Genomic DNA, 116,929 nt, shown 5'->3' with positions numbered 1-116,929 from the left:
TCTTTCCCAGTTACCCAGTGCGGTAACTTTGCTCCAGCTGTAATGGTGACGGCAGGCGGGCTCCTTTAGGTGTTTGCAGGTCCCAAGTGCTAGGAGACGAGAATATAAACAGGATTTTCTTTTGTACAGCCAGCCACCTGGGGGAGTTAAGCTTCTGTTCTTTGCCTGTTGATATTTTTTTCCTATCTGATTAACTTTCCTTTGTTTCTTTAGCGCCCTTTTGGTACAAGGTTGTTCTAGCTGAAAGATGGGGGGTGTTCAAACAACTACATTACTATATGTGTTTCCAGGTGATTGTTATTTCTGTGTGTACCTGTCTGTTGTGTCAGCTGGGCAGAAAGCTCCTGTTGTGCTTCTGCTCTGGTACGCAGGCAACAACATTGTCCTGTTTTTAAGAAGTTTGTGTCTGTCCCTCACTGAGACTGTAATTCAAGCAAGCAGTGGGCCATCTCGTGAGTAAGCTAAATCATGCCTGCTTTACTTGGGCAGGGTTCCAGATGAGTGTGAACACAAGTTTTGTGTAGATGAACAACTTTTGGCTCAAGCGCTGAGGCAGATAATTCTTTTTCTTCACTGCTGCTCTAATTGAGCCACTCATCATCCCCGGATCCGGTTTCATTCTGTTACTACTTTTCTGACAATGTACAACTTTTCCATGTGCGTATTTTATTACAGCTTGCTTCTGCATTCCACGTTGTTTTGCCTTCTGACTGTCAGTATTTCATTTCCTTCTTAAATTACTCATTTAATTCATTTGCTTTGTTTTCCACTCCTGACTCTATGCCAACTTCCATGTATTTTCCTGTGTTGGAGCTCTTTCCTGATCCAGGCCATTGTGCTGATCTCATCCAGATTACTTCTAAAGATCGGCTTCCTGACATAAGAATGCTTCATTTGCCATTTTTGATGTTTCTGTACATTTTTGATGTTCAGTTGTACACTACACTGTGCATTGCAACATAATCGTGGGAGCAGTGTGTCTCAGAAAATGAAAAATGTGTTTGCTACCTAACACAAAAAAGAGCAGGTCTGAAGAAGGGAGTGTTTCTCTTTGTAGAGGGACGTTATGCGAGAGTTATCACCACCTCCCCAGTTCTCCTGCAGGTTGCCAGTATTTTTAAAGACAATTTAAAAAGCTGCAAATCTGGGGCAAGGTTCCAATTCCATCTCTGCCGGTATTTTTGCTGGAATGGCCACATGATGGCAATGATGTTGCACACCAGAGATGTAGCCCATTTTATGCTTGCTTGTTGGTAGGGGCAATGGCTTGAACTTTGTTTCAGTGTGTTTAAAGGGAAGCCACTAGAGACCTAAAATTTTACATCTCTCTCTAAAACTTTCCTTGTTTGGTTGGTTGGTTGGTGTTTTGGCCTGACCAACACTGAGCAAATATTGTCTTCTCAATTAATAGCGTCGCATTTTTACAGGTTAGGAGTCAAATCCCGAACTCCCCAGTTTGGTGGATTCAGTGGAACAGCGTTGCCTCAACACAAGCTTATTTCTGCGTGCGCTGCACCGGCCTTTGGCTCCTTTGCCACTGCTGTCCTTGTGAGCCTGCCGGGGCTTGCAGTGACAAGGGCTGCTCGCTCTGCCTCTGCGGGCTCCAGCCTTCCCACCAATCCGAACCCTCTGCCAGCTCTTACGAGCAGAGAGGGCCAGGGAGCAAAATCCCAATGAATTTGGGAATATAAATGGCAGAGAATTCTCATGTGTGGTGTGTGTGGAGTCCCGTAACCGACCACTTTGGGGTGCAAAGAGGAAGGATATTTACAAAAAGTGTAAGTTGAGCACGATGGAAGAAAGGTGACCACAGAATAGACCCATTTCTGGTGTATAAGAAAGCAGAAAGTTGTTTTTTTCTTCCTTTTTTTTGCATGATTTTTTCTAAAGTAGTAAAAAAGGTGCAAATGTTTTACACAATATCCTTAAACTGATATATGTATGCATGTACAAATGGATTAAGCAGCTAATAGGACCACTCATCACTCAGCTCTTGCAGAAAAAGTTCTGTTCCTGTGCATAACTTTATTTAGTAGTACTGAGCAGCTCAGTAGCATTTCTCATCTTCAAAGTAGTTTATAAATCTGACCAAGTGGTTAAAATATAGACTGGTCTAAATGTCTCTTTTCCTGGTATATCTGCTGCTTAGTGTCACTTAGACCCTGTACAGGGGAAATTGTTAAAGTGGCTTCTGCCTTGCAGGGTGCCTAATTTGTCACAGGGATCCTGATGCATCTGCAGAGGTAGTAAATGCTGCAAACTTTAGCTGAACTTTATAGTTTACCTTAGAAATTTGGAATTCAGATGGTTTCAGGCTGGGAGATAAAAAATGAAGGTACTCAAAATGACTTCTCCCTTCTGGTAACTTTTATCTGGATTTCAGTGTTTGCAATTCTGATTTGGTGGGGAGAGGGGGCAGAATTTTACCTTATCAGGTGGCTAGTCTGGTTCTGTAGTTCATTATAAGAATGCTTGTCTCCAGTACCCCCTTTTTGGCACTAACCAGTTGTAAAGTGCTTTGAGATCTTCAAAATACAGGGTGGACTGCAGTGTTGTATGGTGATGTATAGCTCATTCTGTTAATTCTCTTTATCCTTTAAACACAACACACCAATCAAAATAGTCAATGCCCTGGTATAAAAGCAAGGTAGCCAAACTGTTCTTTTCCTTTGTATGGTTGTCCCACATTTTTGAGCGGAAAGGTTGCCTGTATCTTCTCTGATATTAATCTTTTTCAACACCCAGCCCTTCCTGAGCCCATAGGCTGTTCCATATCCTCAGAAAAAATGCTTGATATTAAATATGCTGTATGGACCTAAGGGTAGGTCTTTGAACACTTGAAGTTGTTAGGAAACATACCATCTTCATTTATCAATTTCATTGCATGAAAACATCATCCTGATATAGATCATGTCTAATGGATATGATTAGGAACTCAAAACACGTGTTAAGGAATGAAACAGATCCATGTCCCCTCCAATTATGTTTAAAATTGTAATTATATCCCTGTTCTTCCCAACTATATTTGCAGGGGACAGGGATATAATTATAATTTAAAAAAATTGTTTCACTTATGACTGAAGCGCAGCCATCTTTGAGGCAGAGGGCAGTAGCTGTTAAATAGTTTTCCACAACAAGGTATAGATGTTTGCAGGAGGAACTGGAGAGGAATGCTTTATCCAGTTAAAACCACAGGGGAAACTTATGTGGTTGGTTTGTAATTACTCAGGTTGGAAGTTAGCCAGGATACAAGCCATATGTTCTGCTCGTAGGGGAAAAAAGCGTAATGATCAGGTCTGTGCATTTTTTTATCTGAATATTAGCTGAAACCTGGTATCTCTTCAGGCTAAAAAGTTCTGATCCATCCCAGCATGGCCGATCTGGAGCTGATACTGGTTCTACTGATTAAAAACGTGGAATACTGAGATTGGTTGAAGATGTCTTTTGGAAGCAAAGTTGCATGCATTGATTAGGCGAAAGCTATTTTTTCTGATGTGTGATTATATGGAAGGATGATGATTTATTTATTCCCCAAACTAAAACATGATCTACTTCCATAGTCTAGTACAAGTGTAGCTCTGTTTATGTGACGGCATCTGGTGCTTCCCTCCAGAGCACTGCACTCAGTGCAAGAATGGTTCCTTCTTTTGCTGCTGAAATATGAGTGGTGAAATTCTGTTGCATTTCTCGGTACGGCTTGGTTCAAAATAATCTCTGTTGGAAAGCATTTTACACATGACTTCATTCAGTAAGAAGTTTATCTGAGTTCAAAGTACAGAGGAGTCACATGGTCCTTAAACAGCCAGAGACTTGATGTTCTTGTGCAGTCCTAAGATTTTAAAAATAAGAAGTGAAGGAAGAAGCAGAATGCTCTCCAAAACTGCTAATAAACACACTCACAGGGACAATTTAAACCTGAGCCTGTTGTGGCATAACCTGCCTCCACACTCAACAATCTCAAGTTCATTTAACATGTGAGTTTGGGATATCTAGTGCCACAGGAACGCTGGCTCACAGCTCCAGAGCAGAGCCCTGGTATTTTGCATTCTGCCATCGGGCCGTAAAGATTAGCGAGGATTTAGATGCTGAGTTTGGAGCGTTTCCTGCTCGAGCTTGTGTGAAAGTCAGACCTTCACAAAACTGTTCCACCAAACTTTCCTCACCTGTCTGGTCCAGCCTCAGAGTGGTTTAAATTATCACCTCGCTTCCAGAGATTTTTCCAGGGCTCCATTACTTTTTTTTGTTTGTTTCCCTTTCTCTCTCTTTACACCTAAAAATAAGTCTTTTTCCCTTGTCTGTGTATTCAGAGGGGAATTTAAAAACACAAAGTTCGGTTAGTTTTAAATCTTCCATCCACTGATAAATTTATGATGCCTCTGATAACGAACAGCGTAATGAACAGCAGCTTGCCTTCCACTTCCTTTACATTGGCTCATAGATCAGCTAATGGCGATCATGAAAATCAAATGCAGAGCATTCTGCTGTACCCAAACTATCTGTAATCTTAGAGAACTCGATATGAAACACTGTTTGATGGGCAGCAGGCCTCCTGAAGTCTGTAAAGTGCTAGAGAGTTCTGTGCCTTACGCCTCTCTTATTTATCCCCACCTACTTGCCTGAAAATTACTTCAGGGTTTTACTCATCTCTGTTAGTGGAGCAGGGAAGGGGGCTGGCTGCCACGAGTTTCAAACCATGCGGGTCCTGACCAGGTGGTGGGCAGCTAGCTGAGCAGGTAGCAAACCAGTTACGCTGACAACTTTTCCTTAGTGGGGACACTTTCTTTTCTCTCTATTTGTCTGCTGATTTTCCAGAAGTTAGTAGGAACCCCCCAGCATGTTGGTGACCTCTGTTTGTTTCACAGCTGGGTTTGATGGGCTCAAATGAGTCAATGAGTTCAGAAATCACACAGGACGGAGGAGGAAGGGGGCAGAAAGACAGCAGGATTGCATATGCTTTGTTTCTTTACGATTTTAGGCTAATAACCCTACAGAAGCAGCAAAAAAAAGAGAGCAAGGCATATTTTATATCAGTGGAGTCAAAAGGTCTCAGCATAAATTGCTTGAAGTGCTTAAGAAAGCTGAAAATATAAAAATAATGATTGCTGATTCTTGTTGAAGGTGATGTTTATTTGTTGGGTAATGAATGTTATACAGATTAACTTGCTACAGAATTGTTCTTTATACCAGAAATTCACCTACGATATTTATGAACTTTAGATGGGGTGAACTTCATGCTGTGGAAGTTAAGCTGAATGTGTTTGTAAGCTAATGAGAGCCAAATGGCATCTCCACGGAGATGTAATGGCCTGGGACTGTAAAATGCAGAGGGACATTAAGTGACACTGGCTATTATTGCATCTCAGCTATGTCATTTCTATTTTTGCTATATTAGAAGAGTTAAGAATTAGGCCCCCTCACCTTGGCATCAAGGAGGGGAAAATTTTTGGCATGTTGTGGATGAATCCTGGAAACTGCAACAAAGGGTGGGTGATCTTTTAGCTCATATGCTATTAGTCATAGCAGCTACAACAGGCAGTAGAATAAATGGCCAAGGAAAAGAGCTACAACTAGGAACTGCATGATCTCGAATCAGGAAGACCGGACAGTCTTAACTGACACCTCTAGCATTCCTTGTACTTCAGTGTTTGTTCTCTCCAGAATCCACTGCACTGACAGTGTTGATTTATTACTGTTATTTATTAGGTAGGTGCTGGTGACATGGATGCAGCCATTTAATAGAATTTTGCTGTTGAATTAGACCAAGATTAGCAAAAATAGATATGCAATATGCTAGACTGGCCCGTGAGCCACTTATTTACCCTCTGGGCCATTTAGTTTAAATAGTCTATGTAAGTCACTATTCAGTGTGATTATAAAACTGTTGAGGCAAATGGCCATAACTGATATTCAGGTGTTTTCTTGTAAAAAAATAATGGTGTTCCTTTTGATGGTTTTCACTCATAGACAGGCAGACATCTAAAAGAGCACTTGAAAGATTTTTTGGGCTTGGAGAATCTAAGGCCACTTGAGAAGGCGTCATGAAAAATGGGAAGCTGAAAACACAAAGTGAACAAATTATAATCATATTTATTTCAGGCTTGGATTTTATTTCCTTGTGAGAATTCTAGGCAATGCCTTGATTCTACAAAGTTTAAATTAGCAAATGTGAGGGCTCTTGTTAGTGTCACTGGGACTGTTTACATGGATAAAGTTAAGCAGATGTATAAATCTTTGCAGGATATGGGACTAAAACAGTAACAGCTGGCAAAGATTATTTAAATATTGTATGAGGGAGGGTACTGGCTGCTGAGGATGATGGTTAACATTGAATGAAACTGGTCAAATTGGTACCTGCTGTTACTCTTACAGATATGAATTCAGATCAATATGCAGAAGGATGAAAAAAATGTAAATAGAGGTTAGGAAAAAAGTATGTCAAATGGCAGCTACAAATGCCATGTTTCTTTGTGCACACTCCACATAAATTAGGATCCAAGATTTGCACTGGTATCATTGCCAGCCTTCAGCACTTCATGAGGATGATGTGAATGTTAAGCCCCTTTTACTGAAAGAAAGGGCTCATCTGCCTTCCAACACCAAATCTTGCAAACTTTGAAAAAAGTGAAAAGCACTGCGGCTCTTCAGCACTAATCTGGTTTCGTTAGCTAGATTCCTATCTCGAGGGCAAAGTATGAGCATTGCTGTCCAAGACTGAGGCCATCTGTACTTTGTATATGTTCATATGGCTCTCTTTCAGGTAGGACAAAGTTTTTACACTGTATCTGTCATATGAGAACATTAAGGTGTCCAAGATAATTCTGAATTAGTTGTGCATTGTTTGGATGGCTTATACCCACATGTTTCTTCTTCCACATCACTGATTGTGTTTTGCCATCACTTTTTCCCTTTTGTCTTGGTTTCATCTGCGGCGGTGCAAACAATCTGGTGATCTACAGCACCAGCATGATTCACTACCTTGCTGCCCCTCTAAAAGAAAACATAGTTTTGACTGGCTTTGGTAGAGGTCTAGCTTGTGAAAGTAACTGTTGGTATCACTTTTCTGTTGGAAAGAGGAAACAGTTTATTTCATTACAGTGAGGATAATGAACCTGCTTCTTGTTTTTGCAAACGTAGGTGAGAGGAAGGATGCCACCCATATCAGTGAGGTTTGCATGTGTATGTAGAAGGTGCCTCATCCTGCAGTGTGAAGCTTGGTATTACACTCTTGTCATATGCCACCTGCTGCTCTGGGTTTTCCCTCATCTCTCTCTTTTATCACTTCGATTTCCTGTCCATGACATGCTCCTCTCCAAGGCTTTTGAAGTCCTTTAGCTTTCAAAAGAAACAAGCTGTTTTCTAAACAACACTGATCCACAGTATCCTGCTGTCATCATCTTCTTTTTCCTTTCATTTGTCCTCTTTTCAGAGAGATGATTTTTTCAGTGTCTTCCTAGAATCACAGCAGTGCTCAAAAGTCCTTTTCCAGATCTGCAGGGTGGCTGTCCTGGGACCTTTTTTGTCCCCTTTTTCAGGACTCAGTCAAGTGTTTTTGCTCATGACCTCTTCCAGCCCAATGGAAGCAAGGGGAGGTTCATATCTATATTTGCTCTCTGACTTTTACTCCGTTGGCTGTATTTGTAGGCAAGTAATACTGATAGATTTCTTGAGGTTTTGCTCATCCTTTCCTGGATAAGGTATGGTTTACACGCTGACATGGGTGAATGATCAGAACCAGACATTCGTAGGCTCAGGTTTCAGGGAACCATGCGGGTACAGTAAATGAGAGAGGTTTGCTTTATTCTCCTCTATAATAATCTCCATAAAGGCTGTTGTGTCTTCAGTTTGTGAAGCTCAGAACATGTATATGTCTGTCTTTTGTGCTAGAAAAATACTGTCCTCATGTATGTATTCTCCTAGGGAATATAAAATGAAATTGCAGCTGTTGAATCTAATATAACGTCTTTCATGGATTTGCGCACATCTCTAACTGGACACTGCTGAATAATATGTGCTATTGGCATTAAAGGCAGAGTGGAAACTTAATATGTTAATTATCAGTATCCTAATTTCTGGCCATACAGCAAATATTCTGAAAAGAGTGTGAATTTCATTGGACAGAGATTGGTAGTAGTGTTAGTTTTTTTGGTTTTGGGGGATTTTTTTGTTTGTTTATTTGTTTTCCTGGTTATGTAAGGCTGAATTGGCAAAACTTTGGTTAGTGGTTTGCCAATTTTTTTATGTAGTCTGTATGTTACAGATACGGGAAAAATCTGGCCCTGTTTCGATTGTATTCACAGGTTTAAAAAGTGTAACTAACACTATAAAAATAAAAAAAAAATATTTAATTGTTAACTGATCAAACCTCCATCTGTCAGATTGTTTCTAATCAATACTGAAGAGAAGGCAAGAATGTTATTTAAAAAAAAAAGATTGTAATTGTCTGGATTGGGCAGAGGTAAAACCAGAGAAAATGAAAGACAAATGCTTGCTGGCTTCAGAATATTGTCCACCTTGAATAAAGCAGGAAACTGTTGAGTCGAGAATAAGCTGGAAGCGCCATAAAGCAGGGAAAGCCAGCAGTCTTCCTTCGTACTTCATGGTCTTTGCACAACCTTGAGATGCACACAGTCACGTCCATTTGGGTAAATGAGTGAATCGCATTCATCCTCCTCCTGACACTTGTCTCTTCCGTTCGGCAGTTTTCCTACACTCTTCCTACTCACCTCTTCCTGAAATGTGGGTTCTCTCCTCCTGATGGCTCTTAGACTGGGTATTGCTCCCGTTTGACTTTCAAGTTGAGCAGTGTCCTCATTAGTCATACTGAAGGCATGAGACAGATACTGCAATCTCCTGCATTGAAATGCAGGTTTGTCCCATAGCAGAAAGCAATCTGTAAAGCAAATAACAAATAAGGAATACTCAAATGTCATAGGCAGGGTGACCAGTTTAAATTTCAGGACGGCAAAAAGTATAAGGAAAAATTATAGATGAATTAACCTGGGATTTTTCTTGCCTTTTGATTGTTGAAAAAAAATTTCCCATTTTGTTGAGTGTGGTCATACTACAGATACTAGGTTGAGAAATTCTTCTGTATGACTTTATAAAGTGTTATCAGTATGCTTTGTTTGTCAAATGATTGGGCAGATTTCCTCTTGACGTATGAAAAAGCCAGCAAACTTGGCAAGAGCTTGTGTTTATAGACAGAAAATAAATGTAAAAGACCAAAACTTAAGTTTAGAGATGGAAAGAGAAAGGACCTTTATATATATGTTTTTATTTTTCTTAAGGTAGAATGATACTTCTAAGTTTGGTTCTATTTAACTGTCAGTGTTTACAGGAGTGAAAAATGAAGCAGGTCTACAAAGCTGGCTGCAATTCACACGAAACACATGAAGCAAGTAGAAGGAAGAAACTTAACAAAGAAATGATTGAAAACAGCTACTGAATGGCTGCTAGTGCCATGCCACTTCATCTTCTTTCCATTTAATGTGAAGATGATTCTTGTGACTGAGAGTGCCATATTTCATTCTTAGAAAAATATCAGTTCAGAAAATAATTTGAGATTTAGGGTCAAATGATTAATGTGTATACACATTTGCTTCAGTGAAGATCAGCAGAGCTAGGCTGGTTTCCGGAAGCCCAGGGCCAGAGAAAGTTTTACCGGCTACTTGTCTAAGTGTTATAAGACAGGCAGAAATGTTCGTTTTAATTTTTGTAAGAACTATGAGTTGTGTACATGTAGAATATTGCACCAATATTCAGTCCAATTCTGATCTCATTTCCATTTGTCTAATTTAGGGCTCTTCTTTTGAAATAAATGAAGTCGCACTGGCATAAAACCTGTTTGAGTTCTGACTCCACTCTGTTAACTGTATAATGCAGTTAACAGAAGGCAAATCAAAATTAGCTGGTGCAATAAAGGATGATTACACCTCTCAACTCCTCTTTCCAAACTCTTTTCCTGGTGATCAGACCAGATCTCACTGACCAAACAGTTTGGCAAATGCTGGCTATATGTCAACAAGAAGAAAGAGGAGGCCAGAATTTGCTGTTTTTTCAGAACCCCCAGAGATGCCTGGGGATGTTTTAACTGTGGGCTTTGAGCCTGGGCGTCCCAAAGAGCCTCTACATCCCTTGTGACTTTTGGGGTTATTTACAAGAATGGTCATCGGAGAACCAATAAATAGGACTATGTAGTGCACGTTTCCAAATGGTTTGATGGGGCTCAGAGTGTTGTTTCAGGCCAGTTCCATCCCTAATCTAGTCATTAAAACAGTAGAAAAGTGGAGAAAGAGTCACTAGTATTTCTCTATTTAGATGACCTATGTTCTTTCACTATGCAGAGATGAGTGTTAGCTAAATAACAGGATTTAAGATCTGCTGGTCTCTAATAGAATAAGACTTTTTATAATGTAGGAAAATCTGCTTTCAATTTCTATTGTTAGGCATTATTTTAGTCAATGAAAACAAAGTGTGCTTGGGAAGCTGCCTAGAAGACATGTGATTTCAGGGTATTGCTATTTTCCTTTTTATGAGAAAAGAGCCAGCTTTTTTATTTTATGTCATGGTTGGATAAAGTGATGTATTCAGCATGGATGACGGGAACTCACTCAGATTCCTTTGATATGTGTAGGGCAGCTCTACGTGCTTGCCGTTTGAATAAGGGAAGCTATTTCTGTGTACAGCACTGAAGCCTCTTATTTGGTCTGGATAAAAGTCATGTAAACTACCTAGAGTCTGTTCGTCATCTCAAGGCCCAGTAAAAATTGCAATATGAAGGAATATATTGTTTCTATATGTGTTCATTGCGCAATTTAAGCTGGCTTTTATCAAAATCATTTAGGAGAGAACGAGGCGTTTCCTGGTATAATTGATGGTATTAAGACAATGGGAAGTTTGAGTTTTGTGTTATTTCTTGTTAGTGGCTCTGTTGATAAGCTTGTGAGGAGGGGGAAAAGTAGAACAGGAAAGCAGATGAAAACAAACAGAAAACCCGAGAATATCACTGGCTATGGAGTACCTTGGATTTATGGGATAGCGGACTTCCTCCCTCTTCCTCCTCTACTCCCTTCTCCCTTTTGCAACTGTTAAACTGTGAGAATTGCATGACCTCATTTTGTTGCCTACGTGATTTCTTGACTAAATCGGTTGAGGTTTCCTGTGTTCTCAGCTTGGTGTCATGTTTAGTGGTGGTGGGTGAGCCTCAAAAGATTCAGATTGCAGATGTAGATCAGACAAGCAGTGAAGTTATCTATTTGAATTAAACTTCACGGGTCTGCAGTCTGGTCCTTCCGGCTTCTGGTTATGTTGAAAATACCTCAGAGCCCCTGTTTTGATATTTCTGTCCAGATATTTTGGACACTCTAGAAGGTTTAATTCTTGCTAGTCTTTTAGATGGATAAACTTAAGGGCGAGGAATGTCTTGTTATTTTTTCTTTATTCTTAATGTGACTAAAGATTATTTTCAAAGTATTGATGCCCTGTTCTGCTATGTGACCCTTGTTTCAGGACTTTTAAAACACTTACGAACACCAATGAAATAGGCTGCACATTTCTCTGAGCTAGCTAAATCTATGAAGTCACTGTACCAGTAGTATTTAGTATAACGGAATCAGAACCCTTTATGTTCGGTGTATAGAGCAAGAAACCGAGGTACAGGTGAGTTACTGAGCCAGGAAAAGAATCCAGGTTTTTCCAGCTTTGTGTCAGCAGCAAGACTAACTTTCCCCAGAACAGCAGTTTCTGCCAGTGCCCCGATGCCTGTGTGTGCCAGCTGTTCCCATTACAAGCCAGATGTGCTGTAGCATAAGCCAGATGTAAACATTATTGGCAGCCTTCTCACATCCCCCTAGAGTTGTCCCTCATAGAAATAGATCGAAGTACTCTGTCTAGATCAGCATCACATCTGCTAAAAAAAAAAAGTTTCAGACACTTTGGACAATCCCAGACTTGCCTGTAACTCACTGAATTACACAGCACCGTCAGTGCGCAGGTCCTGCCCAGAAGATGAGGGTCCAGCAGCCCATTTGGTGCTTGTTCTAACCAGTGTACTGCAGATGTGATTCTTATTCATATCAATGTAGAATTTGTGTGTGAAGCTTACTGGTCCTGCTTCTTGCAGCTTTGCCTTTGAATGGAGGCAGACCGTGTAGGTGAAAGCAAGTTATATTTTTTCCTCTCTCTATATATTTCTTGTGAGTTTGCTTTTAATGAACATGTTTCTTTACACAGTTTATTATACTTGGATGTTTTGGGGTTTTCGTTTTGTGTTGCTGCTTGTGTACAAAATAACAGACTAATTCTTTCCAGGTATTGCTCTGCTGACCCTTGAGAGCTTGTTTGCAGTGTCCTGCAACATGATAGAGGAAGTGCTCTGCCCTATCCAATAGCTGTGTATGTGGCTGGTTCCTGAATGTGTGGTGAAAAGACAGTGGTGTAAACAGGTTACCCCTCTCCCAGCGCAAACAGGAGGGCTGGATCTCATTACAGTGCTGGGTGAACTGGGAGAGAGGGGCTGCTGGTTTCCTAGTCCATTCATCACAGTCCCAAAGGACATGGTCTTTTGGGAACGTACCTCAAGGGCTCTGTTTCCTTGCATGCAATTATTTTCTGGAAACGCTAGCCAAGGGGAGGAGCTGTGTGGTTTTTCCTTTCTAAAGGACACCAAAGTGCTCTCCTGATTATACCCCACTCTGCTTTCAAGATTCATGCTTGGCAGAAGCTCTGCAGAAAAGGAGGCTCTGATCTTTGCTGCCTGCCTTGCTGTGTCTGGCTGATACATTAGCAAAGTGGATAAAACCTATCAGGGTGAAGGACTCTGGCCTCAGGAGTCAAGAATTCAGGTCCCAAGTTAGCATTTGGGCTTAGACCTCCCTCTGAGACTGCACTGCATAATGTACATGGAATGTTAGGCTGAAAAATAAAATTTTAAATCAACATGTCTTCAACTGTTAGGTCCTAATTGCTGTTCAGGTAGCACTATAAAGATCTTATAGGGAGAGGAGTGCTAACCGAACCTACTGGCTAGAGCAAAGAAGTGCAAGTCAACATTCCTAGGATTTATTCCTGGCTCTTGCACTGAGACAGTCCCTCCTGGTATTTTAACTGCCAGTGGTTCAGTTCCTGCTCTGTAATATTCATCCTCCTAATATTTCACCTTTGCTTCTTAGAGAATTGTGCGATGTTCAATTCCATACAAATCTGTGAAATGTAAGGAGATCTGATAGAAGATGTAACAAAAGTGCTAACGTTACAAAAAACAAGTTGTAATGTCCCAAACACTGGGAGTTAACAGTGGGTCCTTTGTGCTCATATGGTTTGCCTACAAATTCAGATCATAATTGAAGGTAATTCATTGTTCTGTACAACCCTTTGATGCACTTCAGTATGAAGGCTGTAGTATAAAACCATATCCTTCTGAAAGAGAAATTGAAACAGATTTGATTGAGAAAAATGTACATCTGGTATAGTCATGCCTTTTGCAAAAAGCTCAGGCTTTTAAATCCCAGAGTGGGAGAAAAAACTTACTGTGATATAGGAAATGCTTAAAGAACTGCAGTTTTCTTTAGGTTTTCAAATGCTTTAGCAGGGCTGTGTCTGGATTTCTCATCAGATCTTAAGAACACCTTGGGTAATTCTTAATAGCACTTGAAAAGACAATGCAGAATGGCTTGTGTGTGTTTGTTGGGTGTTGGTGCTTTGATCCTTGATTTTGATATATTTTTATGTATGTTTATATATCTATAGGTTAAGGGTTAAATTTTGACAGCTGTGGCTGCTACCTAATTGACCTCTTCTATCTCTATTTTACGTACAAGTGCTTGATAACTGAATTTATAAAATGGCGTGTCTCCATTTTGATACTAGTCTGGAATGCAACAGATGACATTTTGCTGCCTCTGACTTTCTCAGCTTGCACGGTGTGTTGTATCACTTGCTGCGCACAGGACATGGGGAGATTTTTGCTCTGTAGTGCTGTAACTCATTATTTCACTTTCCACAATCATGGTTTCTATTATTGCCCTAAATACAGGTTAGATGCATTAAAAAAAAAAAAAAAGTAGTTGTGTTTACCTCTTGTATTCTCCAATCCAAGTTTTTTGAGAAGAGCGGTTTTTTTACCCATATTGTTTATAACCCTCCTGGGCAGGTGATAATTTTCATTTCTCCATTCTACTCTTCTAGAGTGGGGTTTTTTTTTCCCCTTCTCCCTCTGAATTTAACAGGAGAAGGGGCACTCCACATTACTATAGTGTTTTGCCGCTAAGAAATAATACAATTAAAATTACCTTGTTAAACAATGAAAGTAAAGTAAAAACACAAGATAAAACTTGTTTTCAAAATATGAACAGAAAATAAATAGAACTCTGCACAGGAAGAATGTAGCTGTGTTCTGTTTTGGGCCAGGTGTCATACTGAGTCATGGAAAAGCTGGATTTCCACCCAACATATGGCTTGTGTTGTGGTAGCAAAGCATAGTTCCTTTACATGGAAGAAAACCTGCTGGTTTAGTTGCTTTTAATATTTTAAAAATAATTTAGTATCTCTTCAGTCTGATGGCTTCAAAGTGCTCTACAGATGTGGAACTAAACTCCTTGGGGCAGGAAGAGTCCTGATGTATTTATTTATAAAGTGTCTGAAACAGGATTAGATCTTGGCTTTGCAGTATGGATTCCATCATAATATGTGTAAGAAGCAAGTATATTTTCTTGATGAGCGTGAACGGGAAACTCTTGAAGAGATTTCTTCCTTTGTGGGGACATGGCTGCAGCTTCTTGTAGGCAGAAGGATCTCTGGGATGACATAATCAGTTTGTCTGGTTTGGAAGAGGGAAGGGATGATGGAAGAATGACCATAACCTGCTGTGAAGTAACTGAAGTTTCATACTGTCCTGTTTGCGGAAAGAAAGATGTGTCTAAAAAATCAAAAAGTCTTAGGTTTCTTTCAAAACTTGATTTTGGTTCAAGCAAACTCATTCTCACATTTCACATAAATGAGAATTTCCCTGGATCCTGCAGGGGTTTGTTTATTTATTTATTTATTTTAATTTGCCATTCACATTTATATTAATTCCATTAACACAAATTTATTTCAGCAATTTACAGTTTCCAGAGTCATGAGCACTAGTGAGCCTCTGGCTGGGGACAAAGACGGCAGGGATCTAGGGAGAATTCTGCTGGAAAGTTTGGGGGAAAGGTGTTTCAAACCCAAGGTATTTCTAATGAACAACATGGACTGAATAGATGACCCATTTTCTGATTACAAAAACAACATCCAAAAAGTTTTGGACCAGTTCTATGTGTTATCCATGTCTTAAACATAAATAAACACAGGAAACTCTTCCTAAAATCATGCAAGTTTCCAAAAATTATGTGAGGCACTGCTGAAGCCCTGACTCCCAGTCCTCAGTAATCGATTATATTACCTCCCTGTTGGGTCCTCTTTTGACTCAAGGAGCTTGCCATTATTTTGGGTTCTTCCAGACTTTTCTCATTAGGAAGAAAAAAGTATTAGAGCCAGACATTTTTTTAAAACTCAGTTCACACATTTATAAAAAATGTATTCAAAACAACAACTTAGTATACAAGAGGATTCAAACTGCCAGGAGGTTTTTTTTTTTCCAGTTTCCAACTTCTTTTCAGGTAGCACCTTTCCTGCACTCCTCTCTATCTTTGGACAGCTTACAGGGTATCCATCTGCCACCAAGTATTCTTTCTTCATACAAGTCCATCAAGGGATATGTAATGCTCTGACTTCGAGCTAAAACTCAAGTTAAAAGTAAAGATTTCAATTTATAAGGGCAAGTAAACTTATCTGGGAAGCCAGATGCAGCTAGTGCCCTTAGCTGCCTTGTATGCTCTTCTGTTGAAACTATTGCACATATGTTTTCAAATTCTCTCTAATCTCAAAGCAATTTTATTTATTGGCTTAAGCAGGTGAGGTTTGTGTGAGTATGCCATCTTTTAGCCTGCATTTCAATTGAATCTTGAATCGCTTTGTGGATATCAGCTTAACTTAGCAAAGCAGTGGTAATGCAAGTGTCATAAAAATCATCACTTGCATAGAGAAGAGAACTTCCTTCATGACCCCACTGTGAGAAAGGCTTCCAGTTGGGGCTCCAAAAGTTTTCTCCACCGCTTTCCTCTAGCAGGCCAGTGTGCTTGGACATGCTGGTTGGGCAGTCAGCGGCGGTGCGGACCAGCTACAACGTTGTTTTTTGCCTGTGCTACGTGGGAAGGAGGGTAGGATTAGGGTGTTTGTAAGGGAGTTGGCTTCTGTGGAGGAAGGGATGAAAGGACTTAGGTCACAGATTGATTGGAAGCTAGGCTTCATTCATTCTTTTGCTCACAAAACTGATTTGTTTCAGGTCTGCATTATGGGGTTTCCAGATAATCCAAGTCTCTGATTTTCTCTGTATCTGTTCCAAAACTCCACATATGAGGTTTTCTGAGATCTGTTGAATACGCCCTACTATGTCTCTTCAGGCACTCCCAACCACGGAGCCCAGAACTAATGAAGCCTGTCTTTCTTCTAGTTTGTGTTTTGTGATTGATTTTGGATTCTAAGATGTGAGTTCAGAACAAAGTATTTCCCAAGATTGGGTCATTTTTTATCAATGAGATGCTAGAAGGGCCTTTCTTCCTTTCCAGCTGTAGAAGATTTCCATCGACTGTACAGCAGCTTAAATTTCTGTTCAACCTGGCTTGAAACCACTGGTTTAAGGGGGAGGGTGGCAAGCAATGTGATTGCAGGAACACAAGGGAAATCAAGCAGAAAAAGAAAGAGTATACTGATCTAATTCCTTCAGTGCTGTTTTACAGAGTTAGCCATCTGAGCCCTCAGAGTAAGGCTGATCCTTCCCAACATCTTACCAGGTTCTGGCTGCTGTGGTTAGGAGTTTTATGACTTGTTACTAACTTATAAACCTCTGGACTTAGAGTTTCTTCTTCAACAAGTACATAATGCCTTTCTAACTTCAGGTCTAATGAAGAATTGGTTTGCCGTTGTCATACTCTCTCAATTCCTTGTTTGATGAATTTCAGTTATTTGGGTAGATCATATGTGGCAAAAAAAAAACATTGTTCAGTGCACCTCAGGGAAGGCCCAAACAGGTCAGTAGTTGCTTATCTTGGGGGGTCTTCTTGAGCTGCTGTTTTGTAGGTGCTCTCTCGGTTTTAATGACACCTTTCTTTGCAGTGGAAACATGATAAACTGGGAAGACTCCTCTATGGTCTTTGCTAAATATTGTTTAGAATACCATTTACCCTACTCTGCGCTGTATTGGTGCTGGCCTGAATACCTAGATCAAAGGAGGCTGTAAAATAATTCCTCAAATAATTGAGCAGGAAAAGGTAAAACAGTGACCTAGATAAGAAACATTTTCCCAAGCACAGTAAGTATAATAAAGTCCTGAAGAGGGACTCCATAGTCCCCTTGGTGTCTGTCTCCCATGGAGACTAATTAAGTTTTGCTGTGGATTCTCTTTTTTAGCATACCTGTTTAATATCTGCATCTGATTTAGGTGTTGTACTCCATTCTTGTACAAGCAAAGGAGAACAACAAAGATTATGGAGGACAGGTTAGCACAGGTAGAAGATTTGTTGCCATATGACTGTTATGGGAGATGGCTAATGCTGTATTTTGATCTTGAAACTAGTCATAACTTGAATGTGATGCACGTCATGACTTTTTTTCTTAAGTCTTTTGATTAAACATGTAGGAACAAGCAAGTTATATGCCCTGTATGTTACAGGCGAGGCACTTCGTTTTAATGTAGTTTTATGTTAATCAACATTTGTATAATAGGTTGAATATTACTTCGCAATATTTTTTTCCATTCTTCTCTTCTAAATACTGTTGGAGGAACTGCTTTCCTCATCCCTCAGCTGCAGACTGAACCAGAGGAATTTGTTGTTTGTCCACCAAGTAGGCTGAGAGCTGGTACCAAGGGAACAGTGAAAGAAATACATGCTAATTTAAGAAAAGGAGGTGGGGAGAGAAGGAAGGGGGCCCATCCTGTCATTCAGATGCAAGCGGTGTGAGTGTTGTGGTGACACAGCCCCAGGAAAAGGACAGACCTTCAAACTGTAAAGTCTATCGCCTTAGAAATGCACCACTGCTCTCTCCTCTCTTCCTTCCCCCCTCGCTAAACCATTAGTAGCCAGACTATTGTAAAGGGTTAGTTGGTTAGTTAGTTAGTATTATCTAGATGTGATTAGTGATGAGAGGCAATTAAAAAGGTCACCTTTCCTTAAAAGGAAGAAAGGAGCAAAGCTGAAAAAAAAAAAGGGAAAACGCAAGGCCGGAGTGTTATCCAGTATCAGTGTAGTAAAAAACAAATATATATCCTTGTCTGAACCCAATTATCAGCCTTGCCTGACTCCCCTGGAGATTTAACTGTTGGGTCTCTTCCAGCACTCAGCTATGATCTCAGATGCTTTGCATTTTGAGATTTAAATGTAAGGAAGTTAGCAAGTAATATATGGATTTTCAAATTAAAGCCCAAGGAGCAGTCTGATTTAGAATAGTGGGGCTTCATGGCTGTAATCCTTGGATTAAATGTTGGCTTTCTCCATACATGTAACTAGACATTGTGTTTCTCAGGCAAAAAAATAATGTCCATCAAAATAATCTTGAAGCCTGGGGAGATGTGGTGATAGCTGCATAGTCAGTATTACTTTTCTACAGAGTGGAAAGGGATTTAAAGTAAATCTCTTGGTGTTCAGATTAAACTGGATGATAGCCTTATGTGTCTGAAAGAAAGCTATTAGAATTACAGCCACATAATTATCAATCCCGTCTGGCAAGCTCCTCCCTCCCCAATATGAGGATGACATAACTACAAGACTTAAAAAGTAATGATGTTTGCATTATCTTCATTTTTTAGGTATTAAAGGAGTTTTTGGGGGAGGCATATTGAGGTGCTCGAATATCGAAAATTATTTGTATGTAAACAAAAGGCAAGACTTTTCAGGGAGTAAACAGAAGATTCTTCACGAAAAATGCAAAATGAGATAAAATCATGACATATGGCAAGATTGCTGCCTGGATCACTTGTATTAGGACACGTGTCTGGCCTAGAAAATGTATAGTTGAGCCTCAGCGCATTCGTTGGGTGATGATACAGAGCGTATATCTGTTTCTTTGCATTACTGCTGCTATTTGGTAGTGCTGGAGGCTGTGTCCAGGTTCGGACTGTTGTAGCAAGTGCTCCTCAAGCCCGTTGCCCAGGTCATTCCTGCGTAGTCTTTACAACAGATCCCCTTCATTAAAGTTGTTGCTCTGGTTGCCACTTGATATGAAGCTTTTCCATGGCTTTGGTGGTAGTTGGAGCAGGGTGTTAATGAGTTCTGCTAATGAGTTCAGAGAGACTGAATGTATTCATTTAAAAAAATGAGCTGAAAATAACATCTTACAAAAGTCGGCATGCATTTCTTTGTCAATGATTCTTTGCTGGTTTCAGCCTCTCTTCCTTTTTGTAAGGATTTGTTCCTAGGCTGCCAGGCCTGAATGGAGAATAGGAAGTCACTCCAGCTGTTTTCCGCGTGTTGGCACTCTGTGCTGAACAGGAATTGCTGAGCAAAGAACATCATCTCCCCAGAGAGGTTTGCTGGGGTAGCACAAAGGCAGTCTGGATTTTTTTTTTTAATTAAAAGTTCCTGCCAAATACTATCATCAAGGGCTGGGGGAGGGAGGGAGGAAAAGAAATAGATGAAGTCTGGAGTCCACTTGGAAGAGCAAGAAACCTGCCTGGGAAAGCAAAAGAGCAGTGTTTTTCTCTGCCCAACTCTTGCTTTTTTAACATATAACCACTTACCCAGAAAAGAGGACTGGGATATTTTTTTTTCCCCTTCCCTCTTCTGTGCATCTTGGTTCTGACTGTTGCTTCTCCAACAAAGTTGGAGGGATTGTGCAACTTTGCACTTGGTTTTGGACTAGCTATTGGAACAAAAAATAAGCAGGATTCCTTCTCTTAAGTGGGCGTCAAATTATCAACTGACAGATCACGCCATGTTATGGTGATAAATGCACGTCTGGTCGTGATTTGCTTTAAGCTCCAATTCTAATTTTTTTCATTATTTTTTTTTAAGATACCACAGCTATGGCTGCTTTGTTTTCTTTTTGCTTTGCAAAAGAAAGGTTAAGAAAACAAGCCATAAAGAATAACTGACACATATCTGGGAGAAGAGGAAGATATACAGTCATTTAACTTCTCGCTTGCAGGTTTAATCCAGGATAAATTTGTAATGACTGAAACATACTGCCACCTGATGCTGTCTGGTGCTGGATGGGAAATGCATCGCGTGGTTTATTCCCATCCTCAGTGCACTGGTGACCACTTTATAAACTCCTTTATTGTATTTGATGCTTTCTGGTATTCCTGCTGGCAGTATTACTACAGAATTGCCTTGCAGTTTTGAATAGTCCTCCCTAGCAAGGCAGCTTCAGGTAAGAAGTTATTTGTGGGTGAAAGACTGTATGGTTTAGCTCATACTTTGAGGATGCTGCAAAATCCCTGTAATGTGGAAGGCAGCTGTGGCTATACCAAGACCAACAAATTGCCTATGACATTTCAGTTGTGGACAACTATGGAGTAACTTCTTATAGGAAAAGTTCCTCCATGGATCCTATCAGTGTTCAGCTTATAACCCAAAGTGAAGGAATTTAATATTCCTTTGGCTTTTTTTGTGTGTGTTTTAGTGCTTTTTAATATAACTTATTGTGTGCTCTAGGTTTTGATTTCCAATCCAGTTCATCTCCCTGAACACAGTAACATATTGTACAATTAATTTGCTGTTTATGATATTCCCTTGAAAAGAGTATCTTCCATCCTGTTTATTGGTGTGTTTCCAACTGATCTCTGGAGAACAAAACAGTTGGCTTCTGCTCGAACTTTTGTGTTACAGTGTTCAACCTTGTCCAAGTTTGAAGTTCTTACTTGGTTTTTACTGAGGAGGAAGTATGTTTGACTTCAGCTAGATCTTTGTCTATGTAAAAACTTAAAATACGTCTTTAGTAATGTCAACCCAATACAACGGATAGGATTTGAGTTTGCTAAGTAATGCTCTGTTGCCAGTAAGCTGGATGCTTGTTCAGAACAGCACAAAACTGATTTACAGTCTGGCTTGCTTGTGGTTGGTTTGCTTAATTTTTCTCTTATACAGCTGGGGTTTTATGTTCATGTATTAATTATTAAGAAGGTATATATAAGCTAACAGACATTTCTTCTCTGAGCTTGTACAGATCTCAGAAGTGGATTGGATGCGAGGCTTCGTATACCTAAAACATTCTCGTGTACTGTGTTCAGCTGTCACTGTGGTGGGCACTTCGAAAATGCCTAAGCCAAATATCTTGTTAATACACCCATCACAAAACACACTGAATTATTTTTGTTTGTTTGTTTGTAATTTTGCTTGGAGGCAGACAATGGGATTTCTCCAAGTGGAACACAGAATCATTTGTTCTTGTTACATCTTCTTACTGTCATGTTGCTGTTCCATTCCTGCTTTTATATAGACAATTTTTTTCTAACAGTGTTCTAGACCTGGATTCTCTCTAAAATTTTCCACTCTTCTGGTATCTGAATACAAGAGGATTTCCCCGTCACAGAATTTTGTTTATGTTTTTATTTTGCTTTTTGGACTTTGTCTAATTTTTCAGTTAAGATCATCTGGGAGAGAATTGGGGGAACTGTCAAAACACGGGTCGTTTCCTGTCATTGTCTAGGGTCTCAAGCATTGTGGACTTCCATCTCCTTCCTGTCTTTTGTTTCTGGTTTGATAATGTTGTCTTTAAATAAGTTCAAATAAAAATAGATGTAATAGAGCTGGAAATAGAAACTAGTATCCTTAAACGAATGTCTTTGCTGTCTAAGCACAATGTGCCAATAATAATAAAACAACGTAATCCCAGAGGGCAGCAAAGTGTTTACAGCTTGTGGTTCTAATCCTGTCACCTTTGCCTTGCAAGCAAATTCACTGAAGTCACTAGCAGCACTTCTTCAGGGAAGTGATATATGGACTACAGCCGCAGCCAAGTACCAAAGCACAAGTAGTAAGAGGGATTTCTCTTTAGCTGAGGATGCTGGGGCATACTGCTCCCAAAAGTTCACAGAATTATTAATAAGTATTTATCTAAATTTGTTCAAGTGGGTTGTACTCTATTAATCCACATCAGAGTGGCATCAGCTGGCATGACTATCAGATATTGGACTCTATGGATCCATTGTACAATCTATTTCTGTATTGTAATAGTGCCTAAAGGTCGCAACTAGGGTTTATATCATCGTATCCTGGAATATTTGCCAGTGGGTGAAGTCTGTCTGACTGTCTGAATGTAATGAAAATGAAAAGGCAGAACACAGGTAGAGCGAACAATGGGAAGGATGTAGGGCAAAGTATGAAGGTAAATACCAGTGAAAGCAAGTATTTATAGATCACCAGTGATACACATCAATTGCAGGCTGTAAATCGCTTAAACTTCTGTTAGTAAAGGAAATACTGCTTGTGTCCAACTGGATTTTTATGTCACTGTTGTGAACTGCAGATGCATTTTTGGCATCAGAATAAAGGTCCAGCTCAAAGCTGGGTTTATCAGTTTGAAATGGTTACCAACTGTATATTGGTAGCATATAAAAGAAAATGTCTACCGGTGAACTTTACCATTGAGAGCTTCTGGCAGGCATTGATCTGTGAGAAGCAGCATCATCAGAGGTGAGAAGCTTCTCAGATGAAAATAAGGAGTCAGAAGAGACATCAAGTTTTGAGGGATCTTAAAAGTGAATATTAAATAACTGAATGAGAAAGAAATCTTAATGCTGCATTTTCATGGATCTGGAGGGTAAGCTTTGGAAAGATTAGAATTTGCAATAGGTGGAAGACAAGAGTCGTAAGAGCATAAAGGGAAAAAGGTTGGAGCTGACTTCTGTTGGTAAAAGCAAGTCCTTTGACACAGTCCCCCACAACATCCTTCTCTCTAAATTGGAGAGATATGGATTTGATGGGTGGACTGTTGGGTGGATGAGGAACAGGTTGGATGGTCGCATCCAGCAGGTAGTGGTCAATGGCTCAATATCTAGATGGAGATCGGTGATGATTGGTGTCCCTCAGGGGTCCATATTGGGACCAGTACTCTTTAATATCTTCATCAATGACATAGACAGTGGGATCGAAGGCCCCTCAGCAAGTTTGCAGAGAACACCAAGCTGAGTGGTGCAGTTGACACACCTGAGGGACAGGATGCCATCCAGAGGGACCTGGACAAGCTTGAGGAATTGGCACATGTCAGCCTCAGGAGGTTCAACAAGGCCAAGTGCAGGGTCCTGCCCCTGGGTCAGGGCAAACTCTGGTATCAGCACAGGCTGGGGATGAAGGGATGGAGAGCAGCCCTGCCCAGAAGGACTTGGGGGTCCTGGTGGGTGAAAAGCCGGACATGGGCCGGCAATGTGTGCTGGCAGCCCAGAAGGCCAGCCGTGTCCTGGGCTGCACCCAAAGCCGCGTGGCCAGTAGGGTGAGGGAGGGGATTCTGCCCCGCTCTGGGGAGACCCCCCTGCAGTGCTGTGTCCAGCTCTGGAGCCCTCGGCACAGGAAAGACACGGACCTGCTGGAGCGGGGCCAGAGGAGGCGCCAGCAACGCTCCGAGGGCTGGAACAGCTCTGCTGGGAGGACAGGCTGGGAGAGCTGGGGGGGTTCAGCCTGGAGCAGAGAAGGCTCCGGGGAGACCTTATTGCAGCTGCCAGGGCTGAGAGGGTGCTTAGGAGAAAGATGGGGACAGACTTTTTAGCAGGGCCTGTAGCAATAGGACAAGGGGAAACGGTTTTAAACTAAAAGAGAGTAGATTTAGACTAGGTCTAAGGAAGAAATTTTTGACCATGAGGTGGTGAAACCCTGGCCCAGGTTGCCCAGAGATGTGGTAGATGCCCCATCCCTGGGAACATCCCAGGTCAGGCTCAGGGGCTCTGAGCAACCTGCCCTAGTTGAAGATGTTCCTGGGGGGACATTATTGGAGAGGGGTTGGACTAGATGGCCTTAAAAGGTCCCTTTCAACCTAAAGATTCTATGATTCTATGATTTTTGCCTCCCCTCGCAAAATAGGTTACTTCCAGAAACTTGTTTAATACCCATTTTCTTAATTTAGATGTGTCCTGATCAAGGAAGTCTTAGCGCTGCACTTCCATACGCAGTGTAGTCAAGAGGGAGAAGTAGATGTGCTGTTTAGGTTACTGGTTTAGGCCACTGCAATAACGGTACATACTCAAATGTCAGAAAAAGCAGAAATTGAAGCGAGCTGAGAAGGGGGCTTGGGACTGTGTGTGTGTAACCATGCCATTGGTTGAGAGTGGTTGGCACTGCATCTAATGAACATGACTGAGCATCTTCCTTATCTCTGTAATGATCTTATCCAATTGTTGTGTTTCACAAGAGGGAGGGAAACGTGACGGACATTAAAAATAAATGTATTTCACAACTGCCTTTCCTTGGTTTTCAAACAGGTACTGAATTTCTTCAGGGGCTCATTTCTTCAGAGACTTCGTAGAAGAAGCAACTCACCTAAGCAACGTGAGAATTGTCCACACAACCTGCAGAAGGCAAGTCACTGGTGTACAGACTGTTGTATCTGACTACAGGGTATTTTAGAGATGGAGGACGTAAAAGCAAACAAACAGAAAAACAACTCAAAAAGCTCAAACCCCAGCCTCCCCAGACCTGGATTTCATTGCACTGCACCCAAAAGATATCCTTTCTAATTTAGAGATTTCTGTGTTCAAGGCTGTGGTAGTTAGTAAAGCCCTGAAATTTTAGTTGTTTGAGTGGTATGTATGATGAAAAAACGTTACGCGGTTGCAGAGGGACCAGTGTATATATTTCTAAAGTTATTTGTTACATATTCGTTCACAATTCTCTTGTTCCTTGCTCCTCCCTGCAAATCTAAACAGCACTCAAAAGAAAGCTGTAGAGTAGGAGTCTGATTTAATGGTGCCTACTTGGCTCTGTAGCAGAGCTATAAGAGCGTAATAAAATCCTGGTAGGATTTGGTGAAATCAGATAGAACGAATGTAACATTAAAGAAAACAAGAGACCCATAGATAAACTGAATTCTTGCTTCACTTCAATTATTGCCCTTTTAACCCAATGAAGAGAAGAAAAAGATGACAACTCTGGCTTACTGTTGCTTAAGCACTGCGAAAAAGGTAGGGTCAGTAGCCCAAGCCAACTGGAAAATGAGATTCTTTCTCATGTCTTAGCTCCGAGCTGAACTGAAGCCTGTGTTCTTTTTTCTGTTACGCTAGTCTGAATCCTTTGTTGGCTTGGATTAACAGCATTGCGATCTGAGACCACAGCATCGCACAGAGTGCCCATCTTACAAGAAAGCTTGCAAGAATTTGTTTTAGATCTGGCTGGGAAATCTGTCTATGGTGTTCAACAGTCTTCAGCATCCAGAAGAGTGCTCTCATAGGTCTGGCATTCAGTAGGCTTCTAAAAACGGGGTCTAGGAATTTCTGAGTATTTTGAAACGTGTCCCACAATAAAGGGGGACATAGTTTTTAATTTTAATATAGGCCATTTAGAACAAAAAAGCAAATAAGATAAATGATGATAATAATATAAGGATTTATGATTTATTTATCCCTGTTATTTTAATGACCTCTAAGATGTTAAGAGTGTAAGATGTTAAGATTTGACATTCAGAAATGTCAAACTTTGTTTTGGCATTCACAATTCACAAGATTGCTTCATGCAGATTTTCCTTGTGTTTTAAGCCTAAGCTATGGAGTTACTTTTGGACATTTTAATTGTGACCTCTAACATATATAATGCCATTGAAAACATGTGATTACTAGGATTTGTTGTAGGAACAGCATTTAAATTGAAACTCTTCATTTACTCTTTCTGGAAATTATGTATGTATGAAGTGAATGAGTCAAATTTAAGACATGCCATCTGATTATAACTCAATGGGTGGGAGGGACAAAGTCCTTGGGCTTTGAACTAGTTAGATATAAATACAGAGCTAGCTGGCAAAGGTCTGTTCAGAGGAACGGGAGGCCCCAGATAGAGTGGGAAGTACTCCCAGTATCCTAAATAATAGACACTCCAATATAATTATTAAGCCCAGAGTCCTCTGGGGAGTGCTTGGGTTAAAGGATACCAGAGGGATACAGATTTCTAGGGGAGGAAATATTTCTTTTTTAAGAGGAAAAATGAAAAAGGCTCTGGAGTGAAAATGAAGGAGATGAAAATCCTCATAGTCAACAGAGATTTATACTGTTTAAGCATACTGTAACAGGGCAGTAAAAGGCATATGTGCAGTATATCTGTAACCAAAGCAAAACGAAACAGAGCAGAAGGGAAAAAGAAAGTTACTTCTGTAAATGGGAGGTTTTGAGAGCTCATTTTTAACCAAGTAGTTAAATTTCTTGCTCTGGAAACTGAAGCTTTCTAGAAAAGAATATGAACTATGGCAAGTCATTTGGGAATGAGGGGGAGGGTTGAGTACCAACTAGCCAATAATATACATAACAAATTTTTAAATGCATTGACAGTAAGAAGCTTCTTATGGAGAATCAGCCTGTTTATGGAGGCGAGAGAGCACTTAGGAAAAATTAGAATTTTGCTAAATCAACCCAATACATGTTTGTGCTCTGACCAATTTAATTATTAAACCTTACTTAGGTGCAAAAAAAAGATCTGAAACACAGAGAAGGCAATTTTTTGAGTGACACTTGAATATGGGAGCCATTTGATTCACAAATCAATAAAAGGGGTTTTTTTTCCTTAATTCAGCTGGTGCAAACAAAGGGATCCATTTATATCACAATGTCCATAAGATTTTTTTCCTCATGTTTGTTGGACTTATTTTATGATGCTGTCTAGGAGCTGTGGCAGAAAACTCAGTGGTTACAATACTACCAAATGGAAGTGTGTGTGTAAAAGATGGGAAAATCAGTCCTTTCTTTGAAAAAAAAAAAAGACATTGGTGAGCTCCATCTCCCTGTCATCTCCTTTATATGCATGCTTGCCTATTCCTCTATGAAGCAATAATAAAATAAAGGAACATGGTCCCATTGTTTACAAACAGAGATATCTCAACAGCACAAGCAGCTTTCACTTCGTTCATACCCCGCTAGCTCCCAAAATAGCCTTGTTTCAAGCACTGTGCAGTACCTGAATGCTTATACCTGTTTTGTACCATCTTTACAAAGAAATTACTGAGTGGCATTACCATGTGACATTGTATTTACTTTTTTTTTTTTTTTTGAGATACAATTGAATTATCGTGAAAGAATAGTAAACTCATGAAACTCATAGGCAGTTCAGGTATAATTCCATGCCTAAACTATCAGCTGAGTAAGACCTGGGCTGTGCTTATGCAGGATCTGCTGTGGGGTCCAGATCTCCGTCTGGCTGAAGTCACCAGGTTGCCCTGGAGCTCTGCTGTATGCCAAGGCCAGCTCCGTTTGACCATGGCCAGGAAGGACTGATGGGGAGCCATTGTCCTTTCCAACCTCCAATGTTTCTGGAGCTCTCCCTGTCCACCGTTTTTCATGCACCTTGTGACATGAAGGTTTTGGTATGAAGCTTACAGGGTTAGGCATTTTGGTCTGCTCTTTTATGGCACTGTTATTTTTGTTGCTATTCTTACAGGTATATAATTCTTGCTGGATATATTAGCCTTCTCTTTTCAGTCTTCCATAACTTTTTTGTTGGAGAAAGGAGTAATAATTTTTACTAGTTCTGCATAGGCACTGGGGTTGATTCTGCTCTTGTGACAATGTAAATTGGGAGAAATGGAATTGACGTCAGGAGAATTACCCACAGTCAAATTTGTAATAGAGCAATGCCTTTTTATACGATTAAAGTATTTATTCTTTGCAGAAAGTTTAAAAATTGTTCAAATGAGGCCCTTGGACTCTGCTCAAAGGTGAATTTTTTGGAAAGATTGAGTGAAAACATTTCATCCATATGTGAGTATGAGGAGAGTGGAAAACTATTTTTCCCCTCCATAAAGACTTTTTGCTGCCACCTTTTCAACAGTTCTGCAGCCTGAGTGGCTGAGGCCTGTGTGCTAAAATTTGGCATTTAAATAGCCATAACTGTGAAGTGTCTTAGTTTTGGCTTTGATTTGCCTGAGTTACGAGCCTTAGAAAACCATGTACTCAGCATGCACTTCAGGGTTTTGTTTCTTCCTTCAAAGCTTGTGAAGGGTGCACTCAAGAGAATTTGCTGTGAACATCTGAGTACAGCACGAAAATGGAGATACTGCTTTGAAGCAGCAGGGACACGTGGGGCTGGAAGAGGAATAGAAAACCTCGTAAAGCGCTTATGGCCTAAGAAAAGTTTCTGGGCATTTTGCGATACATGCGATGAGACTCAAGTTCCTAGGACCTGCTGTCTCTGCACCTACAGGTAGTTTCCAAAGAACCAAGACAGGTTTCTGTGGACTGAGTAGGGGGCAGGTATAAGACCAGACTGAGATACATTGGCACTGCTTACAATCCTCTTGAGTCAAAAGGTTCCGGGGACAGGGACTAAAATACACCGTTGTTTCTCCGTATGATGTTGCAGGTGATGCCGTTTACCAGTGATGTGACTGTGGTTTTGCAAGCAGTGTTGCTTTGAAGTCTTAGCAAATGGAAGTCTAAGAACTTGCTGTTCTTGAAGGAGATATGCCACCTAGATCTGAGATTATACAAAAGCATGCCATACCCTACTGGACAGAGTAGTTTGTGAAACAGTGCATGTCTATCTAATTGCAATCACATGTGAAATGAGAGGTCAAGGGAAGGCTGGATGTGCTTCCTTAACTACATAATTTTTTGACTTAGCATTGTTAATTACGCAGTCTTATGAATCATTAATTTAGTTTTATGTATGGGAGCTCTGCTGCATTTCCTCTGGCATTTTACAATGAAGCTGGTTAGTATTTCCAATTACTTGAAGGCCTCTATTTAGTTCTAGTGTCAACCAAGACAGATTATGATGAACTTGTGTATCTGGTTCTTTACCGAGCTGCTGTTGCATTGTCACTTACACCTTTCAACACTGTTAAGGGCAAGTGGGGAACACTGCTTTTCCCTTTTAGCACAGGAGTAAAGATTACAAAGGTTGCAGACAGTGGAAGATCAGACATACGGTGTGTAACATAACGTTTCTTTTGCTTTGATTAGTTAGTCATTTGAAATTCAAATTCAATTTTTGATCCCAGCAATTTCTCTTTCTGGCTGACAGGTAGTGACAGTGCATCTCATTCATTTAAAGAATACAAATATCTAAGTTAATTTATTTCCAAATGAGGAAGACAGAGGACCTGGCTCACCTCTGTTACTCTCTCCATCAGCACGCAGTATGTGCAAAGTATTGTCCCTGTACTGATGGAAATGACTGCATGAGGTATGTGCCTGTGAGGTGCTTTATGCTGTAAAGGACCTTCAGTGTAAGTGAGATTGTAGTACACTGAACGATAAGCAGATCTAAAGCACTCCCTGACAAACTAACTGTGTAATGGAGCGGAAAGCAGGAACTCGGGTGTGTGCAATGTAAAGGAATACTACCAGGTGATTTTCATGTGGTAGCTTCTTGGTAAAGACCTCTCTGCAGCCAAGCTACAGGTCAGAGTACACAGTCATTAAAACACAATATAGAACTTATTTGTCTTTGCATTTCGCTAGTCTCTGCGTTCTGTAGCTTTTGTGGCTCATCTGTGTGTGATTTTTTTTTTTTTAAATAGTTTCAGTTTCAAGAACTGCAGTCTGCAGCACCTGTTATCAAATTGAAGGCATGTGCTATAAACAGAAAGCAAGAACTAAATGTGCTTATAAAGAAACTGGCTGAATAATAATTAATGAGATGATAGTCTTAATAGAAACAGTATTTATTTCCTTCTGTAGGCATGCACTTCTAATGCATCATCCATTGCAGGGGTGTCTCTTTGGACAGGCTTTATTCTATATGACAGATTCTTGTATTTTCTACAGGATGAACAGACTGTCTTGTGGAATCCTCTCTTACAATTAACAGTTGCACATGTATAGGTAGTGCCCTTGAGGCGAGAGCCATGGATTCTTAATTAAAAAAAAAGAAAAAAAAAAGGTAATATTGTAAGAAATGTTTAATGCAAAGGTATGGTTACTAGGAAATATCTAGCAGATCCAACATGCAAGCAGTTCTAGCCTGTGGCGCAATCAAGCACCAGGGAGTGGAAACTGCCTGAGCTGGCACTGCCATTGAAAGGAACATCTTGAAACCATGGCCTAACTTAGAGTTTTTGTAATGCAAGCAGTGTTTTCCCTTTTTTGGAAAAAAATAAGGAGGCAGTTATGTGTTTTTCTTTCCCATCTCCCACTGAGCATCCCTTCCCAGTGAAGCAAATTTGCATGCAGATCTCTGGTACCTGGCTGCTTTCCTTTCAGGCTGCTGGATGCCTTTCTCTCATGGAGAAGCTGTCTGGGATGATTCTTACATCACCTGGTTTCTTTGTCCTTTTCCTTTGCTCTCCCGAATATTTTCCTTATTTGGGTATCTCCGACTTCTGTTTCCTCTCCTCCTTCTGTTAGGCCCCTAGCAGAGGCAGTAAGACTAGCTGTTCTTTATTTCCAGCTGCTTTATAGGTCTTTTGCTTTGTCTTCTCATGAAAGCGTCTGCATGCCAGCTGTAGCAACAGCTGAAAACAAGGAAAAATCATCACTCTGTGACTAACTTATTTCTCTGTGGACAGTCGGCAAGTTCTTGTTGGGCTGTAAGTGGTCAATGATCTGCAGTTTGAGAACTTTCCAGACCTCAAAGTATTTTCTTATATAACATTTCGCTGTGAGAAGTGTAAGGTTGCATTCACAAATGGATTTGTATTTCTTTCTTCTTGGGGGGGGGGAATACATGCTCAGATGTATTAGAGGAACAATTCTGATTCAGTAGAAAGGGCAGGCGCAGAGTTTGATTATGGCAGGAATGCAGTTATTGCATGAGAATATGATTTGGAAAGAACCAAGTATTTAACACAATGTTGACCATGAGTGTGGTTCATTGGTATAGATCAGTTTCATGAATAAAGTCTGTTAAAAGAGCAAAACAGCAGTTCTACTAAACTGAGTTGCAGACTGTTCTTATTCTTTTTCATGTTTCCTTCAGTCCTTGAAATCTTTACAGAACATCTTTTAGATTAATCAGCGCCTGCTTTGTCTTCACGTTTTCCTGTGCATTCTGATCCTGTCTCTTAGTCTCAAATAAGCGGCTGAACACTACATAATGGTCTTAAAATGCAACTAAATGGAAGTTAAATGTTACATATGCTTTTCTTCCTTTCCAGTATTAAATAATCAATGCTTGGAAATAAGGCAGATTTTTAGGAGCCTACAGTGAGCATAATCCTTTCTCTTTAAAAGATCAAATAAATACATATATGTTATGCATACATATGCAGACATGCATATTTTGGTAAGAGTTAATGATGGGAGTTGGAGTTAAAAAGGGTCCTTCTGTTAAATTTGTAGTCAGTACAGTATGTTTCATTCACTTTGAAAGATTCTACCAGTCTGAGAGAAATTTCTTGTATTCCATGTAACAACATTGTTGCAGCTATGAGATCTGATGATATAAATACGGACAAGGTCTGTTGAAAGAGTATGTTTAAACTGACCTCTTTGTTTAGCTGGAAAGCAAGCAAATACTGTGGCATAAGAAAGGCATGCTATGTTGGAAAACACTGTCCCATCCCCTGTCAGAGGCTTTAATGAAGATACCACCCCAACCTACAAATACCCTTTTTCCACATGAGACGGTTACTGATAGAATCCAGACATCCAAGGAACTAGAAAACTGCAAATATTAGAATTGGCAGAGGATTTGGATAAACAGTTTTTGACTGAAAACCTGTTGAAAATGCGATTGCTGGGCTTTTCGCAATGTAATGTTTGATGTTAAGTCTTGTGGGGACAAGACTCGGTCCCACAGAGGTTTGAACCTGTGATTCACTTTGATTTCAGGGTCTAGGCTCGAGTTCGTCAAAGAATCTTAAGAATTTAGTTCCCTTGATGTGAACGTTTTAAGCTCAGGCTAAAGTAAAGCTACTGCTTACGTGCTTTTCTGAACTGGCCTACTAGGTGGGGGCTAAAGAAAGATTAAACTAATTGGCCAGACTAAGTTGCACCATGTGTTGTACTGGCCATCTTGCAGTTTTCCCCTTGCAGCTAAACTAGCTAAAGGAAACAGTTTCTAGAAGCTTAATTATGTAAACTAATTTAAGGGATAAGTAAACAAAATAACTGAAGATTTCAATCAAGTAAATACTGAAGGATTCTACATAAGACTATTTTAAGATTGGTGTGGGTTTTTTCCCCTCATCCTTAAAGAGCAATAACTCTTAGCATAGACAATGAATTTTTTCCTTCAGGCTAATTCTGATCCTTCCCTCCTGGATCAGCTGACTGAGGACGCTACAGAACCAAATATCCCACTGTAAATGTAGCTGGGAAATAGCTGCCTCTTAGGTATATCTACCTGCACAAGTGCATTTAGCACCCATGACAGCAAAGGGTGGATGATGCTGGAAAAACCCCAGGTAACAACAATTTGCCATCTCAAGTGCACGTTGGCAGAGCTGGGATCTAGGGGTAAAGATTAGCATTTGTGCGTGATTTAGACTGTAGGACACTTCAAATCTGGAAGAGTGTAGGGAACTCTTTGTTCTTGTAAAACACATGTACCTGTTGTCATATAGACCTCATCACCTTGCTCAAAATTTCTGCCTCCCCTTATTGCCCTACATACCGTTGTGTGTCACAGGTTTTTCTTCAGCAGCCCAGGTGTGACCACGTAACAGCGGTGCAGTTTATACGGTATCTCGTTTGTGCAGTTCTTGCAGTTTGTTAGGATGAAAGAGAACGTGTAAATTCAAAATGCTGTTACAGAAGCAGGATGTGATTTGATGTACTACAGAATGATATGCCTGATTACGGCCCCTCCTGTAACATTTCACCATGATTTTGATTTGTGGGGTTTTTTTGTTTTGTTTTGTTTTTTTAAAAGGTGTATCTGTGCTGAATGTTACAAAGTCTGGGCATGACAGCTCACTAAAATTAATGTGGGAAACAGTCTGCTCTAACTCTAAGCATGTCTAATGGCAAATCTAGTTCATAAAAAGGGTAACTTTTTGCTGCTTGCTAAACTGGATGAGTTCATCTGGCACTCCTTCCTGTCGGAGCCTCTCTCTGTCACTTGTCAGCTACCGAAAGGATTCAGAAACATCACCCATAAGAGGGTTTGTGCCCTCCCTTGGGTGAAAAGCCCGGAGCTTGTCTCTCTGTAAGAAGGTGTTCCCTAAGGACCCAGGCTGAAATGTGTGATTCAACAGAAGCTAAACAGAGTCCAATATGTGTGCTCCTTCCCACTGTATTAAGTCACTGCTGTTTTCTTATTATTAAAGAAATAGTTAGAAATAACTCCCATTTTTTGGTCACTGCCATCCAAAGTAATGGTACTGGCACTAGCACACTTACTGTGGCAGCAGAACATCATATCACATAAAACTTTTGTTTCAATACGAATAATTATTTGCTTTGGTATTATATTCCTTGTATCTGGATATCCATTTTCACATGCTAACTATGATGTGGAAAACCAGTTTGCAAAATCTAAAGCATTCAAAACGCTCTGTGCCCTTTTACAGGAGAAGCCAAGGGACTTTGGAAAATCTAGACTTTGATCGGTATGCTATGATACATTTCAGTCAGATTATTAAAGTCTGTATCTGCCTCAGCATATTCTGGATCACTTCAGTATTGCACAAATAAACTAAATGCATAGCCCGGCAAATAATCAGATCAGTTCACCCGTGACAACACCGCTCGATCTTGGCTTCGTAGCTTAAAATAATGTTCCTCGCTTCCATGTGCTTCCTCATGTTAGCAGCTGCGAGTGATAATAGTCCCTCCGAACCAGTGCTGTTCCTGAGATAACTGGTAGTAACGCTTGTGCACGAAGAAGTTACCGTGCAGGCTGCCGGCGCTGAGGTTCCGGAGACCCCAGCTCCCTGCTTACCTCGTTCATTGACTTGTCATTTGCGCACTCGACTCCGCTCTGCTTTCATTTATAACTCCGAAAAACCCAGGTGGCTAAAGGCAGCCCGGACGCAAGCTGGCGTTCGTAAGGCGGTTTGGGGCCCTCCCCGGGCCCTCTCCGCGCTCCCGCCTGAGCCCCCTGCGCTGCCGCTGGCTGCTCACGCCTCGGCAGGGCAGGGCCGGGGCTAGCAGCGGCGTCCAGCAAAGCGTTTAACCTCCTTGCTTTCAGACTTGTGGTAGCAAGTTTGGACTGTTAAGCCCGGCTTAAAACTCCTGCCTTCCGTGTATCTGCTGTGGTTTTGCTTGCTTGCTTCTGGAGGGGCGCGACGGCTGCCGGCGGGCGATGGCTGGCGGCGGGGGGCGTTGCCTCGGCGCCCCGTCCCTTGACGGGATGACGGCCGCGGCGCTCCGGCGGGCAGCGACGGCCGAGCCCCGCCGCGACCCCTCGGCCGCGGCTGCCCGCGGTAAACAGGAAGCCCCTCGGCGGGGCCGGGGCCGGGCCGAGGCGGGGCCTGGCGCGGCCGCCCGCCCTCCCGCGCCGCGGAGCCGAGGGGCCGCACGGCTCGGCCCGGCCCGGCCCGGCCCGCGGCGGCGGCGGCCGCTGACAGGGCGGAGCGGCGGCGGCGTGCCCCGTCGAGGCGCCCGGCAAGGCACCGAGAATGAAATTGCTGTGGAAAGCTAAAATGGTGAGTGGGTGTCCCCGTCCCCTGCTTCCACTGCCCGCCGGGTGGCCGCCCGCTGCTTCCCGCAGCCTGCCCCGCTCTCCCCCACGACGCTGCTCTTCGCGAGTGGCCGGGTGTGCGTGTGCCCCACGCGGGGAGGGCGAGGGGAGCGCTCCGGAGAGGGGAGTTGGAGGAGTCCCCTTGGAGGAACTCAGATGCGTGTTTTCTGTCCGCGCTGCAGCGGCTTGCGCTCTTTTGTACGGTTAATAATCTAGGAAATGAGGAGTCATTGCAGCACATGTTCGGTTAAAGTTTGGAAGACGTTGCACTTTTTTTTTTCATCCACTTTCTATTATTTGTGAATTTTAAAGCCTCGAGTCTGTGAAGTTGTCTGTTGGTTTTTTTTTTTTTTGTAGCTTGAAAGAATAGGTTTTGGAAAAGCAAACCACAAGCGCTTTAGATCCCTCCTGTCAAAAGAAATAAAGGGTTGCTGTATTTTAAATGCTTGTTAGCTTCAAAGTTTAAAGGCTGTCTGCCTAAGTAATTCAACAGTTTTTAAAAGTGCAATTCCTTCCATAAATGAAAGGCCAAAGAGATTAATTGCTTTAGAAAAGGGGGGAGGGGGAGGGAGAGGGAAGAGAAGACTGCTAATCAAAACCAAACTATTTCCTTAGAAAAGACTTTATACAGCTATTTAAAATATGTGCTAGTCTAGGAAAAATAGTTAAATGGAAAGTCAGGGTATCTTGATACCACAGGAAAGGACGGCTTGCCAAGAATACCTTCAGTGTTCCCTCAATCTGAAAGTATCCCGTATTGCTTTGATTGTTGTATTTACTTTGTGCAGCCCATCTTCTGCCCTCAGCTCTGCGTGAAGCAGTAGAGCACCTGGTATGGATTGTGGTGAGCAGAAGAGGGAAAATGTTCCTTTCTCTCTCACTTTTCTTTCTTTCCCCTTTTCCTGGCAGAGCACAATTCAGGACTGGGGTGAAGAGGTAGAAGAAGGAGCTGTTTACCACGTCACCCTGAAAAGAGTGCAGATTCAGCAGGCTGCCAACAAAGGAGCAAGATGGCTAGGGGTAAGTAAGACTGGCGTGGTGGCATTTTGGAAGGCTGCTCATGGACTTTGGAGCCCACTCTAGGGAGCGAAATTCCACATGAATTGTTATGATATTAACTTTTAGCAGTGACTGTTCTCACTATTTAGAAAAAAACACAAAACACTGAAGTTGTCTGTCTGGGTCATCTGAAATGACTGTCTCCGTGTGTTGACTCTTCCTCTTTTCTTGACGTGTAAAAAAAAATTTGTCCAGTTGTGGTCATGGGTCCTATGATACTTGGTGCAGAAATAAGGATCTTAGCTTATGGCCTGGAAAGTTGAATGTTTAAACAGTTATTTCAGACTGGGCTATAGCTCGTTTCTGCTGTTAGGAACCTATCTCAGGTCTCCCAAACAAATAGCCACGGTATTTTGACTAACGATGATCTCTGAAAAGTTAGCAGAAACTTCCTCAAAACTTAAGTGAATATAGGTTTGGGTCTTATTTTCATATTGCTTTCTTAGCCGGATGAGAAATTAGTTGTCTGCATTTCTGCAAGAATTACAGCTCTGTACCGTTTTTCAAAGGTGTATTTCAAAGCATGAAGGCTTTAGTGGTAAGTAAAATGAGCTTAAATGCACAGGCACTCAATTTGGCATGCTGCTGAGTGCCTTCACCTTTGTCAGGCCAAGTCCCCAGCTGATATAAAATGTCCTCACTTCATTGCAATCGGTGCAGCTGTGGCAGTTTTGAGCCAGATCTTCAGGAGGTGGCTATAACTTTGACATTATTTTGTTATGTTTATATATTTTCTTTGGGATCAAAGGCAATAACAGAAGAACTCGGCTTGATGTAGTATCCAGGTTGGTATTTTAAAGACTTTTAAAACTGGCCTGAGACTTAAATAATTTTCTTGCGAGGTTCCATGACATAAAGCAATACAGCGCTGAAGCCACAAGTCAAGAAAAATAAGTGAATTCCGTCCTGCATGCAGATAGTGCTGAGACTCTTCCCTTCCCATGTTTCTAAGAAGTACACAGAGTTCTAATCAGAACAGATAATTTCAAATCTGCTTCCTCTGAGTGGCAGATTTCCCATCTCTGCCTCCTGTTTTTACCAGGAAAAATATTAGAAAGTATTTTTGAGCTCCTGTAAATTTCCCAGCTGGTGGTTTTGTGTAAGAGGTGGAGATAATACTGAATGTGTCTGTGTCCCATAAACATACTTCAGAAAAGTAGCATTTTTTTTCTGTTTTGGCTATGTTGTTCCTTGTATGTAGAAGGAGTTTGCCAGGTCTCGGTCATATTCTGAAAGAAAGAGTGTGTATCTGTTCCTGAGATCGTCACCACAGCTGATGGTGCTGATCTTAATAGGAGGACAAGGAACTGCAAGGCCATGGAAGGGACTTTTAGCTTTCTGTGGTGATTGTTAGTTTTTTCCAGGTCAGAATCGAGCCCTGTTTGTGGGGAAGGAGGCAGTGTGTCAGAAGTCTGCACCTCTTCTGGGCATAAATTGGTGACTTCAGCTTCCAGGCTGGCATCTTTCATGAGCAAAAAAAAAATCTCATGCATATTATTTAAAAATATTTTTAAACATATGGACTGTTTGTTTCCCTTAAGCTCTTCAGAACATAAAATATTTTAAGCTCTTTTTGTGGTCTTGTTTTATTAATGGCATTACTGTGGCCCTAAAGTCAATAAATAGCCTCTAACCCATTATTTATGAAAAGCCCCCCCCAGCAGTTTTGCCTTGAAGAGTGTAATTGTCTCTTATAATTGTCATCAGGTGACTTTTTTTTTTTAATCTGGAGCTTATAGGGTTTTATGATGCTATTTTTTCCTATGCTTTGAAATTCATAGCACCAAATTAATAAGCTGTTGGATTTATCAATGTTGGTCTTAATTTTTTTGATGGGGCTGTAAGTCAGGCTTAGGTTGAAGACTCAAGGTCAACTGAAGAGTGTGGGAACAACCTATTTGTACATCAGCAAATATTGAACCTTCCTTGTAACCAATATAGTAACTCTTTTACTGATTATATGCATGCATGGCTTTACTTTTTAAAAAGTAACTTTTCCAATGTCAGTTTGTGTCCTGTAAAGGTCTACTTAGCAGTTTGACCTTCTCTGAGGCACTGAGCTTCTCCTGGTTTATCGGTTCAGGTCAAGTTCCCTCCGATTTGAAAAGCCCGAGTCTCTTAAAACCTCGATGTTGCATGTGGCTATTAACTATTGTGTGGTATCAGAGCAGGGGTTTGATCCAGCTGCTCCAGAGTGGTTAGTTCATAGTGATGTTGCGTTTGTAAAGTGATTTGGAGGCTTTTCAGCTGAGAAGTGTTAGATGGTAAAGTATCTGATGTGTCTGAGAGAAATGCAGACATCTAACTGAAAATTTCATAGGACCTGTGTCAAAAGGAATATAAAAGGACTTATTTATTCTGAGTGTGTTGCGCTTTATTACCAATTCCTTTAATTACTGAGAAGCTTGAAATTTTGCTTAAATACATTCTTGTACAGGTACCAGTAAGTGAATGAACCTAGATCTTTTTTTGTTTCCAGAAGTCTAATAAACCTTTCTTAAAATTCTCTATCCTAAGAACCTGTCTAGGCTTCTTGCATGCTTGGCCCTGTTATGAGACAATGGTCTGTTTAAAAGCCAATCATAAGTTTACAGTTTAAGCACTGTAAATGCTTGCCTATTTAAATACAGAATGTCTTGTCTTTCTCGTGTTTCAAACTTCTACAATTAATAAAAGAAAAAGACAAACAGGCTGTGACTTACACGGTGATCAGCAGTTCCATAACGTTCAAAAGTGTGAAGCTTTTGGATAAACACCAAATTTCTTAGCTTTAAATGTAATATTAGACATCAAAGGATGCCAATAATAGCTACTGTTTTTGTCACTAAATCCTTAGTCACTAAATAGTTAGTGAAGCTGAAGACTTTAGGCGCTACGGTATTATGAAATGTTAAAAACCCTAGTAGTAGCTCAGTATTGTGATAGACGCTGCACAAAAGCACTATCCTGACTAAAAAGAAGTTACAGACTAAATGAGGCTTGTTGCCTCAGCGGATGACTAGTATCCAAGGCAGTGGTATCAATTTTGCGACACTGATTTCTCTCAAGTTATTTGTGGACATCAAGGCAACGGAGAGTCTTAACAAAGCTTCAAAAGTCAAACGTAACTTTTGGAGACGTTGAGAGAGAATCCCTCCCAAACATGACAGTTTCAACACGAGAAAGCATGAAGGCATTTTTTTTGAAAACGCAGTGAGTGTTGGTGTCTCCAGAATAGACTTTGGGTGGTCTCCAGAATCTTGAGAGAGATGATGTGGAGATTGGGAACAAGCCATGAAGGTCATGAAAACTGAGACACCTGACCTAACTTTTTTTGTGAGAGAGAAGGATGGGGAAGAAGCGATTTGCGTAGGTAGATGGCATGCTCAAAAGAGGGGATGAAAAGAATGCTTTCTGCAACAGTATTCTGAGTGGACATTCAGCATCATCATGAATGGTGCTACATCATGCTACAGAAAAAGGCGTATCGGTAACTGGAATAGAAGGTTTGAGAGTGCAACAAGGAATTTTAATGACTCGGCTAGAAAGAGAAGGTTGTATCTTAAAACTGTGACACAAAAAACCTGAAAAATGAGGTTCAGCTTACCTCTGAGGATGTAAAGACAGCCCGTAGGGAGGCTGGCATCCAATGTGTCAAACAGGATGGTGCTGTTGTCCATGAAGAAAAGACAACAAAGCAGAAAAGACAAGTTAAAAGTTTAGAGTTCTGTGGGGTTTTTTGATCTTGAACTGACAGTCAAGTACCCATGAAATGAAACAGAGACCAGCTGAATCATACCGTAGCCAGAAGCAGTTAGAACAGTAAGGAAGTGGCTGTAAAAGTAGATCATCTGCTAAACACCTGAATTTCTGTTGCCAGCAGTAGTATGCTGAGGGAGTATGAATGGCATTGGAAGAGGTGAACTCATCAGTGACTTACTGTAAACACTAAACTGAAAAGTAAACAGTTAGTTGAAAGAGAAAGGAAAAAACAACAGGTAGAGAAGTGGAGAGATGGGGGAATGTTTGAGGTGAGAGACTGAAAGAAATTTTGACTAGGAGAGTGATGGGTCTATGGGAGGCAAAAAGTACAAGAGAAAGGAGTATGAGACGGGATGGGATCTGCTGCACAAGTGAAAGGATTAGAGGAGGACCGCAGGAAAGAAACTTCCACACTTGTCACATGCTAGAAATGAGATTTGTTCAAGGGATCCTTTGGCAAGAGGAACAAGGGCTGGAGAATTTGAGGAGCTGGGACTGTAGGTGTGGAATGAGATTAAATCAAAATGCTGAAATTGCTCAGTGGACAAAATTGAAGAAAGAGGGGAAAGAAAAAAGGCCTTTCTAGTGAAGGTAATTAGCCTGGTGGTTGTGTTTGTGCCAGATGCCAGTGGATGCATACACTGAAGATGCACCAGGGCTAGGGTCTAGCAGAATGAGCCTCACAGTGATGGAAAGAGAAAAGAATGAACGGTGTAAGACAATAAGGCAGGAAGAAAATGGTTGACCATATAAATAGCAAAGAGGCAAGTGAGGGGGTGGTTTAAGGCTACCTGGATAGATGTTCTTGGCAACTGCCAAAAACTGAAACAAGGCAGTAGATACTATTGCCAGTTGATTCCTTCATCAAATATGACTGATCCAATAAGGGACGATGCTGTGTTGGTGGGGTTTACCGTAAATTTGTTTTCAGGAAAGAATTAAATTCTGTAGAAAGGTAAGTAGAGTAGGTCTGTGGGATGCTTAGCTTTACAGTGGCACAGTTGGAAACTGTGGGAAGTATTTGGTAAAGTCAAGTGGTGTAGTTAGTTCAGACAATTGAACATGTGAGCTTGAAAGTTTGAGAGTCAGAACTGCAAATGCTGCCTTGACTTCTGGTCTGGACAAGGGGGAAAAAACCCCCACCTTTCAGAGGAGGGTGCAGGAATAACCATCTAAAAAAGAATTTTTTTAGGAATTAGGTTTTGACAAATGGAGAAGAACTCTTGTCAGCAGACAAAGCTGTATCAAAGAGTTAAAATAAGAACTGCCAAAAGTCAAGCCTTACAAAACAAATGAAAACAAATCATTAAAGGTTTGTCAGCCATGTAAGAACAGCAAAATAGTAAGTCTGCTTCACAGGGAGAATGAGAGAGGAATTAAAGTTAATTTACATATAACACAAAAACCTAAATAATTTTTTGCTTATTTTCTATAAAAATGACAAAGGTCAACCTGGAGGTTGGTGGTAATGATGGCATACCGGGCTTTCACATGTCTTCAAGTTTAGTCTCTGCCTAAGGGCTGAATGTGCCCATGCTGGGCAGCTGGTAGTGTCTAGCCCAGAACTACAAAGGAGCTGGTGTATGAAATGATAATTGAGCAGCAAGGAGTTTTAATTCATCTATCAAGTCAGAAATGCCATTTTATGACTGGAGAACAGTAAATGTGGTGCTTTATTTGGGGTGGGGGAAGTATGATCTAGGTAGGTAGGAGATACTTGTCTCATGAAGATAACGATCTTCTGTATTTAAAAAGGCTGTGGGTTTAATCTGTTTGTTTGAAAATCTACTCTTGAAATAACTCAAAAAAATTAGTCTCTGGAGAGACTTGGGAATTATAAATTATTTTGGAGGATCTGTTGAGGAAGATCCGCTGCCACATCTCAAGCGGAAAGAGGGATTGTTGATCTGGAGACAGGTGCCTACGGGAGCTCTATGTGGGTCAGTCCTGCAACTGAACTGCTGTCACATGTTCATTAGGGTCAGTGACATAAAAGCAGAAGCATGCTGACAAAATCTGATGGTCTGGCAGAGGAAGAAAACCCTGGAGGATGGAAGTATCCTACAGGCTGACATTCAGGGTTGCTATAACACAAGTGGGTTGAAATTAAGTAACACAGAAAATGAAGGTGTGTTTGTGAATGAATTAAAATAATTTCTGATATAGGATGATATTTTTTTGTCTGTGTCCCTTCCAACTTTGTGTGTATTAGTCAACCACAGGATAATGTGAGCCACCAGCTCAGTTGTTTTATGTTATTGATAGCAGAGATAGGAAGCATGAACCCCCTTTGTAGAGAGTCCTGGCTCACAGTCTCTAATTCTGGCCGTTTTTGAGAAAGTTGATTTAAATTGGAAGGGAGACAGGAGAGGACTCTTGGGATCATCAAGAAAATGATGAATATGTCTGATTATAATCTGAAGACTATAGCTTAGTTAGGTAAACAAAATGAAGATTCAGGGAGTATATGTTCAATACCTATAAAAAAATCATGAAGTAAGCACAAGGGTGGGAAAATAACCATTCACACTAGCTATAGACTGGTGTATAAATTGTTAGAATAAAGTTTCAAATCATCAGAGCAATGAGACAGTGGAATGGCACTCCAGCAAGAGTGACGGAAGCAAAGAACCCAACAGCATCAACTCTGGAACTGGATCAGTTGAAGAGGATTATAACATGATTTACTTTGGTAGCAGAACACAGCATCCTCCAACTGTACATTTCCAAGCCAAGTGGAAATATAAGAGCAAGGAAGTGTGCAGCGTAACAGCGGATTGAGGTAGATCATTGATATGGAAGTTGTGCTTTTTCAACGGAAAAATGTGGGAGTTTGTGACAAGAGAAGAAGAGAGCTCCATGTGTATAATCAGAGAGAGGGAAGTTGATTGTGTGGAGTTGGTTGTGTGTAAGACATGAAGATGAGAGGAGAGTCTGGAGAAGACAGACTGCGGAGGGGAACGTTTGGAAGCAACTACTTTGTGGTAGTTGTGCCCCATAGTCTTATCCAGGCTGATGAGGAAAAGGTATGGCTGTAAAGCCTTGGTTAATTCAAGGTAGGCTGTGGTGCTGGTCTCTCCTGCTGCTGGACAGACCAGCATGCGAAGAGGAGGTCACTGTCAAATTTTAGATTGAAAGAAGGGCAGGTGGGAGTGAGCAGTACAGTGGGGAAGATGGATTCAGTGAGTGCCTTGTTTGTGGTGATGTCTGAATACGCACTGGGAAGCAGAATATGGAGAATTGGATGCAGAAAAGCAGCAGAGAGGTGTTAGAAAATGTTGGTGTGGAATTGGAGGAGGGGGAACAATGGTGTAAGAGTAGAGCAGACGCAGTGCCGCGGAAAATGAGTGGTGAAAGGCATGGGTGTGGCATGGGCAGATGGACAAGAAGATTACAAAATGAAAAGGCAAACAAGAGCGTTTAAAATGCTGTGAAGTGACTTTTGTAGACCGCCCCCCCCCCCCCCCCCCCCCGCTAACCGCTGGAGTGCTTTATCTCACCCTTCCAGGGGTTAGGGAGGTGTAGGTGACCGACGTCCAGCCCTCGAGGAATCTGAGGGAAGCAGTGAGGAATGAGTCTTTGAGACAGGAGGGGTTGCCTAATGCTTGCAAATATTTTTCCTATCAGAGTCCTTTACCCGGGAAGGGGTGAGGAAGAGACCGGCACTCTGCCTCTGGAGTTTTTACTGGGGCGGGTCACAGGAAACGCAGCCAGGAACAGGAGTTCCCCAGGCGCCTCTGCACTGGGGAAGCCCTACGGAGACTGTATCTCCACATCTTAAATGATTACTAAGCTTCCAGATCCAGTCCTCAAACATCAAGTTCCTTGCTGTACTGATGGATGATACAGACTGCTCTTCCTTTGAGTCTTAAATATCCAGATAACAGAGAAATACTATGGTCCTTCATGGACAGTGCTGCCTGTTTTAGTTAGCCATTGGTTACATGTCTAGAGTGGATTTTAGATTTTTTTTTTTTTTTTCTCCTTCTGCTTTCTTTTTTTGGCCACAGCTGAACTGGCTCTAGGGCTTGTTCAGTCAGGGGTTGATTCAAACATTAGTTGTCTCAAGTTGTTTTTAATGCTATAGCATTGGGTGTAGAGCAGAACAGGTTCTTCCAAAATGATAAACAAACTGCTGTAGAAGGTTGCTTTAAATACCTTCAAAATTCTAAAAGGGCAAGAGGTGAAAAGTACCAAGTCTATCATTAAATATTTTTGTTTTTCTTTAACACTGATATTATTTGATAACTACTGTTTCTGAGAATTTTATGGTGTTTTAAAAATGAATTTTGAATTGTTGTCTTGCACGGCACACTGCATGTGACCACAAGTTTGGCTTCTAAACACCTCTGCAGTCACATACATTGGCAGGAAGCTTGTGTTGGAGAGTTCAGTCAGAAAAACATTACAAAAACTTCTAACTAATCTGTATCCCAGTTAGGACCTAGGACATAACCTTCACTTTGACTTAATATGTCAGAAAAGAAGTTTTACTTTGGATTTTTTTCTTTCCAACACTGACCTCCTAAATATGGGTTGAGATTTTTTAAATGGTGCCTGGAACCATCAACAATTTTGGAACATGCAAAACCTCAAACTTTCTCTGAGGCTGCTCCTGCCCTCCCATATGCCCTTCTGAGCCAGCTCTGTGATTTCTTTTTTATCTTACTCTTAGGTCCCAGATGTTCTGGTCACGTGTAGTTTCCTGTGCAACCAGCAGGCAAGGACTTGGCTGATCTTTGTCCTTGCTGCAGCTTGCTATTTTGTCTCTTGATTTATAGCATATGTTGGTCCCTTTTGGCTAAATCAGACTCTTTGGAATCAGGTTCCTGCAGCCTGTCCCGACCGCCCAGACCAAGGCCAGGGTGTAGTTCTGACCGTATGTTTGGCAAAAGCAGAAAAGCAGTTCCCAAGGAGCTGACAGGCTCCCTACAGAAACTGGGTTGCACTATTGTCCGCTCTGAATGCCGTTTTCTCCAAGGAACTGTCTTGGAGATAGAGAAGAAAGAAAGATGGTGTGTGCTCTCATTGATTTTGCATGGTGTAAGGTGCCTGTCAACTGCTGGAGACCCATGAAGAAGCTATATAGGAGATTTTAGAAGGAACAAAATAATTTTACCTGTAGACAGGTACATAGTTATCAAAAAGAAGGCTTTGGCATCTCATTCAACTTGCCTTTTGGTTTTGAGTAGACTCTTTCCTCCTGTCCTTTCCTTCTGTTGTGGGCATAATAGCACCATAGCATTGTAGCCCTTATTAATGACTGCTTTATGAAATATTTTTCTCCTTGCTTCCTGGTTCAAGCCTAGATCTCTGCTCCAGGGATATTCCAAGCAGCACTCTTCGATGCGGTCATAAGCTGGGTAATAGAGGCTGTGTGTGGAGCAGACACTCAAAAATGAAACCTGAGCTTATTATGAGTTTGAAAATGGAAGCCTGAAAGATTACTGTCTTTTACTTTCCCGGTTCCAAATAAAAAATGCATAATTAGAAGGGTAACTGGCTCTGTAGCATGGTGTCATGCTCTCAGTTGAGTTTAAAACCTCCCATTCCAAGCTGTCAAAGAGTGACAGGGTGGCCGTGCTTTAATCTTGTGGTGTTATTAACACTGAGTTGAGGCTGTAGGATACTTCTGCGAGGCCACACGGAACTGGGGAGAGACACATAGGCAGCCTCCCTTCCTACAGGGCTGTGCAGAGGCATCTCTCGTCTCGCTAATGATCATTATATTCAGTGGGATAGCAAGAGGTGAGGGAGGCCTCTTGAGCAAATGTTGCTGGAGACTGCACTGTTCTGGTTTTGCACTGGTTGTGTGTGACTGCATTTTGGAAATCTCACAGCCATTCTGCTTATGTATGAAAACTTGCGTTTGGCATACTTTCAGTTTACCTGCGACATGTAGGAATATAATGACATCCTGTACTATAATTAGTCTCCACTGGGAATTCTTCCGATAACCGGGATGCCTGTCTGTAAACTATGCTTCTTGGATGGTAGAGGTTCTCCCTAAATTGTAGCATCTTAACTGTCCTGCTGCTAAGATCACTGAATGTTATCTTGCTTGCTTTTTCAAGAAGAAATAAATGAAAAGGATAACAAAAAAAATCAGTTTGCTCTGCAAAGAAACTGGCATTTTCCTTCTGAATGCTAGAAGATCTAGGTCACTTGTTGGGTTAAAGAAGTTTTGGCAAGGAATGTGGCTATGTGTCATCGGAAAGCCTGGGAGAAATAGCATATGAACTGGACTGAGATGCTGTAAAGAGAATAGCCTTGGAGAAACCATTAGTTTTACAGTTTTGGTTTTGATGTTTTCATTTAAGAAACAAGCTGGAGCATTGCGAGCATGTTAGTCACGCTTGGATTTAAATTTAGCCTTGGTAAAGCTAATTAAAAATATGTTTAGTGACAGTGTTTAAATGCATGCTTTGAACTTGCATCTTTTACTACTGCTGTAGGAATCTATTTTCTAAATGTATAGCTTCCTATAGCCAGCACTGTAAGGGGGTACGGCTGTGTGACGAAACGAGCACAAAGAGATCAGATCATAGCTTAGCCCCTTGAAGAAAATGGGGTTACCATGTGTGAAAGGGGTAAATGAATGCTATCTCAGTGTGAACCCTGTTCTTGCTTGTCAGTGTGTAGCTGGTGTGTAGTATCTTGTAAACCAGAGGCAAAAAGTTTGTGGTGTCTTTAGCGTTGTTTATCACCCCAGGAAGATAGTATCAGAGATTGTAAAACATTATCTTTATGCATAAGACCTTTCTTTTTTTAAAAAAAAAAACACCAGAAAAACAGTGTTCCTCTTGCATTTGGAATTTTACATTCTTAGCAGATTGCTCAGACAGCAGCAAAGCCGCTTTTATCTGGTGGATGTGGACCGGGTTGACAGACCATTCTTTGAATGCTGGGATGAGACTTTGATATGTTTTATTTGCATGCTTTTCTGTATCTCCTCATGGCTAACACAGATACTTCTAAACCTCCTTCCTAAAGGGCTGAGCAGCTGACCAGTAGTTATCTCCAGGGAGTCATCATGCTTTGCCCCTGCAGTCTCCCAGAACTATTTTTGCCCTTGATTCACCCCCAAAATGCTCTCTCTTCGTGTTCCGTGGCCATACAAGCTTTGAGAAGTGACTTGTAGTTCATCATGGGTGGTACACCGGCATGTAGATTTACATTTAGAACCTAACTATAAAGTCTGTGTTATGTTTTTACACCTTCTGGAATGAGAAATTTATTGAGATTTATGAGAATGTAGGGGTGTTTTTTTGTTTGGTTAATTTTTTTTTTTTAATAATTTTTTAAAGCTATAGTGAGGAATTCTGTGTTTTGGACATAGAAATCCTTTTACTGCTCATGGAATTCACTCTACCCTGGACCAAAATAAACTCCTGCTAGCACCTGAATACAGCTGCACTGTAGTTTGGTTCAGCACCATGCCACCAATAATTTAGGGACCGGAAGGAAAGTAAAAATATATCCAAGTGAAATGATAATGATCTTGCATTCTTACAGCATCTTTCATCCAAATAACTTTCAAAGCATGGTCACAAATTTTCACCAGACAGACTATGTGAAATATGTTGTAATGTAACATAGTACAAAAGTACAATTTGGGTGGGGTTTAAAACTCAGCAGCAGTGCTGTTGCCTGGGAGTTGGTAGAGTTCCCCTTTATTTGGGGAGGTGGGAAAGAGGAGAAAAAAGTGTTCTGGGACAATGTGACTTTAAAAAGGCTATTTTTTTTGAGGTTGCTGAAGATGTTGAAGTGTTAGAAAAAGGTCTGGGGGAGATAGATTACCTGTCAAAGTTGCATGGTAATATTTATTTAGTGGCTTCATGGTGTTATCGCATGGGTATCTTCTCCACATGTGGCATATATGCCTCAAGGAGCAGCTGCTTAACAATGCACAGCAGGACATTGAAACAATTTAGGACCAGAAGTGAATTAATTAAAACCACTTGGGGAGAAGACCTGGACTTCTGAGAGTCCAGAGTTCTGTGAAAGTATTTGCCCACTGTACAACAGCAGCTGTGAAAGCAAGCTCAAATATTAAGCTGTAGCGGGGAAGCGGGGAATGAAGTGAGGCTTAGAAAATACCCCTAAGGAGATTACAGTTGCACCTCATTCCCAATGCTTGTTCCCTCATCTCAAAGATAAGGGAACTAGGAGAGGCATCCACAGATGGGAAGGGATTGTTGGCATCTGGAGACACTGAAAAGGTGAGGACTTGCGTCTTGGTGCAACTAGGGTTCATGTGTGGGTTTAATAAGGGCATTTGTTAAATCTTCGCAGGGTTGAGGATTGATACTGGCAATTAATAGGAGGATATAGCGAGCAAGTGGAGAAGGGATGCTTTATCTCCAGGGAGTATTTGGTGGTTTTGAAAGCAAGGAGGGGAAAAGAAATGTGTAATTTTACATTGCATGTAATTAACCTGAAGGACTCACTGCTGGAAGAAGTAATTGAGTCCAGCTGAGACTAGAAGGATTCAGAAGGGATTAGACATTTGTATAAATAATGAGAACGAATGCATGAATACTGTATGAAATTTAAAACACAAGATATGTAACGTTTTGTGATTTTTAGGTATAAAACAAACACCTCCTGCAGTTGAGAAGAGTCTTTCCCTTTAGAATGGTTATGCTGTGTGTTTTGAGTGTTATTTCTTCACCTTCCTCTATAGCATCTGGCCATTGTCAGAGGGAAAAACCTCTAGTTTAGTTTAAAATGACAATTATTATGTGTTGCTGTTTATAAAGTTCTGGTTTCAATTTGTTTGCAGCAAATATTTAACGAGGCAGAATAAAATTGAACACAGGCACTCATAAAAAGAATCATGAGAACTTTAATGTCCAGAAGATGTCAGGGCCATATTGCAACATAATATGGGAGTTTGTTGTGGGCCTGTTTTCCAGCAGTCCTGCGACCTCCTCCTGGTCAGTGAGAACTCTGGGTGCTCAGATCCTCCTTTTCATGTGTGTGTAAAACAAAAGTTTGCATCCTTGCAGTTTTAGACTCTGCAAATGTAGGAATAGTGTGGGTTGCCCTTTGCTTTACCCCATTCAACTTCATAATAGCCTCTTTAAAAATAAGGCAGCTAGAACAGAGTATGGTACTCTACATGTGGTCTCATCAGACCTTTTATGCAGTGGAAGAATAATGTCCTTTGACTTGCTTCGGTACCATTTATTTATACTTTGCAGTATTGTTTGCTTTTTGTTGCTGCTTCCAAGCGTTGTGCTGAAAGATTTAATGTTCTGCCTACTCTAACCCTTCAGATCTTTTCTCTGATCTGTGTGCCATGGTGTGACCTTTGAGGGTAGTACTTTCAACAGACTTTCTTGCTGGCCTCTTACATTTCTCTACATCTAGTTGCATAAGCCATCTGTTGCCCATCAGAGTGTAGCTGCCCTTTAACAGCTTGGGCAATCAAAATGAAACTTTGGCAGCTTCCACCTTAGGTGTGAAGCTTTCTGCCATTTTGCATGGTAGAAGTCATTAACCTTTTGCTCTGTCAGGCTACTTGGGTTACAGTCTGATGGAGTTTTTACTTGTTCCTCTTTGCCACCAATTTGTGTCCAAATACCAATTTATGTCCAAGTTTTTGCAGTCCTCTCTCTAGCTCAGCCCTGCATCTGTGCAGAAGTTATGGCATACTGCAAACACCACTGAAGCTCTTGGTGGTGGTCCCTTAGCTGCTGCTGCTCCACTTGTTTCCCATGGCTCAAAAATAACATGAAACCTTCACTAAGAATAAACTGTTTTATGCACATGATATTGGGCACACGAATTATTATGTATAATGGCCCTGTCGTACCAAGGTGAGGACAATTGTGATACTGGATTTAGAAAAGTACAGCAAGTCAGGAGTCCCATGCTCAGTATTCATTCGCTAATGACTTACCCCATGGCTTGAAGTGACCGACTTATCTTCTGGGGGTTAATTTTCTCACCTGGAATATACTTATTATTAGTTTTGAGATTTAGTGATCCGAGGAGGATAGAGGCAAAACTCTTGTGCTTTGATATACGACTGTATAGGACTCAAACCTATGAAACAGAAAACTCCTCTACTGTGCCAGACACCCAAGAAAAGTCCTGTAGCAGAGCAAGATCCTCCTGATATGCCCTGTGACTCTGTTCTACAATCTTTACTGTTAGAGAAAATATATTCTGCTGCTTATAGATGCAGAGGCTTGGCTCTTCTAATCCCTTCTGTGAAGAGAAAAGCTGTTAGATGAGACCAGAGCTTATCTCCTTCTTCCTAAAACCTTCCAACGGGACCCCAGGCATGCGCTGCGCAGCACGTGGAGGAGTGCCTCTCCTGTGGGGTGGGTTGCTGTACTGGAGTGGGTCTCCAGCTCACAGCCTGCAGACTACGACCAGCAATGCTGCCACCGGGCCACAATGGCACTAGCAAGGTGTAGGCATTCAAAATGCTTTCACAGAGTGATCCTGTTGTTATATTATATTCTTTCACCTATTTTCCTCTTATGTTCTTCCCACCTTTTTGTTCTGAAAGCAGTTTAAAGGATTATTTTCTTTTCCCCTCCCACCCCTTCAGCTACTTTGTACAGTTCCCTTCCTCCTTATGAAGGCTCAATCTTTCTCCCAGTCAACAACTGATTCTTCCTTCCTAGGCAGTCCATGGGCTCTTTGTGCAAGTAAAACAACAGGTTTTTCTTATGAAGTGGCATTTTCTATTGAAAGGTCTTGGAATGATTGAACAATATGGAATGACGGAATGCTTTGAGATGTGTTCAAATCATCGTAGCTATTGGGCTTCAAACTGGAGACTTGTGATATGTCTCATGTAGTAGCTTAGACTTCCTGATCTCAAGCGACTCCTCCTGACTCTTAAAAATCAATCATCTAAACTTCTGAATATCTATATATCCTAAAGCAGAACTAGACCATCACATGTTAAAGAGCTATCTCGGGTTTTATTTCCTCCTATATGTAATTGATGCACCACATAAACTTGCATAAAACCTTGCATACATTGAATCATATTTTCTGTTTTGACTCGAACGAAGTGCAGAATGTCTTTCAGTTGTTTATAGAATTCACCTGGATAAAACTTATTAGATGAGGTTGGTAACGTTTCAAAGCTTTGTTGGTCTTGGGATGCAAATGACAAACCACTACACCCTTCAGGATTAACTGTTGTCTTCAGTGCAAAAGAGGTTAGTTAACTAAATGCTGCTGAGGTGCATTTGGAAGCCAGTTTAAATATTATATGCAAATACAACAAGAAGATGATTATGAAGATATGCCTGCACATCCTTGTGTCTGTTTGCTTGGTTTGTAGTAATCTCTGGCTCTACCTGTGGTGCATTTTGTATTTTTAGAGTAGAAAGCCTTTAGGGCAGGGATGGTGTCTTGCGTTTTGACACGGCAGCCATTGTGCTGCTGTTGGAAATGTTTCATAAGTAACAATAACATATTTCATTTGGAAGTCAGATCTTACGCTTTTGCATTCCTCCCATAGAGTGCTTCAGATTGATTCTGGCTGTGCTTTCGGTCTGCTGGCTCCCTGTACCATACAAAATGTGAATGAACTCTTGCACACTTACTTAAACCGTGAGGTTTGCGCTCTTCTTCGTGCAAAACCACTTGTCTTGTTCAGCAAACATCAGGTGGCCATAGAGTTGGAACAGGACAGACATCAGAGGTATGCTATTAACTCGTGATGGTTCATTAAACAACAACGTCCCCCCGCCCCTGCAAAAAAAAAAAAAACAGGCAGTAAATGTGGACGATTTCTGCTTTATCTTAGAGCCCAACATTTTTTTGATCTTTTTTTCCCCTTCACTTGCAAGCTATACTTATTTTGCAATCTGACTCAATACTTCCACATAATTATGTGTGTGTTTTGATTTCTGTCCGTTGCCTAAGGATTTAAGTTCAACTGCAACATGGCATTCTTAAACTGAAATATCAATGTTTGCGGCGGGTTCCGCGCCAGCTCACGCGACCTGTGCTTCTTTCTGCTGTGTCAGAAGAGATGGGTTAATGGTCAGGTGCTGTAGTTGCAAGAAGGCAGTAATTTGTGTAGGTATGCGGTACGTTTAGTTGCCATATGCTTATGCAGTTTGTCATACAAAATGCAGAATTTGTCATAGAGAAGATACCTACAGAATTGGCACGAGGATATTGCCATCACAGGTACGGTACATGCAGACACGCATGTAGTCGTACATAGACGCTCCCTTTCTCTATATGTGTGTGTATGTGTACAAGAGAAGAATCCTAACAGATTCCATAATCTGATCCCCTGTGATGTCTAGATAATATAGTAAATATGCAGTTTGGCCTGAACTAATGATTGAACTAATAGTTTTGGACTCTTTCAGCACTTAAATAAATGTTCAAGCTGGTAACTCTTAATATTAGGTAACATTAGCTTACTATTACTGCTTTTTCTACTCCGGCCCCACCCTGGAGAGGTCTCTTAGTTTCAAAACAAAGGGTAGTAAAAAGCACAGCCATTGAAATGAAGTTTATAATGCAGTTTGGGTATGTATTCATGCTGTGGTCATACAAATGGTTTACTTACTGCTAACCTATTTCTTTTACAAAAGATTAAAAAAGCTTGGCAATAGAGATTGCTCACAGTAATTACTATGAAACATGTAACAACATTTCCTGGATATTTTTGCTTCCACAAAAATACCTTATGTTTCAAGTTCAGTTTATTTTAAAATCTGAATCAGTCTTCTGCTAACTAGTTTCACCTCTGTTGGAATGCATTTAATCTCCCCACACCTACAGTTTTATTTTCCAGCTATTTGTACTATTAAATCCATCACTCTTGCCTCGTTGTTTACGCTGAATGCAGTAGCAGTTTACACTGACTTCCTGAGTCAGTATAATTTCTGTGTACTGTTTGAGCAAGCTTTACAGTGTGAAAGGAAAGCCAACAATACGATCAGGATGAATAAAACCATTTTGGGTTATGTAATGTGCATTCTTGCTACTATTATGCAACAGAATTATTACTTATGGCATCCTTAAATCCATTTTGAGTTCAGCAGTGTTGCCTGCTGTCTCTTACAGGATGTTCTTTGTTTCTACTGATAGAACAGAAAGTGATGATGAGCTCCACAAGAAAATTAAATTACTTTCCTGGAAGGGGAAAAAATAGTGTGACTTTTCACAGGAAAAATATCACAGTTTGTGACTACCAGCAACACAGGTTCTGGTGAAAAATGGCCTTTACGTTTCTGAATGGCCAAAATACACTTTTTTTTTTGTGTGTTGACCTATAATTTTCATAAAATGGTGTGACTCTTGCCACAATAAATCTGCCTGTGTTAGCGGTAATATCAGTTATCCCTTCTCTTTGCTGTACTTGGCATTTATTAAAAAATGACAACGTATTTTGTTTTAGCATTTTTTGTGAAAGAAGGATGACAAATGGCTTCGATGACCAGTGTTCCACAAACAAAATTTGTATAATAGCTTTCATCTGCTATTTCTTAGGGTAGCCATAGAGTTGTTGTCATCTTTAACATCCAGGCAGCTTATAAATATGAGGACAACTGAAAATTTTGTTGTAGGCCTTTGAAATCTAGATGAGTTTAAAATAGGAGAAAGTATTCTGTGTAGAGGCCACGGTGTTGTCACATGTCACCAAATCAGGAAACCTGACTTCTCCCAGCTTACATATAACTTACTTGTATAAAGTTCTTTAATATTTGCATACAAAAGGAGTCCTGGAAGGACGAAACGGGAGTAATATGTGCTTTTAGGTCAGTAATTTAGCCTAAGCTGCCCAACTCATTGAAGTGAGGAAGGTAGGTTATTACCTGTGTGTGTTCATGTTTGTTAGAAACGCTCTTAAGGTTGGGAAGTTGACATGGCTGTAGCCATTTATGCCACGTTTTCACAATTTAGTTAGCTCTTCTGTAGGAGATTTACAGATTAATAAGTGAATTCTATTACGTGTATTCAACCTGGCTGCTTGCAATGCATATCAGCATGTCATGTAGTTTAACAAAAATATCACAATGATTTCTGGCAGTATTCTTTTTTCAAAGTACTTGTTCATACCTGGGTTTGTACTGCTTGCTTGCTGTGCCCTTAGTTGTTGGTTTATGACCGTATTATGCAAATCGCTCGGTAGCAGTGCGAAAGCTAAGGCCATGTGAAAGTCCTTTCTGTTGAACACTGGTATCTCAACCCTATATTAAGATCTAGACTGACTGGTGTTGTGTGACACTGGCAGGTGAGTCCTCCAAAGACGGTAACATGGGTGGGGAGGAGCTGGGGAGAAGTTTGCATTTCAGCAAGGGGCGGTTTGTCTTCAAGCTCCCAGTAGATCTTATGGAGAACTGAGCTGGCATCTGGCCTTTTGAGCTGAATGCATGGATTTGTCTTGTTTTCAGTTGCCATTCCTACCTTCCACCGTCTGCTTGTTGCAACAAGTTAGTAGTCTTCCACATCTGTTATGTGAACTCAGTGTAGAAATTGTACTGCTTGGTTTTATAGAGTGCCTATCATCTGTGGACTACAAAGTACTTTATGGAGGAGGTCAGTGTTAATCTGCCCTTCCATAGCTGGAGAAACAGAGGCATACAGAGGTCTTGCATATGGCCCTACCCAGGGCTAATATTGCCATGGCTTGACTTTCCAGAGTGCTAAGACTCTCTTGAGCCACCTTGGAGGACCTCTTCTTCCTGCAAGACTGCCGTCTGAAGAGCCAAACTCCCTACCATCTTCAGTTAACAGATGTTCTGCTTTGGGCAGCTAAAATTTTTGACAATAATTAAAATCTGTGAGCAGAGAAAATAGTTGCACTTCTTGCCAAGGGTGGCTAGTTCTGGCTAAACTTAATGGTGGACAAACACATATTTGGCTTGTAATCTGATTTGTCTAATGTTTTATAGATATGGATGATATTAACTTCTGGGGTGGTGAACGGTAGAAACATCCTGCTTCATTATGCGGTGTTTTCAGATAATCATAACTGAGGCTTGCATTCTGTATGTAAATATAATATTTGCTGTGGTGTGAGCTTGAACCTCTAAGTACTCCTCAGGTGGAAGGCACAGCACACCTATCGTCATAACCTATAGTCAAGATTACTGAAAGCTGTTTCAGAGTCAAGTGAATATTTGAGCTGTCTGCCACCTTTTGTACTAGCTTTCCCTGCCCAACACCCCTTCCTTTCTCCTTTATGCTTCCCAGGAAGGAACTCAGCCTGGGAACTGTACGTGGGCTTTGGCACCTACGAATTTCTAGGACAGCCTGGAAGCAGTGAGAGTGTGGGGAGGGAGGAAGAGAAGTTAAGACAAGGGTTGTTAGCAGAAATAGTAATTACTATTTACTGTTTCTGGGGCACAGGGGAACACCCCAGCTGCCTACTTCCCTCTCTCAGGGAACCTCTATAATCCATACCTGTAAAAGCTTTTATTAGTTTTGACAGTTAATCACTGACTTTCATGCAAGTACGGAGACTCTATGCACCTCACGGAAACACCATGTAACATTTCCTCCACCTCCAGAAGTCAAAATATTTTACAAAATGGGCTGATTTTACTGCCAAAATGGGCAATAAAACCCGTTTCCTTTCCTTCATTCTGGTGCCTTACTCACTTAGCTGTCTATTATTTTGAGTATTTATTTACTGCTCAGGTAGGTGATTGGACATTTTGGTGTTCCTATGCCTTGAAGAGAGGAGGATGCTGAGTTTTACAGAAGTAATTCTCCTCTAACACAGAAGTGTTTTGGAAAGATATCAAATATAGGACATGTTTGTTTGCTGGGTTAGAAGAGTATTTCTAGTAAATGTCATTTGATGACAGCTATTCCTCAAACAATTTAAGATGCACGTGACTAGACTCATACCTGACTTACTGGTTTCTTTTTCTTGCTTTTCTATTTTAAATTAGGAACTTCCTAAGCATCAATGTCCAGTCAAAACCACCATAAGGAATATTTATACATACTGACATATTATGAAAATAATATGTCCCTGGCATGCTTATGAGAGAACAAGATTGTGGTGAACTGCAGAACCGTGAAATGCGTCAAAAATGGAAAGGGTTTAAGTAGTGTTGTAAAGGGTTTAAGTAAGATGTTTCAGGTTCAGTTAAGTCAATGAAGACTGTATGTCAGATAAGAGAAGAGGGTGGGAGGGCTTGTCTTGATTTTTTTTTTTTTTTAAAGTCTTTCTAGAAAGGTAGGCGAGAGTCAGAATGAGAAGGAAATTTTTGTAGGTAGGAAGCAGTGAGAAGGCAAGTGCATAAATCATACAAGATAGCTAGAGATGAAGATTTGGGGCCAAGCTGTTTGGCCAATTTTTAGTCTCTTTGAAAAGCTTGTATGCTGCATAGAGAATCTCTTGGAGGAGTTGATTCTCACTGAATAATACAACTACATTCCTTTGTAAAGATGCTTCCTAGAAGTGGGCCAAATTCAGAGGAGGAATTTATATGTTCACATGGCTAAATAAGTTCCACGGTTTATAAGAGTTGGACAGTGCCATTTTAATGTAGACTTTTTGAAGATTCAATTTCTTAACACACTTGCTTAAACTCCTTTAGATGCATGCAGCGAGAGGTGATGTGTAAATTAGGCTTTACTCTTGCTTTGATTCATTTAGAGCTAGTCCCACCATAATCCACTGATATCCAAATGAGTCTAAATTTGCATAACTTCAGAAGGTGTGAGAATGCACAGCTCGGCGCCATGGTGTGCATGTTGTTTCTTATTTTCTTCAGAGTGGTTTTAAGTAGCTGCAAGGTGCCTGGGCAAAAGGGTTCTAACTGAGCAACAGCATTTGTGTAAGAGGCTTTTTTTTTTTTTTTCTTTTCTTCAACCTCTAAATCTGACCCACAGCTTTTGTTAGTGTTTGCCAGCTCTTCAGACTGATACCAGCCAGGCTGTGAGCTCTAAGGATACAAGAAAATGAGAATGCCTTTTGTATAATGATCATGGAATTAATTGGTCCTGGAAACTCTGGGTTGCTGCCAAGAAAGGTTATTTATGTGGTAAGAAAGGAAAGGGAAAGGGTGGAGCTTTGGAAATCCAGGAATACCCTGAACTGTCAGATCATAGGAAAGAGCCAATAAAGTTATTTTGGCTTCTGAGTTTGGGGCAGTCAACATGCAGAATTCTGATTTTCAGCAGCATCCAAAATGAGGGAACAGGAGTTAGTGAAGTGGAGGGAGCTCTGTGGAGAGCTCTGTATTCGTTTTATTTCCAAGTGCGCTGTACAATAAAAGCAGTGGCCTTGCAAAGGCGAGCATCTACGCTGCCTGGAGTCACAGGCTGGAAGAGTTCTGGCTGCCCAAATCCTGCGTTTCAAGCCACTGTTTCCTAGAGTGGAAATTCTGCTTCTAATTCAGGGTCTTATCTCATGCAAGCTGTTTTCCAGGCTGACAGTTCTGCAGAGCGAAGGACAAGGACAGCGAGGAGAGTGGTGGGATGCAAGGCTCCTAAACACTGCCAGCGCTGCAGAACTGATTGCAAGAGGCAGTATGGATGTGTACGCCCGGGGGCCTGCCCTAAAGACACTTCAAATACTTGTGACTTATTTGATAAGCTTAACCTGGTCACTGCTCTTTCTAATGTGCACTATTACGTGGTATTGCTAGTGCACAAAATTACCGCTTTTTACTGGGTTGATTTTTTTTTTAAATTTAATTAACAGTCATGTGGTGTGGATGGGGGGAGTAAGCACAACGTGTGCAAGTTTGAGTCAGTTCAGCATGATTGTCAGCTGCTGTGGGTTTTATCTGACAATATATGTACGGGACAATCTTGCTTTCTTCCTTTTAAGGGGAGCAGGTGCGATCTCAGGTTCATTAAGGTTCATTAAGATCTTTGTTGGAAGGAAATGTTATGTCAAATATGTTGTTAATATCTTTGCGGTTATTCTTTACAAAAATACTTGACTAACATGAGTTAGGAGTCTTATGTAGCATCTTGAAGACATATTATTAAGTTGTGTGTGTTTTTGCCATGGAATCTGGTGGTTCTTCAAATAACTTTTCTGTTTCATCTGTCTTGCTACTTTCTTTAAGTAATGTGTGACTGCACATTAAATGAAGGATACTTTAGGTTTTTCTTCTCTCAGACTGATGTTATGGATGCTTGTATTTCTGGAACTGTTGAAGCTAAATCATTCCATGATTTGGTGTGGGGTTTTTTGCCTCTTTCCTCCCTTACCCCCCCAAGGATGAATGTAGATATTAAAGACTTATGCTGGAGAGCCTGTGTGTAAGAAAGCAATATCAAAAAAATAAGGGCAAAATCACAAAAATCATCTTATTCCTACTTTCAGCAGGTTAAAGCTGATTCACGTTTTGGCAAGCAGTGAAATGAAACAGTCATTCTTGATTAGATTGCCTTCTTTTTAGTTAATTTAGAAGTTACTGCACTTCAGGCAGTTTTATTCCAGCATAGGGTGTCTGTCCAGTAGGTTAATAAAAGTAGGTAGAGTGGAAAACTCCCCATCTGGAAAAGCTGTAGGTTTCAAGAAAAGTCAAAAGCATTTAAAAATCTGTCAAAATCAGTAAAAATGGAGTTTGAGAGACACTAGTTAGTTAGGTGCTCTTGAAAACAATTTTGCATAATTTCTAAATAAAACAAGTGTTTAGTAAAGTGGTAATATTTTAAATTACTAAGCCTGAAGAATATTTGATATCTCATTTACTTATTGTTCATCACAGTTGTTTTCTTTTGGTATTTTTCCCAATCTGCCCAATGAAAAACAATTACATTCATTTCATTCCACAATTCTCGCTTTCAGAATCTCAACAGATAAGATTTGCATTGGAAAAAAAAATGCAGACCAGTGTTTTTTGGGGTAAACGTGGTTGTTTCTGGTGATAGTTCTGAAATAATGACTACAATTCTGTATGTCGTTATTTGGGTAGCAGCGTATTCTCGTACTTTTCAGAATTTGAACTATTGGACTACCTTGAGTCTCTACTCCCTTTTGCTAGGATGTGTCATTAATTTAGGAGATGGAGTTTATAACTGATTTATAATTCCATTGAAGGTCAACAGGTAGCATCAGTACCTTTGGCCCAGGAGGCTGTGGGACCCCCATCTGTATTTTGGCTGCCAAACTGAGTGAAATACCGGGCGACTTTGGGGCACGCGGAGGTTTCGCTTTATTTTCCCGTCATCGGTAGGCAAAATGGCAAGACATGAGCTCTTGCAGAGAAGGACTGATAGGAAGTAGAGATTGAGGTATCGAAGGTTGCATGTGGTGTCTCACCAGATCCATAAAGAAGAGTGGCTTTTACCCGTGTAGTAACAAGCTATGCTGGTCCCAGGCTGCTTGTAACTTAGGACCTGCTTACTCAAGCCCTGTACCGGTGGCTGTAGCAGAGAGAAGACATGTCTTGGACGTTATGCTGCAACTCGTATCTTTTCCTCATCCTGCAACTGTGCGTGTGGCTATCTTGCGCTTTCACAGGGCCTCGGCGAGCCAGTGAGTTTGTGTGTGGGTCCAGGAGCCAGCCTGTACAGGGCAAGGTCAGGACTGTAATTGTAACCAGCTTGGAACTGAACTATAGCCCCTTCAGTACTGGGCATCTGCAGCTGGTTTTGGAGTTGGCTTGTGTTTGAAGGAACATTTTAGCCTGAATGCTTCTTAGTCTGCATGGAACTCTCCCGTTCCATGCAGAGCTGTGTACGTGGGTAATGTTTTGCACTGTATAGCTGTAAGATGATCGCCTTAAAAGAGAGTGGGCCCCTCTGAAGGTACAGCATTGCAGAGGATTAGTAAAGGTGTTAAAATTACACTAGATCAGTACCTGCACAGCCTAAAAAAATAAGGACTTGCAAGACTATACCTCAGTTCAATTTTTACATATTTGCTTTCGAAAGATGCCGTCTCTGGTAGAACCTATTTTCTCATCAGTTAAACTTGCAGGTTATCAAGGCCACAATCCATCGTCTGAAAAATCAAAGTGAGACAGTTTAAAAACCATGAAATAAATCAGACTATAAAATGCCTTTTATATTTGTTTATTTTTAGCCTTGTAGAGGACCAAGAAAATCCTACTGAGGCTCGAGATGTTGGGGTCTGGCACCTTTGTTAGGCTGCTGGAGCTGTTGTTGGAGATGACAAATGGAAGGAGCTGTAGAGTCTTTTTGTTATTTTGATGCACAAAACAGTGCAAAACATCCGGTGGCTTTAATTGGTACCACATAACGGTGATCACTGTGTGTCCCTGTCAAAACTTTAGGAACATCTTTTAATAGCAGTAGATACAGTATTCCTCTGAGCAGACAACACAAAAGCAAACATGCGATCTCTTTTGCCTTTGGGTAGCCTGGTTATGTCAGTGAAGAGATGGCCTCTTGATTAAATCCAGACGGAGCAGCTTCCTGTTAGCATGCTAACTCAGCCCACAATGGCTTATTCTGAGAGTCTGTTATTGAGCTCCTCTGCCAAGTCCTTTTTCCTTTTAAACTTACAGGCAGAATTGCTAGAATAATACAAATACAAACAATCCCTGAAAGTCTCTTAAAATTATTTCGAGCAGTTTAATGTTTTGCTGACAAACTCCGTTTTAGATTTACAGGGGTTTGGGTTGGGATTTTTTTGCCCCTTTTTTTTTTTTTTTTAACATTCTCCCAACATGATGTCTTGGGGAAGTTGCAGTGTTGCAATTAACGGAAAATTTTGTGCATGTATCAATCTTGGAAGCAGATTTTGCCCTTGTCTGGTACAGTGTCACATCAGCGAATGAGAGGTTTTTACACACGCTGAGTAGAATATGGCTGTAAGTGAATACATCGCGAGTGGGGCAATCTGCTGGATAGAAAATTAATAGTTAAATATAATGGTGCAGACTTTCTTCCCTGTTTGAAAGTGGCTGTATTGTGTAACTAGTTATTTTCAAAAGTATGTTTTAACTGTAAGATGAAAAGTCAGCAAGAAAATTCAATTTTTTTTTTTTTTTTTCCGAGCAAGTTTTGCTTAGGGAAAATTTGAATGGAGGAGATAGATAGTAGTAGTAACAACACAGCATTTTAAGGTTTCTGTAATGGTGGTGTCATATAATTCCAGATACACCTTTAAGTCAGATATATAACAAAACATACACCCTTAAAACAGCTGTAGATCCGTGGAACAAAATTTTGCAAGTTATTCTGATGTAATCTCATTAATTTCCTGTGGGGTTGCAGCGGGGTAACAGTGGGGTTTGGGGCAGTGGTACTGTGCATCGCCTTGTCTATTTATAAAAAGCATTAATGGGCTTATGACACGAGATCAAGTCACCCACTCTGTAATCTCAGAGTGTTTGACCAGACGTAAACCTATGGTGCTTCCAGAAATTATCTTGCAGCTTGCGCCCAAGCTTTTTTTTCCCCCGCTGTGTCAGCCCGCGTGTTCCTGCAGCGGTGGGGTGAAGGTTGGGCAACTTGTCTGGGTTAACCTTGACCCCACCGCGTGAAGTGAAGAGCTCGGCGCTGGCTGGACCGCTTCGAGCCCCGTTTACTGTAGCAGGTGGGCACAAGAGGGCCTCTGGGAACGGTTTCTTTCAGCGGCTTAAACTCAATATGAAATGGTGCCATTTTGCAGTTGAGATGTGGCTGCGAGTTTCATAGGACCTCTGCTTACCTGCTGTGTCTATACTCTTTACAGCCTGTTGGCAGGCCCTTGTGTCTTGATCCTACAAGGTGCTCCTGGCTCTTCCAGGGCTTCCTACAGACACAGAGGAACTTTTCTGCCAAAAAAACTGTGCCTGGGCCCACTTCTTGTTAGAAAGTCCGGGACATTGTGGGGTGCTGCTATTATTCCTATTTTTTCCTTTCCCGGTCTAGTCTGTCATGTGTTTTGTTTGTTTGTTTGTTTTAAATACAGACAGCAGGTTGTATTTTAATGTAACAACAAGAGTTTGTTGGACCTTGCTAAGCTGTGAAATGAGATGTCCTCATGCAAGAGAGGCAGAGTTTTAGAATAATATTAAAGGCATCTATGTTGTTTAAACCAAAAAGGGATATCTATTAAATAATTCAAAAGCAATGGGAGGTTAGTGATGTAAATAGGAAGTAGGTGGGTTAGTAGATTCCTAATTATTTTATGAATAGATGAATTTTTTTGTGTTTTGTTAGTATACCAAGCCAGAATCAGTAGTGACCGTAAGTCATTCACATGCTGTCTTCATGTCCCAAGGCTAGTAGCCAGGTGTTGTGTTAGTGTTGGGATACTGTTAGCATTGCTGTTTCTAACTCATACCTTAGTAGACAGTTTCTGGAACAAAACTTGCTGGTCAAACTGGCCATGTGTCTGAACTTCATATTCAGTCCTGGTGGTGTTTCATCAAGGATGAGTTTGAGATGTCTTGTCAAGGAACCATGGAGAAACCCAAAATACGGATTGTATTGTTATTTGGGGGAGTTTCTCAATCTGTATAAATAGTGACTCACTATTCCAAACCGAGAAGAGCTGTTTAATTATCACGTATTACTGTAAGGCTGGGAAATCTACCTAATGATATACTGTTACTGTCTGGTATGGTGATACAGCAGAAGCTGTTACCCAGGAGGGGAAGGTTGTGATTTGGAAGAGAACCACCACAGCAGTCCCAGTTGAAATCTTGCCATGGGTGTGTGGGTAGGGAAGAAATCTGCAGTGGAATAATGCTACAGTGAGAATGGATTGAACTCCAGAGCTTTTACCCTGAGATTGCAGGAGAATTGATGTAAAGACTAAGCTAGACTGTTGTGTGTTCGTGCCCAGTACAAGTTTATATCCTGTAGTATTTTTCTACTGATATATTTAACCTAAACTAAAAAGATTTAAGATTTTTTTTTTTTTCCCCACAGTCTTGAAATATTTTGTGATGGCCTGATCTTTCCTTTGTATAATGCCATTAATCCAAGCTAGGTACAAGGCTTGCCTTAAAATACTTTCTAAACTCCATAAATGTGAATAAAAGTAAATCTATACTTCAAAAAGATATTTCATTCATTCAGACGACCTTCCAATAGTTTATTTACATAAATCATAGTGAAGTCTGGGGATTTTTGACAGGGTTTTTCTTTTCACTCATGGTTGCAGACACTTGAACGGGCTCCAGCCATTTTTTTTCCTCAAGGAAAATGACTTTTTTGTTGCTGGAGTTTTATTAGTGCTGGTGATACATGATTATCGTGATTAAATAGTGACTATGCATGTCATGTAATTGCGATCAAGGTAAAAGAGCAGGTGCATTATAGCACATTTTCCTTAAACTGAGGGTGCTGTACATCAGTCGGTTCGGTCCCCGTTAAACAGCAGCAGCAGAAGGGGTCTGTATGCTTCCCCGTGCTGCCTCTGTAGAGTTTAGCCTTTCTTATGTTAATGGTCTGAATGTTCCTTCCCAGAGACAGCCAACTCAAAAGGTAGAGAGAAATTTTCTGTATTTTCATCATCTTTTGGTGATGTTTTTTATTTATAAGCCCATTTTTAAAGCTTTTTATCACACAATACTTAACAAAATAAGTATTTAAACTAGTCACAAAAATAATGTTCTGAACTGTCCTCTAAATAGTGGCAGACTTCAAGGGAATATTTCTAGTTATTTCAGACTTGAAGCAGGCTGTAAACATTAAAAACCAATGCTGTTTAAAAACACACACACATCCCCAACACCAAACCCTAGGTTTGTTGACTAATATTGTGCCAAACGGAAACTGTAAGAGAAAACAGACATGTTATAATGGCATGTTTGCAAGATGACTTTTACACCCTCCTTGCAAAAGTATCATGAAATGTTTCGCATCCAAATGTGTCCATGACCTTGGGTTCTGTGTGGCGACCCAAAGTTGGCATTTTCAGCAAGGGAATCGCAAGTGCTAATGCTAAAGTTGTGGTCAGTTTTCATGTTTATTCAGAAGTTAAGTGAGACACTGAATTACCACTATTGTTCCCTCCAGTAACGTTATTCTTTGTGGGATAATGGCTTTTCTTTGTGGGATAATAAGGTATGATGGGATCATAAGATAACTTGATAGCAGTCAGATTATAAAATATTTTGTGGAGCGTGTCAGAAAAAAATCTTAAAGATAAACTTAAGAAAAACCTCCTTTATTTGATGCAGCATTTGGTGTTTGGAGAGCTAAGAGTGACAAAATCATTTAGTAACTAAAGATGGACTATTCCTGTGAAAAGATGGAATTTAATCTGTGTTTCATTGTGAAAGCTGTGGCAGGGATCTGGCTCCTGTCTGATTTTTGTGCTTTGTTTTTGTCCCAACTTTGTAGGCTGAAGGGGACCAGTTACCTCCAGAACATACTGTCAGCCAGTACGAAACATGCAAGATCAGGACAATAAAAGCTGGAACTTTGGAGAAACTTGTGGAGAACCTTCTGACAGCTTTTGGGGATAATGATTTTACCTACATCAGTATCTTTCTCTCAACATACAGGGCCTTTACTTCTACTAAGGAAGTGCTGGAACTTCTCCTTGACAGGTAAGAGCCAGTATATCATGGAAACTGAGCCGTTGTTTACATGATAGGGGGATGTTGTCAGGAATTTTTTCCATTACTTTTACTGGACATGGACTTAACAACCTGATGGGCAGATGTCAAGAATACTGCAAAATTCAGAATTTCATCATAAACGTAGAATGTGTAAATGCATGTTGTCCACAATCCAACTCTTATAAAAGCATAGTCACCAGGTAGGGAAAGTGTGCCATGTCTGACCAAAGGAACCAAACTGGGATGGACACAGGAAAATTCATATAGCTTTCCCCCTGCAAAAAAAAAACAAACCAGAATGCCTGGGCTGCAAAGACATACCCAGAATAGACTCCTATGTTTTGCTGCATACTGATATTTTCAGACCTAACTCTCCTGTTTGGGGGCTGCTGATTTGAAACAGGGATTGTACAAACATAAGAAAGAATTAACTTCTATTACTTCACATGAACACAGGTCATAAATTTTTGCAGACAGCACAAGAACCGCTTAATGTTATAAGAATAGCTTTTATGGCAAGACTGTTAAATCATGTCTGCTATATCTGTGTAAATGCTTAGAACACGCAACATTAGTTTTCTCACCCTAAATTCTAACTGAGACATGACTGGGTCAGAGGTGATCTTATTTTGGGAGTGTCATATTTATTGCATTTTCAGAATCAAGCAATGTGCAGAAACAGTTATTCTGGCATATAGTAATTAGAACAGAGTAGCATAAGAACTCCTGGGTTTTAATTTTGGCTTTCCCACTAGGTAGATAAGGAACAAGGCATGGATAAGTTATCTGTGCTTTTCTGTTGTATCTGAGGAGGAGTATAATACTACTTGCTTTGTGGGAATGTTACGTGGCTCAATTAATAACGATGTTGAAATGCCTAGCTGCCAGGCCTGCTGTGATTGTAATAATAGCTGTGGTTGCTCAAGTGCAGTGACTTCACAGCCAGGTAAGAAGTCAGATGAGGAAAGAGCAGCCATCCTGGGGAGCAGACCAATTCTGACGTGGGACATGAGGAGCAACAAAAATTGACAGTGCATGTATACGAGAATATAAAAATGTTGAGGAATTCCTTCTTTTGAATAGATAATTCTTTCTATACCCTCGGCTTTGGATTCTGTGTTTTGGACATACATATCTTTGAAGAATAAAATATGAAAGGACACCAAGTTGGTGTAGATTATAGTAACTTTAAAGAGGAGCTGACTTACCAAGTGACAGTGTGTCATGAGAATCTCTTGCTTTCTAAGCATGTAAATTGCCAGAGTGCCACGCATTTATAGGAGAAACCAATAGCTGTATGCATATACATTGTCATTTTCAGCCAATAATGCTTCATGTATGTTTTATTTTACTTTTATAAAGATACATTTTTAACAGAAGAAGTTAGAATAAATAAAATAGTAGCCAGACTGCTCTTTCAAGGTTCCTACGTACTGATTGATCTGTATCTGGGGAAATTTTCTTTCTGTAATCAATGAGGACTTGTGTGTGGCTCAAATAATGCGAATCAGTCAGTCAAAGGTGGCTCTAAACCCCATGATACACAGCTCGCTTTTTGATTAAAGGCTCTTAGGTTGTCTTAAGACAACTTATGTTGTCTTAAAGAACATTCATATATCCTGTTTAAATGCCCAGAAAGCATCTTTATGTGTGTTCCCCACCCAGTTCAACATAGTTTTTATTTTTAGTAGTTTCCATTCTTATTTCTCTCTTACTGAGGTACTTCAGTAATGCAAATAAATGTCCCACCTGAGACTGTGACCTCATTTTACAAATCACTGTACAAACATGCCTAGAATTGTTTGCAACAGTCCCTACCCTGAAGACCCTCTACTGTCAAGGGATGATAAAGAAAAACAGTGAGAATAATAGACTATGATGCAGATACTTAGGAGTAGTGTTGTTTTTTGCTGTCCTCAGGAGACAGAAGACTGTTGTGCAAAAAGCAAGTCATTTATTGTGCTTATTTAACTTGTATAATTGTAAAAGATCCTGTGTATCTGACAAGCAAGTTTAGAATCTACTGTCAAATCTGTTAAGCTGGGTGATCACCACAGGGACGTTTTGCAGGAAAAGTTCTTGGTGCTGGGAGGCTGCCTTGGGTTCTTGGTGGTGAGCTGGCTTTGGTTGGTGCAAAGCTCCCAGGCAAGACAAGGAAAGGGCTCTTGTAGCTGTTGGGTGCTTTCATCCTCTTGCGTGCTGCTGTGCAGAGGACTTTGTGTGTATAACTCTTGTATGGGACAGGCGATCATTTCATGTGCAAGTGTGTGGATCCTTTCCTCTTGGTCACCTCACCTATCTGGAATCAATGGGTGCTCCAGGTTGTTCTGCCCAAGAAGCCAAGCTGTGGGTGCTGCTGGAGGTCTGGATGAACTGAGGCATGGGAAGGCATGCTCAGCTGCGGTGTCCCTGCTCATGCTTTTCCCCCTTTGCCGCTTCCTAGGGGATATCACTCTCCAGAATTGTCAATTCAGCCCTTCGATGACTACTGAAATAACTAAATCTCTTTGTAGTTGAGGATTGAAGCATTTTAAACTTGGGGCTGGGGCCAAAGGGATAATCTGTTGAAACAGCAGTCCATCCTACCGTCAATTAGCCTTGTTATGGTTCTGATTGTTTTGTGGTGTTTCATCACTAACCATTAAAAGATTCAAACTCTGTTAGGCTGCACTGTTATAAGGATGATGAAAAAGTCTTTTGGGAATCTTGCTTTTGCACTGAAGTTTGTAGAGTCCTCTAGATAAATGGTTCTGTTTTCTTTCCATATTTTCCCCTAGTGAAAAGAATCATAGCAACCTAGAAATAGAAACGTACAAAATTAGTGAAGCATTGAAGTTATAACATCAGATGCTCAAAGATCAAGAATTTGAGAGGGGGCAAAACTCAACATCCTTTTGAAGTTCATCATGGGCTTTAGTTTCTGCTTCTGTATTGTTTTCTTTAATGTATATATTAATGATAGGATTTTAAAAACAGCCTGAAGAAAGTAATTACTCATTCTCTCAGAATCATTGGTCATGAGACACCTAAACTGTCTGGGCTCCTGTGAAAATGCCAGCTCCATGCAGTAAAGGTTTCTGTAAATTGTACAGCTGGTGCAATTTAGCTCAGTTAACTCCGCAATTAAGTTCTTAATATTTTCATATCTGGGAATTACATCTGTAATATTACAACTAGATTGCAGCACAAAAGTGGCAAGTCTGACTCATGAGTCTTTCTTACATTTTCTCAGGAGTGTATCAGAGGAGAGAAAAGCAGCCTTGATTGGAATAAAAATCAAGCAGACAGGACTAACTCAGCTTTGAAATGTGTGCATAGCCAGTTTATAGTGGATTTCATTTGAGCATTCAAGCAGGAATGAACAGGGAAATAGGTGTCCTCTTCTAAAGATGATGTGTTTGTTATTCACTGCGTTGCTGGCTGCTGTTGAGGGGAAGGATCTTGGGCCAGACTCATGCGCTGCTGTGTCCTTGTGGTCTGGAAGAGAACAAGTTCTTGTCCCGTTGGTTTTTAGTAATGTGCTGGCTTGGTAGAAGCCCTGCTTTAAGGAGGGACATCCTCTTATGGCTAGCTTTGAGGGTAGGAAAGGAGAATAAGGTTTAGATACTGCAGTTTTGCTTCAAACAAATAGCCTAAATGATATTTATAGCAATGTCTCAGGTAAGTTTGGGTAGTCAGGTTGTTTAAAGCAGCAGCAAGTCAGGAGCATACATGACTCTCAGGAAGTTGCCCCTGCCTCTGACGCTGCTTTAAAAAGATGAACATGTCAGAAGAGGGCAAGAAAGCACAGGGGAAAAGACTCCATAGAACAGAACTTTCTTTTCTGAGCCCAGTTCTGATCTCACTGGTTTGTGTACCTCGGAGCAAGTTATAACGTCTCCTTCAGAGGAAGGGCACGTACGCTGCCTGACCTTGTCGACATTTTCCCCAGGCTTTTCTAATAAATGATAGAATCCACAGGAAATCCTAGGAGGTCACCACTTCCTTCCCCTCTCACAAATCTTAGGAGTGTAGTGTTTAAGAATCCATGGATGTTTCTCTTGGCTTTTTGAATATCACGGATAATCTAGAATTTTATGGCTTGGGACAAAATATAGATGAAATTTAAGCTATAAAAGTTAGAATGATTTACATGCGGCTGTGGAATATGTACTCGTGAAGAAAAGCAGACATTATAAGGCAAAATAAGAGGCAAGTGGATACTAATTGAATTTAACCAGCTTAGTTTTCATCTCTCCGTTAGCGTAGAATAAGTAGCAAAGAGCCTGCATTTTTGCAACTTTCTTGTTAGTGATACTTGTTAATAATAACAGTACAGAGACTACAGTGGGTGTGGGTACATGATCTGTGTTTTATAACTACTTGTATTTTGTTTTCCAGTGAAGTAAAAAAAAAAAGTAATGAAAAGGGCAATCTGTTAAAAACGCAAGTAAGATTTTGGCATCAGTTGTCAACTTTAGTTTCATGTGAAGAGCTTGTGTCCTGTTTCTTATTCTTGGTGATAGGGCAGGATTGTGGAGTAAGGGAACAGTTGTGAATGGCACCACTGAGCTCTTGTTGGTTGGTCCAAGGGAGAACAGTGACGTGGCCCGATCAAAACAGGCCCGTCCATCTTTTTACAGGGGAGCAGCTCCTTGACATAGAGTAGGAAGGAACAGCATCTGCCAGTTGTAGGACGCATTTTTTTGTGTCCCAGTTGTAGGACACAAACTTCCTCCAAAATATATATGTGTGGAAGCTGGGTTGCCCTCAATTCCAGTGCATTCAGTTTCTGTTGGATTTGCTGTGGATACACCACTCAGAATGCTGCAGAATTGTCTGATGTATGCGTTAGACACGAATTCAGATCAGACCAAGAGAGTCCTGCGACTCTTGGGAAAGTGTTCCTTGAAATCTGGACGTATTGTACCCTAAGTGTGGCAGGGATGACTGTTGGTCATTTGATGAGGTCTGCAGAGGATCCTGTTCAAGCAAGTGCAAGCTTTGGGAATTTGGGGCATGAAACAATTATTCTGTCAAAAAAAGGGGAGATGCTTTCCCCTGAGTGACAGAGGCAAATAAAAAAGCAGATGCTGTACTTAAAAGAAACTGAAGTGTTAGGGCAGGAAAAAAAAAAAGGAGCTTTTTATAGGTGTGACTAATTCAGAATAACGAGTGTTTTTGTTAAATTGGTTCTCATTGCGGTGAGGTTTTGTGAAATCTTCTCGGCAAAAATCTTTCTCCTCAACTTGGGCCTTACTCTGTTAAGCTGTGGTCTGCCCTGCGAGCGTGTGAGGCTCTGCTGCCATCGGTAGCTCCTAAGAGGTGTTGCTGAAGGTGGTTTCTGCCCTACTTCATCCAGTGCAGTGAGTGGACTCACACAAAGTATCGAGCAAGGCGTATGAAAAGGTTTAAATTGTTAATGTGCGGTTCAGAATATTTTAAGAGAGATGGAGTTCACCATGTTTCAGTCAGAAAATCCTTACTGGATTTATAGTGCTATGCTACTTAGCGTAATGGACTTTAAATTGGGCCCTTTGATAACTTCTGTTTTTAACACTTCTTGGAGATAGCAAATAAATCTGTTGGAGATTTTTGTGTGTGGGTTGTGTTTTTTGTGTGGTTTTTTTTCTTTCCTCTAGACTTCAAATTAAGCTTTTGCTTTTTATTAAATTTGAAACTGGAGTCCTATTCATTCTTTTGGCTGGGTTCAGCCTATAAAGGTTTTCTTTTAACACAGAATAGAAGTCAAACTAAACAAAATCTTGGGCATAAGCTGGTATGTTGAAAAGTGAGGGGGATGACTTGTATTTTCAAAGCTATTTAAGAGTAATTGGACATCCGCATCCCTCTAGTATTCATGGAAGTTTGGCATCTAAATGCAGCAGACAGCTTTGAAAACTTGCCAAGTCTTTAACACTCTAGGTTCTGATATTTTCTCTTTGTTTGGTAGAAGTGGGTAGGGAGATTTAAAAGGAAAAAAAAAAAAAATCTTGTTGGCATTTTGATGTGAAAACACTCGATGGAAGTTCCTGGAGAGAGGAAAAGGAGAGCACCCTGCCCCTGGGTATGGGAGTACAGCGTGATGCCTCCGCAGAGGTTCTTTGGTATCCCCAGAGTCTCTGGGTGCGCTGTGGAATTAGCAGCTCACAAGTGTGACGGAAGCCAAAGACGTTTTGCTGTCCAGATGAGAGCAGAAGCAGGCCAAGTTCCTCTCTTATGTATTTTAATTTGTCATGGTAATCGTGTTCCTTGCAGCGGCACTTAAAAGCAGGGCCACGCTGTGCTTGGCACAGTCACGTATAAAGTAGCAACCGGTCCCTGTCTCAACGATTTTACAGAGAAGGGACTTGACACTGTGTTTGATGGGAGAGCTAGAGCTGGATAACGACAGCAAATAACAAGTCTTACATTTTCAGTTCATTCCTCCTACTGGAGGATGGCTCGGGAGGGTTAATGGTATTTGGTTCACTGTTACGGCTGCAGCACCTATTCCTTCCTCTGTTGTTTTCCCATATACCAGGTGATTTGTCTACTCAGCTAAAGGAGCTAAATTAGAATGAGCGAAATTCATTTCCATGATTCTATGTGTGTACAATTCAAAACACCTTATGATTCTTGCTGAGTATCTGTGCTTCCACGTTGCTTGTTTGGATGCTTGCAACCCTTATCTAGGGCTTTCTTTGGGGCTTTTGCAGAGAGCCACCTTTCCTTATTATTTCTGAGTTACTCAAAGAATACTTTCCTTCTCTTCTTAACAGAGACGCAGGGGTGCATTGTCTACTCTATTTTTCAGTATTTAAATATTCAGTACTACCCATTACATTCTGGTCTCATTTGCTTAGTCAGTCCCTTTGAGCAGAGTCTATAACTTTCCAAACGCCAAGCAAGGCTGAAAAGTTCTGTGGGTTACAGGATCCTTTTGTTTCTCATGTCTCTTGTTGTATGCAAAGCATTCATACAAGGCTGGGTAGTGAATGGCTCTTTGTCCAGGAGCTGGTGAGAACAGAGCAGTGGAAGTCTGCAGAAACGCTGTTCTTTACATCAGATGTATCGTTAACTCCTCTTAACCCATATTTAATGACCTGTTGTTCACGCAGAGCTCTTGCGTTGAGAGATAGGCAGAGGTTTACATCTGGCAATATAACGAAGTGTTACCTACTTCTCCAGTTTTGTACAGAAAATTGCCTGCTCTTTATTACTCTTTTATGGATTTATATCATAAAAATCAACATGTATCTCTCTAGTGGGATTTAAAAGCAAATTCCTAATGTTCTGCAAATACATATTTTATATTTCATACAATACTAGGACAATGACAGTGTGAGTCATCTCTGCAAATTTTGCTGTAAGAATTAATGGGAAATTTGGAAAAATTAATATACAAATTTGTTATTCAAAACCTGAAGCTTTCTTTGCATATTTCTCCCAGCAGGGGGAAAAATGTCTTTTGTCTATTGGCTAAGATGCATTTTAGTCACCTTACTTAGCAGATGGCAGTGGAGAGTGAAATCCTCTCCCTTTAGCAACAGGACAGGAGCAGCCGTCACAGCGTGTAACGTACATTATATCAGCAGCATGTCTCTATTCTGTCCTGGGCGATCTCCACTGAGAAGGCGTCAGCAGAGTTCGCTAAATATCCCCCTTGTGCTCTTTTTGTATCTTCTTGGGAAGATGGTAGTTACCCAGTGTTACAATATTTGGAAATGCAGGACAATCTACAGGTCTGCAAGAGCAGATACTGAAACCAATAGAGTTAAACCTAATAAAAATAGGTTAAACTTTATACTTCAGCTTAGCAAAGTGTTGGAAGTATTGTTCTTAAGGTTCCTGCGATGTATTCTGTCCTTGCAGTAAAGCAGTGGGAAGTATCTCAAAGAGTTAATTGCATTCACTTTGAATTGCAAACGCTAGTAATGAGCGTTTAGGGTATGACTGAGAGCTGAGAGGCCAGGTAGGATTAAGTGGTGGATTCAGGCATAGCTGAGAGTCGGAAAGAAGGTATCTGTTCAATTTTACAGCTTCAGTAGTGCTGATCCCAATAAAAAAAAGCACAGGCAGGGTGTGAAATTGCTTGGGAGAATATAGGATAAAGCACAGTGGCGACTGATGCAGCAAAAAATTTCAGAACAAGATTGACAACCATTCTTGTACCAAGCAGTGGTTCCTCTGGGAATGCTCTGGTTGTGATTCACTGTGACCACCGAGGGATCAAGGTGTTATTCAGCTTGTTTAGAAGTGGATTCTTACCCCATTGTCAGTTTAGCTAAGTATATTTTTCTTTAGATGTGTGGATTAGCTCTGTGAAATCACAACAGCAAAATGGGTTATCCTGTATGTACTTCTAAGGACCCTTTCTGTTTTAAGTCCTTGAAACCTACTCTCATACTTCTGCTGTCTTACAGGACCAGCAGGACTGTTTCAGGATAACTGAGAAGAATTTGGGCCTTTTAAAACATGTTTGCAAGTTTTCATGCATGTGTTATGCCTTTTTTTTCTGGACAGATAAAATGCTGAGATTTCTGAAGTCTTCACCAATGAAATGGGAACTTAGGTTGAACGAGAGACAGCGTATTGGTCAGAGTATGCTTCTGGGGTCAAGCAGTCATGATTTTGTTCTCAGCTTTGTCACAGATATGCGGTAACAACTGGAGCAAAAAATTTTTTGTTATGTCTAGCTGCAATGTAGTTGGAGATTCAAGATCTGGTTTTAAATGAGCCGTTTCAGATAATGCAAGTGGTCTTAGCGCCGTACTCTCAAGGCTAAGCAAGCCCAAGCTGACCTTACGACTGTGGCCATGCTGCTCCTATCAGAGGGATTACTTGTTTGCCTTTATTAGTTTGGGTTTACTTTGCAGTGCACTGTAATGCATGCAAACTCTCGATCTCTCTCTGCCTCAGCTTCCCCATCCGCGGTGGAATTGTCCAACGTTAAGCCCTTGTCGTTAGATTGTTGAAACTTAAGTTCTTATTTTAAACTATTGCAGAGTTCTGAGATTGTGAGCCATGGTAGGGCAGAACACCAATCTGAGGGTGGTACTAAAACCTGTTATTTACAATCTAGCAGATCTGCTGGTGAGAGTGAGCTTGAATTCAGTTATACTAGTTGACTTTACATACAGATCTGGGATTCTTACATATGAAGCCTTACACTGATACTTTAGAGGAGCATAAAACTACCACCTCTTTTTTTTATCCTTTGAAATGTTTTGGATGAATTTGTTATGGTTCTGATACGAACCTTCTGGACAAAAACCGATGGCCCACTATAATTTCTCTATCTGATGTTACTAGGATGTTGTAGCACAAACATGTAAAGACACACTTGTTCCCCTAACTATTCAGATTTATTGCAGGTGCCTGACACAATTAGTTGAGCACAGAATGTGTAAAATCAGCTTGCCTTGTTCTGGACTGTGAGTAATTGTCTGCCTTCATTAAAGCTGGCTGTAAGGAACTGTGAAATTCTTTATGGAGCTGTGTATCTGAAACAGTAGGCACTCCCTTTGAAATTAAGGGCATAATCCTGCCTTCAAGGCACATGTGCTGCCGATGTAGGTAAGAGATTTTGCTTTGTGCTGTTGGAGTTGTGCCCATGGTTTCCTCTTTCCCTGTGGCATTTTCAAAGTGCCACGGACCATTCCCACTCGTGACAACTGTGTCAGTAGTTTTGGCACAAGTGAGCACTTGCCACCTAGAAAACTTTGTGTGAAATCACACTTGGAGTTAGAAGGAATGACGAATACTAGAGAAGCAGAAACCATATTGGCGAAAGTGGTTGTGTTACAGCCTGTCTGTCTCTTTAGGATTTTTTTTTTTTTTTCTCTCCTAACTGAAATAATCTTCAGGCTTCTTAATTTTGCCCAACTGTTAGATTCCATATTTGTAGTTTGAGCTAGAAACACTTTTTAGTTGTTTATGACAATTGCATATGAATTATGCTATTTGGGATTTTGTTTTTATTCAGTAGAAGTTCCTCTAAACACCCATCTCATTTTTCAGGTATGGAAACCTGGAGACCTCAAGCTGTGAAGAAGTTGGAAGCCAGAATTCCTCCGAATCCAAAACAGTACTCAGGATGTAAGTGTGGTTTTGCACTGTACGGCGAGCCCTAGTCAGGACTCAGTACTGGGGGAGGATGTGGGCAGCATACCTGTTGTTTCCTTTGAAAAGTCACAGCACTGTTTGCTTAAACAAGCTTGTGTAAAGGCGAAATATCAACTGTCTCATAACAAATCCAATAACATAACCGAGAGATCTTTCCATCAGGGAAATTGTCTCAGAATTAAACACGAGATGAACACATTTAGGCCAACGCGTTGATTAAACAAACCAGGAGTGTTCGTTTTCCCTGCCTTACTTATAGCAGTAAATGATTATTGCTTATGACTGATTTTATTGTGCATTACGACAGTGTCTGCAGACCAAAGATGAGGTTGTCTCGGGCAACGTGTGTATGCATGTATCTTTTCCATTAGTGCCCTTATGATTTACAGTGTTGCTTTTAGAGAGAAATTTAAATTCTGAAGTCATCCTAATTTGCAAGAAAAATAGCAAAGCTGTTCTGAAATGCAGGTTAAATGGGGAAAAGAGTGGTTTGGTTATCCTCCTAGCATTATATGAAACTGTGTTTTATCTTTAGGCATTGGGTGTAAAATGTGCCTTAGGTCATCAACATTTGTACTTTGACATCTGTATGATCTGTGGTTTGCATGCATCGTGGCAGTAAAAAGTAGCCACGCAGTTATATTTGATTACAGTATGCTTGATTCTTGTCAACATTAGTGATGAATTTTTTTTAAGTCTTCTCAGCTTCCACCAGTTAAGAAAACCTTAATTTTTTTTATCAGTGCACTGATTTCTCAAAGTGTAATTGATGAAGCCACCTTTAATTTCCTTTTTGTTTTGAGATGGAGGAAAAATGTTGAATTTTTCTATCATGAGATGCACAGTCCAGTCAAGACTGAGAAATACGCTGCAGTTTTTTCATTCCTGAGGTTCAGGCAGATTGTTGATTCCAGTCACATTCTATTCTACAATATTGGCCCTGCCCTTCCCACTGCTTACCTCCATGCTTTTCTGATGGCCTGTGTGTTGGGATGGGGCAGGGGGTTCAAGTCTGGCTTAAAATGGTTCAAATATCCCGGTCCAGAAATGTGCCGTTAACATACTGAACGCCTTCCTGTCCTCCATGGTCTGAATGGAGTGGTTAGACAGTGGGGTTGCTTTGCCTTCTGTCATCCATGCGGAAACTGTTTTGTTTAACCACCAGAGATCGATTGGTAAAAGCTCCTTGGCTGTGAGCATTTCAATAGCTGCCTCTGAAAACACAATGAATTATGCTCGCTTGACTGCAGAAGAAATGTAGAGCTTAATTAATGTCTGTAAATGATACAGGATTCTCAAAGGCTGTAGTTAGAAACAAAATGTTATCGCTTATTAATTTTATTTTTTTTAGCACTTAGCAAGGTCCGAAAGCTACAAGCTCTGATTTGGGCTGTTCCTCTTGCCCCCTGAGACTCAACATGGGAGCTCAGTTCTCCGATTCTTTCCTGGCTGGTTTAACAGAGAGCTATCAATGTTTTTTTCCCACTTTGCCATGAGAACTCATCAAAGAACAGCTGGTCGTTAAAACTTGGTCACAAGCACCAAGGCAGCAGTATTATGTAGTGGGTAGAGGCAATAATAGGCAGCCAGTGTGTTCCCACACTCCCATCCAAAATGAGCACTAGGGTCTCTTCCAGCTTTGGCCAAACCATTTGACCTTCCCCTATCTCAGTCAGTCCAGTCATAAAATATGAGCTAAAGCAGTACCCTTCCTGCAAAATAGATTAAGAATTTATACGGGGGATGAGGAAGATAATTTCACCAGTATAAATCATGTTTGGATTAATCCCTCAACTGCCTTTTCATGGACCCAAAGGAGCTTGATTATGAGATGGAAAGAAAAGGGGTGAAAGTAATGCTGATGTTAGCGTCACTCAGGCTTTGGGCAAAATGCATCAATTTCCAGTTACGCCTGGAGGTGAGCGTGCAAGTGAAATATCATTTTCTAGGAGCATGTTTGGTTTACTTTTTTTTTTCTTAATTGAATTGTTTCCCGACTGACATACGCATAGTTTATCACATATCTCCTGCCTAGTTGCTTCCTGCTGCATCAATGCAGTCTTCCCTCTTGGCATGTAATCGTCAGGTAGCGCCTTTGCACAGCCCCAGACTGACAAATGGATGGAGTCTGTGCTCCTATTCCTGTGGTAACACAACTTTTGATGAGTTTCTCTGATGTAATATTCATGAATATAGTCCATACCACTGATTTTGATCTTTTGGCCCTCATAAGATACCTTAAAAGGTCTGAATTTGATACATGTTACCCCACTACTTATTTATGGAAAGCTCAACAATGAAGTTGTCAACAAAGAAATTTGTCAGGTATACGTGTTTTAACAGATCCTGTATAAATGTGAATTCACTCTCCTGCCTTAAAAATTTCCACTGCTTTCAGTTGCTCTGGCTACTTGTCTCTTAGATATGATTAATGGTATCTGGAAAAGAGGTTGGCTTTGTGGTCCTGTTGTGAAACACGTAGTTCTAGTAGTTCAGGTTTTCTCTTGTCTGGGATAATTCCAATATAATTGCATTTGCCCTCTTTTCTCATAGAACAGAAACATGATATAATTGTGCTCTCGGTTTTATATGACATGGAGAAATAAGAGGAAGAAGCAGTAGAGCCATGTTATTTCTTACCATTAACTCTGTATTTCTCAGAGGAAAGATACCTCGTGGGGAAGCCCGTGCTCTGTGGCCAGAGATCTTCCGCATTTGTCAGACTCCTGTTGTGACAGTTCAGATGCTTTGAAAATCCATTTGGGGCATTAGAAATGGGGATGCAATTTAAAGCATTTCCACTGGTTTGACACAAAAGAATGCTACAGAAGTTAAACACAACTGCAGGAGAAGAATTTATGACTCTTTAAATAACTTGTGGAATTTTAAAGAAGAGAGCGGTTTTTGCAAAATCTGACGTACTTATGAGAGGAATAGTGTCGTATGTGGTGTACTGTAAGCCCACAGGTTACTACTTTCTATGTTGAAATTCTCTGTACTTTTTGTACTTGTAGTATAGAGTTGTGATATATTTTGAGAAGGAAAATGCCTAATGTACGTAACTTTTAAAATTATTATTATTTTAGCATTGCACCCAGTGTTCACGTAGCTCAGAACCTGCAAGTCCTGTGCTAGGACTTGAGCGCACTCATGGTACAGTCTTGTTTGAGAGACTTGTGGGAGCTATAAACCTACTCGTGTGTTTCCAAATTCTGGGTCTGAGCCAGCAGTTACTTCTCACACTTGTTGCAGTGACATATAGTCACTGGCCCAAGATCACTTCAGCTGCGTTTAGAAACGTGCCTTCTAAGGATCCGTTCTGCCAAGGGGATTTTCTCCTGTTCACTTAAGCATCATTCCTATAATTTTTGGGCCACTGGAGTAGTCAAAAAAATTACATTTTTCAACAGGCATCTGACTTAATTACATCGAATGCAAAATGTCTTTTGGGCTTTTTATTATTATAAAAATTTTCTTAAAGAACTGCATTCAGTAATACACAGTTTAAACAAAGGCACTGTAGGTTTGTAACTTCAAAACTACACAGACAGTTTGGACCTGAGAGTTATGAGTAAGCTCTGAACATGGTCAAAAGTTTTTTGAGCTTAAAGAAACCTGCCATTCATGAATGCATGACTCTAAGCTCTTTTTTAGCTTTTCATGTTCAGTAGCTTGTTTTCCGCAGTTCTCACTACTTTCAGTTGGTCAGAAAGTTCGTGACTACAGGTAACAGAAGAATAAAGTCCAGAAAAGGTCAGATATTCCAGTCAAATGTCTGAGTTAGATGGACTTCAGCCTGTGTTTCAAGAAATATGATGCCATGCCTCTCTTAATTGTCTGATACGAGAGTTGTAAGGAGTAACTTACTTGACCCTTTGTCTCCACCAATAAGCAATTCTTTTTGCTCTTCGTTGCATCATGTAAACAAGATAGCCTGGTGTTGTTTCTCAGTTTTGCATGTTTTTGTGTCAAGGTGTGATGGAGTTGCCTCCTCACCTGAGCTAGGTCGTCATCGTCTTCGGAGTTCTCTCTGTTCACTACAAGCTTCTTCGCTTAAGACTTCTGTTGACTTTCAAAAAGAAAAGAGTAGATATAACACACCAAGACATATGACAATTCAGAATAAAAGCATACATACATTAAACACATATAAAAATTATCAGCATGATGAATAGCATCAAGAATTAAAGAGGTGTACTATCATATGGACATTACATAAACTGTAGAGAATTTATATTGGAATTCAGTTATGTTTTTGTTTTTAAGTGAGGTTGTATAGTTCAAATATGTGGTTTGCTACATGTCACCAGACAAAAAGCAAATGAGGAAAGAAAGTAGAGCAAAAATAAATAATGTACTTTCTCTTGCTCGTGTCTGATGTGAAGACTCTACACACCTTAGCAGCCAGGAGTCATAGGAAACTTAAATGAGATAGTCATGTCCAAGAGACCTCAAGCACCTTTACATATTCTGGGAAGGGGATCAGCAAGCCAAGCAACTAATGCTGTTTGGGGACTTCAGTCATACAACATATAGGTTGTATGTATTGCCCTCGAGATAGTTAGAAACAATGCTTTTGGTGATATGACCTGATCACTGTGATCTCTATTCAGAGCAGAAGAGTTCCTCAGTTAACTTTTAACTCACTGTTAAAAGGTTGATTTTTTTTTTCTATGCAGAATGATCTGTGAAATACTTTGTGCCCGATTTTCTTCCCCTTACTGAAAGAAGGTGTTAATTTTGATCTCTGGGCAATCTACTGCTGGCAAACAACTATACCCAAACCACAAACTCCATGAATTTAAAGAGGTGATGTATTACAGAAGCAGAACACTTCTTTCCCAGAAGATAGGCATTAAAGACCTGGCTGATGCTGATAGAGGACAGAGAAAGAACCACAAAGCCTTTTAAATATAAAATGTCGTAGCTGCCTGTACCTTTTGGAAGTCAATAGCTTCATTAGATACTGAGATGTCTCTGAGTGACGTGAGGGTCCAAAACAGTGTTGAGGCCATGTCGCTGAAATGACTTGTTAGGCTTGCGAAACCTGGAGAGCTGATGCAGCACATCACACTTCATGGATAAGAGGTGCTGAGCTTGTTGCCACGAGTTTTAAAGATTTCTGTCGGTGAAGTTCCCAGAAGTGATTCATTCCTGTTCAGCACACACAGAAAAATGTCCAGCCTGGCGATCCAGGCTTGCCCGCAATGTTTGCGTTCAGGGAAGACTAGTTTAATGTTAACTGAATCTAGTTACTTGAAGACCTCGCTCAAAAATACGGTCGTAGGAACCTGAGATTACCTGCGGCAGAGGTTTTGCAAGAGGCAGACAGTGTTCCCATATTGGTCCATGGACTTGAACCATGTTTTTTTGTTTGTTTGCTTTCCAGAAGTCTAACATTGGTACATTTTCTCTAAAGATACCCTTTAGGCATGTTGGTAAATATAATGGGGAGAGGGAAAAAGCATCCCATCTCCCCGGTATGTAGAAATAACTCTTGTGGTTGTAGCTAGTAAGAGACTCCACAGCCAGGGCAAAGGCAATGAAAAGGAAATGCTGTGCCATAAAGAGTGAGCCATGTTCTGATATGTTCACTTACATCTCTCCTTCTGATGAAACCAAAGAAAGTTTAAGAGCTTTTATAAATCCCCATTTAGGTCATATTTCTCAAGGGTACTAAAGACAAAGTGGTAGAGCTGGAAAACTGGTCTCCTGGGATTCAAATGGGAATCTCAATTATCTTTATTTTTTTTTCTTGGCTACATTGTATACTCACATGCCCAGAGCTGTGAAAGGGAGGATTCTTACTGGAGTTGGACCAGCTGAATGAGAAGCAGAACCAGTTTATGTAGTACAAAAAGTGAAATAGCTTTAAGCCCTCAAACTCTCCTCTTCTGCAGTTGCAAGCACCACCATGGCTGAGTCCTGAGGCTTTTAAATCCTAAACGAGCTTGAGTAACAGTAGAAGTCCTTTCAAGTCTCCTCTTGGAGTAGAAGGTTGTGGTTTCCTTCTGCTACTGGCTTCAGTTTGCCAATCTGGAGTAGATGGGCGGTGCTCTCCTTCAGGTGAATGACAGGCCACAGAAATGAATCAAAATACTTGGGGCTTTTTTTATAGTCTTGAATGTCAACTCCTAGTTGCATCTGCTTTATTATCAAAATGTGGAATTTATTTGTTATTAAAACTTGGAATGTGGTGCGATTGAAAACCGCAGACAAAGCAACTCAAAGCTAGACTGAAATCCCCTTGTTTCACTTCACAGCAATTGGGTAAAACAGTTCAAATAAAGAAAATTAAGGAACTATTCAGTTACCACATGGCATGTCTTACATGTTTACTCCCCCTCTTCTGCATTAAAATAGTAAATACCAAAACCTTTGATGTAATACTGCAGCATTTGGAGTTTCTCATCATGATAAACATTGTGCCGTGGCTTCTTGTGCATTTAGACCTTCTGGATAGAAAACTTGTCTTTTGTTTCCTACTGAAGTTAACAGTCCTGCTGGAAAACAATGTGCACAGTTACAGTGCTGCAGAAATAAAACTGGTCCTGAAACATTGTACTCCAGGAGAACAGACACCAAAGGAATGCGAGGCAAATGGAATAAAATTGGCTGGAAGTTTCTGATGCCTGGGAAATCCATGGTGGGAAGCAGTTAAGATGCGTTTGGGAGAGCAACAATCAGCATTCATTCCAGTAAAGCCAATTAAGCTAAAACAACAGCAGAAACCAATGTGGTTACATGAGAAGTGGAGTCAAACACGGGGCAGTATAAACGATGGAAGAGTGGGAGAGTTATGAAAACAACCAGAACCAAGTGAAGAAGAATAATTAGAAGAGCAAAGTAAAGTAATGGTTGGCATCTCAATTAAAACAAGGAACAACTAGCAGACCTATTCCCTTGGTGATTTTACATGGGTCCCAGCAAAAGCCCCCCTGTATGCTATTCAGCCAGCTCTTCCCAAATCAAAAGAAGATCAGATCACTTGCTAGAAGTCATCAGCACGTCATTTACAAACGGACTGGGTGTGAGAAGTGACCCTTACATCAACCTTTGCTTGCAGTTTACAGACATTTTATCCATGATTCAAAGCTTTGATTTAACTGCCCAGGTTGTTATTTAACAAGCAAAACTGAGAAAGTACAGCTGGCTTAATTTAGTCTGTGTGAGCAAGCCTGAAAGCTATTGCACGGATGGTGGAGAAGAAGGAATAGCCCTCTGTAAAGTTTATTCCATTGATGGTCTTAAGCGTGCATTTGGGAAACTATAGATAGTTTTGTGCATGTTCCTGTCTAATTTCATAAGACATCAGTCATTTAATCTCTCTTTGCAACTGAGGTTCTCCTTAATTGTTGAGTTTCCCTTCTACTCTTTCTTTAGAAATAATTGTGGCGGGAAAGAAAACACTGCTTTTGCCTTTTTGGCAAGAAATTCTCTCTTTAATTTCTATGCAGACCTCTTCAGGATGAGTGCTATAGCTTTCTTCCCAGTTGAGAAAAGACTACACAGAATTTCTGTGTAACCTATTGAATCACTTGCGGCTATGTGATATGAAGACCTCATTTTCCACCTCCACAGTTAAGCTCGGTTTAACAGAGATATTAGACTTGGAGCTGCCACACCCTCATCATGTTTTGTGGTAGCTCATGGGCAAATGGGAGTGGATGAGTAGTTTTGTGTTCCCAGTTTGTGAATGACAGAATCAGATATCCTTCTTCCACCTAACAGTAGATAGATTTTGGAGACTGAAACCTTCAGAGATGGGCTTCAAGCAAAGCTGGTATGGGAGTCGGAAGACTTTCTGATAGGTGTGAAACTTGAAAGCATTGCTGAACAGAGCCCGGAGTCTGCAGTTGGCAGGACAGGAGTTAAACATTAAAATGTTTTTTCTTATAGGCAGGAAAGGAAAAATTTATAGCTCATAATCAACCCGTAAAAAATGTAGTCTGTGATGTTTCTTTCCTGTCTGAGAACTTGGAAGGCTCCTGTTCCTATCTGTCTCTGGGTCTATCAAGTACAGGGAGTTTCTTCTCAAGGGCAGCAAATGTAAAGCTACTGCAAGATATGGGCAATTCTCGAGCCCGTTTTCAGAAAGCTTCCCTCCCTGACACAGCAATTAAATGGTCAGGCGATAGGAGGTCAGTAGGGCACAGTGTACCTTTCTTCTCTTTTCTATTTCCCCTCTGGACTGAAATGATTTTTCTGGCAAAAATCGGTGTCTGTAACAGCTGTGAACTCTTCACCCTCCTCTGGGAGACTGGGTCTGTCTTAAAACTCTGTTTATTCTTCAGCTTATGAAAGTGGCCATCAACCAAGCCTCTGGAAAATGAGCTTAGTATAGAGTGCGTGAGCAATATTAGCACAAGAACTTATCCTGTGGAGAGGCTCCTTCTTCCAAATCATTGCTGAACTGGTAAATGCTCATAAGAAAAGAATACCCAACCTAGTTTGTGGTGGTGGAGCCAGAAGGGATGAGGGTGAGTTTGTGATGTGGGTGGGGTAAAGGGGCACAGAGCACCAGGAAATATACGATTAGGGCATGGAGCCTGTGGTGGAAAAGAAATGAAAATACTGTGGACATAGGGCAGTGGTGTTTGTGACTAAGTGCCGCTGCGACGCAGCGTTCTGGGTATGCGTGGGGCTAAAGAAGATCATTAAAAATGTGAGGAGAGGGGAGGGTGGAGCGAGAGCTTGGGAGCATCGCTGGGGGCATTCATCTGTCATGGCCTTTCTTACGCCTCGGGATGTGGAGCTGTTGTGTGACACCTATCCCAACTGAGAAAAATGGTCCTCAAGCTCCAGATAAAAAGTGTGGCCACCACTGGCCTAAACCGTGAAGGCCATATTTGTCACATGTATGGTGGAAGCTGAGCAGAGTTGTGAAAATTTGGTCCAAACCAGTTTTCGAATGTCAAGAGAGTCTTCCAAGCTGCACAATCTGTGTCTCATATTTGCAATGAAACCTGAAATCCAGAATGTGTTTGCATGTTAATTTTTGGTTGTAAATACTTTTTGTAGCTCTAAAACTGTAATTCCAGAGTTTCTCCTGTCAGCAAGCCTAACCAAACAACATTACTGACAGATTTCCAAATACTCTAATTAGAAATTCAAAGTTGCCACAATATCAGAGAAAGAAGCAGAAGAAACAACAGCCTAAAGTGGATAGGACTTGTAAAATGATATCTGTACTGGATTAAAAGTTAATTGAGTTTTGAGGAAAAACCAATACGGTTAAGATGAGACAAAGAGAGTGGGAGAAGCTATCTTTGCTCTTTCTTAACTTGGTTTATTTTGAATGCCACTGAGCAGCTGAGTTAACCAAATATTGCTGTGGCTTCCCTGCTTGCAGAACAAATGTGCCAGTATTTCTACACAGCTCTGATATGAGAGCTTTCTGGGTTGGCTTTTGGGCTCCTCGTCGTCTACGTGTGAAACCTATGTCCACATTTGAACTCTCATGATCTCAGAAATGAGGAAAGAGAGGTCCTCCTGGCTGGCTTGTCCCTTTCCATTCTGTAGCTATTAACACAATAGTCCTGGAGCCCCTACATCCATGTTTTGGGGGTTTTGAACTTCAAAAGCCAAGTGCCTGATTTTCATGAGCACAGAGCACAGATGCTCTTTGAGCTGACACATTGGTGTCTCTAACTGGGTACTCATGGTTAGAGGTTTTTACTGAGAGCATGGCCCTTCTCCTCTTCATAGAATATCATTGGGAGTACGGGATACTGTTATTGCGTGAGGGTGTTGTGAAATGGGCTTATTGGAATAGGAGTGAGGGTTTCTGTAGATGTGAAAAATATCATCACTGGAGGGCTGAGCTCTCCCGGCTAACTACACAGCAGAGCCCTAAGCATTTGCAGGACCTGCCGCAAACCAGGGCTGTTGTCACTTGGCCATCTCAGCTGCTTTTCTGCTGGCAGAGGAGCTCTTGAAATCTGCTTCCCCACAAAACTGTGTACATCTTCCCCCGCTTTCCATGGCGGCAATACTTGTAAGTCACTTCTCGCGCCTGCCACAGCATTTACGACTACTGTCTGGAAGAGATTTGAAATACAGGGATGGTCTCAGTGTCGCAGAGGAAATCTTCAGGACTTCCTTTTCTCGGGAAGTTTAGATGTTTATTGTGCCTTTTATTCTGGACCAAGGGCCTTTTTCCCTCTCATGTTACATCTTACACTGAACACCACAGTAGGCGATCATAAGACAGTGGCCACGGACAGTGTGTCGTGTTATGTGACTGCACATTGAAGTCCTTTTCCCTAATTAATCTCTCTGTCAGATCAGGTAAACAAAATTCTCTTTAAAAGGGTTTTTGATATGACAACTGTGTCTTCCCAGCCTGTAATATGTGCTGTGGCCAGTGCAAATTGGTGCACCAAAATATACATGCTGATTTACTGGCACATTGCTATGAAGAACCAAAGATCTCACAGTCTTTCCTGCAGCAGAAAAAATAAGTTGATCATTATTTTTTATCCAGGCTTGAATTTTCTTAAAACTTGAAGAAATCAACTCTGCTGATGAATCAATGTGGTTTCCACCTGGCCTGAAACAGAGGGAAATGATCTGTCCATCTACTTTTCCTGGTTTATGCAGGTTTTAACCCACACCCACCTATTAGATTGGTGCTTAGGTACTGCACAAATATATGCTTACGGGCACTTTTCTGCAGTTGGTGTCTTTTTAGCTGCATGTGTCTAAGAAGGTCCGGGATAACTTCCCTGAAGTCCTTGTCTTCGGGCTAAGGGTAAAATCAAGATTCTGCTGATGTATTTTTGTTACGCATCCTAAGATTAGCAAGATCAAGCTGTCTTCTGGGCTCAGCTATCTTGGTGCTTCAAGCTTAATGCTGGGCACTGGCAGCATAGTGCTGCCCACGCTGCATGTGTCACGATTAGGGTTTTATCTTCACAGATGAGGCAACCTCACTGTGTGTGCTCGTGGGGGTTAGGTTCAGGCTTAGACTGCTTTTTCACAGAACCCAAGGTTTTATGAACAGACAGGCTTTCTACTAAGACAGCCGGTAAGCGGTAATACGGTGTGGAGGAACATGCAGCTTCGGTTTGGTCCCAGGCTTGGCAGCACCGATTGGTGAGAGGAAGGGCACCAAAGGAAGCGTTTGATTTAGCACTTCCATGGGGAAGCAACTACCCTGAAGGAGCCACAAATACCTTGTTTCCTCCCTGCTATTTTCCCACAACATCCCAGAGACAGGTAACGGAGCAAATATTGCAGCCTCGCCAGGCCACAGCTTTTCCCACTAGCACAAGAGAGAATTAAGAAATTATGTTCTGCTTTTGATTGTGTGCGTAATGTCTGGTAGTTACTCAAACATGGTCACGGTACAGCTAAGCAAAGATACTTCAACTGATTAAACAAAGCATAACTCCAAGTCTTGCTTTGTTAGCTTGACAAACAGTTCAATACAGGGAAGCAGGATCATAGTGAATGCTAGTAATAGAAGACTATTTGGTTTTATCTGAGATGCTGGCTTTATATACTTGGGAGAGGGCTACTTCTATTATTAATGGTTGCAACGGGTGCTGGAGCAGTGCGAGGAGCAGCAGCAGGACACCTGAGGAGAGATACACGTGGACAAGGAGAGGCTTGACTGAACAGGGGCCATTCCCCAAGCAACTGACCCTGGACTGGATGAGACAGCAAGGCGCGGAGCCCGCACCCGGCAGCGCGGGAGATTTAAGCAGACAAAACCAGTCAGCCCAGCTGATTGCAATGGATGCTAGAGCATATATATTTCCCAGCAGGCAGGTGTATGGCAGCATGGTGACCACCCAGCTAAAAGCAGTGTCCCCTGCTTCTCCTGAGCTTCTAGCACCTGGTAGAACCAATGCAGCCACACAGACAGAGTTCCTGTTCAAGCATGCGACCACCCAGATTTCCATACGTGGGATGTGTGAAGGGATATCCCTAGAGGTGGAAAGTGATTGCAAGCAAGACTGCGGGTGGTGTGACCAGATTGATGAGCTGCTCTGCTTGGTGGCTGAGCTGCAGGAGGAGGTGAGCAGACTGAGGAGTATTCCAGAGTCTGGGAGGTATCAGCGGAGCCGCACGCTACCATCTATGACGCATAGAAACCAACTCAGCGTGGCCACTACGGAGGCAGGTCCTGGATCTGTTCTGTGGATCAGTAGCCCTTGTCCTTATGGGAGATTTCAACATGTATTCATATTGCTATGATATCATACTCTGGATATCATACTGTGTATATATCATACTGATATCATACTATGAATATCATACTGCTGTGACAAGCAGGTCTTGGAAATTCTTGAAGTTATTTAGGAGATAATGTCGTGGTTTAGCTCCAGCTGGCAACTAAGCCCCATGCAGCCGCTCGCTCACTCTATCCTGACTGAAACCAGGACAGGTATCTAGGAGATAACTTCTTGTCACAAGTACTCAGTGAGCCAACTAGGAAAGATGCCCTCTTAGACTTGCTATTTGTGACTAGAGAAGGACTCATGAGGGATGTGATGGTAGGTGGCTGTCTTGGCCACAGTAATCATGAAATGGTTGAGTTTAAAGTTCTCAGTGTAATGAGAAAAAAGACAGCAGAGTTGCTACCCTGGACTTCATGAAAGCAAACTTTAAGCTATTCAGGAAGCTATTTAGCAGAGTCCCTTGGGAATCTGCTTTTGAGGGCTTAGGAGTCCACAAGTGCGGGTCAGTCTTTAAGAACCACCTTTTAGAAACACAGGAGCAGGCAATTCCACTGTGTCATAACTTAAGCAACCGGGGCAGAAGAACAGTTTGGCTGAAGAGGAAACTCCTCGTGGAGCTCAAGAGGAAGAACAAACTGTACGATCTCTGGAAGTGAGGTCAGGCTTCACAGGAAGAGTATAGAGCTGTGGTTCATTTATGCAGGGAGAAGACAGGAATGGCCAAAGCTCAATTAGAGTTGAAACTGGCCAATCTTGTTTCAGATAACAAGGGCATTTTTAAGTATGTTAATAGCAAGAGGAGGACTAAAGAAAACATGGGACTGATACTGGTTGAAGATGGTCACCTGACTAATAGGGCTGAAGAAAGAACGGAGGCATTCAATGCGTTTTTTGCCTCGGTCTTTAATAATACCGATAGACCTCGGGCTGCCCAGTCCCCTGAGTCAGGAGACCATGAGTGTGGGAACGGTGACTTTCCACTTGCGGACACTGAAGTTGTAAGGGACCGGTTGCTGCATCAGCTGCATGTTCATGAGTCCATGGGGATGGATGTCCTGATGGGATCCTGATGGGATTCACCCCAGAGTACTGAAGGAGCTAGTGGATATTATGGCAGGAGCCCTCTCGATCCTCTACCAAAGGTCTTGGGAGTCTGAGGAGGTCCCTGCTGACTGGAAGCTAGCCAGTGTTTTTCCAATCTGCAGAATGGGTGTGAGGAAGGACCAGGGAACTACAGACCTGTTAGTCTAACCTAAGAGTTCCTGGAAAAGTTTTGGAGAAGATCATGCTGGGCGCTGTTGAAAGGCATTTAGAGTAATGCAATCATCAGGCAGAGTCAGCGTGGGTTCACAAAGGGGAAGTTCTGCTTAACTAATTTGATACCCTTCCATGATAAGGTCACCCACCTCGTGGGCGAAAGGAAGGTGATGGGTGTAGTTTTTCTGGATTTTAGTAAGGCTTTTGATACTGTCACTCAGAGCATCCTTCTGGCCAAGTTGTCCAACTGTGGGATGAGCAGGTTCACGGTGCTCTGAGTGAAGAGCTGGCTGAACGGCAGAGCTCAAAGGATTGTAGTGAACGGGACTACATCTGGCTGGCGACTGGTCACCAGTGGTGCTCCTCAGGGCTCAATTCTAGGGCCAGTGCTGTTCAGTATGTTTATCAATGATCTGGATGCAGGAGCTGAATGCACCAGCAGGAAGTTTGCTGATGAAACCAAACTGGGAGGTGCTGTTGACTCTCTTGAGGGACAGGAGGCCTTGCAGAGGGGTCTAGATAGATTGGAGCATTGGGCTATGGTTAATGGGATGGTATTTAACAAGTCGAAATGCTGAATTCTGCACCTGGGACAGAATGCTGCTGGGCACGAGTATAAACTGGGAGAGGAGTGGCTGGAGAGCAGCCCTGCAGAAAGGGACCTGGGGGGGGGCTGGTGGGCAGCGGGCTCAGCAGGAGCCAGCGGCGGGACCTGGCAGCCAGGAGGGCAAACCGCACCCAGCAATGACCAAGAGAGGTCAAGAGAGGGGATTATCCCGCTGGACCTAGTGCTGGTGTGGCCTCACCTTGAGTTCTGTGAGCAGTGCTGGGCCCCACTGTTTGAGAAGGATGTGAAGGTCCTTGGATGTGTCCAGAGGAGGCCAACAACGCTGGTGACGGGGCTGGAAGGCATGTCCTCTGAGGAGCAGCTAAGGACCTAAGGGCTTGTCTAGTTTGGAGAAAAAGAGGCTGAGGGGGGACCTCATGGCTCTCTACAGCTCCCTGAGGAGGGGATGTGGAGGGGGAGGTGCTGAGCTCTTTTCCCTGGGATCCAGTGATAGGACGTGTGGAACGGTTCAGAGCTGCGCCAGGGGAGGGTCAGACTGGACATTAGGAAGCATTTCTCTGCCGAGAGGGTGGTCAAACCCTGGAACAGGCTTCCCAGAGAGGTGGTCGATGTCCCATGCCTGTCAGCGTTTAAGAGGCATTTGGCCAATGCCCTTAACAACATGCTTTAACTATTGGTCAGTCCTGAAGTGCTCAGGCAGTTGGACTAGATGATCGCTATAGGTCTCTTCCAACTGAAATAATCTGTTGTATTCTATTATCTTAATTGCTTTATCTATCATTATTTGGTATCCTGAATTTAATAGAATGGTCTTAATATGGCTTAAATGGATTTGATTCTTTATTAGTTTGCATTTTGGGGCTACAATTCTACTCTGCTTGTAGGACTGCAAATCAGGAGCAACTTCACTGAAGTTCCTGGCAAAATCTGAGTGATATCTTAATAAAATTCCATGCATAAAAAGAACAAATTAAATTCCTTGCTCAAAACATCTTCATGCTGCCTTCATGTGTGAATGTCTCAGTGTTTTTATTGTTATATTAGACACAAATACATACGGTTGCATTAATACATGCTGCATACAACCAGTGTGTTCTCTGTGTATTTTCTCTTAGTGCAATAGCATCAATCTTACGAGCCTGGCTCGATCAGTGCTCTGAGGATTTCAGAGAGCCACCCAACTACCCGTGTTTGCTGAAATTGCTGGATTACCTGAAGAAGAATATACCCGGCTCTGACCCAGAGAGGAGGGCGCAGAACCTCTTGGAACAGTTCCAGAACCAAGAAGTGGAAAATGAGGGTAAGTTATCTTTCCCCTCCGTCTTTCTGTTCTCCCAGACCGTAAGGTACCATAGGGATTTATGTGGAGTACATTTCATCAACCCTCATGCTAACTGACAATATTATGAGGCTCGCCAGTGACTTTTTTCTTGTTTCTTTAAAAAAAAAAAAAAAATCGCTGTATAAGGCTGCAGGTTCTGTGAGGGATGAAATCATCATACAGTGTAGGTGCCTGTGCCTGTTATTCCGGTGTGGACTGGGAAATCCAGCACTACTCTGATATTTAACCAAAGCTTTGAGATTGCTGCAGCAGCAAAATGGTTAATTGTCAGCACACTTACCATGTCAGTGAGTTAAAACACACAGCTGCTCTTTAGTTGGTCTTCTCATTTCAAACATTCCCCCCACCCTCCAAGAAAAGCCCAAACCAACAAAAAGCAAAATACAGAGCTGCAACAAAATCCAGCTTGAGTCACAAGCCTTGTTGTCGTGAAGCTTTTCTTCCTAGTTACCATCATGTCAAAGGAAGTGTCTGTGGCTGTTTTTTCCTATTTGAGCGGCTGGCTGCTGGTATCCAAGGACAGAGGAAAAACTTACGTTACTGGGGGTCACAATCTACTGAAACAATAGTGAACTGTAGTAACACAAATATGCTGTGTGCAGCGTCAAGCCTGACACATACCCTTATTCTAGTCAGAAAGCTTCCTGTGGCACAAGCTGAAAAAGTCATAGGAGCTCATGTAGTCTGTGAATGAGAAGTAGAATCAACTTCCAGCTTTGGTAGAGGGACGAGAAGGAATAATTCATGTCATGAAGGATAAAGGAAATGACAGAAAAAAAAAAATTTCATCTCATAAAAATCATGTCTGCCGGATGTTCCAGAAATACCATGTCAATGCCTAATACTGTGAAATGCCAAATTAACTCCGTCATTAACACACACATAAAAAGTACCGCACAGAGTGCAGGCCTTTTCCTTATTGAACACAGGTAAATGAACAGGATCGCCAGTATGTGCCTGTTGATGTCCTTTCCTGGGTTTGGTTCCCACAGGTCAAACAAAGAAAGCTATATTTGGGTTTATCTGTTGTTCAAAGCGAGCAGAAGTTCTCAGCAGCCCTGCTTCTGCATTTGTTTCCTCAAGTAACTGTTGAAAAGGTTCCTTTCTGAGTTCTAGATGGGTCAGTTTGAATGATAACTTCTTCCAAATTGTGGCAGAATAGAGGCTGTTAATTAGAATAAGATAAGAGGAGAAGAATGCAATTAACCCGCCGGGTCTGCAGAGAAGAGTTTTGGAGTTGTCACTTTATTAGAGCTTCGTCTTTGTTCATTTCAGAGATTTCTTTCAGAACTCTTAATGTGTTGCCTGCAATCGAGACTTGCTGATAATTATCGTTCTAAAGCGTTCATGTTGTGCTATGAATTTACAAATTGGGGTCCTAATCTTACAGTTTGATTTGTGTAATCAGACCTCCATTCAGTGCTGCCATCAGCCATGCCAGCAGATTAGATTGCAGTACCGTATACATAGATAAAAGCAGTTCCCCGGCCTCGGTGCCTGCAGCTTGAGCAATACAAAGCAAGGTGAGTCAGAGACTGCAAATTCAGAAGGGGCACGTGTTCGCTCTCGGTGAAGTCAAGAGGGCAGTCAGGCTTTGAGAGGGCTAAAGGGATCAGAGCGATTTGAAGATGATGAGATAGTTGAGTACAAGAGGATTCCAGCTTCTTGGTGAGTAGGGTTATACATTCATGAAGGTGAGAGAGAAAGGAGAAAGAGAGGCATGAAAAAAGAAAAGGAAAATCTTGTGTTGGACTCCAGGACCTGATTCTAAGGGTGCTGTGAGATTTTTGGGTAGGGTTGCAATTCAGTGATGAGAATTTTCACTTGAATTTCAAGAGCTGAAAGGAAAATGAGGAGTTACATAGCCAAAAAGAGAGAGAAAAAAGTGTGACTCTCATAACAGTTCAGTAAAAGTCCATTTAATTATGGGTATTGTTACAAAACAGCCACAGAAAAATAATGCTGGAACAGAGGTCTCCGTTTATCGCACTTAGCTCTGTCAATAAATTGTGCAATTGGAACGTACAGATGGAAATCTGGATACAGCCTGTAGTTATAATTTGTTACATCAAAACTGTAGCAATTTACATTGATGATTAGGTTTTGCTAATTCATAAAGAAAGGAAAAATGAAGTATTTCAAAAAACAATGATGAAGTACCTCTTTATCTGCTTCTGTTGCTTTAATGTCTGTTCTGCTTTAACTGGATGTGAAGAATTGCATAACATACTCTGAAATGCACTGCTTGTTTCTGTTAATGAGATTTCACTAGTAGTAAAGTCAGTACTTTCGTTGTTAGTCTTCAACAAGTCCATTTTTTTTCTCCCTTTTGGAGTTACTGTCGCCTTAAAGTAAAAGGGATTAGGAAGAGGATTTATTTTCAGGGATTTTCTGTTTGACTTCCTCCTCTACCATGGGAAACAAGGGCATATTTCTTTGTGTTTTAATGTGGCTTTGTTCCCAACCTGTGGGAACCAAAAGGTGACATGGGAACATCTGTGAAAACCCTTCCCTTCAGCACTGGATCAGGTCCCTTGATGAGGGCAGCTCTCCTCTTCCACCCCTTCACAGTGCAAATTTAGAAGCAGCAGGTGCTCACTGTATTCCCTTTTCTGGGGATAATTCCCACAGAGAGAAGGTGAGGGATGCTGGAATAATGTAGTCCGTGTAGCTCTGTGAAGGCACAAATGGTGCCAAGAAAATCTGGTACCTCCTTTTATTTCCACACATGGGAGATGAAATCTGGATATAAAGAGCATTCCTAGTGCAATATTTTGGGGATATAATTGCAGTCTCATCCCTTTGCTGTTTGTTGTTGTTGGTTTTTTTTTTTTTTTAGATTATAAAATGCATAAAAACTGAAAAGTAAATTAACAAAGTTCTGCAATGTTAACAAGGAATTTTTGTTAGGGGGTGGTGGTGGTGTTTTTTCTTTCAGAAGAATGGTTAGCAAATAGCTTAAGCCACTTCTCAGCTAAGAGACCCTGAACAGCTCAGTTCTAACTCTATTTCTTTTTCTTCCACCTTTTCTTTGACAATTTAATCTCCTGGTCATCATCTTTCTCACGAAAATATGCAGCACAACGGGGCCATTACATCAGGCAGGACCCTTTAGGCGTTCTGCTATAATATATACATTGATGTTTTAAAATGAAAGAACATCTGCTTTGATTCACTGTTTGCTGTATAAATTCACTAAGTTGTGTTTTCCACCCTGGACAGATGGGTTCCATAGCACTTCCCCCTCTAACCTATATGATGAAGAGGAACTGGAGATCAGCAGTTCAGAAGAATTCTCTTTTTTCCAAGAAGACCTTGTGGCAGAACAGTTGACATACATGGATGCAGTATGTTGAATATATGTACTATTTGAAATGCTAGAGGAAATAGTGCTGGGCTTCTAAATTTTTTTTTTTAAAGTTATGTCAATATAAGTATAGTGTTCCAGAACAGGTTTGTTGTTGGGACACAGAACACAGCTCTGCTTGGTTATCCAAACTTGCTCCATTCATTGGACTTTTTCCCTCAGTCATTCTGAAGGTTTGGTTGTTTGTTGTTTTTTGTTTGGTTGGTTTTTTAAAGTGTGACTATATACTGTGTAGCCTTTTTTGCAAAGTTTAATATTTGATACCTGAGAAATAGCACATTTTTTTACTATATTGCTATCTGGCCTAAAGATGTATAGGTACTCTTAACTGTAGTGCTCTGATTTGGTTTGTCTATATCAATCTCCTTCAAAATATCATTATATAAAAAATTTTTCCTCTTGGTTAAGCAACTGATATAAAGGTGCCTCTTATTTTCCCAGGACTATTTAGCTGATAGTTGGCTTAGGGAATCAAGTCTATAAAGTGTATGCCAAAGTGTATATTTCAAACTAAGAGAAAACAAATATTTACCTTTTAATACCATATTTGTACCTTAAACACGCATTTCTTCCCGTGGACAATCCTGCTGACTTACACACCTCTATTTCACTCTAGAAACTCTTCAAGAAAGTTGTTCCCTACCACTGTTTGGGATGCATTTGGTCTCGAAGGGATAAGAAAGAAAACAAGCACCTGGTACCTACCATCAGAGCCACCATCTCTCAGTTCAATGCAGTTACCAAATGTGTTGTCAGCACTATCCTGAAGAGCAAAGAACTCAAAACACAGCAAAGAGCCAAAATCATTGAGAAGTGGATTCATATTGCACATGTAAAGCATTTATTTTAGACTGTTTAATGTTCCTTGTGCGGGAGCGTTGGAATGAGGGAGTTGGGAGGGGAGAAAGGGGTTGTATGCGTTGGTCCCAGGCCAGGGAACATCCTAGCTCTAATTCTTTCTATTTTTGACTGCCTTTCTTTGTAATAGATGAAGTATTGCCCTTCCTCTCCTTATTTCCTTCCCCACGATGGAAATGGGCTTGATGCCTGTCTCTTCACAGGGTTGGGAGTTAATTAATGGGTGAGGCAGATACTGTGTCTTTTTCAGATGGGGAGTGCCATATACTTGATAATGTAACCTTTACCGTGAGATAGGTATAAATTCAACCAGTCACTTCCCTAGGAAGAAAATACTGCTCGTATCAGTGCAGGAAGTGAAGTGGTGGTTGATATCATCCAAAGGTTAGACTTGTTTTCAGAGGAAAGTTTAACAAGAAAGGAAGAGGACTGGCAGTGGTGCAGGCAGCGGCACTGTCGGAATAAGCTTTGCACTTACCTGCCTTTGGCTGTTCATGTTCGGTCAGTGAGCATCATGCTCCCTCTCCTGCGTCTATGAACACCATCAGAGTTGAAATCAGATATGGTGGAAGACAGCATGACTGTGTTTTCATACATTTATATATATATGTGTGTGTGTGTGTATATATGAAAGTAAAGTAAATACAAGGTTTTAAGTAAGTGCAGACAAAGCTAACTTACTTCTAGGAAGCAGTAGCCTCTAACACAGGAAAATTAAATTATTGTTTGTACTCTTTTGTTTTGAAAAATTATTGAGGCTGAAAAGTCATTTGCCTACAAAGTTATTCATGGTTTACATCAGGTATCCAAACCAGCTGGGTTTAGAGGGGATGAGAGGTGCAAGCAGTGACCAGAAAAAAATAAGTAAAGTACCAATATGGTGCCAATCTCATCTTCTCACCTTTCTGCTTTATCATTGTCTGACACGTTTCTCTCACACGTTTTTACTCTTTGCTTCAACTCCTTTGTCTTGTAGCAGATTGTGTGTTTCTTAATTTTTGTGTGAAAGGGTTTTGCACGCCTTCTTTACGTAACTCTAGGTAGCTCATTTCTTAGATTTTATCTTTAGTATTTTACTCTAACCTTTTTAACTCCCCTCAGAGCACTGGGCAGCTGGCAGTAAACTAGATCTCTCTCTTGAAGAGAACATTTAAAGCACTTTCATATGGACGTGTGTTGACTTTTGTTTTAAGAATCACGTGGATTCTTTCCGAGCTATACAAAATAAGCACTCATAAAAAGCTCAAGCCAAACAGAGGCTTTCCAACCTTGACAATGCACTTCTATGCTTCCCCAGGCAGTATTGTTAGTCCTGGCACCTAAGCTCTGGCAACTGCATGGTTCAGGAAGCTGGTATGGGGAAGCAGTCGTTCACCTCTCTTGTGGCACTTAGGGCAACTCGGTTTTGTTATCATCCGACGGCTGCTTTATAGCCCGTGTGAATGGAATAGGAAGTTTGATGCCTATTTTCTGTGTGCAGACCTTTAAGTTGCAGAGGGTACCAGTTAAAGGAGCCCTTATGGGGCAGACTGGTCTGTGGTCTGGGTAAGCAAGTACGAGCCAGCTTCCCCCTCATCACGGGTCAGCAGGGAGGCCAGGAGAGGCACCACACTCATCCTACTTGTTCTATGGCTGGAGCAGTTTGTTCTCCACCTCTCGATTCAGTGCTTCTCCCTTTACTTAATTCATACACATAATTAAATACTCCAATCTTAGCTAAGCACATGAAAAATGCATGTGCACGCGCTACAAAATAATTGCACATGTAGAACAGCTAGTTGCATATATACTTAGCTGCCCACTTCTGAAGAAAGTTCATTGCTTTTTGCATGCAAATGAGTGTTTTGAATAGTTAGATGCCTGAATTAGAAAATAATCCACTCATTAACGTGCAGTTATTCACTGACAGCTAACTTTGTAAATTAGCAGCATGGAGTTCCACATTTGTTATCTGTTTGTGACTTTTGGATCCGGTTTCTTGGTTTACAAGATAAACTGAATGCTTTTTCTAGCCACCAGCCCTCTCTGCTCCACCTAGATCTAAGGTTCCTGAGCAGGAGCAGCCAATTTCACTCACACGATATTTTATTTAAAAATAAAAAGTAAAAATGAAATTATTAATATCCTGTTATTCTTAATTTTTTTTAAATCAAAGTTGCTTCTGCACAGGATTTTTTCTGGTTTTCCCCTTGTGAAGGACACAGTATGAAACAAAGTTATTCAAAGCAGCCTTAGAAATTCTTCTTATATACAAATGAAAGCTTGCTAAAGTTTAGTCTGCAGTCAGTTAAGTCATTGAGAACACGAAGTCCAATACTGAATTCCTAATGTGCTTTAAATTATGCAATGTGCAATTAAGTCAAGATGGTTCCAAATTGGGTCTTATAGTCCCAACTCCTGTTGTATTGGAAAAAAAAAAAAGAAATGCTAGGAATTTGTGCCTCTAAATCTATGTTTTCCCCAGCCTGAATTTCAAGTTGAACATAAAGAAAGGAGGATCTCCTCCTCAAATGTGTCAGGCTCTGACGAAGAGCCGTTATGTGGCTTCTTTGGCCCCAAACCATGCAAAAATAGCTTTCAAGTCTTGTGTGTCCTACCACATGATCTTGGACTTTATCTAGCCTAACTGCCAACCTGCTTCAAGTGCTGTCTGCCCAGTCTGTCTTCTTAAGCCACGCTTTGTTAAATGTAGCCTCCCTAGTTGCACAGAGATAAGGGTTTTTTTTAGGTAAATAAACGGGAGTAAATATACTTCCCTGAGTTGTTCAGTCAATTTTAATGCAACTCACAGAGTTGCTGATATATTAAGTTCTGACTTTGGTTTATGCTAAGGTTGTTTTACATTTGTTCAGTCCTACAAAGGAAATAAGTGATTGTCTATTTTCACCATAAGGATCCTTTACATAATCAGCGTTATTGGTGTAATAACCAGCCCCACAAAGATTTGCAGAAGTGGAATTGTAGTCAAATTGGCGTGTGTTTTGTCTGCTTAATTTCCATGTACAGACACCTGTTTGAGAGCTTGTATTTGCAAGAGTTTCTTAAGTCTGTGGTGCCCACGCTCTAGTTCATGAGCCACCAACAGATTCACAGGAGTTCCTTGATGAATCACAGGCCAGGCTTCCCCCCTGCTCCCTTGCTTTCGTCTGCTTTACCAGGAATCTGTGCTATTTTTTTGGAGAATTAAGTTTTTCAGTATCCTTTTCCATCAAAGCTTTTTGCCACAGAGAAGCTGCATAAGAAATGTCTGTGAACCAGTCTCTCTGTTAGGATTTGATCCCAACTCTGGAAAAGCTCAGGAGGTTTTTCTCTTTAACAGTGTGCACATACTTGAATAACAGGTTATTCCTTTGCATGTCTTTATTTTTAATTGACACTTAGATGATTGAGGGTTTACATTTTAAATACCACATACACAAAGGCAAAGCCTGGTTTTTACCCTAAAGGGTAAAAGGGATTGGTAACTATAAAGACCTTTTTAAGAAGTGTAACATTTGTGCTTTTTAGCCTGGCTTCATGGACTCAGTTCCACTTTTATTTTTACTAAGAGAACTGGAAGCTGTAACACTGCAACATCACCACAAATACATGAAAGTGAGGAAAACAAGATAGAAGTGCCAAAGCCCATAAAATGTTTGGTGGCTGGAGGGGGGAGTGATATTTTTGATGCTCAGTATTTGTACAGCTGCCTGCTTAGCAGTGAGAATGTGTAGCAAGCATGACATCGGTCAAACACAAGAGCACTAACGTATTTGTAATGCTGACATTTAATGCTCCTGTATTTCTAACCGCTCCTTTCACAGGAATGTAGGATCCTGAAGAATTTTTCCTCCTTGAGGGCCATCATTTCAGCACTGCAGTCCAACTCCATCTATCGGCTAAAGAAGACCTGGGCGTGTGTTCCAAAGTAAGCCTCCCCCTCTGCTCCTGTGGCTAGCCCTGAACAAAGGCAAAAATCTCACTGCTCTTTCACGTCATCTTGTTCTTCTCAGTCTTCCTATTCTGCTCCTACATGGACATCTGTTCTCTTAGAAGAACCTCTCATTCCTGTGAGACTCAGACTCCTTTTTTTTGCGTCTGACCACTGTGAGCTCCTCTTTCATACTGAGGGGACAACCCGCCCTCAGGGATACTGGGTCTCTTCTGTCCTTTATAGCGTACTGGATCTTCCACAACCTATTCTGAAAAACTGTGGGACCTACTCACCCAGCTCAGGCACACCACTCTTAGAAGGTCAGAAAAAGGGCAACATGATACTTGCCTGTTGTCTTCTCTCCCACGAAGTTGGAGGAGGTCCAGGTTGCTACAAACCCTCTCCTGGTCCTGACATTTCCTTAGAATATATCCCCAAACTACAAAATCCAAATCTGTATTGAAGACAGTATTTCTTACGGGGGAATACCTTTCTGTGCAACTGGCATATTTACTGCATGCCGAAGAGAGACCCGAAATCTCTGTGTGGGAAAGATGATGTTACGCTCGTTCAATTTGGGAAGAATAGAGTTCTTTCCTTTGCCTTTGATAAACAAATCAAAATGTCATTCTGCCACGCGGTATACTTCTGCATTTCCCCTAGAGAGAGGTGGGTCTTTCCTTCCGCTGCCCCATGTTCCTGTTCCTGATCAAAATATTGCCATCTTGTGTTTATATGTTGGGTAATAGAAAAGGACTCGTACACTTACACGCTTCCATCTTTCCAGAGTGCATGGAACAGGGCAAAAATGACGTACTTGGGATACCTCTCTCAGCTATTTTTCTGTTTCCTTGTATCCATTTACCCACTTTCTTATGACAATCTGATACCCGGCGGCATGACTGAAAACTCTGCTCAGGGTCTGCATACGACGGCATTTCTTTGTGATGCTGTCAAATAAGGCCTGACCTCACTGGGAGCACCAGAAGATCCCGGGAGGTTCCTAGTAGATGTGCAGCATCTCACTGGATGCTTTTTGGTGGTGTTATCTTTTATATGTGCAATTGTTAATGACTCATGAGGAAAAAATAGTAAAGTGGTCTGATTTGGAGTCCTTACTAATAACCTAAATGATTTAATCTTTTCCTGTACAGGGACATAATGCTGATGTTCGAAGAACTGTCTGATATCTTCTCAGACCATGACAATTATTTGACAAGTAGGGAGCTGCTAATGAAGGTGAGAATTAGATTTGCAAGGCTTGTGAACTCAATCAAAGCCGAGTTTAGCCCTTTTTCTAATCAGCTGACAAAGCTCATTTCTCTCTGACCTACTCTATGTGGTGCTTCAGGGAAGACAGGTCTGTAAAACCTGTGCTTTTCTGTTGGATGAGAGGTGATTTCGGTGTTCCTGAAAAGAACCTACACGAGCATTAGCCTGTTGAGCTTGGATACCCACAAGCAGCAGGCTGCAGCAGCACAGATTCTGTGTGGGCTCACAAGACAAGAGCTCAGGACCCCTTGGAACCCCTCAAGTTGAATGTCACGCTGCTGTAGTTAGGTAACTGGTAACGCTCCCTCGGGCACGGTGACGTCTAGCTCAAGAATAGCTGTGCGCACCATGCCGCACCTGCGACAGCACTTGGGAGCCACAGCTGGAGTGAAGAGGCGCTGCACGGTGCAATTTCACTGAGATGAGTTAACAAATGAGCGCTTTGGCTTTACAGGGCTCCGCACAGAGCGCGAGCCCTTGGGCACGCTCTGGGCAGACCTGGAGAGGCTCCGGTTTGCGCTGCTCAGCGCAGAGCAGCTCCAAACGAGATTCTCAACGGGCTCGCACCACTGCAGTGCTTTTGACTTCACTGGAACAATGCCACTTAGCTTCAGCTGAGGAATTAAACCAAGATGTTTATCCAACTACCCCGTACCTTTCTTGGAACTAGAAAACAGGGTTGGGAATTTTGAAGGAACAGGCTTCCTGCTCTGTGTGTGGCCAGATGGACAACAAAGCAGGCTCTGTCTGAAACAGTTTGACTTGTGCACTCTCCTGGGCGAACCCCAACGAGCTCGGGAGCTTGAAAGGAGTGAGGAAGAATAGAGGGAAAGGTTATATTCAGCAGAAACTAAGGAATGTTTGTGGCAGGTTTTTTTCTGTTTACATAAAAAAGTTTCTATAAACTGGCTAAACAGTTTAGGTTTTGGCAGTTCTATCCAGTCTGTCTGGCATTTGTACCTTACCCCTTTGCCTTGGTATTTGAGACACCATGTTTTGCTCAAGAATGATGGGTGAGCACACTCAAACCTGTCTGTTTTTTTATCATCCGTTTATCAACATCTGTAGCTAAATTTTAAAGCAGGTGAGACAATAATAAGTGTAGAGGGGAAAATGTGTGTTCAGAATAGCCTATTTAACTAAATATTAAAAGAGAAAACAACAGCTCAATCTGAGCCCAGACCTTCTGGCTCCCAACAAATCACCCTCTCCAGCTGCTGTAAGTAGATTTGCAAAACATTTTGAACGCAGCGAGAGGAGAAAAATTCCACAGAATAGCTAGAACCTCTCTCCTACTTCTCATCTTGGACCGTTTTGTAACGATTGGAGGATTAATGTCCACTGAATCCTTCAAGTCTTTGTTTTCTTTCACTATAAACAGTCTCTCTAGGGAAGCAGTGTTTGACCTTGCCTACCCATCCTGCAAATTTTAAGCGCAGAGCGGACAAAATGCCATATGAAACAGGTTGGCGGGCGTGGAGAGGGAGCACTGTGTTCTCTCCTCCCCAAACAACGGCTCTGCTGCGAGCTGCAGTTCTAGCTTCTGTGCCTGCCCGCCGGCTGCCGTTGGAGAATATAGAGTTTACCTTTCAGTAGCTTGAAGACACTGAGACCACGTTCCTTTTTCATTTGTTCCCGTTTTTCAGCCAAGGAAGGAGATACAGAATTTGAGTGTTCCGTCCATTAACTGTGACGGAGAGAAGTAAACACTGTAAAGAGAAGATCTTTACAAGTGCAGGCTGTTGTTTTGTGCCTCTTAAAAAGACACTGATAACGATTCATGCTCCATCTATCCGGCCACTGGAAAAAATAACAGCAACTCCCAGCATCCTGTATGGATCCAGGGAAATAAAGGCTACAGATCCATTGTGAAATAGCTCATCCATTCATAGGAAAGCTTGAATTGTGGAGATGAAAACCTATTAATTCCATTTCCTGCGTGGTTTTGGATTAGTCAATAAGCCACAGAGCGTAGTTGCTGGATCTCTATGTTGTGGCATAAGAAAAACAACAAAGCATTACATAAAATAGATATGTTTACTCGTAGCATTCCTGATTCGGAAATTAAATAGAAATCCTGAGGTCAAGAGTTTCAGGATAGAGTTCAGAGAAGCATCTGGACACCTGAAGTATATCTAAGGTTCCCTGATTTAAACTCTCAGGAGATTTTCAGCAGCATTTAGCTTTGGCCAGAGGAGAGCTATTTTGCAGAAAAATTCCCATATGGCCATCTTGTGGGATTTTGCCCAAAATTCCGAATCAGTGTACGAGTCCCAGAAAATTAGCGCATGCACGTATACATGCGGGTACCTGCACAGCAAATATTTTTGCTGGCCTAGCTTGCCTAGTTAAATGTATTTGCAATTATTTTACACAAATGTAGTTGCCAGCTTACCACTTAGCTCCTCCATTAATTGCCTTTTACAGGAAGGAACATCCAAATTTGCGAATCTGGACAGCAGTGTGAAAGAAAATCAGAAAAAGACACAGAGGCGACTGCAACTCCAAAAAGACATGGTGCGTCTGGGCTCCCTTTCCTACCCTTTTTGAACTGGTAGCATGATTAATGCTAATTGGTGAATTATATAAGCAGCAAAATCTAGAAAGGTAAAGCGAGTGTGCGCTAGGTAATGCTCTTGAATGTGTTCTCTGTCAAGCAAAACAATCACATCAGTGCTTATTGATGAGCTGATACAAAGCAAATGAACCGAAAGGCTTAGACTGCATATGCAGTCAGAATGTTTGTCCCTGTAAATATACGCCCAAAGCTGTATTTCCCTTATGCCGTGGATTATAGTAAGCAGGTAATACTATGTGTGTGTATAATAGTGTGTGTAGAGAGAGACAATTCCACATATGCATGCATCTGTATATATAAAAAACGACAAAGTGGGATTCGTGCTGCTCTCAGCCCAAGCTGTATGGGCCCGTGCTGAGCTGCCAGGCGGTAACAGCTATGGTTTTTACCACGATTCAGCTGTCCTTTTGCTCCAGTAACACCCGTCTGTGTACTGAAATGCTGGAGGAAACGGGTGTGCCGAGCGTCGGCATAGCCAGTGCGTTCAGTGCTCTGACGCTGAGGAGGCTCAAAGATTTCAGGATTCAGTGGACGTACGTAGGGGCCACGCCATGTCCCTTGCTCTGCCCATCTTCCCCGTCCCCTGCAAGGGGATCGGTGGGTGTATGGGCTTGCTGCTCACGTCCCCACTTGCATGCGCCTCACAACCCACCCAGCTGTTTGGGATGGACGCTGAGCCGAGGGCTTGGCCTTAGCTTCAAGTTTTCCAGAAATGTGCTAAACTTGTCATATAAAAGGGTAATAAATAATTGATGAGTATAAACATGTATTCATCATCTTCAACTGCCTTGTTTCTGTCCTACAAGAAAGAATTCCATTAACTACTCTTGTTACCCTGTAGAGAGAAATACAGGGAAAGCAACACAATTTTCATGTAGTAATAAAATATGTAATGTAAATACTGGAATTCTTGTGACAAAGAAAATTAGCTCTGTCCAGAAGAGAAATCTTATTTACTTTTGAACAAGTTCATGAAGCTTCTGACATGCCAGCTTGAAAATTGCACAGGCTTTTACAGAGATTGCTTTGTAAAATGTGTCTGGTTTCCAGTCTGCTGGTGAAAATGGCTTTTGTCTCCAAGTTGGCAAAAATTTAAAAGGACAAGGGGAGAGAAATCTGGGATAGGGAGGCAAAAGTGCTGAATATGATTTTTTTGTTTGTCTTTTAGTTTGACTGGAAAAAATATGGATTCTTTTGCATGATAGAAACAAGCACTTCCTTCACAAGTGTAGAAGCAGCCTGAACTCTACAACTGCTAGCAGTCTAGAAAGTTTAAAATTTAAATAATTATTACCAAAATGCAGTAAATAGCTGGGGAAGATGGTCACTTCTTGGAGGGGAAAAAACTGTGACTTGGTTAGACTTGACTGTCCCATGGTATAACAACATCACTAAGTAAAAATCCACTGGAGTGTAGCAGAGAGAGAAACTGCTTACACAGGCTAGCCGGGACTCTTCCCCAGCTCTTTCCCTTGTAGCAGGTAACCGAGGGACCCTGGCCCTGGTCCTCAGTGCTTCTTCCACAAGCAGGGTTTCCTGGTGACCCACTGTTAGAAATCAGTGTATGGTGGTAAAACTGTAATGTAAAACCGCTTGGCAGTATCTGTGAGAGCATCCCGCTCTCATTAGAATTTGATTTCAATTCTAGATTAGATACTGAGGATGGTGTAATGAAAGAAAACATAATTTTCCAATACAGAACATAATTAACCAAAACCACTATTTGGTTAAGCAGACTACTTTTATTTCATTTTCCTACACAGGAGTATTCTAGCATTCTGATTATTACCATTTGTCAGTCAATTAATCCAACATTGCTCCGATCATTTGCAGGGAGTAATGCAAGGCACGGTACCTTATCTTGGTACCTTCCTCACTGATCTCATCATGCTTGACACAGCCCTTCAGGACTATATCGAGGTAATTTGGGGAAAATTTCTGAATCCTAAACATCCTTCCTGCTTTCCTGGCACTGAGTGTGTCTGTTCCTGCATCTTCTATTGGGTTCTTGTGTAGCTTTTAACAATGGAGGAATCTGTTTTCAAAAAAAAGGAGGCAATAATGCACTTTTATTAGCAACAAGAATCTTGTGTGAATTCGAGTGTAGTTATCTTCAAGGAATAAGCTTAGCATTGTATTTTGTCTTGTTTCCTTAGGTTAGAAAATGTGAAGAAAATAGGAATTCCGTTCTGTTTTATTGTTCTGAAAACATCATTTTAAAGACTTCTGTGAATAATTGGTAAAATACATAGAATCACAGGTTCAGCTCTCCAGACTGATCACTGAAGTGCTTCAGTATTGACTCAGACGCGCCTGAGCCCTAAAGCAATTAAAGACTTGTTTTTTTCTTTTCTCTTTAGCTGAACAAGCAGAGGGAACCAATCTAGCATAGGAAGGGAAAAAAGGATTGCAAGAGAGTCTGGTCCTTTAACAGAGACTGAGGATAGGGCTGATTTTTCAAAGGTTTTCAAACACCTTTGAAAATTGGCCCCATTAAAGCAGACGCCCGAGGAGCCACACTGCAGGCGCCCGGCCCTCATTGTGCCAGTGCTGATATTTGACAAGAATGGGCAACTACGCTCCTCCCTGGGCTGGGGGCGGTTGCTGGTTGGTTTGGTGGTTGGTTGTTTTGCAGAACGACACTAAAGCAGGCCTGTGTAAAGTCACTATATATCCGTTTTCTTTTTGGCACTCTCCCTTCTTTCCACGCTTTGTGTTCAGCCGGTGTTTCTGCAGCGCGCTGGGAACACGGCTAAACTCACAGCACAGGCAAAAGCCTGGTTTGTACCTTGCATGCAAAATGCCGCTAGCGTTCTTCAGACCTGATCTCGACGCAGCTTTTAGGAGCATTCTTGCACTGGACTTTTCTTCTTGGGCAGATTGCCATTTAGGCCATGAGGACAGATATCCTTTGGAGGCTCAGATAGATGGGCGCTGTGGTTTTTACCAGATCTGGAAACAGGTATTTTTAGAAGGGCCTTGCTCAGGGCAGATCTGTGCTTTACATTAGCCTTGCTATTTCATCCTGTTTGTGATTAAATTCAACTGAGCATGTGCTTTTCCACTCTGATGCCTTCTCTTTCCTTCCAACAGGGTGGCCTGATAAATTTTGAGAAGAGGAGAAAGGTAAGTTGAATGTTCTGTGATTTTTAGTTTACTGATGCCCCCTCTTAGACCATCCCCTTGGCAAGGCCATTTGCTCAGGCATATACAATAGCTGCCAATTTTAATGTCAGTTCCCGAGGAAAGACTGGATCTCTGAAACACTGTAAGCCTCTACCAAACTGTGTGGGGTGGTGCAGGAAGAGAACCTACTTTTTAGAGGTGTGCAACAGGGGAAGAGGAGCTGCAGGCCACTTACTTCCATGGGGGTTACATCTGGGGCATGCACATTCCCTCGTGGTGTTCGTGGGAACACATTACATGGGTATGTCCTATGTGTTGAATCAGACACGGTGGCACGAGACCTTTGCTTTCCACAAGATACAGTTTGAAATACCTTCCTTCTGCTGCAGTAAACGCTGTAGGTAAAAGGCTTCCGAGAGCGAAGTAGGAACACGGGCTGAGAAATAAATGCTATCAGTCTTTCCTTTCAGCCTGATCCTTGTTGGTCAGAGATAGTAACGCTACATAGGAGTAAAGGTACCAGGGTTACATCTGGCTGAATGAAGTGGTGCCCAATCTCCGTTCTGGGGTCTGAAAGCAGACTTGAATTTGGCTGTGATGGAGCCATTTCCTTCCCTTAACTGCGCTCTACAAACACTTCTTGAACTTGCCTTGTATGTATAACTGCATGGCTCCAGATACCAATAACGCGATACACAAGCTTCTCCGTGGTCATCAGTCCGGCTTCGTACAAGCCAGCGGCAAAGCTGCCCTCTGAACCATACTCGGCTCCATTCCTGCATCCTAATTCTATAACCTGCTCTAAGACAAGGGGTTTTTAAGAATTATGTTGGCAAATTGTGTATGCGAGTGGAGTTACAGAAGAGCAGCGCATTCTTGTCACATGTATTAAGGGCAGCGTTTTAAGTTCCTCTGGTGCGAGCGCACGACGTGCAAAGCCGGGGAGGCTCAGACTCTCCGCTTTCATCGCCCCTTCGCAGGCACCCCTAATTATTACCCTTGCTTGCTGCCTAAGAACCAGCTAAGGACAGAGCACGATTATTCTCTCGAAGCTGGTCTGGCCAGCGCAGGGGTGAGCGGGTAGGGTGATCTGAAGAATTTGTGACCCTTTGCTACCCTTGTTCCTAGAGGAACAACCAGCAGTGCTGCCGTTCGGTAGGTTTGCACCGGCATTACACTTCGTTTAGTACTTGGAGGGGGAAAAGATCTATGGTGAAGTACGTTTCCTTGTGTTTGTCTTCTAATTGTGCGTGTCTGATAAAATGTTCACGTTTCAATGCACGCTACGGATGCTGGGGGAAAGAAAAAATAAAATACTTCATTGTTTCAAAAACTGGTTCTTGGAATAGTCACTCAAGTGAAGCTGAACTTTAGGTCAAACTAAGTTTGCCCTGGATCTGTTGTTGCATGGATTTAGTACGTGAATGAGTTTGGCTTTATCTTGTTTTCTAATTAGAACTCCTATTTTATTATTCTTTTCCTAGGAATTTGAAGTAATTGCCCAAATTAAGCTCTTGCAATCTGCATGTAACAGCTATTGCATGACACCGGACCAAAAATTCATCCAGTGGTTCAGGAGACAGGAGTATTTAACTGACGAGGAGAGGTAGGTTCTCAGTCCAGCTGGCAAAGCAGGCTTTTCTTACCCCACACCCAGCTGCAGGTAGGTTATGTCAGCCTTCAGCGACCCTCTTACAGGAACTGCCACACACTGCTGCTCGAGGAGAGTGGGAATCTATCTGCCTTCTGCTAAACAGCTGTAGAAAACCTGTTCAACACTTAGCAGGGTTTAGTTTTGAGATTGGAAATCAGGCTTCTGATTTTGAAATAGTAGAGCCTGTTGTGTCTGGGCTGTCTGTGCGCCCAGACACACGCTCAGAAGTCCTAAGGGACGTCAAGATGTTCGGCTGGTGGATGCGGGCAGCAGGTAGCCAAGGCAACACAGAGCTCACCAAGCGCTCACCAGATAAATGTCTCCTGGGTGTTTGGGGTGGGTTTTGCAACCCTGCTGAGTTCTGTGCTACTGCATGTGCTGCTGCAACAACCCAAGACCATTTATTTACAGCATTTTAATATCTCCACTAGGTATTTGAACACGACTCTGCTGCACTACGAGTGTACGCACAGATACATACTGCATTGTACTGAGTCATAGTAAAAAAAAAAAAGTCATCTTATCCAAGATTCATGTTACTTATTACGTATTTTCTTGATTTTTTTTTTTAAATAAAATGATGAATGTCACCCAAAAAAGCACTAATTTTTAAAACTATTATAAAAAGTGAAATACCCCCTTCACCATGGTAAAATGTGGACAGAGCTACATTCTTCTTTGTGGGGTTGTAACCTTCTGTGAAGTGGGAATAACTGAAGGTTTCTCAAATTTCTTGAATATTGCTACTTTGAGATATATAACTAATAGCATTGTCTGTACAAATTAACCCAGTGGCCTCTGTTCTGCAGTTACAGCCTTTCACGTGAGGTTGAAGCAGCTGCTGACACTAGCACCACATCGCCGAAATCTCGGAAAAGCATGGTGAAGAGGTTCAGCCTGTGAGTACAATGGGGCAAAGGGCATTTGGTGTGTTAATATGAAGCTGAATAAATCCAACAGGCAGTACTCATTTCACCAGCTGAAAAACCTGGCTGGGGATCCAGACCACTGCATGACTTTAAGGAGACGCCATCAGCTAGAAATGCATACTTCTGTCTGAAGCTGTCCCTTTCTATTGTTACAAGTAGTCATGAGGATTATTAATGATGAAAGAGATTAGACACAAACAAGCCTTCCTAAGGTGTCAGAAAAAACAACAATTTTAGTGCTGGATTATAAATTCAGTATCTTATTGTGTACTAACTTCCCTGAATGCAGTAGCAAAACAGAGTAAACGAGGATAAAGTCTGACCTGTTATTAGTCTAACTTGCTATATACACGCAAAAATTCCTTGCAGGATTTTAATATGAAAATTAAGGTTAGCAAAAAGGCATTTGATAATCCAAACAATTTGCCTAACTGTCTTCAAGTTAGAGAAGGAAAAAAATCATGGGGACATGGTCCAATTTAGTCTAATACCGCCAAGATTCAAACAGGAGGTGGGTGGAGAACAGGGGCGTGCAGCTAAGCAGACACGGGAAACAACAGACTAGCAGGAATTCGGGGAAAGCTGCAGGGAATGAAAGCAGAGATCAAGGACTGCAGTAAAAATATCTTAAAGGTGAGAAATTCGAACTGATGCAAGAGGATGTATGAAGGGACTCCCACGTACCAGTGGCATGATTGAGATGAGGCGGGGAAAACGATGAATTTAACAGCACTGTCAGCTCTTCACTGTCCTTTCCTGCTTGGTTCTTGTACCTAGTTTCCCCAGAACAGTCAGTAACCATTCACATCAGCGCTACTGCAGGTTAGGGTCTGAAAGAATAGATGTTTTCAATCTAGAGTTTTGCGTTGTGATACACAAAAAAAAAAAAAAAAAAAAAAAAAAAAAAAAAAATCCAGGCAGCTGTTTGGAAAGTGTTTCGATTAGTCCATCTGAGTGATATGTTATGAGAACGTGAGCTTTGAAGATGACAGTGCCTGAACTCTCGGTGGCCTCTCATTTGTGTCTGCCTTGGCATGTGCCTAGGCTGTGCGTAAGAACTGCCACTGCGGAGCTCAGGCTTTATCCTCCCGTTTCTGACTGCATTTCAGCGCTGCAGTATTGTAATTTCCTGTACTGAGCTTGCACTGCAGTCTGACCAATTGTTTCATCTGCACTCTGAGTGTATTTTGCAAATTAATACTGTACTAAAGACTGGCATAATTCATCCCGGCAACAGCGAGTGACACCTCTCTAAATTGTTTTAAGCCATTAACTGCATGCTGACATAGCATCTAATTCACCTTGCTTCTCTATGTATTATACAAGTTTGTTTCCTTTGACGCTCCTTTAAATTTACTTGACCTGCATTTAGAAATAAGTCCCGGAGAGGGAGAGCCTGTAATTTACCGTTTCTTGTGATCTCCTCATTGCGTACATCTCCCTTCAGACTCTTAAAGAGAAACTGGCATCTGTGGCACCTTTATTGAATGAAAGAATTTGCAGCGGGATGAATTTACTTTCTGAAGACCTTTGCTCGGTGCATGGCCATGCATTACTTCTCGCGCACCGTTTCATTTACTCATGGCGACCGAGGAGATCTTGAGCTGCCTTGTGTCAGAGGGACCAGGGTGTGAGAGCAGCGTGCAGGAGCGTCTAAGGTGGAGCCAGCTGCCATGCCTCTAATTTGCTCCTTGTCCCCTGGTTTGTAAACGCATCAGGTTTACGATCAATCGTTTCCTAGCAAGGGAGTCTGAAAATTTAACAGACCGAAGAGGAGTCTCGTTTCTGGTACTTGGGCATTAGCTGTGGTTTTGGCCTTGCAGCTGGTGGGTCAAGAAGGTATTATGTTAGTGTGTAACAAACTCCCTTGACAAACTGTATAAACACCATGGAGGAAATTAAAACAATAGGCTGCTCAAGATAGGAAAACAAAGCAATACGTAAGATTTTTGAACCAAGTTGACAGCTTTGCTCAGCCCAGCTCTGTTCTCCTTTCACTTACTGGCTTTTATACTTTCTTTTCTATACTAGACTGTTCCTAGGCTCCGAGGTGATTGCCCATAGCACACCCATCAAAGAGCAACCCAAATCTACCCCAGGAGGGAGCTCTGGTGAAAGCACGGACTCGGCCAGTGTTTCGTCGTGCGAGCTGAATCACTCTGAATCTGAAGACGCCTGCGTCACTCCCATAGGCACTCCTGAGGAGCCTCAGAAGAAGGTACGGTCTGTGCCTTGTTGCCAGCACAAACGGCCTGTGAGGGACTGTTGACACCGCAGGCCCTAGACACTTGCCCAAGCCAGTTGGTCTTGACTAAAGTATTGCTTTTAGTGGAATGGAGAGACTCTAGAAATAAATGTGTAAAAATGGAAGCAAGCCAGTCAGGACTTTTGCACAAACCCTTCTGTGTTGCCGAGACATAAGGCGGACTGAAGGTCTCTTTCCCTGAAACCAGATTTTCTTGTGGTGCCTGGCAGTGGTTTTTGTTTAGGTGAGGGCCTGGAGAAGCACAAGGTTAATTTTTCTTTCAGTCCCTCCTCATGCTTTTTGAGAGGGGTGGGGCAGGCTAGCAGCATTTCTACCTTCGAGCCCGTGGGAAGTGGGGTGAGGAGCCTGAGCATCACGCTCGCTCTTGGCACGTGGCAACGTGACGTTAGCATGACATGGACAAGAGGATTTATAAGCCTCTGCAAACAAAAACAACTAAAACAGGAGACGGGATCAGCTGGAGAGGAGTAAGAGCAACAGCCAGGAATTTCCTCCTCCAGGATCTTGGGTTTGACGAGTTATTCTGCTGTCAGCAGCCTGCTGCCGTGTCCAGCGTGCTCAGTTGCCCAAGCGATAGGCAGGAAAGGTTGGAGCCTGCCAGCCCTGCGGGTTTGACCTCCCTGCTGCCACGAGGAACGCCTTGCCTTGGCTCAGTGTAACGGGGAGGTCGGGGTGCGGAGCTGCTGCGCCTCCTCCTGCACGCCAGCTCGCTCTTCGCATGTGAAGGCACTGAACCCGCATGCCAGGAATCCCTTGTTTTGCGGAGAAGGCAAAGCCCAACACCCCACACGCTGGTGGCTGGGACACCCTGCAGCAAAATGAGCGTAACACTGACGCCGTGAGTGTTCCCGCTGAGAGCAGGCGGGCCGGGCGTGCGCCACTGCCTTCCCAAGAGACAAACTATACAGGCAGGAAACCATCAGAAGGGATCAGACAGGGGGATCCACAGGGATGTCTTTCCCCCAGGCAGACTCTTCCCTTTTGAACTAAATTGCATTAAGTGTATTGTTGAAGCCTGTCCTAAGCATGTCTTGCTGAAGAGTGTTATATTGGGGTTTAGCTTATGGATATTTTAAATTAAGTTGTACTGTTCTTAAACCAAATGAAGCATGAGGTCCCAGAGGCATCCATATAACTATATTGTTTAAACTGTTTAGCTGGAGCAGTTGTTACAGTCATTTCGATAAGCAAGTTGGACAGGGAAGATCCTCTCAGCAGTTTTTGAGCAAGGCAGATGAAGAGAAAGGCAAACCCTGAGCAGCGGGGGAAGGAAGGAAGGAAGGAAGGAGGCAGTTTCCATCGAGGAAAGAGGATTCAAGGGGAGGTGGCAGACAGGGAGGCGTGTGTGCATTTCCACTCGTGTAAAGTGGAGCAGGAGCGGCGCTGCCCGCGGTGCCCTCTGCTCTTTCCCAGCAGCTCCCAGTCCCCGGCTGCTTGCCCACAACCCGGTTCTGTTCGTTGTATCTGCTGCCACCTCCAGGCCTGCTCTGAGAGGCCAGAGCAAGCAGCACGGTGCCTGGTGCGCCGTGTTGGAAATAAGTTTTCATTAAAATGGTGAAATTAATCAAGTGAAGTTCACTTTTTCTGGAGGCAAGGAATACCACTGCCTGCCTGCTGCACGGAGTGCAGATCACGGAGGTTTTGCATGTGCCTTCTGCTTTCTCAAGTTCAGAATGACAAAGGGAGACATACAAAATGTCCAGTTTCTGACGGTGTTTTTCTTTCTTTCTGTCGTGTAGCTCTCTGAATCCTCCTCCTCCTCCTGCTCATCCACCCATTCCATGGACACGTCTTCCTCGGGGGTGTCATCGTGTATCTCATCCCCTCCCTTGCCGTCCCCCAACGACAAGTGCTCTGTCTCTGTGACACCCATTACCTCAAAAGCACCGGCTCCTGTTTACAACCAGCAGAACAGAGACACGTGCATCATCCGGACCAGCATCGAAGACAACAATGGCAATATCTACAAGAGCATCCTGGTGAGTGGTGGGGAACAGCACGATGCCGTTACCAATGCCGTTATTGTTGGTGATCTTTTCATCCAGGGTGACCTAAAACAAATGGTGCTTTTAGTTTTGAACACACCTCTTCACTGAGCCGACTCATCAAACCTGGCTCGAAAGGGAAAATGATGAAAGTTACCATTCAAAAGATGAGGAGCATGGTAGGAATGAGAGGTTTGAAAACAAACAGCATCTTTGTGGAAGTTTCTGGTCTTGAAATTAAAGCTTGTGTTTTACCACAAAGTTCAAAGTGAAGCATTCTGATCAAGTGCAGGCTTTGCTGCTCCTGCCCTTCTGCTAGGGCTAGCTGCTGCTTCTCTAGCTAGACATTTGTGTGTGTCTGACACGAGATGCCACATGCCGAGTGGAGAGGCTTTCCCCAGGACCTGGTTTCTGGAAACAGGGAGCTGTATGCGAGGAGCTGACAAGCCCTTTAAGTACGCAGCTTCTCTCTACGGCCAAGGTTGCCAGAGCAGCAGCAGCCAGCGTTCGGGCGTTTCCTTCCATGCTGGTTCCACGGAGGGACTCTGGACCGTGGGCGACGTGACTCGCCCTGCACGCAATCTCTCAGGTGCCCGACGGGGACTCCGCGGCAGAGCAAACGCTTTGGGTCCCTCGGGGCCTGGGGGTAGTTCTTGGCACGTTTAGCAACCTTACGATTTTAACAGTTCAACCTCCCCAAACTGCAAAGAGCCGTTCCCAAGGGCCTGACAAATTCGGCTACAGGCGAGACAAATCTTTTGACAGCATAAGGCTCTGGAGGGAGCCCTGTGTCTGCCCCGGATGCACAGCACTTCCACAGCAGACAGTAAACCCAGTTGCAAGGCCAAAAATCTTTGCAGGATGTCAAAGCAAGTACTTAGCACGGGAGACTGCAGATTAATTGACGTCTGCAAACAGATGGGGCAGCTATTTATGTGGACTTTTATGGCTAGTGAGAACAACATCTCATCTCTCAAAGTGTTTGCTCAGGAGAGCAGACGCCGTGAGTTACCGCTGTTTCTTCTGGTACAGTATCGGTCACCTCAAACTAAAAACCACCACCAAATGTCACAAATACCATGTTTTATTATCCAGCGGTACCCACTACTTCGTTATTGACCCAGTGTATTTTTTCAGTTCTCTGAAGTCTTTTCGAAGACCAAGTGGTCTGCAGAAAAGCAGGCCTTTGCTAATTATTAAATCATTATGTAGTGTGAATAAGCAGAATCTCATTGCAACTCTCTCTTTCCAGCTAACTAACCAAGACAAAACTCCTGCTGTCATCCAGAGAGCTATGTTGAAGCACAACCTGGAATCTGACACAGCTGAGGATTATGAGCTTGTACAGATCATCTCCAAGCACAAAGGTAGGGAAACAGAACTCTGCTACTGCTTGAAAAGTTCTGCTGGATTTTGAAGCAAAGAGTGACATGTGAAGCAATGTTAGAAATGCCACAGACATGCTGTCACAGCTGCCCGTGAGAACAAACTCCCTTGATAGCTGGTGCGTGGGGATGGTTTATCATGGCCTGCCAGCACATTGCTTTATACAGGCAGAGCTTGCTCGTGGGTTGCCAGGTGGACCCTCATACGTGCGCTGTGACTGCAGAGCTACCCACCGAAAAGCAGCTGCTCCCTCTCCTTGAGTGCAGTCTGCCCCAGGGTACGACGTCCCCAGCGATCCTACCGCTGTCCTCGGGCCCTGCAAACAGAGCTTTTGGCACAGCCTCCTCTGGGAGTGGCTGCCAGGCTGGACGGGGTCTGGCTTTGGCCTCCCTCTCCTCTCCTCTGCACCCTTGCTCCCCCTTTCTCGTGGGCAGCCGCTGCGGGCAGCACCCGACGCAACTTTGGCTGAAGGGGCTGAGCAGAACAAGGAGGGGCCCGGCGCTGCCTGGCTGTGTCTGCCCGGTCTGTTCACCCGGTCCCCCGTCCTCCTGCTACCTGCAGCAGCACGTATGTAACACGTACTGCAAATTAACACTTGCTCTTGGTCCCTCTTTTTGCAGAGCTGGTGATCCCAGGCAACGCCAACGTGTTCTACGCCATGAACAGCCACGTCAACTTTGACTTCCTCCTGCGGAAAAAAGCTTCGGTCAAGGGGCAGGGGAAAAGAAGGAGCCACTGCAGCCTGACACTCCCCAGAACTGCCAAATGGGGGTGTTGGAGCAGCAGGCTCAGCAAAATCGCACTGTGAGGGAGGCCAGGGCCCAGGGAGGAGAACTGGCTGAGAACTGTACTTTTGCTACCTTCCAGTATTACAGCAGATGAATGTGTCAGTATTCAACTTCGAAAATATTTGTGAATGAAATGCAAAGTGACAATTTGGTAGACTTACAGCCAGAGCAATATCTCTCCTCCCTTGCAGCCAAATACGGACAGACGTGGATTTACGGGACAGTAGGGACTGGGTTTTTTAAATTTTTTAAAATTTTTTGTTTTGTTTTGTTTTGTTTTGCACATTAGCGTAGGAGGGCGAGAGCCCTGGTTAGAGGGGAAAACGGGACTGCAACGATTGTCTTAAGAACACCACCCAAGCCAACTCTTTTTGTGAGAAAATATTTTCCTTTGTGCCAGTATTACACAGAAGAAGAAAGTCTAAATTTATTTTTATAAAACTGGAGAAGAAAAGTCTCAATACAATTCTGCCTGAACCAAGGAGGAGGTCTCAGCCAGCCTCCGGCTGCCTGACGGAGCACTGGTTTGCCGGAGGAGGGGTGAGCCGAGTGCCACCAGCAGCTGCTGCCTCCAGGAGGCATTTGCATTCACGTCCCCAGAACACACATCGCTGGAGCCAGCAGAACCTGCGAGTGTGTGCGTTGCTTTCACACGGCTGGCAAACTTCTTTTTGCACTTGTTCCGCACCAGAAAATTACCTATTTTGGATTTATTTTCCAAAGAACTTTAAAAGAATGGACTGCACTTGCTTTTGGATGAATGTCACGGTTTGTTCACAAATACGGCAAACAAACACTACTTGTCTGGACTTAGGTCTTGTCTTCATGCCACGACAGGATGGTTTTCCTTTTACTTTGCTAACCCATTGAACAGAAATCGATGCCTTTTGCATGTACTCTGAAATGACTGACGTACCTCTCTGTAATGTGCAATGACTCGTCAAGAGCGAAACTTTTAACTCACATTTTTATTCACGAAGGGCAACTACATGACCTTTTATTTTAAAATTGGTTATTGAGAGTGACAGGTTTTAAGCATTACCCCAAACGATGACAGATTTTATGTACCTGTAGCATTATTATGCATAATCTACAGGCACCTCCCTTGCTCTTTACATACATCTATTAAATGAATTTCCTGACATGGTACATGGCTTCAGCTGAAATTAAATTCTTTATTCCAGCTGAATTCTTTATCAATCATCTGTTCTCTGTGAAACTTTAAATACAATACTTCCAGAGAACTTCCCAGAACACAGGCTTCCTTGAAAGGATAGTTACAAATTTTATTTAAAAAGCCATAAATGAGACATTGGATTGTAAGCAGCCCTTACTCAACAGGCTGTCTTTGAGATTCATTAGTATTAGTTAAGTTTTAGTTAAGTATTAGTTAACATAAACTCAAATACTGAATTCATTCTATACATGCCTGGGCCTTTTCCCACCAGTTCTGTAGCACTAATTTTCAAAAGTGGGCCCAGAAGATTAGGTTAAGTATCGGTGATAAATTCATTGAGATTCATTAGTATTAGTTAAGTATTAGTTAACATAAACTCAAATACTGAATTCATTCTATACATGCCTGGGCCTTTTCCCACCAGTTCTGTAGCACTAATTTTCAAAAGTGGGCCCAGAAGATTAGGTTTAATTATCGGTGATAAATTCATTGAGATTCATTAGTATTAGTTAAGTATTAGTTAACATAAACTCAAATACTGAATTCATTCTATACATGCCTGGGCCTTTTCCCACCAGTTCTGTAGCACTAATTTTCAAAAGTGGGCCCAGAAGATTAGGTTAAGTATCAGTGATAAATTCATTGAGATTCATTAGTATTAGTTAAGTATTAGTTAACATAAACTCAAATACTGAATTCATTCTATACATGCCTGGGCCTTTTCCCACCAGTTCTGTAGCACTAATTTTCAAAAGTGGGCCCAGAAGATTAGGTTAAGTATCAGTGATAAATTCATTGAGATTCATTAGTATTAGTTAAGTATTAGTTAACATAAACTCAAATACTGAATTCATTCTATACATGCCTGGGCCTTTTCCCACCAGTTCTGTAGCACTAATTTTCAAAAGGGGCCCAGAAGATTAGGTTAAGTATCAGTGATAAATTCATGATGCAAACTGTGTTGGGTTGTACTACGTTTTACACTATGTTAAGATTTATCACCTCCGTTTACAAGTAGCACCATGTAGGTCCTAGTCTGAATAGTTTAAGAAGTCCAATTGTTTTATTTTTACTTTGTTTTGAGAGGGTGAAGTGAAGGTGGTGAGTTTGTAACTGAGCCTTAACCTTTGCCCAGAGTTAGGGCAGGACTACAACAGAAGTTCAGTTCTCTCTGCATTTCAGTGTAAGCATGCATTGATGTCTGTATGGTATCATTTGTGAAGTATAGTATTGCTCACTCCGAGGTTGTATGTCTGTGTTAAGCTGAATGTTCTTGATTTTTAAAATGACACCCTCCAAAAGGTTATATATGAAAAAGATTTTTTTAATTGCTTACTTGTAATCTTTATATGATAAGTATATAAACTTTTTTTCTACTCATACTTGCCTGGAGTAATCTATTTTCTTCTCTTGGACTCTACTACTGCATGTCAGTTGTGGTTTTTTTACACCTCACACCCCTTCCCTGTCACTCCCTTCATCACTTTTACTGTTTTAACCAACTTCTTCCAGCTCCCACAACTCATCCTCCCTGCCATCCAGGGAACTCAACCACCACATTTTAGCTGTAACCCTTTAGCTACAGCCTTCCTTCAGCACTGTTTTACTCTTCAACATCACAGCCCGTAACAGTTTTGTACTGGTTGTAACACTGTCACCATTGCTGGCATGCTGCACTTTTTTTTTTTTAATTTCTAAAAGTTTTTACGAGGACAGCTTCTCTGCCGCTTCACCAGTGTGGCTGGCAGCGCTGTCCAAGAAAACCCATCTCTCGCCTACGCTACCCGCTGAGTGGCAGCAGCTCATCACGAGCCCCAGGCAGGCCCGTCGCACGCTGCAGGACTGCAACCAGCTGGTCGAGAGCTGAAGGTAAAGGTCAGCAAAGCAAAAGCCACCCCAGTGCGTCAGTCACGCACACGGACCCGCTACTGCTAGGGAAGGTTTTGTGCTATTTTTTGAGCTTTCAATTTAGTGATTTCTGTTGTAACTAATTGGGTAACTTAGGTTATACACAAATTTTACAACTTCTTCATGAAATCATTCTCTTTTGGGTCACTGAATGATTTCTGCAGCAGGTTAACACAAAAAAAAAATTCAAGTGTTTCCATCTTTTCCCCATTGTCTCCATGTTTCTTCCTGGCCTCACCCAGTAACTTCCTGGGGATTTTCCCCCC

At 41.7% G+C, this 116,929-nt stretch overlaps 1 protein-coding gene across 2 annotated transcripts; it reads left to right on the top strand.

The window, feature by feature from the left end:
- Positions 1–34,710: 34,710 nt before the first annotated feature.
- On the top strand, positions 34,711–114,213 carry RGL1 (ral guanine nucleotide dissociation stimulator like 1; the record flags this gene model as incomplete). 2 transcript variants are annotated; one of them, XM_082002901.1, is made up of 18 exons in its annotated part: positions 34,711–34,737; positions 35,682–35,792; positions 63,795–64,003; positions 73,997–74,074; positions 89,230–89,414; positions 92,679–92,803; positions 93,440–93,655; positions 97,485–97,588; positions 98,749–98,833; positions 101,294–101,383; positions 103,278–103,364; positions 104,538–104,570; positions 106,055–106,176; positions 107,034–107,123; positions 109,185–109,371; positions 111,159–111,398; positions 112,657–112,771; positions 113,411–114,213. In XM_082002901.1, 18 exons carry the CDS (start codon positions 34,711–34,713, stop codon positions 113,596–113,598), a joined length of 2,292 nt encoding a protein of 763 aa, XP_081859027.1. In that variant the 3' UTR covers positions 113,599–114,213. The 2 variants fall into 2 exon arrangements, with proteins under 2 accessions (XP_081859027.1, XP_081859028.1); XM_082002902.1 differs by lacking the exon at positions 103,278–103,364.
- Positions 114,214–116,929: the final 2,716 nt, after the last annotated feature.

The sequence above is a fragment of the Phaethon aethereus genome (assembly GCF_964289735.1).
Source record: "Phaethon aethereus genome assembly, chromosome: 8".
Lineage (NCBI taxonomy): Eukaryota > Metazoa > Chordata > Aves > Phaethontiformes > Phaethontidae > Phaethon > Phaethon aethereus.
The sequence above is the reverse complement of the archived record's forward strand: the minus strand, read 5'-3'. Positions and strand labels throughout refer to the sequence as shown.